Source organism: Cynocephalus volans, chromosome 2 (assembly GCF_027409185.1).
Source record: "Cynocephalus volans isolate mCynVol1 chromosome 2, mCynVol1.pri, whole genome shotgun sequence".
Classification (NCBI taxonomy): Eukaryota; Metazoa; Chordata; class Mammalia; order Dermoptera; family Cynocephalidae; genus Cynocephalus; species Cynocephalus volans.
Genome location: NC_084461.1, coordinates 37,080,350 through 37,183,419, shown reverse-complemented (window position 1 = coordinate 37,183,419; position 103,070 = coordinate 37,080,350). Strand labels below are relative to the sequence as shown.

Below are 103,070 nucleotides of genomic sequence, written 5' to 3'. Positions count from 1 at the left end.
TTCTCTTTCTCTCTCTCAAAATATTTTCAGACCACCAAGTTTGAACACAGGTAACAAACCATTGAAAGCAAAACCACAAATGGGGGTAGGGGGACTACTCTATTTTAAAAGTTGTACTTGAGGTTAAAAATTAACCAGATTTTCATGAATCAGAAAGAGAATTAAGTTGCATTAGGACCCCAGACCTAACTGAGCTTTAGGATGGAACCAGAACAAATATCTAGGTGTCCAATTTCTAGGAGGTTGATTACAAACTATAATACCACACACGTTTTAGACAACCAGGGTCAGTTTTATAGCATGAATCCAGGGGTAACCAGAGGCTCCTTGCCATAATCAAAGTCTTTATAAAAACGTCCTCCCGAGCTGGAGAGAGCATCAACATTTGAGATTCCAAACTAGGGTCAAGATAACCTGCTGGCTTAGGAAATGACTCTCTGATATTCCCTGGGCTAACAGACCCACGCTACCAAAATAAGGTCTGGTTCCAACCTGAGGATTCGAACATACTGAGTAAAGGCAATTGTAAAATACTAGGCACACAGATACAAGGGTACTTCAAAAAGTTTGTGGGAAAGTGAAATTAAAAGATAATACAAATCTTTCCATAAACTTTTGAAGACCCCTTATATGTGCATGACAAGAGAGAGATGAAACATACACAAGTGCGCCCAAATATACACATAAATCCCATACAAGATGAACTTGCAAATAAAAATTTCAAAACACATGAGAACAACAGGCATTATAAAGCTCAGAAAACAAGAGAAATTACTCTAAAATAATAGCAAATATTAAAACATTCTTCCAAGAAAGACTTTAAAATTACCATAGATATGAGGAGGAGAAGAAAGAATGTAGTAATAATATTAAGAACATTGACAACAATATGATAGCAGCTAAACTGTATTGGGTACTTCTGTCACTATTCTAAAGTGGACTGATTCATTCAACACAACAAATCACTGAGGGGGAAAAAAACAACAACAAAAAACTACAAGTTTTACCCGGGCCCCATTAACTCACTGAAACTCTGCTTAACTCCTCAACTTCTTGACTTTGGAATCAGCAAACACCTCAAGAGAAAAAGTGATGCCAAATGCTGAACATTCCTCTGTGAACTTCCCTCCTCTCCCCTGGATCTTGCTCTCAAATCCATAAGGCAAAATCAATAATTATAAAACAGACAGGAAGATAGGAATCAAGAATAAATAAAACTAAAGGAAAACTGAAATCACAGAAATGAAAATACAATTACTGAAACGAGAAAGGATAAGAATTCAACTGATGAGAGAATTGGTGGATTGGAGGACAGTAGTTAAGAATGTATCCAGAACTTTATTCTAGGCTGACTAGAGTTAATAACATTATATTGTACATTTCTAAATATCTAGAAAAAAAGATCTTGACCATAATCACGACAAAGAAAAGATAAAGGTTCAGAGGATGGATATGCTATCTACACCAAGTGAATCATTGTACAATATATGCACATATTAAAACAACACACTGTACCCCACAAATATATACAATTAAATTTTTAAAAAAAGAAAAAAGTATGCTCCTACTTATACTTTTTACGTATTTTTAATGGTCAATTTTTTCCAGAACATTAAAATAATTGAAGTGCTATTGACAAATTGGAAAAAGAAGAACACACCCAGGACAAAAATATACAGGATAGAGAAAGAACAAAACTTAGAAGGTAGATAAAAACAGTAGGTTGAGAAGCTCCAAAACAGTACCTCATAATTGTTCCAAAATTAACGAATAGAGAACATGGCTGATAATTTTCCTCCATTATAGAAAGGCAAAAGTTCTCAAAAAGAAAATGTTTCGTGCATGGAAGAACAAATTAAAATAAATCCATACCTATGGGTTTTACTATAACAACAGTAGTATCCCCACAGTTCTATATACTGATGTGAGCACCTCACATTGGAGTCTGTTGCTGGTAACGGTTTTTTTCAGACTATTCTTCCAACTGAGAACCACTAGGAGATCTGAGTAATTTTTTAAAAAACTTGTGCAAAAGCATCAGAAAGCTACCAAGAGAGTGAGGGTCTGTAGTACCAAGACCCAGACAGAGGAGAGAGATCTAGAGAGGTAAGCTCTTCCCCTTGTAACAGCCACCTCTCAACACAGCCACTCAGGAGTTCCAAAGCTGAGTGGAGCTTTACACCAGTTCACAAGGCTACAAAAATTTGAGTTCAGGGACCACACCAGAAGAGGGGCCTTGATAAACACTCCATGGTTTTGGTTGGACCTTTATAACCACGCCCTGTGAATAATGCTGAACTAGAATTAGACAACATATAGGTTCATCATGGTCAAATGGTTGAAAATCAAAGACATAAAAAAAATCTTGAAAGCTGTTAAGAAAAATAAAACAAAAACAAAACCTTTGAAAAGCAACAATTAACCTCACAGCTGACTTCCAAACAGAAATAATAAAAGCGATAGAATTCTATTTTAAAAGAGCAGAAAGAAAACATCTGCACTGTTTTTGTTCAGAACTATTTTTTCACAGATGTTAGTACAGTGAACAGTCTTGGAAGCCAGAGGGAATGTCTTACTTCTGAGAAAAGGGCACATTTGTTATTGTGCAGTTTGCTAAAGATAATGTGTCTCTCTGGGGCAAAGGTCAGGCAAGCTTATTCTCAATTATAATAGATTCAGGTTTCTCTCTTGTAACACAACCCAGTGTTTGTGCAGGTGTGATACTCTAGCCAATCCTATTGCTATGACCAATAAAGTCCTTTGTTTCTGATCCAGGAATTTTGTGTCTTTTGCTAGCATCCATGAGCTTTATTAACTTGCACATTGAGTAAAATCTCAGATCCTTCACAATATATACTGTTATACTTGATAACAGTATATATTCTTTTGTGTCTGGCTTCTTTAGCTTAACTTGGTGTTTTTGAGAATCATCCGTGTTGTTTCACAAATTAATAATTAGTTCCTTTTTATTGCTGAGTTGTGCCAATTACATGATTATATTGCAATTGGTTTATTCATTCACTTATTGATAGAAATTTGGGGTGGTAACAGTCTAGAGGTGAAGAGCAGCACATTTTCTAAGTGGTAATTATTAGATGATACAATCTTTGATTCAATAGAGGTATTTATAAAATGCTATTACAATACAGGAAAAGGGGTGATTTATTATGCAGAAGAAAACATCACAGATGGGTTGACATTTGAGTTGGACCTTGAAGAATCAGACTTTACTCTTCATGAGGGTATAGAAGGCTTGGCCTAGTATCCTATTAAAGAGAAATCAGAGTTCTATTCAAATTTCTAGACTTGGAGTTTTATATATGTATTTCTATGCATAAGAATGTTAAAATATCTCTTCTCATTCGAGAGGTTTAAGATAGCTATGCTACCTTTGAAATTGAAGAAGTGATCCTTCTACATCCAAGCATCCTAAAACTTTTAACTCTTCCCTCAGGTCATCAGCATTTTCTACCTATATGAATAAATTAAGTGAGATAAATATCTTATTAAATTCAAAGTCTATTCATGATATAGTTTTTGAAAGCTGGAGATGGAAAGATAACTATTTTTAAAAACCTACAGCAAGCATGATACTAAATGAAAAATCTTTGCAAGAGTTACAATAAAGGCAGAAATGTCCTCTGTCTCCACTTGTTTCAACATTGTTTTAGAGGTCCAAATCAATGTAAATACAAGAAAAATAAATTAAAGACTTAAGACTGGATATAGGACTGTCATTATTTTAAACTCATATAATTTCTACATAAAAATACTAAAAGACTACAAAGAAATTACTTAAAGTAATGGGAATACAGCAAGTTAGCTTTATACAAATATAAGAACAACATAAAAATTGCTATATATCAGCAACAAGCAACTAGAAAAGAAGAAAATAAACAACTTAATGATTATAACAAAAAATATAAGTACTTAGGAATAAATAAAACAGATTATGTGCAAGACTTATACATAGAAAATTATATAACTATGGAAGGACATTTTTAAAGACCTGAATAAATGGAGTTATCATCTTATGTTTATGAATAGAAAGATAATATCACAAAAATATCAGTTCTCCTCAAATTGATCTATAGATGTAATGCAATTCTAATCAAAATTCCTACAGGTTTTGTTAGGGTGATGACGGGGAACTTAATGAGTAAATTCTATGTGCATGGAAGAGCAAAGGGCTAAGAATAGCCAAGAATGGTAAAGGGCAACTAGATATGATGTTTTTATGTGTCTGTGGTAATTAAGACAGTGTTCTATAGATGCAGGGAAAGGCCAATATACCAATGGAATAGAATAGAGAGCAAAGGAAGAGATCTACATGCACATGGAACTTTAATAAATAACAGAAGTCAAATTACAGATTATTGGGAAAAGGAGGGGGTATTTAATTAATGCTGCTGGAAATTTGGTCATTTGAATGGAAAAAAAATTTTTGATTCCTACCTCGATCACATTCAAAAATCACTACACATGGCTTAAGAACATAAATGTTAAAGCAAACCTTTAAAATGTTCAGAAGAAAACATAAGGTGAGATCTTTCTGATTTTGAGGTGAGAAAGGATTTCACAAAAGATATCCAAAAAGTGCTGTCCATGAAGCAAAGTTGATCAATTAAATTCAATAATTAGAAAACTCTGTTCAGTGAAAGAGACTTGAAAAGAAATTATCAATATTGGCTATAAACCAGGGAAAGTTATTTGCAAACAAATAACCAGCAATAAAGTAATATCAAGGATGTATAAAGAATTACAAATAAATAAGGAAATGGCAAACAACCAAATACAAAAGTGATCAAGGGAAATAAATAGAACCTTCACAAAACAGGAAAAATATATTGCCAATAAATATTTGGGAAATGCAAATCAAGATGAAAAACAAGTATACCCTCATATTATTAGGAAAAATTAAATTTGACAATATCAAGTGTGAGAGGGTAGCTACCATTGGATTCATTTATATACACTAATGGAGTATAATTATTACAAATACTTAAGAAAATACAGTAGTATTATATTGCATAGTCAAGCAGCAATACACCCTACAACTAGCAATTCTACTCATTGGGGTATAACTAGGTATTCCTGCACCTTTTGCCTGAAGATATGAAAAGAAGTTCACATCATTTCTTGCTTGTAGTAGTGAAAAACTGAAAATAACCAAAGTGCCAAAACAATTCTCAGTACAGAGAATTTGAAAAATATGGGCAAAAGTAAAGAAGAAAACATAATAATGTCATCTTCAGTATTTTTCTAATGTATAAATACAATTTAATGGGATAATACTATATATAGTGTTTTGTATCTTATCATTTTGAGTTCACATATGGGCTGATATTCAGCTGGAAGGTACAGAAAAACCATTTCAGTTACCATAATATTGAAATATTTCCATGGAAATCGTCACTGCCCCAAGTCTTCCCCTAGGGAACTTGCCTTGGCTCAACCCCTGGACTTCCTCACATTTTGGTAACTAGAGGAACATGTCTGACACTGCCAGAGGGTTCCAGAACTCTACTCCAGTATAACAACCAGCATCCAATCTGATAAGTTAGCACCTCTACCACACAGGTTGTTAAATATTTCCACTATGTCCATGTCATTTATTCTTAAGATTATCATGATGCCCATGTTGTGGATATGCCATAATGTATTCAATTATTCCCTTATTATTGAAAAATTAGGGTTTTAAAAATATTTTTGTTTTATAAACATCACTGTGATAAACATCCTTTTTTGTTGCTTATTTGTGAAATTGCTACTAGGTCACAAAAGGACGAAGGCTGCTAAAGCACTTGGTACATACTGCCTAATCGTGACAATACTTTTAAAATATGGCATTTGGTTAACTTGAAAGGAAATCTGTAAAGCAAGGAAACTCCAAGTCCAAAAGGTCTGTGAATAAGGGTTTTCATGACAGCTAAAAGAAATTTGTACTTTTTTATCATGTATTATTTCTCTCATTTGATAGTCAAAACAATTGCATAGAAGTGGGAGGACACATGCCACCATTGGTAAATTGGCCAAAGCCAATCAATTGAGAATTTATATAGCTAAGACTAAAATAGACCCTCTGAATCCATGTGCATTTTCCTTATTCCAGAGCTTTCAATTTCATATAATATTGTATATGCACATTAATTAGTATTAAGCCTTTTCAAATAAATGTTGTTGGAGGTTTACTCTCATTCATGTGCTTAACTTTGACATTACAGAAACAGCCCCTAGGGATAGTTCCTAGTGGAACTATTAACTGACTTTAACCAGGTGATGGCCATTCTATCCTTAAAGTCAAGTGACCTCTATTCCACGCTCATAAATACACTCCAAATGCCAATGAGCTAGGCATGGATTTTTTTCATTTCTAACACAAGAAGAGTTATATCACTCCTACTCAGCTTGTAGAAAATAATTAAAAATTGAGGTGTTCTAAGAAAGAAAAATATGGTAAGCAGTCTTGCTTTTTTTCACTTTAGTGGAACTTCCATTTGGCCTCACCTTTCCATTTTGCCTCACCTACAATAATCGGTATTTTTTCATAACCAAAGCCTATATCCTTCAGCACTGAAAATATTCCTTCTGGAAAGTGATTTTTTTTTCTTTGGGAGAAATTTGATGCAGACCTTGACAATTCTGCTATGACGACAAATTTGTTTCCATTCAGTTCTGTAATGTCAATTTAGTTCCAAACACACCACCTCATGCACTCTCAGAGTGCAGCATCTCTCTGTAATTTTAGACTTCAACCTGCTGCAGGTTCAGAGAACACTGTGGTGTGTCTGTACTTCATGTTTATTTTAGAGTTATATGACTTTCATTAGAAATCATGAATATCTCAACTCAGTTTAGCCTCGTGTTCTGACAAAATGTTCATGCCAGGAGAGATTCGATAAGCAGGTTTTGAAAAACAATTGAAGGAACTACTCTGAGAGGTATGACAGCAGTAACATATGTTCATCTGTGGCCCTCCTGTAGGATTAAAAGGGTCCTTCTAGGTATTTGATTCATGTCACCAAACAAGATCAGGTGAGAGTTTCTTTAAAAGCCAAGATTATAAATGAGTCTGATAAACCACAGCCCCACAAAGCAAGATGAAAAAATATTCGAAAGAAAAAAATGTTTGCAGAGAAAGAGTCCTAGCACCCATTAAGTGCCAGCCAGGATTTTGAGAAGTACCTACAAGAAGTAGTTATAGTGACTATGCCCGTTAGAGATCTGACAAAACTGAGCAAAGAAATAGCACAGCCAAGATGTGAATCCAGATCTATTTAATTCAAAACCATTCATCTTTCTAGCCTCGTGTACCATAGCACACATGTTGAATGTAAATGTGGCAGATTGCATTAATGCTCCCAATTCTTCATTGCTTTCTGTAGATACACTCTTTGCCATGTAACTTTATAGGATCCTCTCACTATGGGAAGAGATAACCCTCACACCTCAATTCTAGTCTCAACCATGTGACTCGCTTTGGCCAATTCGATATTAATAGGCATAATGCAAGCAGGGGCTTAAAAAGCATTTGCGTGACTGGGCTTGCCCTTTTGCACCTCCACCAGCACCATGAGAAACACTCACTTGTCCAAAGGGAGAATAAGAATCACATAAAGCAAATCCACCACCCTGGATCAGGTGAGCCCAGCAAACTGCAGACTCACGAGCAAAGGTAGCCAAGACCACCAGAACCATCATCGAGCCTAGTTCAGCCACCCTCAGTCAATTAATACACAGATCAGGGAAAATAAATGTTACTGTTTCAAGCCGCTGAGTTTTGGGATGATCTGATACACAACAACTTTGTGGCAATAGTTGACTGATACACATCCCCCACACCCTGTCCCAAGTTACCACAAGGAATTAGGTTGTAGTACATATTTTTCTTTTTAATCCTTCAGGTTGCAAAACTTTACAAAAGCTGGAATATTGCTTTATGCACAATAAAGAAAAATTTTTCAAACAATTAATCCTAGAAATGTTCCCTAAGAGTTCTTAAAATATTGAAATGTCATCCATAATACATAGTTAAGCAATTATGAAATAATAAGTCCCGAGATCACCAGCTGTTTGACTTCACAGAATATATTCACATTCTGGGGACAAAAATGACATGCTTTTAAGGAGCACTGGTAAGCTGTGACTGAAAAAGGGGTGTATGTAAAAATGTCAACCTATGAAAATCAGACTTTAAAACAATTGATATGAAAAGTTTGATAGTTTTTATCTTTAATTCCTACAATTTTAAATAGAGTGTGTCTTCCCTCAAAGAATTTACTTAATTTACATAAGAGAAATAATGATGTGAGAATAAACAGATCGGTTATTGAGTACATCTTCCAGTTTTGCTCATTATTGCCCTTGAACTAACATTCAAGGCTTGCTTCTCTTTCATGTATCCTTAGGGTCTGCAGTCCACTTCCTAGAATAAGACTCTGTGGCTGTATATCAAACTTGTACCCATGCTTGAGACTCAGCTCCAATTTTCTCTCTTTAATAAAGATTGCTGTAAACTGTTCTCTCTTTCCTAATGACTTTCTACTGGCCAGAAATAATCTCTGTCCCACAGTTCCTCCATGGCAATTTATCTGCATCTTTTTTTAAAGCCTCTTAACACTTTCCAGCTAAGTTTTGAGGTATTTCTGTGCATTTCAACCATCTGCTGTACAAAAGGTCACAAACTGAATTACCACCGGAAGTCAGAATGGTAAGGATGAGTGGAGACAGCTGGCAAACGGCAATCACGGGTGGTGGAGGTTCAGCTAACTGGAGGAGCATGTCCCATCTGAAGGGAGAAGCTCTACTCAGGACTACTAATGTTTGCCAGTGGGAGGATATAGAATCAGAGCTGACAAATCTTCCAGTTTTTAAGATTTTGGAATCCACAATGTGATGCAAAATTTCCCAACTCTATGTGAAAATTTCCATTTTAAAATATTGCTGTGGTAGATTTTATTATTGTTCTGAATTCTTCACTCTGAACCTATAATAAAATTACACACCCACACTCCCTTGGGGCAGAATACAATTCCCTGCCCTGCTAAGAAAAAGATGGCTATGTGTTGCACTTCACATCTAACCAGAGCTTTAAATGTACCATTATTAGTCCCTGACTCCAAAATGATGGAAAAGACCTGAACCCTGACCTGCAAGCACAGTCACCCCAACTGACCTGCATGCACATAAGCAAAAAAAAAAATAAATAAATGTTTTTTGTATGTCACTGAGATTTCCACGGTTGTATGTTACAGATTATTATTGTATCTGAAATCTGACTAAACCAATTGGTCATAAATTCAAACAAAAAAGTTAAAGCACATAACACTCTGGTAACCAAGTTTGGCTCACAGGCCTCTAGGCTTCAACCTCCATAACTGGGGGGGTTTGAGGTCTGAAGCAGGTTCGCTGTGTACTGCTTGCCAGCTTGTCTGACTCCAGTGAGACAGAACACGCTCATATGCAACAAGTGACACAAGCAGGGTTATTACTTACAGATCGTCAGCAAGGGACAGTCAAAACCTAAGACTCATTGCAAGCCAGGCCACCATGGCTCAGGAAAACTGCCTGGGGCAGATGGTGTCTCAACTGCACGTGCCCTAGTTGTACTACAGGTGAGGGACCCAAGAAAGCAGCCCGCCCTGGCTTTAAACCCCGAGGCAATGTGATTCACTGGACTAAAGCATTGAAAGACACCCTGTTTTTAGGGACATAACAGATCAGAACCTGGGCTGTTTGGGCATCTCTCCTAATCTTAGCATGTTACATTCCCAGAACATTCTATAATGGTTCTTGAGAATTACAAGTGAGAAAGGCAGGAGAACCAGGTCTATCCACCAGGAGAACTGTCCTGCATGAGGAGCATTCATAGAGAGAGCAATATCGAACATTCTGTCCATCACAGTAAAAAACTAATTTTCTTCTTAATAATAACTTCCACTTTTCATCAAATCTCTTCTTTTTAAAGACAGGAACTTTTTTCCCAAAGTCAGATTATGGGCACATCAATCTAAAAAGGATGCTGTCTCATCACTAATATAAACTGACTGGAGTTTCCATACACCATTCCACACATAAATCCTACAAAAGTAGATAGCACCCTTGAAAGTAAATTTGAAAATACTCCTCCCTGGCACTGGCTTATCTCTACTGAGTATTCTGAGACAAACAGGAGCAACCTCATTTAGCAATAAGTTGACAATTCAAAGGTGGCTGCAATCCTCAACCTGGATAATTAACAATGGTATGCAGAGAGACATTATTTATCTTTCCTTAGGTTTTGTTTGGCTGTACCGCTTGGTACAGAGACTCAACAATGTCTGGGACAGGTTTTCTATAATGCTTTTCTGCCATTCCTAGATGATACCCTTATCCTCAAGTCAAAAATGACTGACCACAATATTCACATTCCAGCCAAAAGGGAGATGAAAGAAAGTAGAGATGGGTCCCCTTTCCTTCTAAAGGCATAACCTTGAAGTTGTACATGGCACTTCTGCTCACATCCTATTGCCATATGGCTCCTTGATGACAAGAAAGGCTGGGAGATGTAGTTTTTATGGAAATAAAACACTAGCTAAAGTTTCAATTACTATAGAAGGGTAGAATATGTATTTAAGAGACAACTAACAGTCTCTGTAACATGGTGTTGAAGACAAAACATTTTGACAAATTTTTAAACATTGATTCTGCTTTGGTCAGCACATGTAAATTCAGGAGTCAATCTGTCTCTATGTACACTTCTTTAACAAAAATCACTTTTTGAGCTTCCAGTCAAGATGGCAGAATAGGCGGTCTCCAGGGTCACTCTCTCACACAAATCAGCCAATTTACAACTATTAAAAGGCAATGACAGCCAAGGTGGGGCTGCTAGAGCTCAGGGGAAGAAGGAGAGAACTACAGAGTTCTTGAAGGCAGGAGAAGCCACGATGAGAGAAAGAAAGGATCGCTCCCCCCATTTCAAGCCTGGGCTGTGAACACACAGGGCAAGAGCTGGCAAAAGCCACAGCTGTGCCCTTCGAGTGAAGTTGCTTGGAGGTGGCAGGGGAGAAGAGGGCCTTGGCGGCCCCCAGGCCAGCAGGACCACTAACATAGTTCCCACGGACTCATACAGGAGTGAGAAGCCACAGACAGCAGAAAAAAGGAACCACTCAGAGGCCAGTGAGTCATCACAAGGGACTAGCACATGGCCCATTCTATGGGAAGTGTTTGGAGCATGGGCAGTGGGGGAGACAGGCCCACCAGGGAACATTGGGGCACAGCACGGACAGCTGATCTGCCCCCCAAACACCATAGGACCACTCAGTAGAGATCGGTCAGGAGTACAGAACTGCAGGAGGAGAAGTTTGCTGAAAAGTCTCAGGCCCAGGCCAGAGTTTCCACACAACCCAGGTGTACCAGACCTCACAAAACCCAGAAGTACATACAAGGTCAACCATTAAAACCTGAGCTGCACAAAAAGCCTTCCCCGGGGAATCAGCAGAAATGAAGCAATTTAGCTCAATTACAGGGCTCAAGTGCTGGTCCCCACAGGAAGTTCCACCATTTTAGAAGTAAGCAAAGGACAACAAATTGGTTCCAGTGCAGAGGTTAAGTCATGGGCACAACAAATAATGTAACACAGATCCAAAGGAAAAAACAAAATACCCAAAGATCAGAGACAAAGTTTGATATCAAGTAGTAAAGGTCTAACACCACCAAAGAACACGTATAAAACCTAGAAGGACCAGAAGCCCCCTGGGCTCCCAAGCCAGGGAGAGGGGAGAGCCAAGGACCTCAACAATGCCCCCCTCACATCCACAACCAGCCCAATGATGACCACCGCACTGCCACAGCAAGCACCCTGGGCTCCCAAGCAGGGTGGTAGGGGGCCAAGGGCCTCAGCCATGCCCCCTGACATCTGCAACCAGCCCAGAGACAACCACAGAGCCACTTCTGGTAGTGCCCCAGGCTCCTGAGCCAGGGTAGCAGGGACCCAAGGCCTCAGCCACATCCCCCCAACATCTGCGACCAGCCCAGCAATGACCCAGCTGCTTCTGGAAGCCCCTTGTCTCCCCTGCCAGAATGGTGGTGGGGCCATGGGTCTTGATCACGCTCCCCCTCATTCCCCCTCTTCCCACCCTATTTCCGCTCCTTCTTCCCTTCTCTTTTTCCCCCACAACTGCTCTGGAACAGCACCTTAGTATGAGGCATGGAGCCAGGGGAAGCCGAGCCCAGCCACAACCAGGTAAAGAGCACACCAAAAACATCATTTTCATGTGGGTAGCCCTCCATAGCCACCACAAGTGCCACGGCTGCTGCAAAAATGGCTAGTTTCTATAGCAGCAGTCACAGCCACCGTGCAGATGGCACACCAGACTCTCAACTGCATTGATACAAGGAGATTCACCAGTGGAGACAAAATTTTTAAAAAAATCCTCTCTGCACAAAACACACTCCAGAGTACTAGAAGAAGCATCTGATTTACGGTATAATAGGGGAGGACTTGATCACACCTGTCTCAGTACTGGATAGATCATCTAGGCAACAAACCAACAGTGGAACAGTTAATCTATCAGAGAGAGAGAACAAATCTATGGTTATTAGAGGGGGGAGGGGAGGGGAAATGGGGAAGATTGGATAAGGTGCATAAAGAATAAGTATGATTTGGTAACAATCAATATGCTAATTGAAAAAAAGCACTTTTCTCCCCTACTTCCATTAAGTAAACATTGAAGAAAGTTATTTAAAGAAATAAGTTTAAAATAGAACCATAAATTTTGTCCGCTTGAAATGGCCAAAGGATTCAATATAGTCTTTTTCTTGCTTACCACAAAATTGATTTTGAGTAAACTTCATTTTGGAATGAAAAAATGTGAATTTCAAAAATGATACTCAGGCAGGTGAACTGTATTTATTCATTATGTGGCTAGTGGTTATCTATCCACTAAAGTACAGTCATAGGCAAGGCATTTTGCTAAGCATGAAGGATACAAATGTGTGGGAACTTCAAAGAGTTCATGGAAAAATGAAATTAAACGACAAAACTATATATATGAAATATAAACTTTATTTCTCAGCACAACCTCCATCACATTCTAGACACTTTCGAAATTGATGATACCAGCCATCAGTACATCTCTAAAGAACTGAAAGTCCTGGGAATCTAACCATGTCAATGCAGTCTTTTTTACATTATTAACTGAAGAGAAACAGGTGCCCTTTGAAGATTTTTTAAGATTAAGAAACAAAAACAAGTCAGAAGGAGCCACATCAGAACTGTATTAGGTGAATACTTAATGATTTCCTATTGAAACTCTCACAAAATTGCCCTTGTTTGATGAGACAAATGAGCAGGAACACTATCATGGCGGAGAAGTACTGTCTGGGGAAGTTTTCCCAGACATTTCTGCTAAAGCTTTGGCTAACTTTCTTAAAACACTCTCATAATAAGCAGCTATTATTCTTTGGCCCTCCAGAAAGTCAACAAGCAAAATACCATGAGCATCTCAAAAAACTATTGCCATGACCTTTCCTCTTGAGTGGTCCGCTTTTGCTTTCACTGGACCTCTTCCACCTCTTGGTGGCCATGGCTTTGATTGTACTTTGTCTTCTGGATCATATGGTAAAGCCATGTTTCATCTCCTGTTACAATTCTTCAAAGAAATGCTTCAGGATCTTGATCCCACTTGTTTAAAATGTCCATTGAAAGCTCTGCTCTTGTCTGCAGCTGATCTGGGCGCAACAGTTTTGGCACCCATGGAAGAGAAACTTTGCTCAACTGTAATTTTTCATTCGGAATCAAGTAAGCTGAAACAGTCGAGATGCCTATGATTCTGGCTATTGTTTCTGCTGTTAATCGTCGGTCCTCTTCAATTAGGGCACAAACAAGATTGATGTTTTCCTTGCAAATGGATGTGGATGGTCTGCTGCTGCGGGCTTTGTCTTCACCATCGTCTTGTGACTTCTTACCAGTTATCCATTTGTTAACTGCTGCTTTCTTTGGGGCATTGTCTTTATAAATTTTTGTAAAGCATCGATGATTTCAGCATTCTCCAACCCAAGCTTTACCATAAATGAGATGTTTGTTCTTTCTTCAATTTTAGCAGAATTCCTGTTGCTCTGTAAAGGGCTCTTTTCAAATTGGTGTCTTATCCTTCTTAGTGGCTCAAATTAGATCCGTTCAGACATGTTATAACAAGTTAGTATGAGGTTTTTTTGCACACAAAAAAATTGCAATCTGCATAGTTTTTCATAATACGCATTTTCCATACATTTTTGAAGATCCCTCGTACATAGCAAAACACACACAGTCCTTGTCCTCACTACCTCAATCACATAATCACAAAACAGAAACATGATTACAAGTGGTAGTAAGTGCAATTAAAGTTGATACAGTGCCTGACAGTATGCAGGCAATGAGGATATTAAGGTAAACGAGACCGTAGAGGCCACAAAAAGCTTCTCCTTTTGCACTCAAGCACCAATTTCAGCTCTCTTTGTGTATCTTTTGTGTTGAGGGAGACCTAAGGGATTCCCAAAGAACATGCCACCCAGAAAGGTAACTTCTTAGCTTACAGGCACCACAGAGTTATACCTCTTAGGAATTATGTATTGATATAACAATTAATTCTTATTCTGATCTAGTTTTCTACAAACAAACAAACAAAAAAAAAGGAGGGAGTAGCCTGTATGAATAATAGAAAACAGCTCAGGGATATGTTTGTCCCAAACCGTGCTCTCTGCTTCTCTTGTATAAGTTCTGTTGAGCTGCCAAAATGGTAATTGACTTCATTAAAAGCACCCAACAGTCAGTGTTCAGCAGAAATGAAGGAGGATGCTGGGAAATTGCCATCGCTTTGCCAAGATGCTGGGTCCCCAAAAAAAAAGGAGCAGATTTTTCCTGACAGGGCAGTAAAGTATAAAATAAAGTAGGACCTCTGGGTTATACGTTATCCAAAATTTTTTAGAGAACGGTGGTTTCTATTTTTAGAGGTTTTCATTGTACACACTAATATTTTTCTGTTTTATTGTTACTATCTTATGACTCGCACTTTTACAAAATCCCACTCAGTAGCTTCTGCCTCCTGGGCTAGTTGCCTTTTTTCTGCATGGCTGCCTTTTCCACAACACCAATAGCTTCCAGGATGACTTTCACTCAACTGTCACTTCTGCCTTTAAGCCCACAGAAGCATCTTACTCCTGCCCATCTCCTCAGTGTTCAGCAAAACAACAAAATTTCTAAACACCTTGTAATTCCATCTTCCCACACACATCGAGCACCTGCTGGCTTCCATAAGGAAAGAAGGATATTATTCCTGAAGTCAGGAGACCTTGGGTAAGTTGCCAGGCTTGTGGGAGCTTTGGTTTCTTCAATAGTAAAACATAGTTATGAATGACTGTCTTTCTTTACCTTGTAGGGTTTTGGTGAGAAAAAGTATGTGAAAGCACTTTGAAAATGATGACATACACTTTAAAAGCCAAAGGCATGAGGATCTGGGTCCTCCCTGAACATACTGGATGTGGGATGCTTCAAAGGCCTTGAAAATCTTGTTGCTCTTATGACTTCACCTCTCCTCCAAATCTCAATATAATCCAGTTTATCATGAAACCTGGAATTTGCACTCTTACCATGTTCCTTTAGATTGGGCCTTAGGTCTCCAGACGTCTGAAAATACAAACTTCTACCTAGTACTAGTGGCAACTGAACCTTGAGGGCAGATACAGAGAGAAGTTTATTAGATTATTCCATTTGGTGTTGCCAGTTGGAATGGGATAACTTAGAGAATGGGATACAACATGGGTGAATTTGGACTGAGTAGAGAAAAGTCAAGTTTGGCTGAACTACTTATGGGCTTGAGTAGGGCACAAGGAGAATAGAAATTAGGACTGGTCCCAAAAGGGAAAGGTAGATACAAGTACTATGGAGAAACTTTATCTACTCAACCACTCGACTCAAATCTAGACAATAAGGACCAAATCCGGCTGTAAAGATTAATCAGCTTTTATTCCAAGTTCCTTTTATCACATCCTCTGTGAGGCTTGGCTTCCTTCTTTGCAAAAAACAAATACTAATGCTCACCTTTATGGTTTGTTGTAGAATTAGATATCAAAATAATGAAATGCACTAAGAGACAGTGTCTGGGAATACAGAGTATGCTCAATAAATACTTTCTGTGGAAGTTTATTGCATGAAGTTTTTATCAGGGGTGCAGAAGAAAGAGTTGGCATGTGGGGGGACATTTAGATTTTGCTTATAGTGGGATCTTTTTTTCTTTGGAAACTACAATGCCTAGAAATTGCGTGTAATTGATATAGTCAAGGGCAAATGCAAAACAGAGGCAAGAGACCCTAAGAATTGTGTGGGGGTGTTATGACTCAGATGACAGAGAGGCAAGCAAACATGAAAGAACACAGGACTTTGAGGGCTGTGCTTCAGGAAAGGTCTTAGATAAAGAAGAGAGAGTCAGTGCTGCAGGAGGTTCATGGACACCAGATAAAAGGGAGAAATCAGGATGACTCAGCCATAAATGGTTTCCAACTTCTCCATGAATGAAAATTACTCATAAAGGAAAAGTTAAAAGAATCAAAATTAGGCAAGGCAGATGAGAATAGTAAACAAGCAACTAGCTGTGTTAAAGGAGATCAAAGCTTCAATCAGAGTTAAATTACATTTCAGTGCACTGAGAGAAACTGCAGGTATGGTCCTGAATCCACCCTTAATATTTAAGAAATTCTTGGGTGATGGATGCAAAACAAACACTACAGAGAAAAAATTGGCCTAATTTTCAAAAAGGAGAGAAAAATGAATGCTGAAAACTGTAATTTGACACCCCCAAAAATATTTAAGTAGGCTTAAACATAAATGTAGAATTAATAAACTCTTGGACAAGATGTGATGGCTGAGAATCTCAACACCCCTCTGAAGCCCTCCAAACATCCTTCATTGATACGATTCTTAGACTCTTTAAGTGTACCATAAACAACTTAGCACTTAACAAAAAGTCTCATAACCCTGTAGTCAAGAGAGAGAACTATACGATGGATACATACAGGGAGGAAAACGTGTAGACATTATCGGTCCTCAAATAGCTCATTCATCAATGTCTGCAAGGAAGGAGTAATTTAGGTTTCATCTACAGGTTTCAGTTCCTGCTTGATTTTCCTTGAGTCTATCTGTTCCATTTCTAGGAGCTGACTCTCCAAATTCTTTCTCTGTACAGCCTCAAACCAGCCACCATTCCTAAGCTGATCTTGACAGAGCAGAATGTACATCAAAAAACTGCCTGTCCCATCATGTGGGAGGTGGGAATTAAGTGAGAATTCCAGTGGTAATCTCTGAAGCCCAGTGCTCTAGTCACAATTTGGGCTGTGGTGGGGGGAGGATTATTTTACTGATGCTGTCATCCCATGGGGTCTTCTTCAAAGTCAGTTAGACCCAGGATCTAAGGAGCCAGGAACAAATCTTAGGCACCTTTGGTAGCAGTCCTCAAACTGCAGTGACAGACCCACCCCCTTCCCTACACGGATTATATTGGTCCATCTGTAAGCCTATGTAATGCTAAGTGTTCATCCATCAATTGTCATCCTGCCTTGTTCCTTCTAGTAGCTAGTTTTGCTCATTCAGTTGTTATTGTAGGAGGCCACTAAATCCCTGCTGTGCTCCTCTGGAGCAGTCCCTCATCCTTACACACTCTCTTCTCCAATGTACTGAGAAGGATCTCTCCTCCCTGTGTCATCCAAAGCTACGATTTATCCCATATTTGTCTGCCATCTGAAATTCAGGACCCAGAACTCTGCATACCTTCTTGAGTAAGTGTAAGCGTATTTCCTTAGTTCCCCTAAAAACACTTATCCTTCCACTCTGTAAACATGTCTCTGGCTCCCTGATATTCTCTGTCTACTGGCTGGCCCAGTATTACAAACTCCTAAACATTACTATTGCTGAGAACATGTCTATACTATACAAATTATTTTTAAAAAATTTATTCGTTCAACAAATATTTATTAAGTACCTACAATATGACTAGTACTTATCTAGAAATTAGGGGTAGAGAAATAAAAAACATTTCTCTGCCCTCATTTAAGGTAGATATTAGATATTTAGTTTGGACTTTTTTAAAAGACTAAAATGTATAATCAATAAGTTAGAAAACAAAACAATCAAAATAGACAAGAATAATAAGCCGAAACAAATAAGAATAAATTTGATAGAGTTATACCTGTTTTCTTTTATTTTTTTCTTATATTTTTAACTTTCTTTTATGATACAGATATAGAATTTTTCACCAGCTTATTAAGGTATAAAATTATATATATTTAAGGTATACAACATGATATTTTCATATGTATACATTATAAAAGGGTTAAATCAAGCTAATTAACATATCCATCACCTCACATACTTATGATTTTTGTGAGAACATGTAAGATATAATCTCTTAGCAATTTTCAAGTATATAATTCATTATTATTAATTAACCGCAAAATACATTAGATCTCTGGAACTTGTTCACCTAACTGAGACTTTGTATCCTTTGATCAATATCTCTCCATTCTCCCACCCAACCTTGGCAACCACCATTCTACTCCCTGCTTCTGTGAGTTTAACTTCTTTACAGTCTACGTATAAGTGAGATCATGCATTATTTGTCTTTCTGTGCCTGGCTGACTGAACTTAACATAATGTCCTCCAGGTTCATGTATGTTGTTGCAAATGACAGAATTTCCCTCTGTTTTAGGTTGAATAGTATACCATTAAGTATATGCTGTGTTTTCTTTGTGCATTCATCCAGTGGTGGAAACTTAGGTTGATTTGATATCTTGGCTAGTGTGAATAATGCTGCAATGAATATGGAATGGCAAATGTTTCTTCAGATACAGATTTAATTTTCCTTGCATATATACCCAGAAGTGGGATTTCTGGATCATATGGTAGTTTTATTTTTAATTTTTTGAGGAACCCATACTGTTTTCCATAATGCTTGTACTAATTTATCTTCCCACCAACAGTGCATAAGGTTGCCTTTTCACCACATCCTCTCCAACACTTGTCATCTTTCATCTTTCTGATAATACCCACCCTAACAGTGTGAGGTGATGTCTCACTATGGTTTTGATTTGCATTGCCCTGATGATTTGTGATGTTAAGCATTTTTTTCAAATACCTGTTAGCCATTCGTATGTCTTCTTTTGAGAAATGTCTGTTCAGGTCTTTTGCCCTTTTTTTAATAAGGTTATTTTCTCGCTATTGACTTGTTTGGTTTCCTTATATATTTTGGAAATTAACCCCTTATCAGATGTATGATTTGCAAATATTTATTTCCAATCCATAAGCTGTCTCTTCGCTCCTGTTTCCTTTGCTGTGAAGAAGCTTTTTAGAAAAATGTCATTGGGATTTTAATAGGGATTGCATTGAATATGTAGGTTGCTTTTTGTACTATAGATATTTTAACAATATGAATTCTTCCAATTCATGAACTTGTGATATCTTTCCTTTATTTGTGTCTTCTTTTTTTCATCAATGTTTTATGATGAAACATAAAGTGTTTTAGTGTATAGATCTTTCCCCTCCTTGGTTAAATTTACTTCTAAGTATTTTTTGATACTATTGTAAACAGGATTGTTTTCTTCAGTTCTTTTTTAAGTAGTTTATTGTTAGTGTATAGAAATGCTACTAATTTTTGTGTGCATTCTGCCACTCTACTGAATTTATTAGTTCTAATAGCTTTATAGTTGAGCATTGGGATTTTCTATATATAAGATCATATTATTTGCAAAGACAGAATTTTATTTCTTCCTTTCCAATTTGGGTACTTTGTATGTCTTTCTCTTGCCTAATTGCTCTGGCTAGTTCATCCAGTACTATGTTGAATAAAAGTGGCAAGAGTGGGCATCCTTGTCTTCTTCCCGATCTTAGAGAAAAAGATTTCAGATTTTCACTGTTGAGTATGATGCTAGATATGGGCTTATCATGTATATGTTGTATATTATGTTGAGGTACAGTCCTTCTATACCTACTTTGCTTAGGGTTTTTAACCATGAAAGAGTGTTGAATTTTGTCAAACGCTGTTTTTGCATCTATTGAGATGATCATATAATATTTGTCCTTCATTCTGTTAATTTGGCGCATCACATTTATTGATTTGCATACACTGAACCATCATTGCATCCCAGGGATAAATCCCACTTGATTATGGTGAGTTTGGAAGTAAACCCTTTTCTTCAATATTTTGGAAGAGTTTGCGAAGGACTGGCATTAATTCCTCATTAAGTGTTTGGTAGAATTCAGCAATGAAGCCACCAGGTCCTGGGCTTTTCTTTTTTGAAGGGTTTTTGAATACTGGTTTAATCTCATTACTCATTATTGGCCTGTTCAGGTTTTCGTTTTCTTTATAATTCAGTTTCAGTCAGTTGTATGTTTCTAGGAATTTTTCTATTTGTTCTAGGTTATCCAACTGGGTGGCATATAATTGTTCATAGCAGTCTCTTATAATCCTTTGTAATTCTGTGGTATTAGTTGTAATGTCTCTTCTTTCATTTCTGATTTTATCTCAGTCTTCTTTCTTCCTTTCTTAGTCTAGCTAAATGTTTGTCGATTTTGTTTATCTTTTCAAAAAACAACTCAATTTTATTATTTCTATTGTTTTTCTAGCCTCTATTTCATTTAAATCTTCTCTGATACTTATTATTCATTTCCTTCTGATGACTTTGGGTTTAGTTTGTTCTTCTCTATCTAGTTCCTTGAGTGTAAAGTTAGGTTGTTGATTTGAGATGCTCTTCTTTTTCTGCTTTTAAAATTCTCTCTTTGCCTTTGACTTTTGAGAATTTGACTGTAATGTGCCTCAGTGAAGATCTTTATATACAAGTATTTATTCCCTTACATTAAGTGTAGCTCTCTCTGCACTGTGCTGCCCTGGCTTGGGGGAGGGGTGATGTGGGTAATGTAAAACTGTCCTTCCTACCCTCCTCAATGAGTTTTTTCTTATTTCTGTGCTACACCCAAGTGCTGTAATTCTCCCCTGGGTTCCTTCACTGTTATGAAGGTCTTTTCATGCATGCATTATAGTTCAAATTGATGTTTATGCAAGGTGATGAGCACTGGATGGCCCTACTCTGCCATCTTGCTGATGTCACTCAGCTAACTAACTGAATTTAAAATTGCCTTTGCTCAAATATAAGCTGAGGAGGATCTGGTATACTGGCAGTTCAAGTGAAAAATATCTGAGTTAATTTGAGTATAGAAACCCAACATATGGAGCTGCTAAAATATAAAATAAAATAAAACCTAAATCTTAGGCTGAAATAAAAGAAGTTCAGGTCCATATCAGTATGGAATATTGTGATCAGTTTTTGACAATATAGAGGAGCTTTTAAACACTCTAGAGCATTCAGAGAAAAGTGGGAAAGATGGTAAGAGACCCAGAAGTCACATTAGTGAGTGAAATATTAAGAGATCATTTAGAGACTTTTTCTCTAGAAAATAGAAAATCTTCATAGTATAGAGTGGTTCTGGAAATCTTTTCAAATATTTTAAGTACTGCTATATAGAAGAGAGAATAGAATTTTCCTCCTACAAAAAACAGAACTGTGGGCAAAGGTAGGCTTTCTGAAGCCAGTCAAATTGGTTCTTAAGTAAGGTTGGACTTTCTAATAATTCATGTTAAAATGGTATAGTCTGCCTTTGTAAAAGGAGTGAAGCCCCTGTTCCTAGAAGTTTTTCAGCAGAGGCTGAGTTGCCACCTGCTAACAACGGGAGGGAGGTTAGGGGGAAAAAAGGGGAATCTACCCAACAACGCAGTCAGCACAAGTTGAAACAAAATGGTTCTTGTGAGAATTGCTAACTCACTCATTTAAATAAAACTGTGTAAATTTGAATGTGCATATGGTACTCATTTAATAAATTTTAAAAGTGACATTTCTCGACAGGCAAGAGAAGTATTTAAGTGCCAACATCAGAATAAATGCTGTATAAATAAAATAAATCTGTATAAATACTATAACTTGTGAAAGAGATATTTTGCCCATTTATAATGCAAATAAAGTATACACACACACACATACACACACAAACACTTCTTAAGGAATTCCTTCTTAGACTGTGTAAGTTTGTCTTTATAAGGAAGTGTTTATAGGTAAATTATACAATATTGATGTCTTTAAGCATATTTTTTCTTCTTTCCTTAATATTTTTTTCTACTATGATTATTCTATTCCATCAAAAGATAGTATATTCCAAATAGCATAAGTACATAACTTAGATTTTATTGACAGTTCAGTTAGGAAGTGGGAAAGAATTTACCTCACTCTTTGCATACAAATCAAATTAATAAACTCCCATTTAAAAGCTATAGATTAAAAGAGACTTAAGAGACATATCTACTAATTGTAATGGATAATTAATCTTATTCAAATTGGGTCTTATTAAAACAAACAATTGGGTCTTATTCCAACAAATAAACATCAAAAAAAATACATAATGGAGCTATGAGGAAGCTGAAATTTGACTAGATATTTGATAATACTAAGAAATTATGGTTAATTTTTAAAAGTATGAGAATTATGCTTACTTTTTCTTTACAGATTGTTTTGAAACCTTAACCTTTAGCAGAAAAATTATAAAACATTTGTGAATGAAATCATCTGATGTCTGGGATTTGCTTCAAAATAATCCATGAATGGGGGGAATAGATGAAAGATGAACATTATCTTGATAATTATTGAAACTGGTGATGGAAACACATATGAGCATTCATTATATAATTATCTCTTCGTTTGTGTATGTTTGATATTTTCCATACTTTTAAAATCAAATCAAATCTCAACTAGACATTTCTTTCCTGAAGTCTTTCTTCAACCTCCAGCCATCAAATTTCCCCATTTCACTGCATTTTCCCTCAAACTTCTATGTTTTCTCAAGCAATTCAGCTCTCATCTCACACTTACGACCCTCAAACAGAAAAACAAAAGTATTATAGCTCATCAGCCCCTGCATTATGAGGGCTCATTAAATATTATTAATTATGCTTATAGTCTATCCCTTGTTATCATGCTTCTCACACTAAAACATCTTTCTAATCAGCTAACTAAAGTGTAGTTCTCCTTGTATATCACTACACTGGAATTTTTTAAAGAAAGAAAATGTATTACCATAGATTTTATCATGACAGCATCAAAATTCATGTGTGTGTGTGGGGGGGTGTATTTGCAGGTGTTGCATGCATATATACACATGTATATCTCTGTATATGTGACTGAGAGGCATAAAAGCCCAAATGAAAGCTGAAAATGAATGACTTTGAGGGCCTCTGAATTAAATAAAATAATAAACAATTCAAGATGGAGTAAACCTAACAACTTAGAACAATAATATGAAGAAGTCTCCATTTAAATTTACCTTTTATACCCTAAACTAATTTTATGATCTTGCCTTTGTTCTCATTCATTATTCATGATTTATATAAGGCCAACTGATGAACAAACAGAAAAAAGTGTTGTCCAACATAAGAAATGAATGGCTACATCTGGCTTCCACAGATCTCTAGTCACAATTCCAGACATAGGTTTATGGCAATGTTGCATATCCTTAAAAGTTGGGAACATGATAGGATTATGATTCTGACAGAAACTCTGGACTCTCTCTCCAAACGATATTCATTACCTCCTTCTTCCTTGCCTTCCTCTACTGAGAGGCAGGAAAGCCTACACTGATCTCCCAGCCTACACTGCAGTGAAAAGAACTTAGCTATGTGACCAAGTTCTTACCAATAAGATGTGAATGGAATTCACTGTGGAAGAAATCTCATATGGAGAAAGTCTTGTACTCCAACCTTCTGCCTGACTGGAATACAAACATGAGGTCTAGATATACAGCAACATCTTGCAACTTGAAGTCAAAAACACATACCAAAGTTAACAAAGAAAAAAAGAGAAAGATCTTAGGTCTACAAGACATTGCTAAATGGCTGTTGTCTCTCTGCCTACCCATCTTCAGATGGGTTTTATATAAGAAAAAGAAAACATCGTATGTTTAAGCCACTGTTAAGAGTGTTTTCTAGGTTTGTTTTTATTTTCTGGCTTGTTTTTGGTTTGGGGTTTCTTTGTTTTTTGTTTGTTTTTGCAGGAAAACTTATTCCTAGCTTATCACTAGTATTCCTAGGAGAAACATGGGTGCCAACGGCAGCAGTTCACATGGAATGAACATAAACACAGAGAAGAGTCTTGGCAGATTTCTGATTCTGGCAGAGATGAAGTAACAGGGACTGAATTTACCCTTCTACCTAAGACAACTAAAAACAAAACTAGATATAATATAAGAAACAATAGTTTCAAACATTGAACACCAGTTGATAGAGGACATTGGTTGCTGAGACAGGGAGAAAAATATGAGTTTAGCCCTAATGGTAGCCCTGGCTTACTCCCTGAAGGAAGGTCCTAAGCCTCAGCACAGGGCAGAGGAACCCAGGGGAGACTGGAAGCTTCCCTGAGTTAAGGAGATGGAGCTGGGAGTGCAGGGAGGGCAAAGCAGATAGAGTTTATGTGAAAGAACTCTGGACAGGAGAGAGCTGCAAAGGGAAAAAGAGCTATGGAGATCTCCAGCGTCCAGCTCCAGTGTTCAGTTGAGTACTGACTAGGATATTCATATGAGGAAAACTGAGGCTGGGAAACAAACTTCAGGTTGTAAGCAGCAAGGAAAACAAATAGTATATGTGGTTTTGCATAACTAATACAGTGTCGAGAAACAGCAAGAATTTAAAGAACATTATTTTACAAAATACAATTCAAAAGAGAAATGCTTAAGAAGTAATTAACATTTGGGTAATTAACAATTGAGAAATTGACAATCAATTAGATTGATTACATTATGAGTGTGATTATTTCATACAGTCCTGGAAGAATACTTTCTCTTAAAATTAGAAACCATAGATTAAGACCTCAATAAGCAGAATGTTGCTGGAATGATGTGGTCTCATTAGTCTGTTAAGTTATAAATACAACAATAGCAACAACAAAAATATAGAATAACTTAATGCTATCTCATTAATGTATTTTCCTTGCATTACTCATTTAATCTACACAACTAATCATTTTACAGATGATGTAACTGAGGCTTAGATGAATTAAGTAAATTTATTGCTAAACATCCCTAATGTTTATTAATGAATATTTCTACTTTCCTGCTTTAGTAAGCACAAAGTGCTGAAATGGACTTCAGGTTTATTTTCTTGAACTTCTGTACTCATCTCCGTGTACTACAGAAGTGGATGAAGAGTTTATATAAACTAACACAAGGACCAGCCATGAAAGTTAAGTTTTGTTTTTCAATCCTGGATCAAGATCATGAGTTTGTGATTTGCCTCTTTTCCATCAAAAATCCCTATTTATATTTTAATGCTGTTGGTAACCAGAAAGTTTATTATTTGAAATTTATCTAATATTGTACTGTCGCTTCTTAATCAAAATGTTTTTGAACAGTTTCACTTAATTGTTTTGATAAGACTCACTGAACAATTCTAGTATTCTTAAAGTCTCTAAATGTAGTATGAGAATATCCACATTTTTATGGCTCATCTAGAGGTTATTAAAACTACCAAAATAATGAATTAAAAGTGGGTTTTTAATCTTATAAAAGGAATCAAAAGGCAACAGAAATATGTTCGTTTCTTAAAAAAAAAAAAAAAAAGATTTTTGTTTCTAAAAGTAAGATAGTCATTCAGAGGTAAAGAAATTGTTTTTTAATCCTTATGATATTTTTTGTAAGATTTATTTATTTGGGCGGTTATAAGACCCAAGTCATTCATTATAAAAAGCTGAAATAATAAAAGTATCCTACTTTGAATTATTTAGCTGCCATTAAGTGTGAGTTCCTCAATCAAAAAGATAATGTTTATTTCTCAGTAACACAACCTGGGGGTCCAACAGGAGACTGACAGCTAAAATCTGGTCCTAAAAGCTCTGGCCAAGGTTGAATGAGCTCCAGAAAGCAGAGAGCTGCTTCCTGTGAGGTCAGGCCTCCCGGCAAGGTCTTCAGAGGTAAAGGCTGCTCCTCCTACTACCCCAAATTATAAAGGCAGGCTGGGTTCTTCTCCTGGCATCTATCAGTAACAAAGCTAGATATGCCTCATATGAGAAGCTCTAAGAAACAATTTGCTAGTAAATTATTTACTCATCCACAGGGGCTTGAATTATCTACCACCTGAGAGTGAAATCATTTTATAAATCCTCTGTAAAATCTACAGAGATTAAATTCTTAAACTCTTTCTAATTTCCTAAAAGGAAAACTTTAAAACCATATTCTCAATTTAAAAATGCAACACACTTAATGATATACAGAAAAGTAACTGCTGTTTACACAGGTTTCAGATTAGCAATTCATAGCTAATATCTCCTGAGGATTTTTAATCAAGAAACATTAATTGAAGCTCAGTCATTGCATTCGGCTTTGAAGTGTATTCACCTGCCTTTCCTCACTGACTACCTTGATGGCTGCCTTGCATTCAGTCCCTGTGACTTCCTCTGCCTATATCACTGGCTGCTGCTATCAGTGCAAGGAAGGAAAAAAATCTTCATGGTGGGTCTATATGGGGAACAGTGTAAGACGTATTTTATCCATAACAGGTTCCAATACAAAACTTCATTTGGGTAGTTTCATTTAACAAGTTACATGAAAGGAGATGGTTACTGCATACCCAGGGAGGCACCCTAGTTCCTTAGAAAGCTGAATTCAGGCTCCCTCACAAACAATATCTAGAAACAATACTTAATTAGTTGGCACATGCCATCCTATTGGCTTTGAGAATTAGTGTCTAGCATACTCCTAGGGCCTCAGAGAAATCAAACCCGTGTTGCATTAACCAAGTGCAAAGAGGAGAAAATAATAGGAAGAGGCAATTAATAGACCCACGCCCCCCCCCAAAATGAATTGACAGCAAGTGAGTTGTTTTGAGGGGTTGGAAGTTCTTAAATTTATCTGCTTTCAATGGACAATTTGCTTTATCTGGGAAGATTTTAGAAAAAAGATGTGTTTTGATTGCCCTGATGAATAAATTATAGTCAGTATATATCAATCGTCTCCTAACTTCCCTAATTTCTATGAAATCAAGGAAATCTTTATATACAGACATGAAGAAAAATCATCTGCCACCACTGACAAAAAGATTAAGAAAATGGTTATAACAATTAGCTAAATGGCTAGCTTTCTTATTATTGATTCTATTGCACATTGTTCTGTAAAATTCTAAGAGCACACAATTTCTAACATCTTTTTTTCCCTTGTAAGATGTTAAGAGTTTCAGGCTCCCTCCAATCACCCCAATACCTGTCTGACTCACTAAATCTCCACCTATTCTTCAGTGGGTAAATGGATCATGGTGCTGGAGAGGAGCAGCTGCTGTTCTGGCCCAACCATAATGAACACCTTTCAGTTAACTGCTAAAGTTTTACTATCCACTGCTCTATGGCTAGTATCTTGGCGCGTGCTTCTTAGACTTTTTTTTTTTTTTTAATTTTAATTTTTTTTTATTTTATATTATTTTTTTAAATTTTATTTTGTCAATATACATTGTAGCTGATTATTGCTCCCCATCACCAAAACCTCCCTCCATTCTCCCTCCCCCCCTCCCCCCCAACAATGTCCTTTCTGTTTGCTTGTCATATCAACTTCAAATAATTGTGGTTGTTATATCTTCTTCCCCCCCCGGTTTGTGTGTGTGTGTGTGTGTGTGTGTGTGTGTGTGTGTGTGTGTGTGTGTGTGAATTTATATATTAATTTTTACCTCCCTCCAATAAGTGAGAACATGTGGTATTTCTCTTTCTGTGTCTGACTTGTTTCACTTAATATAATTCTCTCAAGGTCCATCCATGTTGTTGCAAATGGCAGTATTTCATTTGTTTTTATAGCTGAGTAGTATTCCATTGTGTAGATGTACCACATTTTCCGTATCCACTCATCTGATGATGGACATTTGGGCTGGTTCCAACTCTTGGCTATTGTAAAGAGTGCTGCGATGAACATTGGGGAACAGGTATACCTTCGACTTGATGATTTCCATTCCTCTGGGTATATTCCCAACAGTGGGATGGCTGGGTCGTATGGTAGATCTATCTGCAATTGTTTAAGGAACCTCCATATCATTTTCCATAGAGGCTGCACCATTTTGCAGTCCCACCAACAATGTATGAGAGTTCCTTTTTCTCCGCAGCCTCGCCAGCATTTATCGTTCAGAGTCTTTTGGATTTTAGCCATCCTAACTGGGGTTAGATGGTATCTCAATGTGGTTTTGATTTGCATTTCCCGGATGCTGAGTGATGTGGAGCATTTTTTCATATGTCTGTTGGCCATTTGTATATCTTCCTTAGAGAAATGCCTACTTAGCTCTTTTGCCCATTTTTTAATTGGGTTGCTTGTTTTCTTCTTGTAAAGTTGTTTGAGTTCCTTATATATTCTGGATATTAATCCTTTGTCAGATGTATATTTTGCAAATATTTTCTCCCACTCTGTTGGTTGTCTTTTAACTCTTTTAATTGTTTCTTTTGCTGTGCAGAAGCTTTTTAGTTTGATATAATCCCATTTGTTTATTTTCCTTTGGTTGCCCGTGCTTTTGGGGTCGTATTCATGAAGTCTGTGTCCAGTCCTATTTCCTGAAGTGTTTCTCCTATGTTTTCTTTAAGAAGTTTTATTGTGGCAGGGTGTATATTTAAATCCTTAATCCATTTTGAGTTGATTTTAGTATACGGTGAGAGGTATGGATCTAGTTTCATTCTCCTGCATATCGATATCCTGTTATCCCAGCACCACTTGCTGAAGAGGCAGTCCCTTCCCCAGTGAATAGGCTTGGTGCCTTTGTCAAAGATCAGATGGCAGTAAGTGTGTGGGTTGATTTCTGGATTCTCTATTCTATTCCATTGGTCAGTGTGTCTGTTTTTATGCCAGTACCATACTGTTTTGGTTATTATAGCTTTGTAGTATAGCTTAAAGTCAGGTAGTGTTATGCCTCCAGCTTTATTTTTTTTGCTGAGCATTGCTTTGGCTATTCGTGGTCTTTTATTGTTCCATATAAATGTCTGAATAGTTTTTTCCATTTCTGAGAAAAATGTCTTTGGAATTTTGATGGGGATTGCGTTGAATTTGTATATCACTTTGGGTAGTATGGACATTTTCACTATATTGATTCTTCCAATCCAAGAGCATGGAATATCTTTCCATCTTCTTGTATCCTCTCTAATTTCTCTCAGCAGTGGTTTGTAGTTCTCATTATAGAGATTTTTCACCTCCTTGGTTAACTCAATTCCTAAGTATTTTATTTTTTTGGTGGCTATTGTAAATGGGCAGGCTTTCTTGATTTCTCCTTCTGCATGTTCACTATTGGAGAAAAGAAATGCTACTGATTTTTGTGTGTTGATTTTGTATCCTGCTACTGTGCTGAAATCATTTATCAATTCCAACAGTTTTTTTGTAGAGGTTTTAGGCTGTTCGATATATAGGATCATGTCATCTGCAAACAGGGACAGTTTGACTTCATCTTTTCCAATCTGGATGCCCTTTATTTCCTTGTCTTCTCTGATTGCTCTGGCTAGAACTTCCAACACTATGTTGAATAGGAGTGGTGAGAGTGGGCATCCTTGTCTAGTTCCTGTTCTTAAAGGAAAAGCTTTCAGCTTTTCCCCATTCAGGATGATATTGGCAGTGGGTTTGGCATATATGGCTTTAATTATGTTGAGATACTTTCCCTCTATACCTAACTTATAGAGGGTCTTTGTCATGAATGAGTGCTGAACTTTATCAAATGCTTTTTCAGCATCTATAGAGATGATCATATGGTCCTTGTGTTTGAGTTTATTAATATGGTGTATCACATTTATTGATTTGCGTATGTTGAACCAACCTTGCATCCCTGGGATGAATCCCACTTGATCGTGATGAATAATTTTTCGTATGTGTTGCTGTATTCTGTTTGCTAGTATTTTAGTGAGGATTTTTGCATCTATATTCATCAAGGATATCGGCCTGTAGTTTTCTTTTTTGGTTATATCTTTACCTGGTTTTAGTATCAGGATGATGTTTGCTTCATAGAATGAGTTTGGGAGATTTGCGTCTGTTTCAATCTTTTGAAATAGTTTGTAAAGAATCGGTGTCACTTCCTCTTTGAATGTTTGGTAAAATTCTGCTGTGAATCCATCTGGTCCTGGGCTTTTCTTTGTTGGGAGCCTTCTGATAACAGCTTCAATCTCCTTTATTGTTATTGGTCTGTTCAAATTTTCTACGTCTTCACGGTTCAGTTTTGGGAGCTTGTGTGTGTCCAGAAATTTATCCATTTCCTCCAGATTTTCAAATTTGTTGGCGTATAGTTGTTTATAGTAGTCTCGAATGATTCCTTGTATTTCAGGTGAATCAGTTTTTTTTTTTTTTTTTTTTTTTTTTTTTTTTTTTAAATTTTATTTTGTCAATATACATTGTAGCTGATTATTGCTTCCCATCACCAAAACCTCCCTCCCTTCTCCCTCCCCCCCCCCGACAATGTCCTTTCTGTTTGCTTGTTGTATCAACTTCAAATAATTGTGGTTGTTATATCTTCTTCCCCCCCCCCCCGGTTTGTGTGTGTGTGTGTATGTGTGTGTGTGAATTTATATATTAATTTTTAGCTCCCTCCAATAAGTGAGAACATGTGGTATTTCTCTTTCTGTGCCTGACTTGTTTCACTTAATATAATTCTCTCAAGGTCCATCCATGTTGTTGCAAATGGCAGTATTTCATTCGTTTTTATAGCTGAGTAGTATTCCATTGTGTAGATGTACCACATTTTCCGTATCCACTCATCTGATGATGGGCATTTGGGCTGGTTCCAACTCTTGGCTATTGTAAAGAGTGCTGCGATGAACATTGGGGAACAGGTATACCTTCGACTTGATGATTTCCATTCCTCTGGGTATATTCCCAACAGTGGGATGGCTGGGTCGTATGGTAGATCTATTTGCAATTGTTTAAGGAACCTCCATACCATTTTCCATAGAGGCTGCACCATTTTGCAGTCCCACCAACAATGTATGAGAGTTCCTTTTTCTCTGCAGCCTCGCCAGCATTTATCGTTCAGAGTCTTTTGGATTTTAGCCATCCTAACTGGGGTTAGATGGTATCTCAATGTGGTTTTGATTTGCATTTCCCGGATGCTGAGTGATGTTGAGCATTTTTTCATATGTCTGTTGGCCATTTGGATATCTTCCTTAGAGAAATGCCTCCTTAGCTCTTTTGCCCATTTTTTAATTGGGTTGCTTGTTTTCTTCTTGTAAAGTTGTTTGAGTTCCTTATATATTCTGGATATTAATCCTTTGTCAGATGTATATTTTGCAAATATTTTCTCCCACTCTGTTGGTTGTCTTTTAACTCTTTTAATTGTTTCTTTTGCTGTGCAGAAGCTTTTTAGTTTGATATAATCCCATTTGTTTATTTTTCCTTTGGTTGCCCGTGCTTTTGGGGTCGTATTCATGAAGTCTGTGCCCAGTCCTATTTCCTGAAGTGTTTCTCCTATGTTTTCTTTAAGAAGTTTTATTGTCTCAGGGTGTATATTTAAATCCTTAATCCATTTTGAGTTGATTTTAGTATACGGTGAGAGGTATGGATCTAGTTTCATTCTCCTGCATATCGATATCCAGTTATCCCAGCACCACTTGCTGAAGAGGCAGTCCCTTCGCCACTGAATAGGCTTGGTGCCTTTGTCAAAGATCAGATGGCAGTAAGTGTGTGGGTTGATTTCTGGATTCTCTATTCTATTCCATTGGTCAGTGTGTCTGTTTTTATGCCAGTACCATACTGTTTTGGTTATTATAGCTTTGTAGTATAGCTTAAAGTCAGGTAGTGTTATGCCTCCAGCTTTATTTTTTTTGCTCAGCATTGCTTTGGCTATTCGTGGTCTTTTATTGTTCCATATAAATGTCTGAATAGTTTTTTCCATTTCTGAGAAAAATGTCTTTGGAATTTTGATGGGGATTGCATTGAATTTGTATATCACTTTGGGTAGTATGGACATTTTCACTATGTTGATTCTTCCAATCCAAGAGCATGGAATATCTTTCCATCTTCTTGTATCCTCTCTAATTTCTCTCAGCAGTGGTTTGTAGTTCTCATTATAGAGATTTTTCACATCCTTGGTTAACTCAATTCCTAAGTATTTTATTTTTTTGGTGGCTATTGTAAATGGACAGGCTTTCTTGATTTCTCCTTCTGCATGTTCACTATTGGAGAAAAGAAATGCTACTGATTTTTGTGTGTTGATTTTGTATCCTGCTACTGTGCTGAAATCATTTATCAATTCCAAGAGTTTTTTTGTAGAGGTTTTAGGCTGTCCGATATATAGGATCATGTTATCTGCAAACAGGGACAGTTTGACTTCATCTTTTCCAATCTGGATGCCCTTTATTTCCTTCTCTTCTCTGATTGCTCTGGCTAGTATTTCCAACACTATGTTGAATAGAAGTGGTGAGAGTGGGCATCCTTGTCTAGTGCCTGTTCTTAAAGGAAAAGCTTTCAGCTTTTCCCCATTCAGGATGATATTGGCAGTGGGTTTGTCATATATGGCTTTAATTATGTTGAGATACTTTCCCTCTATACCTAACTTATAGAGGGTCTTTGTCATGAATGAGTGCTGAACTTTATCAAATGCTTTTTCAGCATCTATAGAGATGATCATATGGTCCTTGTGTTTGAGTTTATTAATATGGTGTATCACATTTATTGATTTGCGTATGTTGAACCAACCTTGCATCCCTGGGATGAATCCCACTTGATCGTGATGAATAATTTTTCGTATGTGTTGCTGTATTCTGTTTGCTAGTATTTTAGTGAGGATTTTTGCATCTATATTCATCAAGGATATCGGCCTGTAGTTTTCTTTTTTGGTTATATCTTTACCTGGTTTTGGTATCAGGATGATGTTTGCTTCATAGAATGAGTTTGGGAGATTTGCGTCCGTTTCAATCTTTTGGAATAGTTTGTAAAGAATCGGTGTCAATTCCTCTTTGAATGTTTGGTAAAATTCTGCTGTGAATCCATCTGGTCCTGGGCTTTTCTTTGTTGGGAGCCTTCTGATAACAGCTTCAATCTCCTTTATTGTTATTGGTCTGTTCAAATTTTCTACGTCTTCACGGTTCAGTTTTGGGAGCTTGTGTGTGTCCAGAAATTTATCCATTTCCTCCAGATTTTCAAATTTGTTGGCATATAGTTGTTTATAGTAGTCTCGAATGATTCTTTGTATTTCAGATGAATCAGTTGTAATATCGCGTTTTTCATTTCTAATTTTTATTTGAGTCTTCTCTCTTCTTTTTTTTGTTAGCCATGCTAATGGTTTGTCTATTTTATTTATCTTTTCAAAAAACCAACTTTTTGATTCGTTGATCTTTTGAATTGTTTTTTGGTTTTCAATTTCATTCAGTTCTGCTCTGATCTTAATGATTTCTTTCCGTCTGCTAACTTTTGGTTTGGATTGTTCTTGTTTTTCTAGTTCTTTAAGGTGAAGTGTTAGGTTGTTCACTTGCCATCTTTCTATTCTTCTGAAGTGAGCATTTAATGCAATAAATTTTCCCCTCAATACTGCTTTTGCAGTATCCCACAGGTTTTGGTATGATGTATCATTGTTTTCATTAGTTTCAATAAACTTTTTGATTTCCTGCTTGATTTCTTCTTGGACCCATATGTCATTAAGTAGAATGCTGTTTAATTTCCATGTGTTTGTATAGTTTCCAGAGTTTTGTTTGTTATTAATTTCTAGTTTTAATCCATTGTGGTCTGAGAAGATACATGGGATAATTGCAATTTTTTTGAATTTATTGAGACTTGATTTGTGACCTAATATGTGATCTATCCTGGAGAATGATCCATGTGCTGCTGAGAAGAATGAATATTCTGAGGTTGTTGGGTGGAATGTTCTGTAGATATCTGCCAATTCCAATTGGTCTAGAGTCTTGTTTACATCTTGTGTTTCTCTACTGATTCTTTGCCTAGATGATCTGTCTAATATTGACAGTGGGGTGTTCAGGTCCCCTGCTATTATGGTATTAGTGTCTATTTCCTTCTTTAGGTCTAATAGAGTTTGTTTTATAAATCTGGCTGCTCCAACATTGGGTGCATACATATTTATGATTGTTATGTCTTCTTGATGGATCATTCCTTTTATCATTAAGTAGTGTCCCTCATTGTCTCTTTTTATGGTTTTTAGTTTAAAGTCTATTTTGTCAGATATAAGAATAGCCACTCCAGCTCGTTTTTCTTTTCTGTTTGCATGGTAAATCTTTTTCCATCCTTTCACTCTTAGTCTATGTGAATCTTTATGGGTGAGGTGGGTCTCTTGTAGGCAGCATATAGTTGGGTCCTGCATTTTGATCCAGTCAGCCAGTCTGTGTCTTTTAATTGGGGAATTTAAGCCTTTTACATTAAGAGTTGTTATTGAAAGGTGTTGATTTACTCCTAGCATTTTATTGGTTGTTTGGTTGTCTTAGGTGTCTTTTGTTCCTTGCTTTCTGATTTACTGTTTGGTTTCTGTGTTTGTTGGTTCCTTAGGTTGTAGATAGTGTTTTTGTTAGCTTGTTTTCTCTTCATGAATGCCATTTGTATTATACTAGCGGGTTTAGATTTTTCTTGGGTTTTTATGGCAGTGGTAGTTATTTTTCAGGAACCAAACCTGGTACTACCTTGAGGATTTCTTGTAAGGGTGGTCGTGTGGTAGTGAACTCCCGCAGTTTTTGTTTGTCTGAGAAATATACTATTTGCCCCTCATTTCGGAAGGATAGCCTTGCAGGGTAAAGTATTCTTGGCTGGCAATCTTTGTCTTTTAGTATTTTGAAAATATCATCCCATTCCTTTCTAGCTTTTAGGGTTTGTGATGAAAAGTCTGATGTTAACCTGATTGGGGCTCCCTTATAGGTGATTTGACGCTTCTCTCTTGCAGCTTTTAAGATTCTCTCTTTGTCTCTGAGTTTTGCCAATTTGACTATGACATGTCTTGGAGAAGGTCTTTTTGGGTTGAATACGTTTGGAGATCGTTGAGCTTCCTGGATCTGAAGATCTGTGATTTTTCGTATACCTGGGAAGTTTTCTGCCACTATTTTGTTGAATATGTTTTCAATGGAATCTCCATTTTCCTCCCCTTCTGGAATACCCATGACTCGGATATTTGAGCGCTTGAGGTTGTCTGATATCTCTCTCAGATTTTCTTCCATGTCCTTGATTCTTTTTTCTTTCTTTTTGTCTGCTTGTGTTATTTCAAACCGCCCATCTTCAAGTTCAGAGGTTCTCTCTTCAACTTCGACAAGCCTGCTGGTTAAACTCTCCGTTGTGTTTTTTATTTCGCTGAATTACTTCTTCAGTTCAGCAAGATCTGCTACATTTTTTTTCAGGACATTGATTTCCTTGTATATTTCCTCTTTCAGATCCTGTATACTTTTCCTCATTTCATCATGATGTCTAGCTGAGTTTTCTTGTATCTCATTCAGTTTCCTTAGAATTATCACTCGAAATTCCTTGTCAGTTATTTCAAGGGCTTCTTGTTCTATAGGATCTAGAGTATGAGATTTATTAACTTTTGGTGGTGTACTTTCTTGATTTTTTGTATTTGTGGTGTCTTTTTTTTGGTGTTTATTCATTGTGGCAGGGGGTTTCACAGTCCACCGGTTTGAGACTAATGACTAACTAGGATGCTGCTGTGGTTGCCAATTTGGTATGGCTCCCGCCGTGACTGCTCACTTGGCCTCTAGAGTCTTGTGTGTGTGGTTGCCTCAGGTCTTGGGCTTCTCTGGGGATCCACCTTTCTGGTCAGCTTGGACTCTGCTGGGCTGGTGGATCACGTACCACAGGGTGTGTGATCTCTGTTGAGCTTTCACTTCCTGTACAGGACTTCTCCCTGTTCCGTGTGCTCTGGTCCAGGCTGTTAGATCGTGCAGTGGCGACCCCACCGGGTGTGTGGTTTCTGTCGAGTCTCCGCCTCCCTGGCCGCACGTCTCCCCCCTCTGTGCACACTGTGCTGGGTTGGGGTGTGTCTTCTGCACCCCTCATCTATCAGCTGGGCCTTCAAGACCCTGCTCAGCACCGCCTCGCCCAGGAAGTCTACCAGGTTTCTGCTAGGCACAGACGACCGGTCTCTCTGGGTGCCTTTGTAGCACTGTGTAGATCTTTCTCGGGTCTTGTTCACCTTTGTATCCCCCCGGGTATAAACCGAGTCTAGTGCCCGCCTGCAGCCTGCTCTCCGGCAGGTTCAAGCAGACCTGGGAACTCTCCTACCACACTATTCCCAACCAGAAATTCGTTAGGCTTTTTTCCAAACTGGTGGCTGCAGAGATGGTATCTGCCTCCCAGTAACAGGAAGTTTACCGGGGCCGGAGTCCAGGGTGTGGTGGAGTGACAGTCGGCCTGCCCGTACTTCCTTGCCCTCCCAACACTGGTCGGGACACCCCACACCCCCAGCCCCGCCAGAGAACCACGGAGGGAGTGGGAGAGGACACCGGCCCGCAGGCTCCGGAAAGCCCCGTGCTCGGCCAAGCAAATGGGCTCAGTGATGGCCGAGCAGGGCGGAGCTGCCCGCACCTGGGAAAATGGAGGCAGCACCGGGGCGGTGAGTGGCCTGGTGGTGCAGGCGGTAGCCGCGTGGGCATCCACCCCCCAAACAGAGCTGTGCCAGGGATCACTCACAGTGCTGTGCCAGGTCGGGCGCTCGCTGTGTCTCTGGTTTGTCGCCTTCCGTGTTCTCGGCGCTGCCGCCTTGGGCTGTTCAGTCGCGGCGTGGCTCGGGCGCTCCCAGGAGTCTTCTTTAATGCCGGTCTGAAACCTCGAATCCTGAATAGGGCAGCTGGCCGCCTTCAGCGCGGCCCCAGCCTCCGGGATCCTGGCTGCATCCACAGCAGCCCTGGCGCCGTGTTCCCTGTTTCAAGACTCGCTTTTGCAGCTAAGAATCAGTTCTTTTCCTGCTCCACACTTCAAAGCTGTTGCCTGTAAATGAGGCAGCCTCTCCTGCCGGGGGCAAAGTGGCGTTGAGCCCCCACGACCGGCCACCAGCAGCTGTAGTCCTCCCTTAAGAGATGGTGAGAGGAAGGTCCACAAATTTCCCAGCTGCCTGAGGCCCAGTGGCCGCCTTTTACACCTCAGCTACTCCGCACCAGCCGCCGCAGCCGCCGCCATCTTGAAACTCCAGGAGACTTAGATTTTGAAGCAGCTTTCTCAGTGCAGGCAGGGCTAAATTCTTCCCTTCTCAGAAGATGCGATTTCCACACCGGGCTCTCAGGGATTTGAGTTGTAACACGCGTGATGAATGGACTTGCCATTTGACACTCCACATGGGGAACATGCCACGATTTGGTCAAGATGCTGGCTGAGGCAGCATAGAGTATGTGCCGTGGGTTCTGAGCCACTACAGGTTCCACAAAGGCTCACAGAATGTGGGAGCCAGAGGAAAGTTCAGAGGTCATCTTGTTTTATATCTTCCTGGATGAGGAAGTCCAAGTCCATGAATATTGAGTGACTTGCTTACATTCAAACAAAACTGGTTAGTATGCTTCTTAGACTTTAATGAACCTAAGAATCAACTGGGGGACTCACTGCAAATATAGATTCTAATTTATGAAGTCTGAGGTGGAGCCTGGGAATTGATATTTTAACCAAGGACAAGGTCCAGAGTTATATCCCTGTTACCAGCCAGCCACCAAAAATAAATAAATTTTTAAAAATAAATAAGTAAATAATGATAGCAGGTGAATCCCATGGACAAGACTCTTGAGAAAAAGTAATGCTGACTTGGAAAGCTGAAAATGACCTTAATCACTAGCCTGCTGAGGACCTCTGTGATAGATATGGTGCAAACTGTCTATGAGAACAGTGATGAATTCAAAGGTTAGGTGGAAGCACTGGACCTTTGAATCTGAGAAAAGCTTCACTAATTGATGGAGTTTGGATGTGTTGTCCCCTCCAAAACACATGTGGAAATTTGATCTCCAATGTGACAGTGTTGGAAACTGATTGAGTCATGGGGGCGGATCCCTCATGAATTGATTAGTGCTCTCCCTGGGGGTGGAGGGGTAGTGAGTGAGTTCTCACTCTATTAGTTCCCATGAGACCTGATTGTTTAAAGAACCCTGGCACCTTCTTCTCTCTCTTGCTTCCTCTCGCCATGTGATCTGCTTGAACCCACCGGCTGCCTGCCACTTTCTGCAATGATTAGAAGCAGCCTGAGGCCCATGCCAGATGCAGCTGTCCCATAATCATAAGCCAAATAAACCCCTCTTCTTTATAAATTACCCAGTCTCAGGTATTTCTGTTATAGCAACACAGAACGGACTAAAACACTAATGAAGAGAAGATAGCCAGAGAAGCAGCAGTAGTGAGAATTGTCAGGAGCCCCTCTCCTCGGCCCCTTTCACATCGAGCCCTATAGACTGCTAGTCCCCCTTCTCATTCTCTATCACCTGCCATATTATCATACAGTCTGGATGTATATTGGAGACTGTGATCCTATAGATTTAGGGTTGGGGGGCACTGGGACTGGATTTGGGTCCATGCTAATAAAGTTGAAGGCATTATGGCCAAGAGGCCTAGATAAAAATGACTTGGGAACAAGAAAATTAAAAAAAAAAAAAAAAAAAAAAAAAAACAGAGTCAGAGAAAAAGCCTGAGCCTGGGATGAGGCCCAGATGCTGACAAGTCAGCAAGGGAGGAGGAGGGAGGCAGGCAGAGAAGGCTTGGCTTTGCTGCTGTCAGTTGGATGTTCCATTCAACTGCCCTGATGGGCATTCCGGTCCACTGAGCATGCCCGGTTTGTGTGACTTTCACCAAGTACAACAATCAACAAGATCACCAAAAAGGCTTACCAACATCAGGCCAGTAAAGTGACCACTGAATGCCATTCCCAGATCTGTGATCAATGGACCCACGTTAAGGGAGAGGATCTCACTTGGTCAACGACAATGGTTTGAGTCCCAATCTCTAATTTCTTCCTTCTCTGGTCTCCACCAAAGGGACAATATTCAGTGAGATGCAGCCATTTTGTTGGTCAGCGGGAGCTCAGAAGCAAGAAAATGTCGTAGTGGTAGAACACAGCATCATTCTCCTCAACAGCAAACCCATCGCTGGAAGCTCCCACATCATTGTGTAATCAAGTGGAGGAGGGACATTCATTTAGAGGACCTTATGTCAACCTTGTATGAGAAACTTACCAACCTGCTTCTTTGATTTTTTTGCCCTACTATTTCTGATACTTAGGTGCTGTGTCTTAGAGAGCCAGAAACAGCCGAGACATGACTTGCAGCACAGAGGAACCCATAGGTAAGCATTATGGGATACTGAGGAGCTATGGATCGGCTGTGTGTTTTGTGTCTGTGTAACCATAAGCATATGTGGAGGCTGGGAGTGGTGTCACTGGGAGAGGTCTGTACACCTCAAAGGCTTTATGAAATGGTATGCTAAAGAAAGATTGTTTCTCTCTGCCATCCCTCTATTCCAAAATAATAAAATCATGCCATTTGTGAAGGACCAGTGACAGACTGTAAACCTGAGAGACGATTGTGCTTTGCCTTCTTTAAAAATTTACAGTCTACCTGAAGACAAAGTGCCTACATGTCAAAGAAAGGAAGCATCTTTAATTTTAAACACTGGAAGAGCCCTTTGAACGTATCATCCTCCAATTTTCAAGTATGGCTCCTTTCTGCTTTGCCAAAAACTTTGTACTTAAGGGGTATGTTGTTTGATTTAGAGGCTCATGGAAAATCCTCACCTCCAAAAGCATCTCTCCTACCAATTTGCCATGTGACCTGAAATTGCTCAATTCCTTTGACTTGAAATTTGTTCAGTTTTCTAGAGTGCTCTATTCAGAAACATGTATTCCTAGAAAGTGCAGATCAAAAATATATAGATCATTATCAGAAAAGAACAAGGTCTCATGAGCATGGGACCAGAAGCGGTACCTGGAAGGGACAGGAGGGTAGATGAAGAGAAAGAGGGTGTGGAAAAAGAAGATGGGGAGGTGCAAAGCGGGGAGGCCTGGAAAATAAACAGCCATATTGCACCACTGCCTCTGAATGCTCAAGTCAGGAGTGAGGGATTCTGCTTATTGCATCTAGAGCCGAGCATTGCTAGAGAGGATATGTAGGGCAATGCCCACTTGACTGGAGGAATAAACAGGAATCTAGCATCTCTTATTTTTCAAATTTAATTCAAGTTTTGAAAAAAATTACTGAGCATCTGCTATTTTCAAATATGTCAAGGATATGAAATATAGAATAAGACATAGTTCCTGTCATCGAAGAGCTAGCAGTCAGGAAAAATAGAGAGAGAGGAGGAGAGAGGGAGAGTGGGAGAGAGGGAAGGAAGGGAAGAGAGAGAGAATGAATTTTTTGTGACTGTTGCAAGTAATTAGCAGGAGGGCATTTCAGCACATATTTTAATCTTTCTTTTTCTGTGCATTTTAGAGATGTTTGGCGATATTAATCTTACTCTTGGCATGCTAAACAAGGAAGATAATATTAGCAAGGTAGGACAAATAGAGGAAAATCTCTCTCCCATTTACCTTTTCTAATCCAGTATCTTTCTTTGCCTCAGCTTCCTTATTTTTTGCTTCTTACATGGCATTAGATTTTTCAGAAAATGTAGTTGGAATGGAAGTCATTATAATGTTTAAACAATGATATTTAGCCTGTCAAGAATTGCAGTGTCCACTTCCACAAGCTAGAGAAAGAATGCCCTCTTTCATAACCTTATACAGGCAGATGTGAAAATAGAGGGACGTGAGATTTACAACCATGTGTATTAGAGCCTCCTCATTTATAATTTGAGGAAGCCTACATAATCCCAAAATGTCTCTTCTACTTAGTTATAATGCTATTTCACAAGTAGAAATTTATTTCTCTGAGAATTGAAGGATTTTCAGGCTTTAACAACCTTTTATAAATAACAATGACTATCCCTCATTGAACACTTATCTAGGAAGTAGAGTGTCAAATGTTTTCCAAACAATAGTCCATTGTACAATATTCCTTCTTCACAACAACTTTATGAGGTAGGTATAATTATTTCCATTTGACAGCTGAGAAAAATGAAGCACAGAGAAGTTACGAGACTTGCCCAACTAAGAACAGCAGGACTATATCCAAACACAAGCCCATCTGACTCCAAATAAATGCCCATAATCATTATTCAACGTTGCCTCCCAGTGAAGGACAGCGCCTACACTTGTTATCTCTTAATTCAGTGGTTCTCAGCCCTGACTGTATATTGGAATCCCCTAGAGAGTGCTGGGAAAATACCAGTGGCCAGGTCCCACCACAAGGGATTCTGATTGGGTCAATCTGTGAGGAGCCTGGGCATTTGAAGTTCACAGAAATGATCCTAACATTTAGGCATGGTTGAAAACCACTACGTTAATCTCTCAGTAGGAATTAACTTTCCCATAGAGCACCATTTCTCAAACACTGAGAATCACCTGGGGAATGATCTCTGAACCCCAGAAGTACTGAAGGATAATTTCCAGGGAAGGGACCAGAGAATATGACTTTTAACAGGCACTTCCAAATTATTTGTATGGTGGGTCACATACAAATATTAGGAAATAGCAATAGGGTTAGGAAATAACAATAGCCATCATAACCAGGAGGTTAAGGTGCCAACTAAGAGTCAGACTGCTAGGTTCAAAGTGCTGTGTCACCACTTAATACTAACCACACTAAGCTCTCTGTGACTCAATTTTCTAATCTATAAAATAAGTAGATTAGTGGTGCCTAACTGAGAGGTTTGTTTGCATTAATGACATGTTCCAGTTTATTTGTCAGTTTTTGATGATTATCACAAAATTCATGGAACTGGGTAATTTGTAAGAAAATGAAATTTATTGTTTACAGTTTCTGAAGTTAGGAAGTCCAAAGTCCATCTGGTGGTGGCAACAGTGACCCAGTGGTCTCACATTGCAAGATGGTGGAAGCAGAGAGAGCAGAGAGAGCATAATCTCCTCATTCACTCTCTTTTTAAAGCCCTCAGAACCACACCCCTGACCACCATTTTTAATCCGTTCATTACAGCATGGTCCTACAATCTAATCACCTCTTCAAGGCTCAACCTTTCCATTAGCATAATAGGATTTCCCACCCTCTTAACAGTCACCATGGGGTCACTTTGGGGTCAGCAGGAGCATTGATTAAATTTACCTAGATCACCATCACCAAAAGCAGAAATCCCTCTCAATATCTCCAATATCAAAGTTTCTAATACATAAAGCTTGAGGGGTACAATTCAAGATTCAATGAGTTTTAGGGGAACATAATTCAGTCCGCTACCTCCAGATAAAGGGTCCAGCACAGCTCTAAGAACATGGTAAGGGCTCCATGATTGCTAGCTTTGCCAAGAGAGCAAAGCCTGCAGACAGCAGAGGAAGCACATGGAGCAAGAGGACTCAAAGAGACAGACAGGCAGGCTCTGAAAGTACTCACAGGGAAGAACACGAAGACAAACTGTAGCTTGTTCTCAAATTCTCCAAGGACCAGCCATGAGGAGTCATGCAAAGGAAGTTATTTCATACGTGGGTGCAGTACCTGGAGGTACATGTTGAGGCTGTTGGAGATTGCAGAACACCAGTCTCTCTTTCATCTTCCAGAAGACGTGTAGCCACCTACAAGATTTAGAAGAGCCCTCACGTGTAGCATCTAGTGAAGCCACATGAGTCCTGAAGGCTGCATCTCTGTCCAAAAGGATTCACCATCTCCTCTCTGCAGAGGAATGAGTGAAACAGGGGCCTATAAATCTCCTATAAAATCCAGTTCTATAGCTTAGCAGCCGTTTTGGGAATGACAGTGTATTACTCAGTAGTAAGAACAGCAATTAGGGACAAGCACTTCCGTTGCCCTGAGTGCAATGTAGTAATGATTTTCAAGAGACTTTGATATGCCTCGGAGTCTGCTCCTGCCTTTAATTAGATCTTGACATAAAAATGTAGTCGGATTAAAATAGTTTTTAGAATTAACTGTGTTCTGCATATAAGCCTTTGACCCCGAAAGATGTAAATTATGTTTGCGAAGCCTTGATTAAGATATCTAAAATTCACTGTGTAGTGAAGATACATTGCTTACTTTAATAGTGTTATTCATTTGGACTTCATCTGATTCCTTTATTTTTGCAACGCAAATTTCTGTGTATACCCTTGTATGTTCACAGGAAGACATTTACAGTCATCTCGCTTCTATTATTCAGAATACTAACATCTTGGATGATGCAATTGTCCAACGGTTGATTTATTATGCTTCTAAGGACATGAGAGACGACAATGTAAGTTTGGTTCTTGAATCAGCATCAGGGCCTCCAGCAGGGTCTTTAAGTGACCCAACTGCACTCATGGGGATGTCCATAAGATTTTTTGCACTGCTGCCAGGACCACAAATCACTTTTATTTTCCTTCATGGTAACTTGGATACAGTTATTGTATCAGTTATTTACCTCTTTGCAGACGAAGAAACTGAGGCAAAGCTAAAAAAGACTTTAGAGGTCACACTATCCACCCTCCTTTTAGATGAGGAAGTAGGTACTTAGATTTATTTTTTTCAAACACAGCTATCTATTGACAGAACATGTTACTAGAACCAGGTTTTTTGGCTCTTGTATGACTTATTATCTCTTTACATGCCTACTTATTTTGGATTGTCTAGTAGACATTGCAGCAAAAAAAAAAAAAAAAAAAAGAATTATTTGGAGAAATTATTTGATTTCTAAGATGATATTATTTTCTTCCAGAAAGAAATTTTGCTTGTTCTTTCCAAGAACACTAACAATCTATGATCACTCTCAGGGCTTGAAATTTCTGGGCCAATTCTGTGACTCAGAATTGAACTGAAGTTCATGTGAGAGCCGATTTAACCTTCTACCTAAATGCAGCCCTTTGGGGTCTTAGCCCAAAAGATTGGAGGTGAGACAACAAGTGTCTCACCACTGTTTGGCCCTGAACTCTGACTATAGCCCCAAGATGCTGCAATGCAGCCTCAGATGTAGGGTTTATTTCTCTGGATTCCCAGTCTCTCAAGATCTCAACTCAATAATTCACTTCATTCTATATTGTGAGCTCTTTGATGCTTTCATGAGAATATTTATTAAATATCTTGTTCAGATATTTTTATTTTTATCAGAAGGAGGGCTGATTAAATTTACCTAGATCACCATCACCAAAAGCAGAAGTCCCTCCCAATATCTCCAATATCAAAGATAATTACACCAGGATAACAACAAAACCAAATCTTTTGACTCCTAGCCCATTTCCTTTCACTATCCATTTTAATCTTTCAACCACAGTAAATCATATCACTTAAACATAAAACATAAATCTTATGTTCATGGTATCCGATCAATTAGTAAGAAAACACCTGTTGACCCCAAGTTTACAAGAACCCTATTAAAATCATTTAAGTGAATTCAATTTACCTCTGCTTTCCCAGCTACTGACACTTACTCGAGAGTCTTTTGCCATGATTTATAACAGCATATTCTCCCGCTATCCCAAAGTCAGGGGAACTTTTAAATATTATGTAGACTCTTTCTCTTATGAAGACTCATACTGCTCTTCCTCTAGTTGTTATTGTCATTTTTCTTTTCCTCCTTAGATTCTCAGAGAAATCAGAATGTTAGCTGGTGAGGTTCTGGTGTCTCTTGCTGCACATGATTTCAACTCTGTGATGTATGAAGTACAAAGTAACTTCAGGATCCTAGAGCTACCAAATGAATTTGTTGTGCTAACCCTAGCTGAACTGGCAACAAGCTATGGTATTGGGGGAATACTCACCACGTTTTCTCTGGGAAACAACCACCCTTGACTAATTGTCTAAAACACAAGGAGGAGCGAGCAAATGGCAGAAAGGAGAGCATCTTTACCTTCTGCTCTACTAAAGAATATTGACAGAAGGAAGTGGGCAGCTGTTTATAAGCACATTAGCCTGCTGACCAGCCATGAGTCCAGACTGCTCTGAATTTTACCAGACTCTCTCCCGTCCTCATCTTCCCCTTTATCTTCCTTTGTGTTTGCAGAAGCACATTTTCCATATGGCAAATTCTGCAAACTACTGAACACTTACATGAAGTAAGGTTCTCTACCACCTGTTCCTATACTACTTTATTGAACAGATATTTATTGAGCACCTAATACATCTAATACTAGGCCTTATGGACACAGGCAAGGTCTGGTGGGAGAGAATGACATTAAGGAAATAATTATCCAAATACGCAATTGCCACTAAACAGGAGGTACAGGTGGCTGTATGGCTAGTACCTTATTTGAAATCAACCATGCCTTGATTCTCTAACCACAGCCTGGCATTAAGGTAGGGGCGGGGCGGGACGGAGGAGATCATCTTCCTGCTGCCCCTCGTCTATCTCCTCCATGCAGCCCTGAAATGCTTATTTGTGCCCCTCACTGCAGTGTCCCAGAGTATTCCCTTCATGATGATGACTCTGCTCACCATGCAAACCATGCTCAGGCTGGCCGAGGATGAAAGTATGAAGAGGACTTTCTGTACCGGTGGGTGTCCCTCTAATTTCCTCTTCACTTAAGACCAGACTACGAACTGTCTTATCAATTGAGCACTAGTCTTGTTTTTCCTTTCACTCCAGTCTTGTCTTTTCTAATAATAATAGCTACCACTTACTGAGCGCTTTTGCAGGGAGTTATCTCACTCAATCCTCACAGCAATTCTGCAAGGTAAATACACATAGTCCATTTTACAGGGGAGAAACTGGGGGTCATGAAAATTATGCAATGTTCCCAAGGTGGGGACACAGTCAGTGAGATGTAGAGGCATCCAAACCCGGGTCTCTATAAGCACCCAGTCTACTCTCTTTCCACTGCCCTGGATAGCCTCCAATTCTACTAGCTTCCTTCTTTAACCAGATCACACTTTCTCTGCAATAATTATGACAGCTTACCAGCTCTTAGCACTAGTAGGTTAAATTCTGTCACCTCATTAAAATGCAGCACTGCAATAACGATAAGTAAACAAAGTAATCAAAACACTAGCATCATAAAATCAACTAAAATAGGCATGTAAACTATGGTCACAAATCCCTTCTACCCAAATCCGAAAAACATCTACAGTAATTAAGAGTCTACAGAGAAGAATATGCCCTGGAATCCCTAGGGGGAAAAAAAAAAATTCAGTGCAGAGGGAGGCTTCTTGGATAAGTCTGGAGAGCTAGACTCTCATATCTGCTCAGTCACTGAGCCACCAGGTGACCCTGCCCTTCTCTCAGTACCAGTTTTACCTCTAAAAACATTAGAAGAAGTGATTGCTAAGATCTCTTCCACTCTATCATACCTTAACACTACTATTTTCTAATATTTAAAAGCCCATGCTGTCAGGATTGTCTTCTTTACCTATCAGCCAAGCTTCTTCTATTCCATTTCCTCTTGTCCTGTCCTCAATAAAGGTAACATTTTTATCTGATATATAGAGAGAACTCATTATATGCTGGACACTGTCCTGAATATTTTAAGATTATTATTTCATTTAACCCTCACTACAGCCCCATTAAGAGGGTGACATTTCTCCTCCATTTAACAGATGATAAAATCGAGGCTTAGAAAGGTTGAACAGCTTGTCTGAGGTCACACAGCTAGTATGTGCAACAGCCAAGGCTGTCACCTACATCAGTCTGACTCCAAGACCTGAACAACTACACTCGATTGACCCACTTGTCAATTCTTTTTACTATCCCTACTTTTATTGTCACTGATAACACTGTGTTCGTGCAAATAAACTTTGAAGCCTCTAATAGCATTTCTACCTCCAATATTAACAATCAAGAATGTAAAATAAAAACAAAATTGGAAATCAACATGCAATTAATAAGGGAATTCTCTGTCTTTGTATTATAACGTTATCTAAGTGCCCTTTGGTCCTAAAGCAACTTTTTGCCTGATTGTCACTAAAGAAAAGGTACAAAATGTAACGACCATCCGTACATCCATTTTGCCAGCCAGTCAGCCATAATCTAGTTGTTTGATCAATAAGCAAAAAAGTATACATTATGTTGGCTGCTTCAGATGCCATGAACTGACAAGACATCATCCCTTCTCTCGTGTTGCTTACAGGCCAGTGGGAGACACACACACAGGTATTATGATAAAGTGTAGCAGGAGATTCTCAAAGAAATCAGAAAGACTTTGGAGGGAGTGTGAATGAGCCAATAAACAGCCAGCTCTAAAACCAATATTCTCAGGGTCTTTTCCACAGTATTCTATGTATTCTGAGGTTTCCTTGAAGGAATGCATTATGAATTTTTTTATCATCTAATGAAATGGGTAGCATGAGGGCTTAAGGAAAAAATATTATTTTATGCATTCGATAGAAATGCACGTGGATTAGTGGCCCAAATGATATTTTTGCAAGGCTGATTTTCTTTTAATCTTATTGAAGTGAAATATAGATATAAAAACGTACAAATCAGAAGCATACAGGTTGATTAGTTATTATTGCAAAGCGAACTTATCCATGTGGCCACCACTTAGGTTAAGGAGTAAGACTTAACTAGTTCCCAGAAGCCCGCCTAAAGTTTCCTCCCGAGAGTAACCACAATCCCGACTTCTAAATCATTATTTCTTCCTGTTGATGAGATCCACACATGTTGTTTTGGGTAGCTGTAGTTCATTGCCATTTCTGTGTTCTATTACATGTTTGTACTGCAATTCATTTTTCCACTCTACCAAATATCTAAGAGATATTTGGACTATTTTCTGTTGGAAGCTATTACCAAAAGAAAGCTAATATAAACATTCTTGTACAAGATTTTTGGTGCCTATATGTGGGCATATCTAACGGCTGTACACCTAAGACTGGAATTGCTGGGTTGTATGAAAGGCATGTTCAACTTTGGTAGATAGTGCTAAAGAGTTTTCCAAAGTTTTTGCACCAATTTAACTCCCACCAGCAATATGTGAGAATACCAGCTGCACCTCTGTCTTGGCAACACTTAGCATTGACTGTATTAAATCCTAGCCATTCTGGAATGTATGCAGTAGTATCTCATTATTGTTTTAATTTGCATTTCACTAATGTGGCTGAACACTTTCTATATGTTTACTTGGTACAGTCATAAGATTGTATAGAAACGACCACACATTTGCTAATCATCAGTACTCTCTTCTCAAATTATTTTGTGGTCCTTCCCACCTTTTTATTTTCTCAGTCTGTGGTTGTGTTTTCTAAATGCAGCCCTTGAGAAGTTCAGCAAGGCCATTTACAAGTATGTCAACCACTGGAGAGACTTCCCTTACCCCAGATTGGATGCCAACCGACTTTCTGACAAGATCTTCATGCTGTTCCGGTATATAATGGAGAAATGGGCCCCCATGGCCTCACCTATGCATGTGAGTGGGGCCTCAGGGTGTCTTAAGCTGGATTTCCTTCCTTGCTGGTTGAAATTCCTGTTCTCTTCATGACATGATAATTAAGCTTAGTTCTTTTGGATGCTATTTTGGTTGGGATTTATGAGGTTTATCAAATCTATAATTTCTTCCACCTATTTTAAGTAATTTTTTATTTATTCTTTCAACTAATATTTATTGAATCCCCATGATATGTCAAACACTGTTCCAGATGCTGGGGATTTATCAGGGATTAAACAGACTAAAATCCTCACATTCATAAATCTGACATCCCAATGTGTGAAGAAAACAATAACATGATAAAATGAACAAAATATATAAAATGTTAGCTATTTCACATCTTATATATCATAACCCATATTTGAGCTGAGTCACTAATTAGGAAAAACAGCAGTCCACAGAAATTTCCTCTATGAATATCATGATTAAATAAAATAACACCCAAAGAAATGTATTTGGCTGCTTAAAATACTGCAGTGCCTTATAGAGAATAAATTATAAAGTGCATTCACCTATATAATTCCATCTTTGTCTTGCTTAATTGCTATTTTTTTTTTAAGTAGATAAAAATATATCCTATTTAGGTCTCTCACTGCTATATTTTAAAAGGCTCAATACTTAACCACCTTCTCTAGTTCAGTTTCTTTTCTACATTTTCAGTTTCTAAAGCATTTATTTTCTAACATCCTGGGGTGGTTAAATCATGGGCAAACATGGAACTTTTAAAATATCCTGTAGAAGTCTTTTCTTCAAGACATCTGAAAAACAAAATTCAATGCATCCACGTCATGGCTCCTCTCCTTACTTCCCACAGTAAGAGCCAGGCAAATAGACAAAAGGTACACACAGTGGCAAGGGAGCCCAGAGAGGGAAACGCTTACCTCCCCTGGCTGGGAAGGCTGCGACACTGGAACTGAGCCTTGCAGCCCATGAAGGTGCTCCCCTCAGGGAAGTTGCATTCCCTAAAGAGGGAACAAAACCTACTGGAGCATAGGCTGGAGATGGGATGACACGCACACTTGAGTGAGTGCAGTGGGAGAAGGAGAAGGGGAGAGGGGAAAGAAGATAAAAGGCAGAAAGAAATGAAACCAGAAAGGTGGCCTTGGCCACATAATGAAGAGCCTCAAATGCTACACAGGAGTCAGGACTGGATCTTTTTGTGTGTCTTATTTTTTTGTTTAGTTTTGTTTTTTAAGAAATGAAAAACTTTTGAAGGGTTTTAAGCAAGGATTTGAGTACTAGGAAAATCATTCTGATATCAACATTCAAAATGAATAGGATTTAGGGGTGAACTAAGACAAGACTATCATTCAGGAGGCTATAGAAATATTCCAGGTCATAAATGGTGAGGGGATCAATTAATGTGGTGTCAGTGGTACTAATCAGTGGAGTCAGATGCTGAAGGATAGAATCAACTGGACTAGGCAGCAACTGGATCTTTATAATGAGGAAATGGAGGCACCTGGGATGATTCCTAGATTTCTGACTTGAGTGATCTTGGCATCATTAATTTGGAGGAGAAAAAGAGCAGGAATAACAAATTTGGGGCAGTTTAACATAGACATTTTGACTTAAACACTTAAGGGGTTAACATTCACATGATACATTCACGTGGAGATATTAGTAGGTTTGTGGGTATTCAGGATTGGAGTTATGAAGAAAAAGAAAAACTGGATATAGAGGCTTGGGTACCGTTATTATGTGTGACAACTGAATAAATGGTTTTGGATAGAGTTGTTCAAAGAGTATGGTAGGGAAGTGCCAAAAGTAGAGTTCTCAGGGGGCATCAGTATTAAGGGGAAAGAAAAGGAAGAAGAACCCATGGTGGGGAATTGGGAATGTGCTACTAAAAACGTAGGAGAACCAAGTAGAATGAGATCTTAGCGACTAAGAAGAAATTTTCAAAAAGCAAAGAAAGATGTACAGAGTCCACTGTTACAGTACTCAAACGAGAACCATCTTGAAAAGAGTCCACTGCAGGGAAATGTGTAGCAGAAGAAGCACCCAGCTGACACAGTCTTGAGAGGAATAACTGGTCGTTGTCGTCAGCCACTAAGTTTTAAGGTCATTTGTTGTACGGCAAAATTTAGCTGATAAAAAAAAAAAAATGTCATACAATACTACATACAAAAAGCTGACTATAGAACTATATATTAGAGTGGTGTCAATTTTTAGGAAATTATAATACATAGAAAAAAAGGTAGAAAAGAATCAGTCTAAGTAAAATATATCAAGCAGTTCTCATATATGAGTACTGCAGGTAATATGTTTTTTTCCATCATAATAATTTGTGACTTCTAAATTTTTATAATCAACATAGATTACATTGATATTTTATACCCTGGAAGTTATTTGTTTTCTGTGTCAAATGGAAACCAGATTATAGTGGATCAAGGGGCAAATGGGAGGTGAGAATTGAAGACAGAAATGTAGACCACTCCTTCAAAAAGCTTTGCTCCAAGAGAAAGAGAAGAGGAACAGAACAGGGCAGCGACAGTACAGGGGGTCAAGGTGATGTGGAATCAATGGATGATTTTTAATATGAGAGAAATTTTTAACTCATTAATACATCAAAAGAAAGTGACTACTAGAGAAAAGTTAAAGAAGTAAGACAGAGGGTAAGCACTGAAACAATTATCAATATAGATATGGATGTAGATATAAATACAACTGCCTCATGCAATGATTTTAACCTGAACATTTTTTAAAAGATTTTAAAGAACCTCTTCTGAACTGAAAACAGTAAGGAGTTGTTTTTTGTTTGTTTGTTTGTTTTTTGGTGGGGGGCTAATCTTAAGTTTCTGGTGCTCTGAGAAATGTATAAAAAAGCATAACCAAGTATTAAAACTATTATTTGTTTGCTGCCTGTCCAGACGTTGGTCATCATTAAGGCCCATGGCCCCACCGTGAGCCTACTGCTCCATCGGGAAGACTTCTGTGAATACGCCCTGAGCCAGGTAGCCTGGCTCCTGACCCAGTACAAAGACAGAGAGACTGATTTCCACATCACTCAGGTAACAGTCACACCATAAAGGAACTGAGTCAGAGAATCAATATGCAACCATTCTGGAGGATATTTAGTGTCAAAAGGGCCTTAGGAACTTAAATGCCTGTTTGGGTGGCTGAACTTAAATACTTCTTGGGGAATGTGAGGTAAAGAGGTTGTCATAGCTGGATGATACAAACTCCAGAAAGGATTAAGAATTTTCATTCCAAGCTGCTGTGGCACTGAACAAGGTAGAGGGGCTGGAATCATTAAAGAAAACGTGTAACTGCAGGAAGGTTATGGGCTCGTTCTTCTCATGGTACATAATTACTTGCATTCCACATCCTGTGCCTCTGCTCCATCGGCAGCCCCGACTAACCTGCCAAAGCTTCCATTCTAGAGTCTAAAACAAATACTGACCGCAGTCGTCCTTTATAACATCAGCCTTCCAAGGGGCTTGAGAAAATCCATCTTTATCAATTTACTCAGTCAGGTAAGAGGACCACGCTCTCAAGTCTGCTTGTTTCATTTTAACCAGTTTTCTCTTCTGAACATCTGCCAACTGCCTCTTCCATCCCGTTCAGATCTGCAGAGCTCCAGAGCCTCCAGCAAAGGAAAATGAAATCGAAGCTTCAAGCTGTTTCCTCATTCTAGGTAGGACCCAGCATCCGGAGGGTTTTTAGTAAAAACATCTCCAAATGATGATGATGACAATGGTAAAGGGTGTGCAACCTGTCTCATTAGTTACCGTCACACATACACACACAAAATTTTCCCTCAGCTCACAGTATTCTGTGCCTACCCCTCTCCGCACAAGTTCCCAACAGGAGCAGATAGGTAGAGTGACCGATCGTGCCAGGGTGCCTGGGACTGGGGGGATTCCAGAGAGAGACAATTTTCAGTTCTAAAACCAGAAGAGTCCCAGAAAACCAGGATTTGTTGCTAACTTGAAGGATGGGAAATTGCCTTTTTTTTTTTTTCTTTTTCTTGGTATTTGAGATTATTTGAAACTCTGTCCAAATCCAACGTCATCCTTTTTACTCCCTGTTCGTTTCTTGGTACTAAGCCTCTTTAGTCATCAGTCACTCCCTGTCTCTCTCTCCCTCCTTCACTGTCTCCCTTTTTTTCGTGCAGTTACCTCACAACCTCCTCCATCACCTGGTTAGAAAGTCTGACACAGGTTATATAGGAGGCACCAAGGTCCCACAGTCAGGATATAAGACTGTGCTCCAGCAGTCCCTGAGGACAAGGACAGCTGCAATCCAGTACCTCCCACCACAACTCTATGCTCTCTCAAATACGTCACTTCTCCTGTCTCTTTGCATACCTTTTCATTATGTTCTAATTCTCTCCTGACTGAGCCCTCTGTCTCTGTACTTTCCTCTTCTCCTTCCCTCCTCCAGCCTAATTAACTAATTCACTGTATCTTTGACAATTTCCAAAACAAACTGCTGTCCCCAAGCCAGGCACTGCCTCCCCCTTCCTGTTCCTGCCCCTGCAGGATTCAAGCTTCACAGCTGGTGAAGCATCACTCCAGTCACTGCCCACATAGCCACATGGTCTTCTTGCTGTGCCTCTGTGTCCCTTCTCCTTTTCTTATAAGGACACCAGTCATATTGAATTACAGCCCATTCTAAAGACCTCTTCTTTACTGGATTACATCTGCAATGATCCTAATTTCCAAATAAGGCCCCATTCACAGGTAAGAACAGAAGTGAGCCTAGGTATAAAAAGCTGTCTCAGTGACCGAAGGGCTTACTTAATTCTGTGAAATTGAAGAAGCACGGACATAAAAAAAAAAAGCCATTTACCAAATGACAAGTGACTTTGGCAGTCATCACGAGGAAATTCCCGTCTTCCCATACATGAAAATTTTGCCTAAGATGAAAATGAGTTCTTACAACACTAGTGTTTTCTTAAACCTGCAGCCCATTCCAACTCCGCAGACCTGGTGGAATTTTTTGATGAACAAATAAGAAGTAATAATGAAGCTATTCGAGTGGGAATCTTGGCTTTGTTAAGATCGGCTATCAATGCTGAGGGTAAGCAACAGGGATGAAGCCAGAGTAGTTTATTTCCTACCAAAAAACAAATTAAAACTTATAGGACTAATCCTATCCTATGTCTTTTGGATGTTTACATAACATCATATGCAAGTGGAACTGTCTTCTCAGTCTTGTACAATCTATTCCTTTTAAATAGGCATTTCCAGCTGCCTCTCCTCTTTCATGAAATTTATGGGGTGCACACAGCTGAGAAAGATGAGTAGAATTTTGACAATCAAATTTACAATTTAGAAAATCTAGTAGGTTAGTTAAATGGCCCAATACACAGGGGGTGAGTGGGAAGAGTGTGCAATTCTGCAGAGATTGGTACATTTAGAAAAGGGCATAATTTAATGAATTGCTTTATTTCATTAATTCCAAGAAGCACATATTTTCATAATATCTAATTCAGCTTATAATTGACAATATCTTTAATTATAATTACACACTATCTTTTCTTTTGGTGTAATATAAAATACTTTGGTGCATCATAAAATTGATGATATCTCAGATTCAATAAAATATAAGAATTCATTTTGCACAACATGATATAGTTTGTTTTTTAAAAAATTCAGTTAGCACTGTGATTAACTGAAGAATCAGAGGATTAGAAATCTGAAGCAATCTCACAAAATTTAGAGCTGATTCATTGGGCATGACATATTGAGCACACTGTGAAGTCTAACATTTTAAACAAGATGGAACAAATGTAATTGGAAATAAAGCTGTCAACATCCTTAAAGAGCTGGAAAAGAAGAGAGTAGAAGGGAACTGAATGACATAAGATGTTAAAGACAAGAGACTTTGCAGTCACATACCATAATTCTAATTAGTTTTCATCAGTCCTATAACATACTGTACTTCTACTAAGTCTGGCCTCCCAATTTCTCCCTGTCTTTCAGAGCCCAATTTCAGGGATCACATCACTTCTATTGAAAGAACAGTCAAAGTCGTCATGGGTGACCTCAGTATAAAAGTAAGAGAATAGGGACTTTTGTTTGGTTGATGGTAGCCTTATGAATAAATGAAGTGATTTTGATTCTTTAAGCATCTACTTATGAGACAGCTTTATGAAGAGCTCAGTGATCAATTCCATTTTTAAAAGAACTCTATTTTCCCAAATAGGTAAATTACATCAAGATTGAGTCCTAAAGTACATACAATTCAAAAGCTTCTCAGTGGAAAAAAGACTTCTGCCCAGCTCCTCACTATGCCAATCATCTTCAGATAGTTTAAAAATTAATTTTTAATTATAAAGATAATGTATCTTCCTCCAAAAAATAACTCCCGAACCTTGTTTTTAGTATAAATATACTATTTTCCAACCAGGGAGCACTAGAGAAAATCCTGTAATATAGCAGATTGCTCAATATTTCCAGATTATTTGATTAAAGTATTCCATGTTAGAAGATATACAACTTATGCTGAACAAATCAAGAAAAATCAGCAATTATTGCATTTTTTGTATAAAAAAACATATTTTGTTTGGAACAAAAACCCTATGCAGAAGTCAGTGAAGAGGTGAAAATTCCTTAGAGGTTTTGATCACCAATGACTATGTTTAAAATAACAAAAGCTTTGCAATAAATAACAATGCACTGATTTTATATATATATATGTGTATATATATATATATAAATTATGTGTGTGTGTGTGTATATATATATATATATATAAACATAAACAAAAAAATGAAAAAACCTGGCCCAGTAACTGATTGAACCAACAGAACAATTATGAGAAAAGTCTAGGATAGAATAAAATAACACAATACTTCAAGGAAGGCCAGCTCCCCACGCAAAAATAGAGAGAAGGTGTGCCTCTTTCCCGCTACTTAGGTAGCCTACTCAGTGCCTTTATGCTAATTGCTTTGGCCACCATATAGCTCTGCTTCCGTTTTATCCTTTTTCTCCCACCTTTTATCAAAAGACCCACTTACTAAGGGATTGGTTCGCACCTTTCCATCCTCCAGAGAAGCAATCTAAAAACCAAATTAAAATCAAATTATTAAAAATATTATAACACAAGTCCATAATCCTTCACTCCAATCCCTGGGGCCAGAGATATTTCAGAATTCACAATTTTTTAGATTTTAGAAAAATATTACTGTTACAGTAGCCCACAATCTAAATCTATTAATATTTCTGAAAATAATGTTTATCCACATTACATAGAATAAGCAAAGATAAAAATGTAGATAAATAAAAAGTAAAGATCAATTTATTAGTAAAATAGCTTTAAAACAGTTTTTTGCCACCAAATGAGTGGACACCAAATTTAAGAAACAAAATTCTAGTTTTGAGAGTTGTTTAGGTTTTGAAATTGCACATAAGTAGTTGTGAACCTGTAGCTCCATGTGCTATCTTTAACTGAGTATTCTCAAAGTGAGGTAGTGTTTTAGCTCAAAGTTATCAATATTTCATAATATTTAGTAATAGAGGATGTGTCCTTGGGAGCTGGGGAGTAAGATTTTGGCTAAGGAAGAGCATTTCTGTTGACTCTTTAATCATAACCATTAAGTCAGGTCTTGCTCTATCTATTTATAGTAACATTATTCAGTTTATACTCCTTTGTGAAAAGGTCCTCACTAAATGATCCATGAAGTTTACAGAATACAAAAGGTAAATTTCTGTTCTGCCAAACATAGTAAAATGTAGCAATTGCATTGATCTTCTAGGTAAGGAATTCTACCCTCCTCCTCATCCAAACCATGTGTGAAAAGTGCTACATCGAAGCGCGGGAAGGATGGCCATTGATTGATTATGTCTTCTCCCAGTTTTCAATGTCCAACAGGAATGTGGTATGAAGAGCTTCAGTTTTGAGGGCTGCACAGTAATAAGCACAGTTGACCTGGCCTCCAAAGGCTTGGGTTGGGGATAGCCTGGAGAGGGGCAGAGACAATGGATTGCTTTTGAAAAAACAAAAGAGACATCAATATTTTCTATGCTGGTGTCTTAGTCCACTCAGACCGCTATAACGAAATACCATAAACTGATGGCTTATAAACAACATACATCTATTTCTCACAGTACTGGAGGCTGGGAAGCCCAAGATTCAGCATCTGTAAGGGCCCACTTCCATGTAGATGGTGACTTCTCACTGTGTCCTCACACGGTGGAAGGGGCTAGGTAGCTCTTTGGGGTCTCTTTCATGAGGGCACTAATCCCAAATGTGAGAGCTCTAGCCTTAAAACCTAATCACTTCCCACAGCTTGCACCTCCTAATACGATCACCTTAGGGGTTAAGATTTCAGCATATGATTTTTGGGGGACATAAACATTCAGACCATAGCAACTGAGGTCAGCTTCCATTGGATGAATACACGGAATAACTTGCATAAGATCTCAGTGATCTTAGCAAATTAGTCACAATTGAAATTACAGTTCACTCCACTGGAAAGCAGTGTTTTGAAAACTTTTTCCCTGAGGAAAATGGTAACAGGCCTAAGGGAGAAGGACTATCTGCACTTCAAGGATCTTCAAATTTTTGTTTTTCTATTTTAACTAAAGGTGTGTTTTCCGGTCTATCCCTCTAATGGGCCCTTTCAAACAGGGATTAGATGTTGGAGACCAAGATCACTGGGTTCCATGAGCCCCTTCAGTGGAGTGACTGTGTCCTCCACTCCAGAGTCTAAGAAAACATCTGAGAAAGGTCAGAGGGGGCTAACATTGAGATTGTTAACAAGTCACCTGTTTCATATTTCTGAAAGGAGAAACCAGGGAAAGCTAACTCCCAAGAGGATGAAAAGGGAGAGATATCTGTCCGAGAAACAAGCCTCGAGGTCTTAAAAACCCTGGACCCACTGGTCATTGGAATGCCTCAGGTAAGGGGTCTTTTGTCACTATGTGCAGCTACTTTGATCACCTTCCTAAAGCTCTGTCCATTTAGAAGTAAAGACATGAGTTTGTACACCACGTGTCATCAGCTTTTTGATGTTCCGGCTGGAGGGAGTGTACTGCAAGGCTCAGTGCCCAGCACGTAGTGGTTCCTCAAAACAGATGCTGAATTATTAATTAATTAAGATAATTAATATAATTTATCTTCTATCTGTATAGTACATTATGGTTTATAAGCCTATTAACATATTATATCTCGTCTTCCTCTACTGTATCTATACATACTGGTAAGTAGTGAGTGGTGGTTCTCACACAGTAAATGTCAAACTTCCCCTATTCATCTGGGAAGGTGTTAAGAGTGGCCTTTCTCAGGCCTCACTGGAAACCGGATTATTGTGAACCTCAAGGCGAGGACCATTGCAATCTGTGTTTTCCTTTTAAGCAAAATAGCCTGAGAAAGTATGTAGTGGCTGGAAGTACGTGGTTCAGTCAGGAGACAATCAACAGACCACTCAGTTTAAGTGGATCAGAGGCTTCATCTAGGATATGTGATTCTTGAGTTATCAGGGAAATTTACTTAAAATGCTGATTTCCAGGCCACAAACCAGACCTCCTGAATCATGTGTCTGGACATGGGGCCTATCAGCCTGCAATCAAATAAGTTACAGTATTTCTGATGCATACTAAAGTTTGAGATCTAAAGTTTGATCCAGAAGAAATGATGAAAATAATAGTCTAGGGCCAGACTCTAAAGAGTCTTGAATGCCAAACTCCTCCTTCCTTGTAGTTGATGAACCAATAAAAAATTTAAGCAAGGACTAGACATTTAAAACAATAATTGTAGGAAATCAGTGAGTTGACATATGGGTAGAATAAGAGGAAAGAGACTGTATATCACATCAGATACAACTTGTAGGAGCTTGGAGCAATGCCATAATAGCAGGAACGAAAGGCGGAAGGGCATAAGAGATCTTATGATGAAAAGAGAACCGGCCTTGGCAATTAAATATAGATGACAAGGAATAGGGAAGAGTCCAAATTGACACCAAAGTTTCCATTAGGACAAAGAAGTTTCCTAAGGGACAAGGAACATACCGACTAAAGAAACTATGGATGTTCCAGAGCTCCAGAGCAGGAAGCACAGGAATAACAGCAGCCCATTCACTATCCTCTCCCGATCAATCTCACTTGGGGCAGTCCCGCTTCAACCTTGGGGACTGAGGAAATATATGTGCATTATCAGCTGTCACATTGAGAGGAATACTGGCACTTGGAGAGTGGTTCCCAGGGATGCTAGACTTTCTGCAGTGCCTGGAAGAGTCTCTCATAATAAAGAATTGTCCTGACCCAAATTCTGGCAGCAACCCCATGGAGAAACACTGACCAACAACACTCACTACAACTCGCACCTGAAAATGAAGGTGTTGTGCAGAGATTTTATTTAATAATTTCATTTTTACTTAGCCTGAAGAGCAAAATAATAAAACATGAAAGAAAAGTTTCTAAATCAGAGAAAAACACTCAGCGAGGACTGGGGAGAAATAATGGAGAAGGATAAGTAATCCTTTCATCTAGCCCTATGTTTTTCACAGGTGCTATGGCCAAGAATCCTTACTTTTGTGGTACCTGAGGAATATACAGGAACTCTGGACCACCTGTTTAATATCATCAGAATTCTGCTTATGGCAGAGGAGAGGAAGAAGCATAATGCCAAGGAATCAACAGCACTTGTCATCTCTACAGGAGCTGGTTTGTACATTTTATTCATAAACAAAGCAAAACTGTTCTATTTTGAGAGTCTCATTTCCAGAAAGGCTACAGTGCTTAGATCTTATACCAAACCCCAATCTGAATTTTTCTATCCCCTACAGTGATGATGAAAATTGCTTTTTCTTTCTAGTGAAACTTCCTTCACCACAGCAGTTACTGGCCAGACTTCTGGTGAGTTACAAAGAATCAATGTAGGGTAAATTTAAGCTGATATGAATAATTCCGTTCTGAATGAATGGTAATAAAAATTACATAGATACTCCAAAACCCAAAGAAACACTAAAATGGCATAATCGATTTTCTGCTGTAGTAACACCATTTCATGAGCATGTATTGTTAAAGTTTATTTATGATTTTAAAGTAAGCATAGACTGAATTTCATCCATAAGTACCATGAAACAAATTTCACATCTGCTGTTTGAATTTCCCTTCTCTCCCTTTGGTTGCATACATATAATTTACTCAAGCACTATTTCTACATGCCCTTATTTGATATATTCATAGATATATCTAAATGTTGGTTCTTTTTATTTACTTATTTACTATTTTTTTTGGTGGCTGGCTGGTAGGGGAATCCGAACCCTGGAAGTTGGTGTTGTCACACCGTGCTCTAACCAACTCCATTTATTTTTGATTGGCAGTTTCTGTGTATTTTTTTATCTCTATCCTCAGAAAAAAAATTGGGAAGAAGGATTGTCTAAGTATTAGCTTCACTCTAGAATAAGAAAGAACAGACTGTGATGATTTGTTAAAAGAGGATCTGATGTAGGAATCAAGGGAATCCAGAACAATGGTAAAAAGGCAAAGGTAGGTGGGCCTTTTAAATATCCCTGAAATTAATGACCATTTTCTCTTCCATCCTTCAGGTAATTTCTATGCTTACCAGTGTAGGGAAATTATGTGGGGCTGGTGCAATTGGACTTTTGAAAGTATTGCCTGAGATAATTCATCCAAAATTGGCAGACTTATGGAAAACACGCATACCTGAGCTCCTGCAGCCTCTGGAAGGTACAAGGCCGTGGGGTCAGGTCTTTATTCAAGGAGACAAGAACACAAAGAAATGATTCAGCATTTCTCTATGTAAATCCATAATTGCTCATTTTGGGCAATAAAAACAATAAGCTTAATATGCAAGGTAGACTGCTTTTCTTTTTTTCTTAAGACTTTATGTTCTATTTCTCTACCTATTCTCACACTACGAGAAGACATGGTGAGTAACATTCTCAGCAGGAACTTTTACTGTTGCTCTTGTCTTTCTTTTTTTTTTTTTAATCTAGAGAAACTCTCTTTTGGTATTGTTCGAAAATGTTATTACTCATTCATGTTAGAATATCAAAATATAGTCATTTCAGTAGTTACTGTTGCAATTAGCAAAACGTCTAGATTTCATCATGTATTGAAGACTCTCTCTCCGCATGAATAGCACTTTAAACTTGCCAGCAATAGTACATAATAAATAGTAAATAGTAAATAGTAAATTTCATCTCAAATAAGCATTCTGAGCACAGGGAAAGCTTGAAATGAACTCCAGCATCCACTGGGGACCTGGCAAGGGAGAATTTGAGTCTTGGTTTTTTGCAGTTACCACATCAATTTTTATTTCCAGGAAAGAACACTAGCATTGTGCTATGGGAAACCATGCTGCTGCAGGTAAGGGTGGCTTCTAGACTAATTGTTGATCATGGGGTGATGAAATGAGCTTAAGTTATCCATCCTAACTAAAAAGAACTAGATTCCTAAGGGCAGTAAACAACATCTCCTCTTCTTGGGAAATGAACAGAATGTTAGAAGCGATCGCTTGAGGATAATGCTTTTTAAATCACCATAATTTGAACAACATTCTTAAGTCTTCAGTTTGATTAAGAATTTAAGACAGTATTGAAGATCTTACTTACTAATGTCTTTTTCTGTCTTTGTTCAGTCTTCTCTCACTTTCAAGTTTTCTTCCTCTCCTTGTAACTGCATTCTCTTACCATTCATGTAAAGAAATACAGATTAATTTAAATTCTACTTCTATGCTTCTACATACAACTTCATTTTCTCCTCTGTTTGCTGCTCACTGTCTTTTTCCTGATTTCTAAAATCACTGTATCCTTTTCTAGAAAGGAATCTCCTCTCTCATTCAAAAATGTTTTAGGCCTTTATAACTGACAGTGCCACTGGCAATACCAGATCCCAGAAATTGCAGACAGAAGTTGGACATTGGCTTTATAGAGATCTCAATTTCAGGAAACTACATGAGGTGAAGGGGCCCATGGGCAGGAAGATTTTAATACAGCAGGTTTTCAATGTATAAGCCACCTACATAGGAATTACCTGTGGTTTCTTAAAAGTATCCATTTTCAGTGACCTCTTCACCTCCTAGCACAACCCCTTCCAGAATCAGAATCTCTGGAGTGGTTCCTGAGAACTAACAGATTCTGAAGCCTCCCACCAATGATTCTTATCCAATATGAGATCTGAAAGTGACTGCTCTACTCTTCTAGTTCTCAATTCTAGGATCCATCTCCCCTCCTATATCCATGATTGTTTTATCTCCCCCTCCCTCTCTTAAAATTCCTATGCTATTTTCTACTGCTACCATTTTAAAGGAACTGTTTTTACCAGGAAGTTTCTTTCAGTAGCAAGAAGCCTTGAGAACAATCCCTTTCCCTCTTCCAATCTTGAGTGTACTTCTGGTCTTCTTTTCCCAAAACTGTCTGCATGTGCCTGTCTCCCTTAAACTTCCAACTGATTTTAATTGTGTTGAGATAATTTCCTTCTATACCTAATTTGCTGAGAGTCTTTATCATGAAGCAATGTTGAATTTTGTTTAATGTTTTTTCTGCATCTATTGAGATAATCACATGGTTTTTGTCCTAGGTTTTGTTAATGTGGTGTATCACATTTATTGATTTGTATATGTTGAACCAACCTTGCATCCCTGGGATGAATCCCACTTGATAATGGTGTATAATTTTTTGATGTATTGCTGTATTCTGGTTGCTAATATTTTGTTGAGGATTTTTGCATCTATGTTCATAAAGGATGTTGGCTGCAATTTTCTTTTTCTATTGTATCTTTATCCGGTTTTGGTATCAGGGTGATGCTGGACTCATAGAATGAGTTTGGGAGAATGGCCTGTGTTTCAACTTTTTGGAAAAGTGTGAAGAGAAGAGGTATTAATTCTTCCTTAAAGGTTTGATAGAATTCAGCTATAAATCCGTCTGGTCCTGAGCTTTTCTTTGTTGGAAGACTGCTGATTACTGAGCTCCTACTAAGAAAATGCTTACAAATCCTTTCACTGGCTTTGACATTGTGTCCTTTTCTAAGCTTAAAGTAGAGAAAATATAGGAGAAATAATAATTTTTAGAAGTTGCAATGGATTTTGTCCCCCAGAAAGACAAAAACACCTTTTTGTGTGTTGTTCAATGAAGGACATGGCTTCAGAGGACTGATTGTGACCCTGCTCAACATAGTTGGCAAAACCAGGAATATTTAGTTAGTAGAGTTGAAGCTGGCAGAAATGTGTTTGTACATCTAATTGGTTCTTTGAAACATTTAATTCTTTATTCTAAAGCTCTCTCTTCTGTTTTCTTTGTTGTTGTTGTTGTTGTTGTTTTTAGTAATATATAATAAGCCAAACCAACATTGACAAATGGAATTCTTCCAAATCTATCAAAACTTGAAAAATGTTATCTTCAATTTTTTGTTTCAGATTGGATTAGTTTGTATATTAAGTCTTTCGGCAATTTTTATTTAAGAGGGTAAGAAAGGAAGGAGCTTCCATGGAGTTATTTCCACATTCTGTATATCTTATTCTCAATGGGAATTTAAAACATATCACAAAATGATTTTTAAAATAAAGTAAGAGAAAAAATTACAAAGTAGCCAGTTATTTTATTGAAAAAGGAATAAGCTCATTTAATATATATTTATATTTCTGAAAGATAAGGGGAAAAAAGGATCAAGAAAGTACATTAAACAGTTACAGTTGTATCTGATTTTCACTTCCTACAACAGTTGCTCAAAGAATCCTTGTGGAAGATCAGTGACACAGCCTGGACCATTCAACTGAGTCAGGATTTCAACCAGCAAATGGGCAGCTACAGCAACACCTCCATTGAGAAGGTTGGCTTTTCAGCTGAGGGTGGACCTTATCTTCTACCTTATGATCAAAAATAACTGCTCAAGCTCCATCTTGTCTGTACTGCAACACAAAGGAGGGAGGAACCATTAGAAAAATGAGTTCTCCCCTTTAAGGCCATGTCCTGAAAGTTGAATATTACCTTCTTTTCATTTCACATTTGGCTAAAACTTACTCATATGGCCACACCTATCTGCCAGGAAGACTGGGAGGAATACTGCCTATACAATAGATATGTGCCTGACCAAATTCAGAGGTTCTTTCAAGAGGAGGAAGAATGGATATAGCAGTCTCTGCCACAGCACCAGTTAAATGTCAGCTTACATCTTAGTTTCCATTATACCAGTCTTATAAAACAGTCTACTACAATTTAACTCAAAGTCTAGAGCTAAAAGAATACACAAAATCCAGTTCTTCCATTCCAGTGTCTCCAAATGGCTTCTACCTAACCCTTCACCTTGTAGCCATCTGTTCCAAATGGGATGTGAATCCAGTTTCTGTTGTCTACTACTAATGTACTCTTAGGTAAATTATTTAACCTCTCTGGATACTCTGTAGACTCATCTTTAAAACAGAATACCACCTCTGAGACTGGCAGTGTTATGAGGGTTCAATGAGATAAAGTATATAAAGTCCCTAGTGGAGTGCCTAGCACAGGGCATATGCTCAATTAAAAAGTATCTTTGATCATGGTCATTGTTACATTAATATCATTTATAAATTTATTTTCCTTGGAAAACATTTGTTTCATAAGATCCAATACTGACTGGGTTTTTTTCCCCACAAATTATTTATCAACCTCCAACTCTCCTATGTAATTTTCAAAATTCCTCTTACTGATCGACTCTCTAATTTGGTACAGAGTTCTAATTCTCCAAATTAGTCTACCGAGCCTAAAGACACAAATGAGGAAGATTTGATGAGCCATGCCTCATCTTCTCATCACACAAACTGGCCCTGTGCACCTCAGGTCATACTTCTCATCCAGCAGTCTCCAGACTTCCAGGATTCCTCCAGGATAATGGTTCTATGGGTAGGCAGAGCAATTCAAGCAATGAACTGCCTACATAGCTCTCAACTCATACACTGAAATAATATAACAGGAGTGTGCCAATTAGCTCTTACTGCAAACAAACTACCTTTAGTGACTTAAAATAATAGCCACCTATTCAGCTCACAATTTTGCAGTTTGACAATTTGGGCTGGACTCAGCTGGGCAGTCTTCTGATCTCAACTAGGGTCACAGGGTGTGCTGGAGGCTGGCTGGTCTACGATGTTCTTAACTAGGACAGCTTGTTTCTATTCTTTGTGGTCTCTCATCCTCCAGCAGACTAGCCCAGGCTTGCTCTCCTGCGGATTGCAAAAAAGTACACAGGTCTCTTGAAGTATAGGCTCAGAACCGGCACACTATCACTTTCACCACATCTTGTTGACCAAAACAAGTCCCAACGCCAGCCCAGATTCAAGGACTGGGAAAACAGACTCCTTTCTTAATGGAAGGAGCTGCAATGTTGCATAGTAAGGAGACATGGATAGAGGTAGGATAGAGAGTTGTGGCCATTTTTGCACCCTGCCACATTTTCTCCCGGTGCTGGGTTCCTGATTTCTTCCATTCTGTACCAAGTTTCAAAGTAGGAATATGCTAGACACTGAACTAAAATCAGCAGAGAAGCAACTGGTCAGCAGGACTGGGAGGTGTTGAGGCTAACCTTTGAAACCTAAGTCAGATTTTCCTCTTCATGACATCATATTTTTTCTGCAACACAAGATTTTCCAAGACTCTTTTCAGTCCTTTTTCAAGGTGAAGTAAAATAAACCATAGCAGCTTTGCCCTTCACTAATATTTACTTCTGTGCTGTACACAGTTTTCCTCTTTATAACTCCCTTATCTTAGGGACCTTTTGCCTTTACAACCAAGAGTGGAGTGGGTGCTACCTAGTCAGATTCTCACTCTGGTAGTTGAAATAACAGCAACTGCTCCACCAGTTTCTATCACTTTATGTTCCCCCTCTGATCCCAAGTCAGACTGATCTGCACAGTTTCTCCTGAATGTACTAATTTAACTCTGTTTCTCCTAGCCTTTCCTTTCATTATGTTCCATAGAATCCACTTTGATCAATAATGACCACTCAATAGCTACAACCCTAGGAGCCTCGCAGAGTCCTTGAAGTGGACCACCAACTGGCCAGTTTTCTCTCCTGCATGTGACAAGATGGAGATTCTAAATAAAGAGATGCCAATCTGATATTATATAGCTATAAATGACTGGAAAATAAATCAAATCCATCTTCAGAATATCCCTATATTTTCATTGAGCATGTTTATTCAATGAGCACTCGTTAAGCACTTATTAGCTACCAGCAACTGTGCCTGGAAATAATGAATAAGACCCGCTGCTACCAAGAACCCAAATTCTGAGCTTAGAGACAAACAGGGAAATTTTAAAAATTGCAATAGGGAATGAAAGGCAAAGGAAAGTGAACGAGGGGCACAGGGAACAGAGTAGGGCAGTTGGAGGACAGTGCCTGGAGAGTGTAAGAAGAGATCATACTTGAGGTACCTGGCTATTAAGCTGTTATTAAGTCACTCTAATTTCTTTCCTTCAGATGACTGTTTTTATCAGTCTTACTTTCCAACCTTTAAAACTCTATTGCTTGTCTTTGTTTTCCAGAAATTCCTTTGGAAAGCCTTGGGAACCACCTTAGCATCCTGCCAAGACACAGACTTTGTAAGCTCACAGATTAAGGAGTTTCTGATCGCTCCTAACCAACTGGGGGATCAAAGACAGGTGAGACTCCATTCTCTCAGTTTCTTATGATGACAACCAATCCTATCCACAAAACCGCTAATAGCTCTTATGATAATGTGTTATCTAGCCAGAATTATCTATGAATATATTCAGAATAGTCCAACAGAATTTTTTAAAGGCTTATCTTTTACACATCAATACTTTGTTTTTAACCAAGTTTGTGAATATTTTGAAGAATAAATTTCAATCATCCTTACTTAACAAGGGTACCTTGATGTATTTTGACCTCAGCTTTTAACTTAGAGCATGATCATGAGCATCAAGGTCATTGAATTTACAAGCTAAAGTAATGTTACAGACCACTGATTTTCAATCTAGAGCAAATGTAAGTACAGTTATGCACAGCACAATGATATTTCAGTCAATGACAGACAGCATATACAATGGTTGTCCCATGAGATTATAGTAGCTATAATATACATATACATATGTGTGTGTGTATATATGTACATATGTACATAGTAGGTAGATTGGTGTAAGTACACTCTATGTTGTTTACACCACAACAAAATCACTTAACAACAGAACTTTTAGAACATATCCTTGCCATTAAGTGACTCATGACTGTATAACCTGGAGAGCTTTCCCAAAGCATTTTTACCTATTCCCTACCCTCGCCTATGCTGAAGAGCATGTGTAAATGTGGAGGAAAGAGAGGATGTGTATTATAAAACAAATTTTAAGAACCCTCCTAGGCTAATAAAGACCACCAATATAAAAAATATTGTCGTGTATACTGTTATATACTCCTCAGAAATTTTGAGATGTTTAGTGTTCTTTCTTCCACAGCCAATGGCCAGAAACCACTGGAGTTTACTGAACTTTCGAAACTGCTTTTATATTACTATTATTTCTTTTTTCCTTGTCAGATATTGTTATCATTTATTGCTCTTGGCACTATTTCTAATGCCATTTTTTCCATCTTAGTTTCCCTTCTAGTTCTGCTATAGGCAAGGAAGGTAAGTTTATGTTAGATCTAAGCATACAATGAAGCTATCATTCAAGGTCTGAGGGTTTCACAAACTTTAAAAGACAAATTGTGACATCCACATGAGCTCCTCAAGTATCTTTTTTACTTCAAGTTCTTGAGTGTGTCCCACATAGTCAAGTGGCTTAGTAAATAACCTCTGGATGAGTAAAGTGTTAACACATGAGTTTCTTAATCTCACTGAGCCTAACTGGCTTTCGATCGCCTAAGCATGACTCCTTCAATCATGTAACACAAGAGCCCTAATTCTGGCATCAGGCTAGCTAGATTCAAATCTTGGCTCTACAACATGCTGTCTGTAGACAGTGTTCCTCAAGTTTCCTCCAAACTAAAGTTGGGGAAAACAGAACCCTTCTCAATGATTTTATTCATGTCTAGATATAGTGCTTACTGATCAGTTTGGGGGAGATTTGAGACTGAAATTGCAACTTTGAGAAACTGGGGAGAGAAAACTGACTAAGAAAAAGTAGTAGGATATCTGTGTAGATGTAAGGACTCAGTTGAGGTTGAAACCATAACCTTCTCCTGCCACCAATTTCCTCAACGGTGTCACTTTTTTTCTAGCAGCATCCAGCAGACTAGGTGGTAGTAAACTGGAGAGTCAGATTTGTCCAGGGCATAGGTTTTGACAGGCTGAAATGACAGAAAGACAATGGGATATAGATCACAGAGTAGAAAAATCAGGGAAGGAAACAAGAAGTTAGGAAGATTAGCTGGAAGAGAAGAAACACAGAGCATTATGGGGTGAAATAAAAGATACACAGGGGTTTATATCTTATGCCATGACCAAAGAACATGGGGATGTCAGGCCACAAGCCTTTAAAAAATTGTTTCAGACATCTTCTGGTGATGAAGGGTGTGGTGTGGTATCTAAAGACAAAGAACAGTGCTGGTTGAGACCTTGGAGACAGGAATCTTGTCTATGGGTTTTCATGGTGGCTCTAGCAGGGTTGTGCAATGAAATAAAATATAATAGGATTCATGAACAAATTTCCATAAAGGGACTGTGGTGAAATTAGCCTTGGACAAAAGACGTGGGGAGGGCAGTATAAGGGCAGACAGTAATATAACCTTAGAGTGTGAAACAAGAGCTATACCAGCTTTCAAAAATTTAAGCATTCGAGATATGATAAAGTTTCAGCAGCAGAGTGATGCTTTAAAAATACCAGTCAACTCCAGCTCAAAAAAACACCACTCATCAATCTCAGATTAAAAGTCCAAAATCTTGAGGGTGGCCTTGAAGGCCCTACTAGAACCAGCCCTGTCTGACCTCATATGGCACTGATCTCCTCTGTGATTGGTCACTCAGTCTGCTTCAGTGGACCTCAGGGCCTTTGCACTTACTTTCTCTCTGTTTGGAACTCTCCTTCCCAGACAGTCAATGGCCCATTCCTTCACTTAATTGACGGCTCTGCTAGATGTCACCCTGTTCATTAGGCCATCTCTAGCCACACTATTTAAATTGCAAATTTCCCCTAACCCTCACCAGCTATTCCCTTATTCTTAACTCTAATCACCATCTGGCATACTACACATGATTATTTAATTTATCTGTTTACTTATTTCACTTCCCTGAATCAGTTTGCTTCCCTGTCAGTTCGCTGGATATACACTCCACAAGGGTGAGGCATTTGGTGTGTTCCATTCAATACTGTATCCCCAGCACCTAGAAGAATGCCTGGCACATAGTAGGTGCTCAATAAATATTTGTTGAACAAATAAATGGTTAAACTCAAAATCTCATGCCTTTTCTGATTTCAGGGAATAACATCTATTTTAGGATATTGTGCCGAGAAGCACTTGGATCTTGTTTTAAAAGTTCTTAAAAAATTCCAAGATCAGGAAAAGTTTTTCATGAATCGATGTAAGGTAAAAAGAATAATTTTCTCTAAAGCCATTGGTCACTGCACGGGCAAACAACACTGATTTCCTCAGTGAATATCCTTTCTCCATATTATACTTATCGCCGTCCCCAGGTCCTTACTCCAAGTCAGAGCTGTCCAAGCCTAGGTCCTATAGCCCAGATCAGCTTTATAACAAATCCACTCTATTTTCTCTGTCATTAATGCTGACTTGGATGGTCCTAATGAATTCCATGTGTGCCTAGGTCTGGCCCTCTACCTGCTGCTCAGGCCTCATGAACAGCTTTCATTACATATACTCTGCTTCTCCTGAAGAAGGAGCTAATAAATAAATAATTAACAAAAACCTTTCGCAGTTACCCTGTTAAGGCCTAATAGTCTGTACTATCCTGGCTATTTACATTTGGACAAGCAAGAGTATGTCAGTTTTGGATTCACTGTAATCATCCCAGTGCAGTTTCTTAACCCATGTAGTGGTCCATAGGATTAGGAAAAAACAGGAGAGAAAAACTCATTTGGTCACATTTTTCATGTCTCCCTTTCCTGGTCTTCAGGGCATTTTTTCAGGGAAAAAGAGCCTGACCAAGACTGATGTCATTGTCATCTACGGAGCTGTGGCCCTCCATGCTCCCAAGAATCAACTTCTCACCAGGCTTGACCAAGACATCTTATCCCAAGTCCTCTCTCTTTATGGCCAGTGCTCTCAGGTAACAGCCATCACAGGCTGCCTTGATTTCAAGGCTGGGATTCCCAAACCTTTCAGGGGCTCAGATCTTTGGAATCCTCAGGCTCAAGGGATATGGGCCAAAAGAAAAATAGGATCTGTTATGTTTGGGAGATGAAAATGTGGGAACAGAAAAAATTATTATGGAACAGTCAGGTAATTTGTTTCTTTGCTAAAGCCTTGGACAGTTCATGTCCTACCACTCTTGTGATGCCTTCCCAGATCAATTCTATCAATAGTGATCTCACCCTCATTTGAACTTAAAATAATCACTCCTGTACCTCTTTAGGACAGCCAGCTTATTACTTCCTTGTAGTATTCTTAGAAGTGTTAGTTAATGGTAGTTGTTTAATCTTTTATGTAGTAATATTTGTAAAAACACCTAGAACAGTGTCCAAAAATAGTGTGTCATATATGTGTTTTTAAGTGAATAAAATATGTCATTTGTCAATCTACTCAATCCACCTCACATTGTACTGCTTTCTCCCTTCACATTCATTCCAGCCACCCTAACCCTCCTTCAAGCCTCTCAACATGCCAAGAATGTTCCTGCCTCACAGCCACCAAACTCAGTTGGGAAGCATGTGATCGTTTCTGTCCCCCATTGCACTTTCTTTGCATCTTTAATAAACTGCTTTATACATATTCTTAATTCAGCCCACTTTGCTGACAAGAACCAGGTTGACCATGTAAGAATTATCTAGATTCGAGTTTAAAATACAGTTTCCCAGAGTAGTTTTCCAGGGAGGTTGATTCAGTAGGTCTTGGGAGGAGTCTGGAAATCTGTGTGCTTAAAAGGTTTAAGAGAGGGGAAAAGGGGAAGATTGGATAAGTACGATTTGTAGCAATGGATATGCTAATAAAAAATAAAAAAAATAAGAGGGTTTAAGAATGATCCTTATCTATAGGCAGGAGTGGGGAGCTTTCAATGATTACGTGCACATGCGCTTCTCCCGTTAGATCATCAGTACCTGATGCTCCTTTATCTCCCCTTCTGTGTCTCCACAAACTACATATTTGATAAATATGTGTTCTTGACATTTACTCATATGTATATGTGATAAGTATAGATACACGCTAGTGGACTGATGTAGGCAGTGATCCTCACACCTTAGTTGCATGAAAATTGCGTGGTGAGCCAGTTAAAAATAGAGATGCCTAATGAATCACAGTCTTCAGCAGTGGATCATTGAATCTGAATTTTCAACACAGTCCTCAAGAGCTGATTCTGATGTCCCCAAAATCTAAGCAATGATGAGAAATCCAAAACATAGTAAAGGATGTTTTATGTTACATTAATTTCTAGTCAATCATTGAGGAAAATTATGACAAAAATAAAAGAGGAAGAGAGATAAAGATGATTAAGATAACATTACTACACACTTTCAGGGTACAATCAATTCTGCCTTAACGCAACATGTGCACAAGATAATACTACAGGAAAATACTCAAGGATTATGGGGGAAATGGGGTTGGAGCACAACGCTCAGCAAACTCTACCAGTGACACAATTTTTTTAAAGAAGAACCTCATTTTAAAATTAAAAGTACAGGAATACTACCCAAAAATATGGCACTTCACCTTGAAACACTTGAAGTCAGTTGTGAAAGTAGTGAATTATGGAAGGTGGAGGAAAGGAGGATTATCTGAAATGCTGCGGACTATTAGTTGCAATGCCACATTTGGACGGGAGAGGCTCCTACACTCAGCAGACTGAGGTCGCTGGTAGAAGATGGGGCACCACGTGCCCTCTGAGGCTTCCTACCCGGCTCAGTTCAACCGTGCACCTCGAGTCTCACAGGTGAAACTGCGCATAAGAAAACGCCAAGCTCGGCACATGCTAAAAGTATTCCCTGATATACCAATCTCATTGGAACAAACGTGCACTTTCAACTCAAGCTACGTATAGCAGAACTGACTGTACTCCGAGTTGCAGGATCGGCTGCCCTATGACTTTTCATCTTAATAGCATTTCACTGCTCTTTCCCCCAGGAGCTTTTTATCCTTTTTCGGTACCAAAGTCTGTTAGAGTGTCTTTAAACTGATTGTGAAGCCTGAAAACCCAAAGGCTTGGAGTCTCTATCCTGCTTTCTGTAGCTTACACACGACTCACCTGTGGCAGGTGGGAGGGGGAGGGTAATGTGCCAATGTGCAAGGTCTTTAAAAACGGGAGAGGAAGCACCGTGTCCTGCTTCACTGTTGTCTTTCAGGTTGATGGGTGGGTCCTTTTGTAGGGCTGGGTGTGTCTCCAACTGCTGCTCACTCTGTATCTGTTTTGCCTTTGGTTTTTCAGGTTCTGGGCATGTCTGTGATGAACAAGGTATGGGATAGATAGACAAATCGTGCTCTTTGAAGTGTGCCAAGCATAAATGGTCCTCTTTATTTGATTCCAGTGGAAAGGATCCCAATATATAACTAATTAATCCAATTCCGAAGCCAGGGTCCATAATCTAAGACAGAACAAGGAGCTGTATTCTGGTTCCAGGTGGTTTAGAAGTTGAGCTATAAACTAGAGCAGGGGTTTTCAAACTGTGGGTTGTGACCCATCAGTGGACCATGAGATCAATCTACGAGGTCACAACCAGCAAAAAGTTTTAATGAAATAAAAGAGAAAATAGAAGAGTGCATTCCATATAGCAATTGCAAGTATTATTAAACTTTAATTTCAGTTAAATATTAGATATATTTTGTGCATGTAAGTACTAGGTGGAATTGTAAATTGTTTCCTACTGTGGTTTACAGTAAAAAAAATTGAAATCCACTGCTCTAGAGAAACTTCAATCTATGGTGGTTGGCAGGGGGAGAGATTGACCTTTGTTTCTCTACTTCTATGCAATTTAGATCCTAGGTGGGGATAAAGATGGTACTGGGAGCAAAGGTTTTCGATTTTGTCTGGGCACATATTTCAACTCTAGGTCACATGTTTATAGTACCCTGGTGTGGTGCCTAAGACCTTGGCTTGCACCATGGATCATTTTGCTTTAGGACATGGATCTGCAAATGAGTTTCACAAGAAGCATCACTGAGATTGGCATTGCTGTCCAGGATGCTGAGGATCCAAGGTTCCAGTTTTCCTACAAGGAGATGCTGATCGGTTACATGCTGGTGAGTGTGCAGAGAGAGAATAAGGAAGGCCCTGAGTATTCCATTACCAAGAATGCAGGGCTGTCTTTTCAAAAATGGTAAAACTTGCCTGTCCCACCTATCAGATTTCTGCCATATTTCCAACCCAGGGCACCCAAGGGTTCGACAAGGTTGCAGCTGCACTAGGGACCTCCGCTGAGGCTTTCTGAAACATTTCACCTCGTTGTTTGTGTTACAGGACTTCGTTAGGGATGAGCCCCTGGATTCCTTAGCTAGCCCTGTTCGGTGGAAAGCCTTAATCGCCATCCGATACCTCAGGTAGAAAAGTGTTTGTTGTTCTCATTGAAAAAGTTATTTCCTCCCTCTCCTCCTCCTCCTGGTAACTGACTTATCTATCTGTACAGATTCCAGTGCACCCTCCCCCAAATAAACACAATTCATTAATGGGTCTTTCAAATGGGGGCTTTATCTCTTTCCAGAGAGTTACAAAACTGTCTGAGAGACTGATCATTTAATGACTGACAGGGACTAAAGATACTCAGAAGAATCAGATTTATTGACGTATGAGGACTGAAATTTCTGTGCAAAAGGAAATTTCTCTTCCTAGATCTTGGCCTGTAGGCAAATTTTAATTTTCCAGTTAAAAACTTATAAAAGCCCTAATCACATTCTAGTTGGTTAACAGCAATAAATCTCAAGAAGAAAATAATTTGAAACAAGTTTTTAAAATAATATTTCCCCCTCCAGTAAAAGACATACAAGTGTATCATTAAATTTCAAAAACTATAGAAAGGAGTTTCAAGATGGCGGCGGCTGCGGCGGCTGGCGCGGAGTAGCTGAGGTGGAAAAGGTGGCCACTGGGCCTCAGGCAGCCGGGAAACTTGTGGACCTTCCTCTGGCCATCTCTTAAGGGAGGACTGCTGCTGCTGGCCGGTCGTGGGGGCTCAACGCCACTTTGCCCCCGGCAGGAGAGGCTGCCTCATTTACAGGCAACAGCTTTGAAGTGTGGAGCAGGAAAAGAACTGATTCTTAGCTGCAAAAGCGAGTCTTGAAACAGGGAACACGGGGCCAGGGCTGCTGTGGATGCAGCCAGGATCCCGGAGGCTGGGGCCGCACTGAAGGCGGCCAGCTGCCCTATCCAGGATTCGAGGTTTCAGGCCGGCATTAAAGAAGACTCCTGGGAGCGCCCGAGCGGCGCCGCGTCTGAACAGCCCGAGGCGGCAGCGCCGAGAACACGGAAGGCAACAAACCAGAGACAGAGCGAGTGCCCGACCTGGCACAGCACTGTGAGTGATCCCTGGCAAAGCTCTGTTCGGGGGGTGGATGCCCACGCGGCTCCCCGCCTGCACCACCAGGCCACTCCTTGCCCCGGTGCTGCCTCCATTTTCCCAGGTGCGGGCAGCTCCGCCCCGCTCGGCCATCACTGAGCCCATTTGCTTGGCCTGGCGCGGGGCTTTCCGGACCCTGCGGGCCGACCTCCTCTCCCACTCCCTCCACGGTTCTCTGGCAGGGCTGGGGGTGTGGGGCGTCCCGACCAGTTTTGGGAGGGCTAGGAAGTACGGGCGGGCCGACTGTCACTCCACCACACCCTGGACTCTGGCCCCGGTAAACTTCCTGTTACTGGGAGGCAGATACCATCTCTGCGACCACCAGTTTGGAAAAAAGCCTAACGAATTTCTGGTTGGGAATAGTGCGGTAGGAGAGTTCCCAGGTCTGCTTGAACCTGCCGGAGAGCAGGCTGCAGGCGGGCACTAGACTCGGTTTATACCGGGGGGATACAAAGGTGAACAAGACCCGAGAAAGATCTACACAGTGCTACAAAGGCACCCAGAGAGACCGGTCGTCTGTGCCTAGCAGAAACCTGGTAGACTTCCTGGGCGAGGCGGTGCTGAGCAGGGTCTTGAAGGCCCAGCTGATAGACGAGGGGTGCAGAAGACACGCCCCAGCCCAGCACAGTGTTCACAGAGGGGGGTGACGTGCGGCCAGGGAGGCGGAGTCTCGACAGAAACCACACACCCGGTGGGGTCGCCACTGCACGATCTAACAGCCTGGGCCAGAGCACACGGAAAGGGGAGAAGTCCTGTACAGAAAGTGAAAGCTCAACAGAGATCACACACCCTGTGGTACGTGATCCACCAGCCCAGCAGAGTACAAGCTGACCAAAAAGGTGGATCCCCGGAGAAGCCCAAGACCCGAGGCAACCACACACACAAGACACTAGAGGCCAACTGAGCAGTCACGGCGGGAGCCATACCAAATTGGCAACCACAGCAACATCCTAGTTAGTCATTAGTCTTAAACCGGTGGACTGTGAAACCCCCTGCAACAATGAATAAACACCAAAAAAAAGACACCAGAAATACAAAAAATCAAGAAAGTACACCACCAAAAGTTAATAAATCTCATACTCTAGATCCTATAGAACAAGAAGCCCTTGAAATAACTGACAAGGAATTTCGAGTGATAATTCTAAGGAAACTGAATGAGATACAAGAAAACTCAGCTAGACATCATGATGAAATGAGGAAAAGTATACAGGATCTGAAAGAGGAAATATACAAGGAAATCAATGTCCTGAAAAAAAATGTAGCAGAACTTGCTGAACTGAAGAAGTTATTCAGCGAAATAAAAAACACAACGGAGAGTTTAACCAGCAGGCTTGTCGAAGTTGAAGAGAGAACCTCTGAACTTGAAGATGGGCTGTTTGAAATAACACAAGCAGACAAAAAGAAAGAAAAAAGAATCAAGGACATGGAAGAAAATCTGAGAGAGATATCAGACAACCTCAAGCGCTCAAATATCCGAGTCATGGGTATTCCAGAAGGGGAAGAAAATGGAGATTCCATTGAAAACATATTCAAAAAAATAGTGGCAGAAAACTTCCCAGGTATAGGAAAAATCACAGATCTTCAGATCCAGGAAGCTCAACGATCTCCAAACGTATTCAACCCAAAAAGGCCTTCTCCAAGACATGTCATAGTCAAATTGGCAAAACTCAGAGACAAAGAGAGAATCTTAAAAGCTGCAAGAGAGAAGCGTCAAATCACCTATAAGGGAGCCCCAATCAGGTTAACATCAGACTTTTCATCACAAACCCTAAAAGCTAGAAAGGAATGGGATGATATTTTCAAAATACTAAAAGACAAAGATTGCCAGCCAAGAATACTTTACCCTGCAAGGCTATCCTTCCGAAATGAGGGGCAAATAGTATATTTCTCAGACAAACAAAAACTGCGGGAGTTCACTACCACACGACCACCCTTACAAGAAATCCTCAAGGTAGTACCAGGTTTGGTTCCTGAAAAATAACTACCACTGCCATAAAAACCCAAGAAAAATCTAAACCCGCTAGTATAATACAAATGGCATTCATGAAGAGAAAACAAGCTAACAAAAACACTATCTACAACCTAAGGAACCAACAAACAAAGAAACCAAACAGTAAATCAGAAAGCAAGGAACAAAAGACACCTAAGACAACCAAACAACCAATAAAATGCTAGGAATAAATCAACACCTTTCAATAACAACTCTTAATGTTAAAGGCTTAAATTCCCCAATTAAAAGACACAGACTGGCTGACTGGATCAAAAAACAGGACCCAACTATATGCTGCCTACAAGAGACCCACCTCACCCATAAAGATTCACACAGACTAAGAGTGAAAGGATGGAAAAAGATTTACCATGCAAACAGAAAAGAAAAACGAGCTGGAGTGGCTATTCTTATATCTGACAAAATAGACTTTAAACTAAAAACCATAAAAAGAGACAATGAGGGACACTACTTAATGATAAAAGGACTGATCCATCAAGAAGACATAACAATCATAAATATGTACGCACCCAATGTTGGAGCAGCCAGATTTATAAAACAAACTCTATTAGACCTAAAGAAGGAAATAGACACTAATACCATAATAGCAGGGGACCTGAACACTCCACTGTCAATATTAGACAGATCATCTAGGCAAAGAATCAGTAGAGAAACACAAGATCTAAACAAGACTCTAGACCAATTGGAATTGGCAGATATCTACAGAACATTCCACCCAACAACCTCAGAATATTCATTCTTCTCATCAGCACATGGATCATTCTCCAGGATAGATCACATATTAGGTCACAAATCAAGTCTCAGTAAATTCAAAAAAATTGGAATTATCCCATGTATCTTCTCAGACCACAATGGATTAAAACTAGAAATTAATAACAAACAAAACTCTGGAAACTATACAAACACATGGAAATTAAACAGCATTCTACTTAATGACATATGGGTCCAAGAAGAAATCAAGCAGGAAATCAAAAAGTTTATTGAAACTAATGAAAACAATGATACATCATACCAAAACCTGTGGGATACTGCAAAAGCAGTATTGAGGGGAAAATTTATTGCATTAAATGCTCACTTCAGAAGAATGGAAAGATGGCAAGTGAACAACCTAACACTTCACCTTAAAGAACTAGAAAAACAAGAACAATCCAATCCTAAAGTTAGCAGACGGAAAGAAATCATTAAGATCAGAGCAGAACTGAATGAAATTGAAAACCAAAAAACAATTCAAAAGATCAACGAATCAAAAAGTTGGTTTTTTGAAAAGATAAATAAAATTGACAAACCATTAGCATGGCTAACAAAAAAAAGAAGAGAGAAGACTCAAATAACAAAAATTAGAAATGAAAAAGGCGATATTACAACTGATTCATCTGAAATACAAGGAATCATTCGAGACTACTATAAACAACTGTACGCCAACAAATTTGAAAATCTGGAGGAAATGGATAAATTTCTGGACACACACAAGCTCCCAAAACTGAACCGTGAAGACGTAGAAAATCTGAACAGACCAATAACAATAAAGGAGATTGAAGCTGTTATCAGAAGGCTCCCAACAAAGAAAAGCCCAGGACCAGATGGATTCACAGCAGAATTTTACCAAACATTCAAAGAGGAATTGACACCGATTCTTTACAAACTATTCCAAAAGATTGAAACGGACGCAAATCTCCCAAACTCATTCTATGAAGCAAACATCATCCTGATACCAAAACCAGGTAAAGATATAACCAAAAAAGAAAACTACAGGCCGATATCCTTGATGAATATAGATGCAAAAATCCTCACTAAAATACTAGCAAACAGAATACAGCAACACATACGAAAAATTATTCATCACGATCAAGTGGGATTCATCCCAGGGATGCAAGGTTGGTTCAACATACGCAAATCAATAAATGTGATACACCATATTAATAAACTCAAACACAAGGACCATATGATCATCTCGATAGATGCTGAAAAAGCATTTGATAAAGTTCAGCACTCATTCATGACAAAGACCCTCAATAAGTTAGGTATAGAGGGAAAGTATCTCAACATAATTAAAGCCATATATGACAAACCCACTGCCAATATCATCCTGAATGGGGAAAAGCTGAAAGCTTTTCCTTTAAGAACAGGCACTAGACAAGGATGCCCACTCTCACCACTCCTAAACAACATAGTGTTGGAAGTACTAGCCAGAGCAATCAGAGAAGAGAAGGAAATAAAGGGCATCCAGATTGGAAAAGATGAAGTCAAACTGTCCCTGTTTGCAGATGACATGATCCTATATATCGAACAGCCTAAAACCTCTACAAAAAAACTGTTGGAATTGATAAATGATTTCAGCACAGTAGCAGGATACAAAATCAACACACAAAAATCAGTAGCATTTCTTTTCTCCAATAGTGAACATGCAGAAGGAGAAATCAAGAAAGCCTGCCCATTTACAATAGCCACCAAAAAAATAAAATACTTAGGAATTGAGTTAACCAAGGAGGTGAAAAATCTCTATAATGAGAACTACAAACCACTGCTGAGAGAAATTAGAGAGGATACAAGAAGATGGAAAGATATTCCATGCTCTTGGATTGGAAGAATCAACATAGTGAAAATGTCCATACTACCCAAAGTGATATACAAATTCAATGCAATCCCCATCAAAATTCCAAAGACATTTTTCTCAGAAATGGAAAAAACTATTCAGACATTTATATGGAACAATAAAAGACCACGAATAGCCAAAGCAATGCTCAGCAAAAAAAATAAAGCTGGAGGCATAACACTACCTGACTTTAAGCTATACTACAAAGCTATAATAACCAAAACAGTATGGTACTGGCATAAAAACAGACACACTGACCAATGGAATAGAATAGAGAATCCAGAAATCAACCCACACACTTACTGCCATCTGATCTTTGACAAAGGCACCAAACCTATTCACTGGGGAAGGGACTGCCTCTTCAGCAAGTGGTGCTGGGATAACTGGATATCGATATGCAGGAGAATGAAACTAGATCCATACCTCTCACCGTATACTAAAATCAACTCAAAATGGATTAAGGATTTAAATATACACCCTGAGACAATAAAACTTCTTAAAGAAAACATAGGGGAAACACTTCAGGAAATAGGACTGGGCACAGACTTCATGAATACGACCCCAAAAGCACGGGCAACCAAAGGAAAAATAAACAAATGGGATTATATCAAACTAAAAAGCTTCTGCACAGCAAAAGAAACAATTAAAAGAGTTAAAAGACAACCAACAGAGTGGGAGAAAATATTTGCAAAATATACATCTGACAAAGGATTAATATCCAGAATATATAAGGAACTCAAACAACTTTACAAGAAGAAAACAAGCAACCCAATTAAAAAATGGGCAAAAGAGCTAAGTAGGCATTTCTCTAAGGAAGATATCCAAATGGCCAACAGACATATGAAAAAATGCTCAACATCACTCAGCATCCGGGAAATGCAAATCAAAACCACATTGAGATACCATCTAACCCCAGTTAGGATGGCTAAAATCCAAAAGACTATGAACGATAAATGCTGGCGAGGCTGCGGAGAAAAAGGAACTCTCATACATTGTTGGTGGGACTGCAAAATGGTGCAGCCTCTATGGAAAATGGTATGGAGGTTCCTTAAACAATTGCAAATAGATCTACCATACGACCCAGCCATCCCACTGTTGGGAATATACCCAGAGGAATGGAAATCATCAAGTCGAAGGTATACCTGTTCCCCAATGTTCATCGCAGCACTCTTTACAATAGCCAAGAGTTGGAACCAGCCCAAATGCCCATCATCAGATGAGTGGATACGGAAAATGTGGTACATCTACACAATGGAATACTACTCAGCTATAAAAACGAATGAAATACTGCCATTTGCAACAACATGGATGGACCTTGAGAGAATTATATTAAGTGAAACAAGTCAGGCACAGAAAGAGAAATACCACATGTTCTCACTTATTGGAGGGAGCTAAAAATTAATATATAAATTCACACACACACATACACACATACACACACAAACCGGGGGGCGGGGAGGAAGAAGATATAACAACCACAATTATTTGAAGTTGATACAACAAACAAACAGAAAGGACATTGTTGGGGGGGAGGGGGGAGGGGGGAGGGAGGGAGGTTTTGGTGATGGGGAGCATTAATCAGCTACAATGTATATCGACAAAATAAAATTAAAAAAAAAAAAAATAAAAAATAAAAAAAAAAATAAAAAGAGAAAAAAAAAAAAAAAAAAAAAAAAAAAACTATAGAAAAAATTTTAAAATAATAAAAATCACCCATACCCCCCCATTGTCAGCATTTTGGTATATTTCCTTCAAGTCTTTATTTGTAGTTTTCCATTTTAATTAAGAGTTGAGATCCTACTCTGCGTATAATTTTTTATCTTGCTTTTTCTCACATCGCCTTGCATATTCCCATGTTATTACCAATTCTTCATGAACATATTTCTTTTTTCATCTTTATGTTTAATTACGTTGAAGTACACAACACATACAATTTATCTTTCATTGTACAGTTCAGTTGTGTTTGGTTTATTCATATTGTTTTGCCACCAATCTCTGGAATTCTTTAATCTTGTAAAACTAAAACTTTATACCCATTGGACAAGACTCTGTTCTTTCCTCGTCCTGGACCCTGGCAACCACCATTCTTTTTTCTGTCTCTGTGAATTTGTCTACTCTAGGTACCTCCTAGAAGTGAAATCATACAGTTATTTGTCTTTTTGGTACTAACTTGAGCATTACTGTCCTCAAAGTTTATCCATGCTGTAGCATATATCAGAATTTCATTCCTTTGTAAAGCTGACTAATAAATACTCCACTTTATGTATATACCGTATTTTGTTATCTATTCATCTGCCAGCGGTCACTTGGGTTGCTTCCACCTTTTCGCTATAGTGAATAATACTGCTATGAACGTGGGTATACAAATATCTCTTCAGGACTCTGCTTTTAATTCTTTTGAGTGTATACCCAGAAGTGCAATTGCTGGATCACATGATAATTCTATTTTTAAATTTTTGAGAATCCACCATACTTTTTTCCATGGCAGTGTCACCATTTTATACTCTCACTGATAGTGTCGAAGAGTTCAAATTTCTCCACATCTTCATCAACACTTACTATTTTCTGTTTTGGGTTTTTTGTTGTTGTTTTGGGGTTTTTTTTTTATAGTAGTCATCCTAATGGGTATGAGGTAGTATATCATTGTGGTTTTGACTTGCATTTCCCTAATGATTAGTGATACTGAGCATCATTTCATGTGCTTATTGGCCATTTGTATATCTTCTTTGGAGAAATGTCGAGTCAAGTCCTTTGACCATTTTTAAAATCAAGTTGCTTGCTTTTTAATTGTTGAGTTGTAGGTGTTCTTTATATATTCTGGATGTTAACCCTTTATCAGATATATACTTTACAAATATTTTCTCCCATTCCATAGGTAGCCTTTACTCTGTTGTGTCGTTTCATGCACAGAAGTTTTTAAGTTTCATGTAGTCCATTTTTCTATTTTTACTTTTGTTGCTTGTACATTTAGTGTCATATTCAAGAAATCATCATCAAATCAAGTGTCATGAAGTTTTTCCCTATGTTTTCTTCTAAGAATTTAACAGTCTTAACTCTTATATTTAGGTCTTTATACCATTGTGAGTTGATTTTTGTAAACAGTGTAACGTAAGAGTCCAACTTTATTGGGTAGTGATGCAATTGATTTTTGTGTGTTGATTCTGTATCCTGCAACTTTGCTGAATTCATTTATTAGTTCTAACAGTTTTTTGGTCAAGTCTTTAGGATTTTCTACATATAAGATTATGTCATCTGTGGACAGAGATAATTTTACTTCTTCCTTTCCAATTTGAATGCTTTTTCTTTCTCCCCCCCACCCCACCCCTTTCTTGCCTAATTGCTCTGACTAGAACTTCCAGTACTATGCTAAGCAGAAATGGTGAAAATGGGATCCAGTCTTGTTTTTGATGATAGGATCCTATCTTGTCTTTGGTGATAGAGGGAAAAATTTCAGTCTTTAAGCTTTGAGTATGATGTTAGCTATGGGGTTTTCATATATGGCATTTATTATGTTGAGGTAACAAACACCATTTTTAATGACTCCTTAATGGCTCGTTGTATAAATATGTTTCATCTTACTTAACCAGCCTCCTATTGTTATATTTATGGTCACTTGATTCTAAAAAACATAATACTTTGATGAACATGTTTGTGCAAAAAGTGTTTTCCAAACTTCTAATAGTTGACAGTTTTGTTCAATAAATGTAATTGAGTGGCACACATGTTATATTAGTCATATCATGTCATGTCAGGCTCTAAAAAAATGAATAAAATATGGCCCTGCTCTGAAGGAGTTTTAGCCTACTGGGAAAAATAAATTCAAAAATTATCCACATAATTTCTCCAAAATGTGGTAAGGGGCAAGATAAGGGCAAGCATAGGTTGCCATGTTAACAAAGATGATGGAGGTTTGTAGAAAGCTCAAATAAATAAATCTTGTAGATGAATTAAGAATTAATCAGATTCTTAAACAGTGTTGTCAAGTAGAAATATAATAAAAGACACATATTTCATTTAAAATTGTCTAGTCACCACTTTTAAAAGAGTAAAAAAGAGGTAAAATTAATTTTAATAACATAATTTATTTAATCCAGTATATTCAATATATTATCATTTCAACATGTATTTAATATAAAAATTAATGAGATGATTTACATGATTTTTTATACTAGATTTGCAAAACCCAGTGTGTTTACATTTATATCCCATCTTAACTCAGACTAGCCACAACTCAAGTGTTTCGTAACCACATGTGTGGTTAGCGACTACCCTCACTTAGACAGGGCAGCTGCAGGTCTTGAAAAGTAATCTCTAAAGATAGAAAGCAAATCAGCGATTGCCTAGGGCCAAGGTGGAGGAAAAGATTAACTGCAAAAAGGCATAAGGAAAAATTTGGGGATGATAGAAATGTTCTACATTGATTATGGTGGCGTTTGATATAGGTGTGTCAAAATTCTTTAAATGGATACAGCGAACTATACATAAATTATATCTCAATAAGTTGATTTTTTAAAAAACAGTCAGCCAGACAATAAAGATGAGAAGACTCTCAATACAGCTGTCCTAGATGGTACCAAATTTTACTCCTCTCTGAGGGAAACTTTTTCACCCTGCCTGATAGTGTCATCGTTTTCAATTTCTTTGGTAATTTGTTAGTTGACAAGTGGTATCTTGCTGTCTTAATTTACATTTTTTTTAATAACAAATGGAGGTTTTTGTGTTTTTGTGCCAGGGAGAAGGGGATCATGTTTATTGAACATTTGCTTTTTCCCAAGTCATGTCCAAGTTTGTTCATATCCTCATGATATCCATAGTCAATGTCTGAGAGAAAGAAAGGAAAGAAGGAAGATTTCAGTATAATTTATTCATCCGTGCATTCATGAGAACCTCTAGTATGTGTGGCACTACATAGAACACGAGAGGACATACGGAGTTGACAAAACTCACTGCCCCAGACTTAGACTCTAGTTGGGGGAGATACCTCTCTCTCTCAATCTCTCTCTTTCCCTCTCTCACTCTCTCTCTCTCTCTCTCTCACACACACACACAAAGATACACACACACACAAAAGATGGAGAAAACAAGCAGGTGATGTTATCACAGGCCATACCACAAAGCGTTAAGTAGTGCAAAGTGATTATTTCTGCATCACTCTCATAAACTAGAATGCAGGCATATTGACTATGCTCCCCAGGGCAGTCTGATTCTATGTCCCCAGTGTCGCCCTACTCCTGTCACCACCTCCCTCAACATCCCAACATGCCAGACAATGTGACATGTTTGTCACAGTTTCAGATTTGACTGGCAGTTCTTGGGTATGTTCTGTTTGTAATCATAGTATCCATTTCTCCACTTGGTTCTCGTTTCAGTAAACTGAAACCTCCGCTCTCACTAAATGACCACCTTAATATTCTTGAAGAGAATATTCGGAGGCTGCTGCCGCTTCCACCTCTGGAAAAACTCAAAAATGAAGGCCAGACAGACAAGGACAAGGAGCATATTCAAGTGCGTGGCAGTGGGCCCGAGCAGAAAGAAAAACTGGTGGGACTTCACTTTGTCACCTCGGCCTGCTACTCACACACTCACATGTGATTTCAGTTTCTCTATGAACGATCCATGGATGCTTTAGGAAAACTCCTGAGGTCGATGATGTGGGATAATGTGAATGCAAATGACTGTCAAGAAATGTTTAATGTGAGTAGGGCCGTCACTCAAACTGATCCCCTCAGTCCCTGAACCGTTCTCCAATGCACCACCCCAAACTCTACCTCATCTTCTTCACAGGAAAACACCCAGCCTGACCCATTTACCCCACCATATAGGGCCAGTTTACCTAAAAATTGTTTCTGGGGAAGTAAAAGCACTCCGTTACAGAAGAGGCTGAGAGAGAGTCTGAGAGAGAGAGAGAGACAGCAAGAGAGACAGAGGGAGCAAGAGAGAGAGAGAATGGGCAAGAGAGAGAACAAGAGACAGAGAGCAAGAGAGAGTGAGTGAGCACACGGTGGGGGAGAGGAGAGAGAGAAGGAGAGAAAGAGAAAAAGAATGAGACTAGATGAATATGAAGATTATCAAGGAAGGACATTTATTCTTTAATCAACAGCTTCTCCGAATGTGGCTTGTTTCACAAAAAGAGTGGGAAAGAGAAAGAGCCTTCCAGATCACTGCAAAAATGCTGACAAATGATATTGAGGTAAGTCATTCCCTAGAATGAATAGATTTCATTGCTTGCAAGCTGCGGCAATGGAATCCAAAGCTCCCACATGATGGATCTCAGTCTCGAGGGGAGTGCCTTTTTCTGGAGAACCACCTGAGAGATCTCTCCTAACTCCAGACTGTGCGGGCACACTAGAATTAAGCTACTTGGCTGTCTTTCACATGCTTGCTTGTTTACTTTTCCACTGCCTTTAAGGAATCAGGCACCTTTTATGAGTAAGTTCAATATCCAATTTTGTTCTAAGGACCTGCAGAGAGAAAATAAGGGACTTAAGATCCGGTGCTGGGAATATCCTGGGATGACATCATCAAGACACCACATCACATTGAGGGGGCTTCCTTTGTCCTGCAGGCACCAGTGAACTTTAAAATCGGGTCACTCCTCGGGCTCCTGGCTCCTCATTCCTGTGACACTCTGCCCACAATCCGTCAGGCGGCTGCTAGCTCGGCTGTTGGGCTGTTCCATATAAAAGGTGAGGGGAAGGTGGGAACCCACAAACAGAGAGAAAATAGCTACATTTTTGCTGCTCTCAGTTTTGCTCCATATGTGTCTGTGCCTTTTTCCTTCCTCTCCTCTCATTTCTTCTCTCTCTCTCTCTTCAGCTCAGCCATTTCTCAGTTCTAATACCTTGATTAGATCACAAAATTTGTCTGTCTTGGTTCTGAAATAAGTCATTTTTTTCCATCTCAGTGGCTCTGTTTTCCCTTTAAAAAATAAATAAATAAATAAATAAAGGTAATAACACTGAAGCATTATAAAGATCTATTGAAGTTGGTGAAATATTTTGAGAGTCTCTGATTTAAGTCACTAAGCAATAGCGCATATTAGCAATGCATCCTCTATCACATGAGTTTCTTCAAGAGAAAATTGTGCTATTATTATGGTGCTAAGTGACTTTCACAGTTGTCTAAGAGAGAGAACTTTGGGGGGGTTCCTCCTCCTGCTCTCCAAGTACGTGTGAATAACTGCCAATATCAGAAAATAAAAAGAATTTTAAAACCTCAGTCTCAGGCTGAAACCCACAATCAGGGCCTCCTATCCAGATTAATTCAACAGGTGTTTCACTGAGGACAGCCCTACCCTGTGCGTGCACAGTTCTGTGGAGACCAGGTGCAGCCAGGAACACTCAGTTTAATGCCACCTCGTGCCTAGGTTCCGCTCAACATTCTTTCAGGTACTCAAAACATTTATTGAGTGCCTTTACATGTGTCAATCTCTGTTCTGATGCTGGGGACACAGAGATGTTACAGTTCTAAGATTCACATTTTAAAAAGTGTGTTAAAGCTAAAAGGTGGGATTTGCTTGGGGTAGGGAGTAGAGGGTTGATAGTCAAAATGAAAAAAACTATTCAGCAGAGTCAGCATTGGTATGAAAGTCCTTTGGGATATGGGGACATAATTGATTAAGGATATATGCTTTTGCCAACCCAGAAAAAAAAAAAAATCAAGGAAATGAGAACTAAAGAACCATTCCAGTAAGAGAAGAAATGGACCATAAAGGAAACACAGGAAGAAAGGAATTTGAATTTTATTATTGTTCTACCTATTCTCCCTTTAGCCTACTTTATTTCCTGAAACATGCAAAGTTCAGGTCCTCAAAGACTCCTTGTTAACAAAAAATCCCACACTTCATAATTTACCTTGACTCTTTTAACTCTATTGATCAAATAAGCATGCTGGAGAGAGGGAAAGAACATGTATTATTAAACACCAAATAGATAAAACTAACTAGTGTGATACTAAATTAAATACCCATTAATACTCATGGATGCTGCTCAATCAGTTTTTAGATGAGGAATCTGAAAGTAAGAAATTTACCAGCTACCTGGACCACTGGAAGTCGTGTAGCCACAAATACGAAAGTTCTGCAGACTGCCATCCACAAAATGGTTCACGTGTTAGTTTCCACAGTTATCACACATTCAAATAACAAACAGAACATTGTCATTGTTTAGGTCTGCTTTTGTATATTGATATCGGTGATCACTTACGCTATTGCTGTTGTAAACTTTTTATTACAATAGTTACTCTTCAATTTCCCACAAGGTAGCTCACTGAAGAACAGAACTCCAAAAGAAAACAGCAGTATCCAGAGTCGTTAGAGCGTTGTGTCAATCAGATCAGGGTTCAAATTCTGACTCTTATTTTTACTCACTGCATGACCTTGGGCAAGTGGCTTCACATCTCTTTACCCCAGCTTCCTCATCTGCAAATTAGGGACAGTACCAGGAGAGTCTACCTCAGATGATCCTATGAGTAATAAATGACATCATTGTATGCAGAGTATTTAGCAGGGTGCCCGGCTTGGAGAAACTGCTCAGTATGTGTTAGCTCTTTCATTCACCATCTCATCAGACAGCCTTTAGTGTTGTTAAAGGTGTCCAGAAGCTGAATTAGTGTCATTTCAAAATATAGCCAGCTTCTTCAACACCTATTGGGTCTTTGAACTCTTACATATTTCTCCCTTTATTGATTTTAGGTATTCACCTGGAAGAGGAAAGACTGCAGGGTTTGCTGGAAGGGCTGGCATGTGACGATGTGGAGGCCCAGATCAAGATTTCTTCTAAAATAGCTAAGGTAATAAATACAGAGGAGACTGATCAGAGGATGTAAGGGTGATTCTGGGTTTATTTCCAAATGAGTAAGCTATGTACTCTGCACTATGTGGGAAAAGAACAGTTTAGACATTCAAGTTGAATGAAAGATGTTTTGTCCTGTCATTTAGTAATATTGGGTATGTATGCCTGGTCAACACCTGCTACTGATCGTTTCACACTTATGGGAAACTTTGTGAACCAAGTGGCCTCCCCCAGGGTGTGGGATACAGTGGGGTAGAATGGAAGAAATAGGGGCTTTGAAGTTGATCAGATGCACTGTGTGTGCACTGCTTGAAGTTCAGTCTCTTCTTCTCCATAAAAAACACTATACATTACCTCTCAGAGTTGCTACAAGGATTGGCTGATCAATTCCATCGTTCATTCAAACATGCATGCATTCACCTACTATCTCCTGAGCACCTACCACGTGCCAGCCTCTATGGGTAGAAAAAGACAATATCCCTGCCTTCATTGAGTTTGCATCCTAGTAGAGGGAGTCAAACAAACAAATATAGTATCAATGATATATGATACAATGCTAAAATGATAGGGAAAATAAAGTCATTAAAGGGGAATAGGGAATAGGAGAGAGATGATCCTCTACAGAAGGCCACACTGAAAAAGAACCATGGAGATATCTGGAAAAGAGCATTTCAGAGAGAGGAGAAACAGCAAGTGCAAAGGCCCTGAGGTGGAGCAAGAGGTGGATAATAAGATCTAAGAAATGCCCAAGGGCCTTCCATGCCTTTTTAATGACCTTGGTTTTTATTCCTATTGAAATCAAAAGCCAATGGAGGATTCTGAGCAGAAGAGTTAGGGCCACTATGTATGACTGTGCCAGTTGTAAAATGCAAAAGGGCACCCTCATGTAAGTAGTATCATTTATAATGTAGAAGTTATAGATTTACATGCGTATTATGGCAATGTTCCGCAGATGGCAGCAAAGGATGCAACAAAATCAGTATATTATGACAATGTACTGACAGACAGAAGTGAAATATCTTGAGGACAGAGCACATTTTTCTAACGTGCAAAGGTCCCTTATGGGCTAGTGGTGGTTCTGACAGAAGAAACATGATCAGACTTATTTTTCTGGAGAGTCACTCTGGCTGCTGTGCGGAGACTAGAATACAGGCTGGTGAAAGCAAAATGAGTGAAACTGCAAGAATCCAGGTGTTAGATGAGGTGGCTTGGACCAAGGTGACAACAGCAGAAACACAAAAAAGTGATCAGAATATGTGAAAGAAGCTGGGTGGGGACAGGAAGGGAACATATGTCAAGTGACTAAAAAAGTGTCTGACACATAATAGGGGCTCAAAAACATGAGTTTTCGTCCTTTCTTTCCCCCTAAATCAGCATCCATCCCAATGCAAGAGCAAAACAGATAACCATTGAGCTTGGACACCAGCCAAGCATTTGCTGTTTCATAGAATGGAAGCAGTCATACAGTCCTTTGGTTTTGGAACCATGATATCTCAGACAATGGCTGGGATGTGCAACCATTCATGGAAAAAAGCTCATTTGTTCTCAACAAAACATCATCAGGCAACTTAATGCGGGGGGATGTCACTTGTGAATAGGAACGTTCTCATGTCTACAAACTCATCATCATTACCGTCTTGCTTAGTTAAAGCCCCAGATAATAATACTCCTGGAACTCACTCAGACTTCCAACTTTTCCCTGTCTGCCCACCTCCTTTTCACTAACACACATTCACAGACAGACATACGCACTCACATTCACGCACTGCTATCCACCAAACACTCACTATAATTCTTGTACCTAGAGACCAAAATTGCAATGTTTTTATTTTCTTCATCTTTTGACTGTTCTTGATATTGAAGCATGGAAGAGCAAAAAACAAGGCTTATATTAATCCATACTCTGTATGGATACTGTCAGCCACCTGAAGATTCAGTATGGCACTTTGTATGAAAGATCTTCAAAAAGTTCGTGGAAAGATTCATATTATCTTTTAATTTCATTTTTTTCACAGATTTTTGAAGCACTCTCATACATTTTGATAGATTTTTCTTCTCAAAACTTAGCTATTCTTTGGCAGACTTGCATCATATTTCTATTATATATGAAATGTATGTGAAAATGCTTTACAATATATAAATTGCTATGTAAACATTATGTATTATTTTTTCCCCTATGCAGTATGCTATAACTTTGGGTTTGGAGAGGAAATTGCCTTAACAGGCTTGGGATTCAATAAATGTGAAGTGATAAAAAGGCAACTTCAGAGAAAGTTTGCTTACAGAGAAAAGGTCATGTCTATGTCCTATTTTAATATTTTCTCTAGTTTCTGTGGCCTCAACTGTATGCTAACTGTTTGAAAATCCCAGTGGTTTCTAATATCAAAAAAAAAACAAAACAAAACCAAAAATCTATAGCATTATGCTGTAGTTGTCCAGATATAAAGTGAGGTGGTTGCTAACATGAATTTTTCTGGGTGCATTCTCAGATTGTCAGTAAATTCATCCCAAGTGAAGAAATCCAGCAGTTTCTGGAGGAAACTCTGGATGGTCTGGAGAGCCTCAACTCCATGTGCACTAAGGCCTGCGGCATATGGATGATCACCGCCCTGAGGGAGCATGGAGCAGATCTGGAAGATCAGGTGAACTGACAGCCAGTTTTATACCCGAGCAGAATTCTAACACTTCTGAAATGCCAGGTCGGTGATCACTTCTCAGTTTGTCCTCTGAACGGCAACAGGCAAGAGGGTGCATAACCGCAAGAGGTCTCCACAGAAGCCCGAGTTGTGTGTTAACAACACAAGGCTCATGTTGATGCCTGTCTCAATTGCCTGTCTAGTCTGTGGTCATAAAGACTTTCCAGAGTGTCCCACTGTGACCAGAAGACGCAGTTTGAACCAAAGCCATTTGGATTTGGGAAAACTGGGTTGTTAGGTCTGTAAGGATGAGAGTGATCATGTGGATGCCATTGAGGTGAGAGTTTCTAATGCCATGGCACTCTCAGGCTTTTCTTCCACACGCCCTATGGTTGTCTTGTAAGCAAGGCAGCCATTGGGTTGGAGAAAGTCCTCAATATTTCCTCCCAACTGCAGAGCTAAGCAGAGTGAACAGGATTTAAGTTCAGGAAGCTTGGTTAAGAGCTCCAAATAGAGATACTTCTATTCTCTCTCCTGAAGTCAGAGACAGAATACAAGCTATTTAAAGATTAATAAGAAGAAAAAAAATTAACTAAATGAAGGCATCTCAAGAGGAATCAGAGAAAGAAGTTTGGTCCCCAAAACACAGTCAACCACCCTCAATTTAAAAATTTTCAAAGTACAACTTTAGTATAAGGATGTTAGAAACTACCTCTGTGCTATTTACCTTCCATTAAGTCGTTTTGAAAAACCTTTATTGAGCACATACCATGGGGTAGGCACTGGGCTAGACCTGGGAGAATCAGGGATGATAATGTGGCATGCCCATGTACGCGTGTGTTTAGCGTAAGGAGGAGTTGTTCACACAATAGGTAAAGGCTTACGTTAAGGGCTGAAATCCTCTCCAGGCATCATTGAACTGGGAATCTAGGTAGTCATATTTGAAGGATATTTATTATTAAGGATTTATAATTCAGAGAAAATGTTATGTTTAAAATAAATATCTAATTTAAATGTCTATCCAAAATAAGAGAGAGAAATATCTACTAGAAGCAGTGTTACCTTAGCATAGATACATGCCCTTGTCTGTGTCACAAATCCCAATGTATAATTTCATTCCCTACTGCCCGCAGGTTAACTTCCAAATTCAGAAAGGTGGCCTTCAGTGCCCTCTGGGATCCAGTTGCATCTTTTCTGTTAAGTCATCTGGCTTTCATCACCCTCCAACTCTCTGTGCTCCAAATTGGACTATTCTCCTATTCCAGAAATCTTCTTGGCATTTTCTTATGTTCATGTTCTCATGGTTTTTTTGTTTTTGTTTTTGTTTTCTTAATAGACTTTATTTTTTAGAGCTATTTAGTGTTCACAGCAAAACTGAGTGTAGAGTTGCCATATACCCCCTGCCTCTACACACATACAGTCTTCCTCACTATCAACACCCCACACCAGAGCGGTACATTTGTTACAATCTTTGAACCTACACTGATACATCATTATCACCCAAAGTCCATAGCTTATGTGGACTTTAGGGTTAGCTCTTTATGTTATAGACATTCTACGGATTTTGATAAACATATAATGACATGTATCCACCATTACAATATCATACAGAATAGTTTCACTCCCCTAAAAATCCCTTGCTCGGCCTATTCTCATGTCTTCTTATTTTACATCTTTACCTGTGTTCTTTCTAACAAGAAAGCCCTTCTCTACTATCTCGTAAAATTGCCTCATGAAATTGCTACATACCCTTTAAGACTTGAACCAAATGCCCTTCTGAAATGACTTGGCTGTTTCTGGATTCCCCTATCGGTCCCATGCATCTCTGGTACACCACTTTCCACAATTTCCTTGAACACAGTGCTTTGGGCATATGACTGACATCCTTTATTAGATCACCCACTCCTGCAAAAGGATTACATCTTTTCATCTCTGGTAAATTACCCACAGTGGCTAGCACAGCACCTGTCATCATACACCCTTTCACTAAATGTTTGCTAAACTGAATTAAGAATAAATACCCAATCCACCAATAATCCTCCTGAGAGATAGGCCATGTGTAGAATCAATTATTGTTTTTAACATTTTCTATCATTCATCAACCACCCACCAACAATATGCTGATGGTACCTGCCCTGAGCCATTCATGTAGAGGGGAAATGGCTACTTAATGTTTGATTTGGCTTTTTCTTTTTAGCTACTGGAGATGTTGGGGGCAATTTACTATCATATGCCGGTCCTCAGACAAAAGGAGGAGAGTTTTCAGTTTATGCTAGAAGCCATCTCCCAGATAGCCAGCTTTCACATGGATGCAGTTGTTGTCAACCTTTTACAGAAGCCTCTGCCCTTCGACAGGTAGACTGTAATTGAAATGGTCCCTTCTCCCAGGAAAGGCCACTCTGAAAAACATTGGGGAAGGATTTATTGTTTGAGAAAAAGAGAGCAAACAAAGATTGAAAATATCTCACCTGAATAACAATTTAAAAATTTGTATTTGAATCACGAGTAATGTCTCTTCACATTTTGTATATATATATACACATATCTATATAACATTATTTGCAATATATATCCCCAGTGAATGACAACGAGATTTATTTTGGAAAACAAATACAGTATAGGAATAAGTAAATATTAGAAAGTGAATATTTCTGCTCTTTCTACTTGCCTAGAATGTACCTATGTAAGAGGTTTCCATCTTGATGGACATTAACATATCTCAGTAACCCAAGGACAGAATGCTGGTTTGTTATCCACCCTTGAAATTGTGATTAGTCCTAACCTGATTTCAGAGTGAGTCAGATGGAAAAGCTCAGAGTCTAAGGAGTTGTGCTTTGGCTGTCAATTTCCTGTTTTGCCTCCCTAGGGACACAAAGACATTGTGGAAGGCGCTGGCTGAAAACCTAACCTCTAGTGGTAAACTCATACAAGCCTTAATAGATAAACTGGAGACCAGGTTAGAAGATGACATCGCCGGGGCAGATGCAATTTCAGTGAGTTGGATGAGCCGTCACTAGCCCGGCACTTTGCTCTGCTCCATGACCTGTTCCCACCTGGAACTTGGTGCTATCGTGTCAATCACACTTCTTCCTTCTCGCTCCCTAGCTTTAACTCTACTCCAGCTTATATTGCCAATATGGCAGTAATTTTGTCTGTGGCTGATCATTTTTAGAAGCAAATTTCTTGTCAGCCTCAAAGATAATCTATGAATCTGTGTTCATTTTACAAGACTGGTGCCCCCTGGAAATTATGGTGTCCACATGGCAGTCCCAAGAGAGAAAAACACTCTGAGTTGAGAAGTTTCCAGACAAATAAATCCTCCTTTTCTATGTGTTTATCCACAAGCATGGACAACTGGGGAAGCAATCATTGGGGGAGAGAACAAACTAGAAGATCAGTGCAGGGAGAAGATGGCCTTGGAGGAAAGGAGACTGCCTGACCACAAGGTCCTTTTTCCTCTCAGGTGGCCTGTGCTATGTATGAAGTGGTTGCAACGGGCATCTCTGTCACTGGCTTGTATCCAGACCTGTTCACTCTCCTCCTGAAGTTGATCAGCTGCACGCTGGGCCAGAAGATGCCCACCTCTGCCACAAGCCGCAGGCGGCGTGTGATACAGCAGGGAGAACAGCAGCAGATCACAGACCCCTGCAGGTAAATGGCAAAGCAGGGAGAGCCTTCCAAAAGTGTCCTGATCCCAGACTCCAGAAGAGGGGCTGTGAAGTCAGGGTCTATGCCTACTGGCACAACATCAAATTACCATGAAGAAACAAAGCCCTTCCATCCTTAAGCCATGACACCAGACCTTGTAATTCTTCCCTGACCCAGTACCCAGTGCAGCTACCCAGAATGGTCTCATACAGAATAAGGGTCTATGCTTTCTTCCCTAGAGGGTCCACTTTATTTCCTTTGGTTTCTTTTGTTGAAACCTTTCTGGGAAACTGGAGTTATATGATATGCAAGGCCACCAGGGAAAGAAGAAAAATAAAAATAAATATCATATTTTAACAAATCTAAGACTTCACCATTTGAAAGAAGCAAAATCATTTTGTGTACCATTGAGAAAAAAGAAAAAGACTCCCAACTAAGCCATGAATAAATGCTTTCTTACACATTAAAGTTTTTATTTTATATTTATCAATTGATCTCTTTGAGAATTATTAGGTAGAGTTTCATCCTATATCACCTCACTGTTTCCCTGCCCTTTTACATAACTTTTCATTCCAATGTCAAACCATAGAGCAACCTTTTAAAAGACATTTTAAATAGCATTTACACTCAGCACACGTAGTTCCAATAATACATGTAAAATGACAACAGTATAAAGAGCTGTACCTAAATCTATGTGTGCATCTGTGAATGCACGGACAGCAGCAGCTATATCACAACTACTGTCTGGCCAACAACAATTGTAACATCTCACCCACTGCAAAATGCATCCTGATTGCAGAGATGCTGTTTTAAAATCAGGGAAATATGATATTTTGCACTTTCTTTCCTTAGAGCTTCATTTTCTCATGGGGGTTGACAAGATTTTGTGGACTTATTTTAGCTCAAGTAACCTGAATGTCCCCTTTGGCCCCAAGACTACATTGTACGAGTCAATCTGCCTGTTTTTTTCCTTGCACACCATCCATTAATCCAAGCATAAGGGAGTATTGTGGAGAACAGGAAGAGTGAAAGTGGGAATTCACAATTCCCTGTACAGAGTTGACTGACTTTTGTGATACCGACTGTCTCCTTCAGGCTCTCAACTACAACTCTGAAATGTTTGCAAGCCCAAGCCGTGAAAGAAGGTTTTGCAAAAGAATCTGATGAGGGGGACAACTTATGGACCCTACTCAGCAGTCCCAGTACCCATCACATAGGAGTATGTGCACTGGCCAGGTAATGTGCAGATATTCTAGAACCAGATACAAAGGAGAAAACAAAAACAAAGAATAAAAATGCCATGCAGGCAACTTCACTGAAAGTAATTGACTCACCTAGGGTTTATAGTCAAAGGAGAACAGACAGGGAAGAAAGCAAAGGATAAAGGAAGATATGGTAGGATCAGCCCCAAACTCACCACTCTCCTCAAAAAAAAAAAAAAAGCAATTCATCAAGTGAATAGCTTTGGGCAAATAACATTTAAACTGGACACTTGGTTAGGCTATTTTAAAGTTTAAGCCTTGGTGCTCTTTTATTGAGCATTCCTTTTTAGATGAATTATTTGCCTGATGAACAAATAGACTAAGGTTTTTTTCCATTCTTTAGGGGAAAAAAGGTCCCTGTTAAAATCTGCCTTTTCTAGGAGCATGGCATTGTGGCAGCACGGGGTCCTCCGGGACATCATGGAACAGCTGTTCCCATCTCTCACCTCCTCCTCCGAGAACTACCGCATCACCGGCACAGCTTTCTTCTCCGAGGCAAGGGAGAGCAGCGTCACTCGTGCTCGCCGTCCCCTTGGGGCACTTTTCTCAGGGTCTAGAGCTCAGGGAGAGCTGGAACAGGGAGGAGGGAACTTCAGGGGGAGCTTTTGTATGGGGGGGGGGACCCGCTACTGCCAGACCTACAGTCTTTAAGCAGGGACTGAAAGAGGAAGACTCCTCCTGCCCTCTGTTCTACAGAATTCAACCTCCCAGGGCAGAGAAGGGTGCAGAATATACCTCTGGAAGGGACAAAACGAACAGTAACCAACAAGAGCCATAGTGCTGACCCTTCAAACTCTAGCATAAAGACTATCCCAGCCAATCCAGAGAAGGAACCTCATCAGTCATTCCTGTTGTCCCTGCCCCGGTTTTCCACTTAGACTAGAAGCAGCCTCTTATCTAGGTATGCCAGTTCTCATCCCCACTAACCTTGACCTGTGCCCTGCTCACATCTAGAGTTTAGTTTCTGCCAAGTTGCTGATTCACTCGAAGGCTTCCTGCTCTGCCCTCCAAGCAGCGAGGCCCTGTCTTGAATTGTGGCTGTGATGCCCTTGGCACTCACCTGAAGGGAGGCCACTCCCTTAACTGAACGGGAGGGGCATGTTGATTTCAGCTCATGAAGGAGCCGATCCTCTGGAAGCACGGGAATCTGCGGGATGTGCTCATCTTGATGGATCAGAGTGCCTGGGACTCCAATGCCACCCTGAGGCAAATGGCCATCCGAGGGCTTGGAAACACAGCATCTGGAGCCCCTCACAAGGTAAAAAAGGTGTTCTCTGGGAAAATAGCTCATTTAAGTAGAGTTTGAAATGGTTACTTACCTAGTGGTTTATTTACTGTGCCTAGTGGTTGCATAGAAATTAAGTGAAAATCCAAATAAACTGCCGAAATGGTGGCTCTTGGGTTGAAGTATGCGTGACTCACACAGAATTTCAGTCTCCTTGTGTGTGGACTCCTACTCTGGTCCAGACACACATAAAACAATTTTTGAGATTAAGAGACCTTATTTCAAAATAGGTGAAGAAGCATAAGCAGATAATGTTAGAATCTATCATCAGAGGCCTGTACCACCTGGCTCGCACCGAAGTCGTCTGTGAAAGCTTGAAGGCTCTCAAAAAGGTCCTGGAGCTGCTCACAGACAGAGATGTGAGCTTCTACTTCAAAGAAATAGTGCTGCAAACAAGAACCTTCTTTGAAGACGTAAGTGAGCCTGTTCAGGAATCTCCCCTTCCCAGAAGAAATGAGTGAACAGAAAAAGGTTCAGGTAGTGCCTGTAGATGACAATGTTGGTGTCCCACCCGAATTCCTTGGCCTGTCCCAGAGGTCACCTGCAGACAATTCCCATACAGGCCCCTGGCTTCCTGTGTGTCTCTGCCTGGGGATGCCCTCTGGCCTGGGAATCAAGATTGATCTAAGCAGGGTGGGCCAGAATTGTTGGGAGAAGAATTGCCCTGGGAATGACCTTCAAACAATGAGAAAGGAGAGTTTATAGATAAATTCCCCAGCTTTCTCACCCCTCAGAAGAATTGAGCTCCACTTGCCTGCAGTGGTAACACACTCATTAGTACTCTCTTTCTTAGCTTTTCTCCCTTCCTTCCCTATCTTATTCCCATCCCCCCCCCGCATGCGTCCTGGGACCCCCTCCCAAATAAATTACTTGCATGCAAATCCTCATCTCAAGATTTGTTTCGGAGGGAACACAAATTAAGACAGTACTCATGCTGGACTAGGGTCTGAATAATGATGATGTTGTTTCCTACACTGTCTTTTCCACTGCCAAGATTCAAAGACCCATCATCCAAGAGTCAGTAAACTATATCCCACAAACCAAATCTGGCCCACAACCTGCTTTTGTAAATAAAGTTTTATTGGAACACAGTGACACTCATTGATTACATATTGTCTTTGGCTGCTCTCACACTCTTACCAGCAGAGTTGACTAGCAATTGCATAGAACATATGACCACAAAGTTTAAATTGTTTACTGTCTGGCCTTTTATAGCAAAAGTTTGTCAACACTTTATCCAATCTACAGCCCGAATTTTTTTAAAAAATCAGTCAGCAATCCTAGGCAGAGGAGGGTCATTTTCCTTTCTACCTTCCAAGAAACTATATTTTAGTATTTATTTTGGGTTTATTAATTGCCATCAGTGTAAAAATCTATTTCACATCTAACTTGAATTTATTATTTTTTGATCTAAATCTGTTTCCTGGGCCGGCCCGTGGCTCACTCAGTAGAGTGCGGTGCTGATAAATCTGTTTCCTTATGTTCTGTTGTCAGAGAAGATGGAAAATGTGTAGTTGCTTCCTCCAGTGCATTCTTCCTAAACATTGAGGCTTTACTAAATTTCCTATTTATCTTCTAGTCTGTAGATTGAAAAGTCTTTATTTCCTTCATTTTTCATCATACACCTAATCTGCTCATTAAATATTTCACAAGCCAATGACTGAGCTGGAGCTCTAAGTGAGACCCAGGAAGTATTGAATAGAATATAAAGGAAAATTACCTCTCAAGTCCAACCTTTTTCTATTTATTCGCTCCTTTTTCTTTTTTTTTCCTTCTAATCTTGTTCTTTCTTCCTCACTCTTTGGCAGTTTATTAACCATATGGACCCCTAGACTTTAGTCTGCAGTATACGGCTGCAGTCAGTAATTCTCCAGTTTTGTATTCTTGCAGTTTCCCTTGTCTATGTGCTAGCCTAAACATAGCCTTTGAAAACAGCATTCTGCTTGTTTGCAACTATTTTCTGCAATTTACCAATATCACTTTTAATTCTTATCTTGTCCTCAGAAATACTTACTGGGCTCCCAATTTAGTATCTTTTGTAAAAATAGCAAAGACTTTTTTTATTTATTACACAGATCATTGATGACAGTCTTTAAAAACAAAGGGCTGAATTCACCTCTACAGAACCCCACCTGTTAGGCTTCCTGGGCTGTTGTCGATCCAATAATAATAATTCCTTTGGCTCTGAGCCTCCTATAAATCACAAGTCTACCTAACAGTTTTGTGGCCAAGATAATGTTTTCTCAGTGTTATTGCAGAAGAAAAAAAGTCTAAAGTCTTGTTTATTTTTAAGTCAGAACTTTCTCATTCCTAATTGATATCAATTTTGTCATGTTTGCATGAAAGTAAAGTTTGACAAAACTTGGGTCTTAGAACCGACATGGTATTTATTCTCCAGCAGTGCTGTCTTTCTCCAAGAATATTTACTCTATGATACTTTGCCTCTATATTTTTCTATGAGTTAAGTATACAATTCTGTAATCTCTGGGTTTTCTCTTTTTTTTGTCCTTTCAGTATTTAAGTGCTTTCTTGGAATTCTTGAAACATGGTGACCCTTCAATGAAATAGTAGGACAGAAAACACGGCTGCTTTCTGTGCTTCAGTCCCTTGCTACTATTTCCTACCTTATCATCTTGAGCAATCGCTTTACCTTCTGTGTTTTCACATTTTCTCAAGTGAAAATGAGGAGATTGGACTAGACGTTCTCTAATATCTCTCCCAGCACTCAAAACACTTTCACCGCTACTTATTTCTGTTTTTTCATCATCTCAATTGGTTGATTCTTCCTAAACCTATCATTGGATAATTGATTTGGAAAATTCAAAGTTTTTTTTTTTGTTGTTGTTTGTCTTTTGTTTTTTAACATAAAAGCCTTTCGACGTTTTTGTAGTTTGTTTTTGGTTTGCTTTCCTTTTCTCGAAACAGATCTTTTAAAAATATATACTAATCTTATTTGTAATAAATGGAAAGAACATTTTTCTACCTTCATTTCTATTATACAAGGTCACATCTCATCTATTCATTTAGATTTTCTGGCTTTTCCCAATCCATCTTTATTTTTCTGGAACGTCTATTTTAACTTCTTTTTTTATTTTTATTGTTTATCTAAATAACATTCTGCTACTCAGGACTACTTTTTTTTTTATCCCTCTGTGTTTATATGGGCATTTTAATCTAGTTTTCTAGGCTTGGGGAAAAAAAAACTTGGAGAAAATTTCTCTAACTTCATTGTCTTCTTTGTTAGAACTCTGAGCCATATCTAACCCTTTGTTTCTTAAAATCACTGCCTACCATTCTAGACAAAAAGCAATGAAGTTCCATAATTTCACATAGTCAAGCATCTAGGACCTTGTTTGTGTGACCTCTCTCTGAGCCCCAAGGTCCAAATTCTTGAGCTGCCAGCAATCCCTTTACAAAGTATTTGGCATCTTGGAGAAGAGTCCTAGGCCTTGGGCAATTTAGATTGGAGGCCCCAAAACTCTAGGCTCGTGATTAGCAAACAGGCTAATTTGTGCAAAATAAACAGCAAGCAGGAACCCTTCCTGGCCTTCTGCTGCCAGCACCCCTGTTTATCATTTCTGTGGTCGCACTTCCTTCCTAGCCACTCAAACACAGAAATCAAGTCTCCAGCTCTGTGGCATCACTTAAACCCTAGACCCATGGTTTCTTAAGCTCATGTGGTTAGGGAGAGAGCTTCCAGGAAAGCAAGAAAGTTCTTGGAACACAGAGGCACTGTAACAATAAAGCACCAGCGCCTCTGCTGAAAGGGGCCCCAGAGATGCTGGCAGGGAGTGACCTGTGAGAAGATATTCACCCACGACTGCATTTGTCACCACAGGAGCAGGATGATGTGAGACTGACTGCCATCTCCTTATTTGAGAATCTGGCATCCCTAACAGGAAGAAAGTGGAAGATTTTTTTTGCTGAAGAAATAAAAAAGAGCATGATTTCATTCCTTCTCCATCTCTGGGATCCCAATCCTAAGATTGGAGCTGTAAGTGGCCCTCTACCTAAGTGGTGTCTACCTGCTCCTCCTCCTCTCTCCATGGCTGAGAAGTGCCACTAAGCCTGGTCTAGCTGGACTAAAAGCCAGATCTGAAGTCACCCCTCAGAACCGAACCTGAAAACCACTTCGCCAACTCTGGATTCTTCTTTGCCGTCCCTTCCTGAGTTTGCTGTCCCACCCCTGAGCATGGGAAGGTGGCAGCCCTTCACAGCACTGACTGTGCTGCTCCTTTCCCAGCACTACTCAGCATGTCCTGTCTCTAGAAGGGGGTCCTAGCATGATGCTCTGTGACACAGAAACTCTGTTTTCTAGGCTTGCCGTGATGTCTTGATCATCTGCATTCCTTTTCTGGACCTCCAGGAACTCTATGGGGTATTAGACCATCTCCTTGATCAGGATCTACCAAGGGCCAGGGATTTCTATAGGCAATTTTGTGTAAAACTGGTGAGTGTGCAGAAGACACTGCCTCTAAAAAGGGTGGGACAAGAGTTTAGACACATCCGAGAAGGGCAAACACAGCAAGGAATCTCTGGCCAGAGGCAGAACTCTCCTGGGAAGATAGCAGTGATTCTTCATATCCTGCCATGTCACTCTGCACCTTTCCCACGTCCTGACAGGGATCTGTTCTCCTAGGTTTCTGAAAGTCACATCTGTTGATTAGTCCCCAGTGCCTCGCCAATTAAATTTTGATCGAAATAGCCATAAGGGAACTTTTAATCCATTAATTTATTGCTGAGTGAGTGCTCACTGGCTTTTAGACTTCCCTTCTGAGGACCTATGGGGTGCTGAATGCCATAAAGGGTCACTTTTCAGTTGTCCTCTTTGTAACACACATCTCTTGCAGGCAAGGAAAAATCAGGAAATCCTGTGGATCCTCCACACACACTCCTTCCCCTTCTTCACCAGCAGCTGGGAGATGATCAGGAGCGCCGCTGTCAAACTCACAGGTGAGCTCACATCACGCTCCCTGCTCAGACATGTCTGCCCTTTTCCGTCTAGTCGTGCTATGACTGGAAGCTACCCCAATGTGAACACTGGTGTGACTTCTATGACCAAAAACCAAGAAAAAGGCCACGAAGGAATTCATTTTATGTCTTGCAACATCTTGCCTCTGAGGAATCTGTTTTCTTTTGCAAATGAAAACTGATAACCTCTTAGGACCAACCAAGGCTCACTCTCCTCCCTACTGGGCCCTCCTTGTTTCTTTGGGTTCTAAGCCATCACTTCTTCTTTTCTCCAAGTCTTTGCTCCAAGCCTGCTACCCCTGCATAAATAGTGCCTTTGTCTCATCCCTTAATATAAACCATACTCAACATTCTAAGTTCAGTTCAAGCTGAAAGATTTAGCAGCAGCCTGATGCAAGTGGAAAGCACGTTGATATGGGGCCAGCAGACCTTGGTTCTGTTGTGTGATTCTAGACAATTTACTTAACTTCTTTGTGTTAACTCTCTGTCTGATCTATAAAATAAAAGAGGAAAATAAGTAAATCTCTGAAGTTCCTTCTCTCATGAAATTCTAAGTCTCATCCTGAAGCCTGTTCCAACTAATCCACCCCACAGTGAACAGGCCCACTCGCTCAACAGGCCACCGGTAAGACCAAATTAAAACCTAAGAATTCCTTCTTGGATCATGCATATGATCTTCCCAACTGCATTATAAACTTTTTGAAGACAGGGATCAAAAGTTTGAAACACTGACAACAACACCTCACCCCCTGCCCCTCCTGAAGACCATTGTGTGAGCTTTCCCAAATACACTTTGGATGAGTGACCACTTCCAGACATGGCGCTCAAGACCCAACAGAGGTCACTCTTTCATCATTCAATGGGGTGCAGAGGGAGTCATATATATATTTAGTCATATATATATATATATATATATATATATATATATATATATATATATATATATATATATATATATACACACATTTTTTTTTCACTGACCTGACCATTTACCTTCTGACCATGTGCAGAGTCTGACCTGATCCGTCTATAATGAACCACTATAATGAAATCAGTAATTTTTTTCCTTATTGACTTTAGATGCCATTGTTCTCAATTTGACCAGCCAATATGTGGAGTTATTAGACAGAGAACAATTGACCACAAGTGAGTATCTACCCAAATTTTTGCCCAGCGCATTGTACATTCTTAGGGAAAGAGAAACTATTGCTGTCCAAATTCCATGTGAGCCCAGAAATGAAAAATCTTAGTACCCAGTTATTGTCTCTCATGCTCTCTAGACACTGAGATTTCTCCAGAGTATAAAACCACCTGCAGCTCCACCCCTTAGCAGGCATTGTTCCAACAGAATACAATTTTCCAGCTTTCTAAACCTACTAATCACAAGGTCAGGGTCTTCTCTTCCCTTATTTCAGTATTAAAATAGTTTCTCAACTTACAGTTCTAAATCCTACCTTTTAGGATCAAAATGTAAAATGTGCACATTAGGACCTGAAGCCCCACCCAGGGCTGACCCTCACCGGTGCGCCCTGCAGTGCTGCGTAGGTTGGACCTTGGCATGGGTTGCCCTTCCTGCTGGGCTCTTACTCTCCTAATTCACTTCATTTTGCTATTACTTCCATTTCAGGGCTCCAAGCACTTCGGCAAGACCCCTGCATCAGTGTTCAGAGAGCAGCCGAAGTTGCCTTGCAGACGCTCTTGAGAAGGTGTAAAGAGATAAGCATCCCTCTGTAAACCATCAAGAAATAAACTGCTAGGCTTTTTATATGACTGGCTCCTGTCATCCTGTTAACACATAAACTTGCAGAATCTTTAGGAAAGAGATGGTGCCTAGGAAGAGGATCTTGAAATGGTGGTATATTCCTTACTCTCCAGAATATCCCTGGTGGCTTCCACTAGTAAAAAGTAAATCCCACAAATTCACTTCAAGGACAACCCGTGGTTTGAGTGGTGACAGCCACATGGTTTTG

The 103,070-nt window shown here is 39.1% G+C and overlaps 1 protein-coding gene across 1 annotated transcript; it reads left to right on the top strand.

The window, feature by feature from the left end:
• Window positions 1-39,240: 39,240 nt before the first annotated feature.
• Window positions 39,241-102,834, top strand: MROH2B (maestro heat like repeat family member 2B). The gene is made up of 42 exons (XM_063087337.1): window positions 39,241-39,268; window positions 40,411-40,472; window positions 43,142-43,252; window positions 44,575-44,734; window positions 45,387-45,485; window positions 48,175-48,329; window positions 51,221-51,361; window positions 51,734-51,826; window positions 51,918-51,987; window positions 53,262-53,375; window positions 54,281-54,354; window positions 56,056-56,178; window positions 57,088-57,201; window positions 58,807-58,963; window positions 59,115-59,155; window positions 59,851-59,992; window positions 60,591-60,634; window positions 62,987-63,094; window positions 65,782-65,898; window positions 68,669-68,776; window positions 69,324-69,476; window positions 71,787-71,813; window positions 72,479-72,598; window positions 72,816-72,895; window positions 83,876-84,011; window positions 84,105-84,200; window positions 84,607-84,696; window positions 85,072-85,192; window positions 87,199-87,296; window positions 89,788-89,940; window positions 92,132-92,289; window positions 92,801-92,927; window positions 93,398-93,585; window positions 94,678-94,818; window positions 95,225-95,339; window positions 95,956-96,102; window positions 96,360-96,542; window positions 99,968-100,123; window positions 100,448-100,579; window positions 100,980-101,082; window positions 102,181-102,246; window positions 102,728-102,834. Exons 1-42 carry the CDS (start codon window positions 39,241-39,243, stop codon window positions 102,832-102,834), a joined length of 4,758 nt encoding a protein of 1,585 aa, XP_062943407.1.
• The last annotated feature ends 236 nt before the right edge of the window (window positions 102,835-103,070 follow it).

Excerpts from the sequence above, each read along its gene's own strand:
- MROH2B (XM_063087337.1), top strand. The coding sequence starts at position 39,241 with ATGACTTGCAGCACAGAGGAACCCATAG. Across the intron at positions 89,941-92,131 it reads GAGCAGATCTGGAAGATCAG|CTACTGGAGATGTTGGGGGC; the intron begins GTGAACTGACAG and ends TTTTCTTTTTAG. Across the intron at positions 96,103-96,359 it reads CATCTGGAGCCCCTCACAAG|GTGAAGAAGCATAAGCAGAT; the intron begins GTAAAAAAGGTG and ends ATTTCAAAATAG.